The sequence below is a fragment of the Salvelinus fontinalis genome, chromosome 5 (genome assembly GCF_029448725.1).
Source record: "Salvelinus fontinalis isolate EN_2023a chromosome 5, ASM2944872v1, whole genome shotgun sequence".
In the NCBI taxonomy this organism is placed as follows: Eukaryota; Metazoa; Chordata; class Actinopteri; order Salmoniformes; family Salmonidae; genus Salvelinus; species Salvelinus fontinalis.
This window is the reverse complement of record NC_074669.1, coordinates 16089974-16234152: the sequence shown is the minus strand read 5'-3', so window position 1 is coordinate 16234152 and position 144179 is coordinate 16089974. Positions and strand designations below refer to the sequence as shown.

At 42.3% G+C, this 144179-nt stretch overlaps 4 protein-coding genes, 1 long non-coding RNA gene and 2 pseudogenes across 6 annotated transcripts in view; 4 read left to right on the top strand and 3 right to left on the bottom strand.

Annotated features, from left to right (window-relative positions):
- LOC129855211 (potassium voltage-gated channel subfamily KQT member 1-like) overlaps nt 1-29031 on the bottom strand; it is a 301702-nt gene extending 272671 nt beyond the window's left edge. The window contains exons 1-2 of the mRNA XM_055922626.1: nt 28392-29031; nt 8580-8670 (exon numbers count right to left, since the gene is read on the bottom strand). Of these exons, the coding sequence (XP_055778601.1) occupies nt 8580-8670; nt 28392-28897 (597 nt within the window). The 5' untranslated portion in view covers nt 28898-29031. The remainder of the gene's footprint in view (nt 1-8579; nt 8671-28391) is intronic.
- Nucleotides 29032-37751: 8720 nt separating this feature from the next.
- On the top strand, nt 37752-53458 carry LOC129854848 (28S ribosomal protein S35, mitochondrial-like; annotated as a pseudogene).
- Nucleotides 53459-55499: 2041 nt separating this feature from the next.
- LOC129855209 (zinc finger protein 8-like) lies at nt 55500-81426 on the bottom strand. Of its 2 annotated transcripts, none has more exons than XM_055922624.1 (2): nt 81140-81426; nt 55500-57280 (listed from the first exon to the last, which is right to left on the bottom strand). In XM_055922624.1, exons 1-2 carry the CDS (start codon nt 81321-81323, stop codon nt 56346-56348), a joined length of 1119 nt encoding a protein of 372 aa, XP_055778599.1. In that variant the 5' UTR covers nt 81324-81426; the 3' UTR covers nt 55500-56345. The 2 variants fall into 2 exon arrangements, with proteins under 2 accessions (XP_055778599.1, XP_055778600.1); XM_055922625.1 differs by lacking the exon at nt 81140-81426 and adding an exon at nt 67192-71882.
- Nucleotides 56963-70377, top strand: LOC129855210 (uncharacterized). The gene is made up of 2 exons (XR_008759443.1): nt 56963-65860; nt 65954-70377. It is a non-coding gene; the product is annotated as an uncharacterized LOC129855210 (long non-coding RNA).
- A 9080-nt stretch (nt 81427-90506) lies between the features above and the next one.
- LOC129855208 (zinc finger protein 135-like) lies at nt 90507-109578 on the top strand. The gene is made up of 2 exons (XM_055922623.1): nt 90507-90770; nt 105238-109578. Exons 1-2 carry the CDS (start codon nt 90599-90601, stop codon nt 106353-106355), a joined length of 1290 nt encoding a protein of 429 aa, XP_055778598.1. The 5' UTR covers nt 90507-90598; the 3' UTR covers nt 106356-109578.
- Nucleotides 109579-117522: 7944 nt separating this feature from the next.
- LOC129855207 (zinc finger protein 569-like) lies at nt 117523-126848 on the top strand. Its single transcript, XM_055922622.1, has 2 exons — nt 117523-117800; nt 124432-126848. Exons 1-2 carry the CDS (start codon nt 117623-117625, stop codon nt 125691-125693), a joined length of 1440 nt encoding a protein of 479 aa, XP_055778597.1. The 5' UTR covers nt 117523-117622; the 3' UTR covers nt 125694-126848.
- Nucleotides 126849-139803: 12955 nt separating this feature from the next.
- The window catches only part of LOC129854847 (zinc finger protein 500-like), an 8633-nt pseudogene continuing 4257 nt past the window's right edge, over nt 139804-144179 (bottom strand).

Sequence of the window (144179 nt, the reverse complement as noted above, 5' to 3'; positions counted from 1 at the left end):
GCCAAATGGAAGGTGAGGGAGAGCTTTGTATGCGTCTCTGTGTGTGGCGTAAAGGTGGTCTAGAGTTATTTTCCCACTAATTGCACATTTAACATGCTGGTAGAAATTTGGTAAAACTCATTTAAGTTTCCCAGCATTAAAGTCCCCGGCCACTAGGAGCGCTGCCTCTGGATGAGCGTTTTCCTGTTTGCTTATGGTGAAATACAGCTCATTGAGTGCGGTCTTAGTGCCAGCCTCAGTCTGTGGTGGCATGTAGACAGCTACAAAATATACAGATGAAAACTCTCTAGGTAGATAGTGTGGTCTACAGCTCATCATGAGATACTCTACCCCACGCGAGCAAAACCTTGAAACTTCTTAGATATCGTGCACCAGCTGTTGTTTACTAATATACATAGTCTGCCACCCCTTGTCTTACCAGACACCGCTGTTCTATACTGCCGATACAGCGTATAACCAGCCAGCTGTATGTTTTTTTTTATTTATTTATTTTTTTTCACCTTTATTTAACCAGGTAGGCTAGTTGAGAACAAGTTCTCATTTGCAACTGCGACCTGGCCAAGATAAAGCATAGCAGTGTGAACAGACAACAACACAGAGTTACACATGGAGTAAACAATAAACAAGTCAATAACATGGTAGAAAAAAGAGAATCTATATACAATGTGTGCAAAAGGCATGAGGTAGGCAATAAATCGAATAATTACAATTTAGCAGATTAACACTGGAGTGATAAATCATCAGATGATCATGTGCAAGAAGAGATACTGGTGTGCAAAAGAGCAGAAAAGTAAATAAATAAAAGCAGTATGGGGGTGAGGTAGGTAAATTGGGTGGGTAGTTTACAGATGGACTATGTACAGTTGCAGCGATCGGTTAGCTGCTCGGATAGCAGATTTTTAAAGTTGTTGAGGGAGATAAAAGTCTCCAACTTCAGAGATTTTTGCAATTCGTTCCAGTCGCAGGCAGCAGAGAACTGGAAGGAAAGGCGTCCAAATGAGGTTTTGGCTTTAGGGATGATCAGTGAGATACACATGCTGGAGCGCGTGCTACGGGTGGGTGTAGCCATCGTGACCAGTGAACTGAGATAAGGCGGCACTTTACCTAGCATAGCCTTGTAGATGACCTGGATCCAGTGGGTCTGACGACGAACATGTAGCGAGGGCCAGCCGACTAGGGCATACAGGTCGCAGTGGTGGGTCGTATAAGGTGCTTTAGTAACAAAACGGATGGCACTGTGATAAACTGCATCCAGTTTGCTGAGTAGAGTATTGGAAGCTATTTTGTAGATGACATCGCCGAAGTTGAGGATCGGTAGGATAGTTAGTTTTACTAGGGTAAGTTTGGCGGCGTGAGTGAAGGAGGCTTTGTTGCGGAATAGAAAGCCGACTCTAGATTTGATTTTGGATTGGAGATGTTTGATATGAGTCTGGAAGGAGAGTTTGCAGTCTAGCCAAACACCTAGGTACTTATAGATGTCCACATATTCTAGGTCGGAACCGTTCAGGGTGGTGATGCTAGTCGGGCGTGCGGGTGCAGGCAGCGAACGGTTGAAAAGCATGCATTTGGTTTTACTAGCGTTTAAGAGCAGTTGGAGGCCACGGAAGGAGTGTTGTATGGCATTGAAGCTCGTTTGGAGGTTAGATAGCACAGTGTCCAGGGAAGGGCCGGAAGTATACAGAATGGTGTCGTCTGCGTAGAGGTGGATCAGGGAATCGCCCGCAGCAAGAGCAACATCATTGATGTATACAGAGAAAAGAGTCGGCCCGAGAATTGAACCCTGTGGTACCCCCATAGAGACTGCCAGAGGACCGGACAACATGCCCTCCGATTTGACACACTGAACTCTGTCTGCAAAGTAGTTGGTGAACCAGGCAAGGCAGTCATTAGAAAAACCGAGGCTATTGAGTCTGCCGATAAGAATATGGTGATTGACAGAGTCGAAAGCCTTGGCCAGGTCGATGAAGACGGCTGCACAGTAATGTCTTTTATCGATGGCGGTTATGATATCGTTTAGTACCTTGAGCGTGGCTGAGGTGCACCCGTGACCGGCTCGGAAACCGGATTGCACAGCGGAGAAGGTATGGTGGGATTCGAGATGGTCAGTGATCTGTTTGTTGACTTGGCTTTCGAAGACCTTAGCTAGGCAGGGCAGGATGGATATAGGTCTGTAACAGTTTGGGTCCAGGGTGTCTCCCCCTTTAAAGAGGGGGATGACCGCGGCAGCTTTCCAATCCTTGGGGATCTCAGATGATACGAAGGAGAGGTTGAACAGGCTGGTAATAGGGGGTGCGACAATGGCGGCGGACAGTTTCAGAAATAGGGGGTCCAGATTGTCAAGCCCAGCTGATTTGTATGGGTCCAGGTTTTCCAGCTCTTTCAGAACATCTGCTATCTGGATATGGGTAAAGGAGAAGCTGGGGAGGCTTGGGCGAGTAGCAGCGGGGGGGGCGGGGCTGTTGGCCAAGGTTGGAGTCGCCAGGAGGAAGGCATGGCCAGCCATTGAGAAATGTTTGTTGAAGTTTTCGATTATCACGGACTTATCAGTGGTGACCGTGTTACCTAGCCTCAGTGCAATGGGCAGCTGGGAGGAGGTGCTCTTGTTTTCCATGGACTTTACAGTATCCCAGAACTTTTTGGAGTTAGAGCTACAGGATGCAAATTTCTGCTTGAAAAAGCTGGCCTTTGCTTTCCTGACTGACTGCGTGTATTGGTTCCTGACTTCCCTGAACAGTTGCATATCGCGGGGGCTCTTCGATGCTATTACAGTTCGCCACAGGATGTTTTTGTGCTGGTCGAGGGCAGTCAGGTCTGGAGTGAACCAAGGGCGATATCTGTTCTTGGTTCTGCATTTTTTGAACGGAGCATGCTTGTCTAATATGGTGAGGAAGTAACTTTTAAAGAATGACCAGGCATCCTCAACTGACGGGATGAGGTCAATATCCTTCCAGGGTACACGGGCCAGGTCGATTAGAAAGGCCTGCTCGCAGAAGTGTTTTAGGGAGCGTTTGACAGTGAAGAGGGGTGGTCGTTTGACCGCGGACCCGTGGCGGATACAGGCAATGAGGCAGTGATCGCTGAGATCTTGATTGAAGACAGCAGAGGTGTATTTGGAGGGCAAGTTGGTCAGGATAATGTCTATTAGGGTGCCCATGTTTACGGATTTAGGGTTGTACCTGGTGGGTTCCTTGATGATTTGTGTGAGATTGAGGGCATCAAGCTTAGATTGTAGGACTGCCGGGGTGTTAAGCATATCCCAGTTTAGGTCACCTAACAGGACAAACTCTGAAGCTAGATGGGGAGCGATCAATTCACAGATGGTGTCCAGGGCACAGCTGGGAGCTGAGGGGGGTCGGTAGCAGGCGGCAACAGTGAGAGACTTATTTCTGGAGAGATTCATTTTTAAAATTAGAAGTTCGAACTGTTTGGGCATAGACCTGGAAAGTATGACAGAACTTTGCAGGTATCTCTGCAGTAGATTGCAACTCCTCCCCTTTGGCAGTTCTATCTTGACGGAAAGTGTTATAGTTGGGTATGGAAATCTCAGAGTTTTTGGTGGCCTTCCTAAGCCAGGATTCGGACACGGCAAGGACATCAGGGTTGGCAGGGTGTGCTAAAGCGGTGAGTAAGGCAAACTTAGGGAGGAGGCTTCTGATGTTGACATGCATGAGGCCAAGGCTTTTTCGATCACAGAAGTCAACAAATGAGGGTGACTGGGGACATGCAGGGCCTGGGTTTACCTCCACATCACCCGAGGAACAGAGGAGTAGTAGGATGAGGGTGCAGCTAAAGGCTATCAAAACTGGTCGCCTAGAGCGTTGGGGACAAGGAATAAAAGGAGCAGATTTATGGGCGTGGTAGAATAGATTCTGGGCATAATGTGCAGACCAGGGTATGGTGGGGCACGGGTACAGCGGAGGCAAGCCCAGGCACTGGGTGATGATAAGAGAGGTTGTATCTCTGGACATGCTGGTCTCAATGGGTGAGGTCACCGCATGTGTGGGGGGTGGGACAAAGGAGGTATCAGAGGTACGGAGAGTGGAACTACGGGGTCCATTGCAAACCAAAACAATGATAACTAGCCTGAACAACAGTATGCAAGGCATATTGATATTTGAGAGAGACATACAATAAGGCATAAAGTGATTGCAGGTCTTGATTGGGAGAGCTAGCTAAAACAACAGGTGAGATAACAGCAGCTAGTCAGCTAACACAGCAACAGAAGGTAAAAATGGCGACGACTAGGCAGAGAGGGTCGGATTAACTACACACAGATCCTGAGTTAAAGCACAGAGGCGACAGATAAAACACAAATAAACAGAATGGAGTACCGTGAATTAATGGACAGTCAAGCAGGCATCAGCTATGTAGCCAAGTGATCATAGTGTCCAGGGGGCAGCCGTAGATGGAGCAGTGAGGCCTCCACTAAGCTAGCACGCGTTTAATGTTAGTAGCCCGGGGGGTGGTCTGCTCAGACGGAGGGGGTCTGCTCAGACGGAGGCCGGTTGAGGGCACAGTGGATGGGGTATTCGTCTGCAGACCAGACGTGGTCATGTCGACAGAGAATCCAAGCCGGATGGCGATGGCGAAAGAGAGGTTGTGAATTGTAGAATTGTGTTTGCTAACTGGTGCTAGCTTCCTGGCTGCGCTAGCTGCAAGATAAGCTAGCAGTTAGCAGACCGGGGCAGTCAAGCTAGCAGTTAGCAGACCGGGGCTAGCATGTTAAACTTTGGGGGACGTCGCGATGGGGGGGAAGTCTGTTTTTGCCTCTTCGTGCGGTGACGTCGATAGACCAGTCGTGGAATTAGTAGGGTTCCAGGTAGCTCTAGGTAGCTAGCAGGCCTAGTAGGTTAGCAGAATGGGCCTTCAGCGGGCGTCACGCCTGAGGGGCCTGTTGAAGTCCTCGGGTAGATTATGTCGGTATTCCAGTCGTAGAGGATCGGCGGGGTTCCGTGCTCCGTACCGGCAGTAAAGGGGTCCGGATATTGTAGCCCAGGAGTGGGCTTCAGTGGTAGCACAGGAGCCCTAGCCGGGCTAGCTTCAGGCTAATTGGTGCTTGCTCCGGGATGGAAACGCTAGCCAGGAGTGGTCACCCGGGATTGTGGTTAGCTAGTTGCGAAGATCCAGATGAAAATGTTCAGAGTTTGCGGTAGGAATCCGGGGATATGGAGAGAAATAGGTCCGTTATGCTCTGGTTTTAGTCACGTTGTTCGAACTAGCGAGAGCTTTCCGAGCTAAAGGTTAGCTGATGACCGCTAGCAATAGTTTGCTAACTGATAGCTGGTAGGTAGTTAGCTGGCTATCTTCAGTTGATGGATTCCAGATCAGAAGTAAATAGAAATACTTTAGAAAAAAGCAGATCCACGCCACATTGGGTGAGGCGGGTTGCAGGAGAGTAGAAGTTGAGGTTTAAGAAAATATTTTTAAAAAGATATGCGAAGAAAAAGATGTAAAAAGATATATACAAGGGACACGGGACACGACAGGACAAAGACGTCTACACTGCTACGCCATCTTGGATTCAATGTTGATAATGTCATCGCTCAGCTACGACTCCGTGAAGCATATAAATTACAGTTGTTAATGTCCCGTTGTAGTTTAAACTTCCTCGTAGGTCATCAATTTTATTTTCCAATGATTGCACGTTAGCTAGTAGAACGGAAGGCAGTGGGGTCTTATTCGATCGCCTACGAATTCTCAGAAGGCAGCCCAACCTCCGCCCTCTTTTTATCCGTCTTCTCTTCACACAAATGGGGATTAGGGCCTGTTCCTGGGAAAGCAGTATGTCGTTCACGTCGGGCTCGTCAGACTCGTTAAAGGAAAAAAAAGCTTCTGCCAGATCATGGTGAGTAATCTCAGTTCTGATATACAGAAGTTATTTTCAGTAATAAGAGACGGTAGCAGCAATATTATGTACAAAATAAGTTACAAAATAAGTTACAAAGAACGCAAAAAAATGAAGAAAAAACCCCACAGTTGGTTAGGAGCACGTAAAACGTCAGCCATCTTCTCCGGCGCCATGATACATGATGGGTACTCTTGGGTTCCATGTAGAACCCTTTCCACAGAGGGTTCCACCAGGAACCAAAAAGGGTTCTCCTATGGAGACAGCCAAATAACCCTTTTGGAATCCTTTTTTCTAAGAGTGTAGGAGATAAGTCTTGTTTTGAGATTTAAAGGAACCCAAGCTAGAGTGGGGATACGTGACTGGAACAGCAACATGAACAACAACAGGAAAACGTAGATGAACTACCAGGTCAGGTCAGTGCTGGGTGAGAATAAAAACTGGGTAATGTTTTATTGTACAGTCCTATTTTACCTCGTGTTTACCTGATGTTATGTATAAACTATATACAAGAAATGGGTACTTTCTGGTTCTTCACTATCAAATAATTACATTATAACATAACAACTATTTGACCATGACATTTCCAGGTAAAACCAGGTGAACATGGAAATCAAATCGGATTACAATAAATCCCCAAAATTCGAAAATGGTTCACCTGGATGTCCGAATGATTTTGGTGTCACAAACGGGTAACTAGAAGTTTGCAGAAAACGGATAATAGTTTCATTTTGTAGTGTTCCCTAATCTCATAAAACTAGGACGGAGCTGATTCATAGGCCTGGGTATTAGCAATCTGAATGTAATTAGATAGATTAGAGATGGATTGGGCAATTCGGAAATGTTTGAGGGAGCTCTGTGTAAATATGGTGGAATGATGGTGGAGGCCAGTTTCTAATCAGATGTTTGGTGGTGCTACTGTGCCACATAGCTGTGACATCAGTGGACCTGGAGTAGACTGGAGGGCAGGACAGGAGCGAGAGACGAGAGCGTGTGACACGTGATGGATGTCGGCGCGTCCTGCTGGGCCTGGCTAACTTTACTTTGGCAGCTGCCTTGAAAGCCAAATACCCTTAAGGACTAATGTTCTCTCTGCCATCCAAAACAAGCACACAGATTCATGGATGTCAGCTAACCCTGAACTCGCTAAGTATAGCCACTTCACCACAAATACGTGCCATGATGCCATAGACTGTCTCTCACTCACGCACGCACACACACATACACGCAAACACACACAGAATATATGAAATACACAAACACTATTACATCATACACACACATGCAGGTGCACATACAATGGGGTTGAACAGTTTAGTAAGCGAAATATTCCCCTCAGGACATTTCCACCTGTCTTCCTTAAATTATCTTGTTAGTTTTTTAACTCTCATGTTTTGAGTTACAAACGTTTTGTTACAATGGGTAACTCTACCTCTAATGCTCTAATGTAACTACTGCTTTCTAGCTCATCTATTATAGCTTTCTTCTGTCCTACCCACTGGGTTACTACCTACTGTTCTAACTGTCTGTCTTCTGTCCTACCCACTGGGTTACTACCTACTGTTCTAACTGTCTGTCTTCTGTCCTACCCACTGGGTTACTACCTACTGTTCTAACTGTCTGTCTTCTGTCCTACCCACTGGGTTACTACCTACTGTTCTAACTGTCTGTCTTCTGTCCTACCCACTGGGTTACTACCTACTGTTCTAACTGTCTGTCTTCTGTCCTACCCACTGGGTTACTACCTACTGTTCTAACTGTCTGTCTTCTGTCCTACCCACTGGGTTACTACCTACTGTTCTAACTGTCTGTCTTCTGTCCTACCCACTGGGTTACTACCTACTGTTCTAACTGTCTGTCTTCTGTCCTACCCACTGGGTTACTACCTACTGTTCTAACTGTCTGTCTTCTGTCCTACCCACTGGGTTACTACCTACTGTTCTAACTGTCTGTCTTCTGTCCTACCCACTGGGTTACTACCTACTGTTCTAACTGTCTGTCTTCTGTCCTACCCACTGGGTTACTACCTACTGTTCTAGATCTAACCAGGCTGCTGATAGGAGAGCTCTTCTTCTAGAGTGTAATAAATGAATAACTCAGCAGCCAGGGAATCCTCCAAAAAGCACTGGCCAAAAGTTTAGAGAACACTCTGTACAGTCCTGTCTTCTGATTGCCCCCACACTGGTGAGGTGAGTGTGTGTGTGAGCGTGTGTGTGAGCGTGTGTGTGAGCGTGTGTGTGTGTGTGTGTGTGTGTGTGTGTGTGTGTGTGTGTGTGTGTGTGTGTGTGTGTGTGTGTGTGTGTGTGTGTGTGTGTGTGTGTGTGTGTGTGTGTGTGTGTGTTTATATGCAAAGCATGATGCAATGTCTTTATCCTGCCCCATATCAGTATTTCTCTACCTGTGAGAATAGGACTGATAGCACTGAGAGTAACAACACTGAGTAGCCAATATAATCTCCATCAACCAAAATCCCCAACAGTAAGCTCTGAAGCATGCCAATGACCAATAGATATAGTCTCATGCACCTATATAGACCCTTTCCATTTAATTTGAGGTTCACTATTTTATAATACTGTTGAACACTGAGCTCGAAGTCAGTTGAATTTAAGATGGAGGATAGTCTGCATCCCACTCAATATGTTCTACTCCCATCATGTGGATGTGGATGGTATTGCAATAAAACAAAATCAAAGGTAGGTCACTGATTTGGTGAATCCATCCCAAATCCACTCACCATCACGAAGAGTGTTCCGCTGGCAAAGTCGGCATAGTGTTCTATGGTGGACAGGACACTGAAGATAAGGCATACCAGGACCAAGAGGAAACTGTGGAGGGAAGAAACACATGTCAAACATAGAATCACATATACAGTTGAAGTCAAAAGTTTACATACACCTTAGCCAAATACATTTAAACTCAGTTTTTCACAATTCCTGACATTTAATCCTAGTAAAAAAAAACTGTTTTAGGTCAGTTAGGATCACCACTTTATTTTAAGAATGTGAAATGTCAGAATAATAGTAGAGAGAATTATTTGATTCAGCTTTTATATTTTTCATCATATTCCCAGTGGGTCAGAAGTTTACATACACTCAATTGGTATTTGGTAGCATTGCCTTTAAATTGTTTAACTTGGGTCAAACATTTCGGGCAGCCTTCCACAAGCTTCCCACAATAAGTTGGGTGAAATTTGGCCCATTCCTCTTGACAGAGCTGGTGTAACTGAGTCAGGTTTGTAGGCCTCCTTGCTCGCACATGCTTTTTCAGTTCTGCCCACACATTTTCTATAGGATTGAGGTCAGGGCTTTGTGATGGCCACTCCAATACCTTGACTTTGTTGTCCTTAAGCCATTTTGACAAAACTTTGGAAGTATGGTTGAGGTCATTGTCCATTTGAAAGTCCCATTTGCGACCAAGCTTTAACTTCCTGACTGATGTCTTGAGATGTTGCTTCAATATATCCACATAAATTTCCTTTCTCATGATGACATCTAGTTTGTGAAATGCACCAGTCCCTCCTGCAGCAAAGCACCCAAATAACATGATGCTGCCACCCCCGTGCTTCACGGTTAGGATGGTGTTCCTCGGCTTGCAAGCATCCCTCTTTTTCCTCCAAACATAACGATGGTCATTATGGCCAAACAGTTCTATTTTGTTTCATCAGACCAGAGGACATTTCTCCAAAAAGTACGATCTTTGTCCCCATGTGCAGTTGCAAACCGTAGTCTGGCTTTTTTATAGCGGTTTTGGAGCAGTGGCTTCTTCCTTGCTGAGCAGCCTTTCAGGTTATGTTGATATAGGACTCGTTTTACTGTGGATATAGATACTTTTGTACCTGTTTCCTCCAGCATCTTCACAAGGTCCTTTGCTGTTGTTCTGGGATTGATTTGCACTTTTCGCACCAGACAAAACGCGTCTCCTTACTGAGCGGTATGACAGCTGCGTGGTCCCATGGTGTTTATACTTGCATACTATTGTTTGTACAGATGAACATGGTACCTTTAGGCGTTTGAAAATTGCTCGCAAGGATGAACCAGACTTATGGAGGTCTACAATTTTTTTTCTGAGGTCTTGGCTGATTTCTTTGGATTTTCCCATGATGTCAAGCAAAGAGGCACTGAGTTTGAAGGTAGGCCTTGAAATTCATCCACAGGTACACCTCCAATTGACTCAAATGATGTCAATTAGCCTGTCAGAAGCTTCTAAAGACATGACATAATTTTCTGGAATTTTCCAAGCTGTTTAAAGGCACAGTCAACTTAGTGTATGTAAACTTCTGACCCACTGGAATTGTGATACAGTGAATTATAAGTGAAATAATCTGTCTGTAAACAATTGTTGGAAAAATTACTTGTGTCATGCACAAAGTAGATATCCTAACCGACTTGCCAAAACTATAGTTTGTTAACAAGACATTTGTGGAGTGGTTGAAAAACAAGTTTTAATGACTCCAACATAAGTGTATGTAAACTTCCAACTTCAACAGTACATGTAATCAGGGTTGGGGAGTAACAGATTATTTTTTTTTAAACGGCAACTGTAATCCGTAACGTTAACAAAAATATTGTAATTGGATTACAGATACTTTTGAAAAAATAGATATTTACTTTCAGAATTAGAAATTCAGGATGTTTGCGAGAAAAAATATTTGGCCCTTCTCTGTTTTGTCAATGACATTCAAAATCAGCATTGAAAAAAGGCACAAGTTTAAGTTTGTTCCACCTGAGCGAGTGAGAGACCACTATGATGACACACCAAATGTGTTTGCTGGATGGAGGGAAAAGAGCAGGAATAGGCTTTTGTAGGATACAGTCCAAGCTATGTCTTCCAATGGTACGACTGCTGTCGGCATCCAAAGATTATCCAACTTGAATAAACGCTTGGAGGTAAGGATGAGAGCAGTGGTGTAGTCTACGGCGATACGGATATCACTTATTATTGATATCTACATAGCGCATTGATGTGAATCACACTGCATTCTCTCTCATTTAGCTATTTGCGCCTTACGGATTGTGGTTGTTGTGGATGGCTGTTCACAAATCTAAATGTGTATTTGAACCCAATAGTTGAATTCAAGAAGTTTAAGCTGCCTATCAGTCATTGTTTTTGAAACCTGTGGACAGCCAGTGAAAAATGCGCTCTTGCAACAGGTGCATAGTGCAGATCCCAGCCTATTGAAAACAAGTAGGGATTTTCTTGTTCAGTCTAATTCATACTGATAAAAAATATCCATAGGCCTACTGAACACATGCTCAAACCCTTTTGATAGACTTAAGGGGCAATCTGTAGTTGCTACATCCATTTTTTGACTGATAAATTATATATATGTATATACATTACCAGTCAAAAGTTTGGGCACACCAACTCATTCAAGGGTTTTTCATTATTATTACTATTTTCTACATTGTAGAACAACAGTTAAGACATCAACACTATGAAATAACACATATGGAATAATGTAGTAATAAAACAAGTGTTAAACAAATATATATTTGAAATTTGAGATTCTTCAAAGTAGCCACCCTTTGCCTTGATGACAACTTTGCACACTGTTGGCATTCTCTCAACCGGTTTCATGAGGTAGTCACCTGGAATGCATTTCTATTAATCAAATCAAATCAAGTTTATTTTATATAGCCCTTCGTACATCAGCTAATATCTCGAAGTGCTGTACAGAAACCCAGCGTAAAACCCCAAACAGCAAGCAATGCAGGTGTAGAAGCACGGCGGCTAGGAAAAAATCCCTAGAAAGGCCAAAACCTAGGAAGAAACCTAGAGAGGAACCAGGCTATGAGGGGTGGCCAGTCCTCTTCTGGCTGTGCCGGGTGGAGATTATAACAGAACATGGCCAAGATGTTCAAAAGTTCATAAATGACCAGCATGGTCAAATAATAATAATCACAGTAGTTGTCGAGGGTGCAGCAAGTCAGCACCTCAGGAGTAAATGTCAGTTGGCTTTTCATAACCGATCATTAAGAGTATCTCTACCGCTCCTGCGGTCTCTAGAGAGTTATTAACAGGTGTGCCTTGTTAAAAGTTAATTTGTGGAATTTCTTTCCTTCTTAATGCGTTCGAGCCAGGGGTGGTATACAGATATAGCCCTATTTGGTGAAAGACCAAGTCCATATTATGGCAAGAACAGCTCAAATAAGCAAAGAGAAACGACAGTCCATCATTACTTTAAGACATGAAGGTCACTCAAACTGGAACATTTCAAGAACTTTTAAAGTTTCTTCAAGTTCAGTCGCAAAAACCATCAAGCGCTATGATGAAACTGGCTCTCATGAGGACTGCCACAGGAAAGGAAGACCCAGAGTTACCTCTGCTGCACAGGAAAAGTTCATTAGATTAACCAGCCTCAGAAATTGCAGCCCAAATACAGTGGGGCAAAAAAGTATTTAGTCAGCCACCAATTGTGCAAGTTCTACCAGTTAAAAAGATGAGAGAGGCCTGTACTTTTCATCATAGGTACACTTCAACTACGACAGACAAAATGAGAAAAAAAATCCAGAAAATCACATTGTAGGATTTTTAATGAATTTATTTGCAAATTATGGTGGAAAATAAGTATTTGGTCAATAACAAAAGTTTATCTCAATACTTTGTTATATACCCTTTGTTGGCAATGACAGAGGTCAAACGTTTTCTGTAAGTCTTCACAAGGTTTTCACACACTGTTGCTGGTATTTTGGCCCATTCCTCCATGCAGATCTCCTCTAGAGCAGTGATGTTTTGGGGCTGTTGCTGGGCAACACGGACTTTCAACTCCCTCCAAAGATTTTCTATGGGGTTGAGATCTGGAGACTGGCTAGGCCACTCCAGGACCTTGAAATGCTTCTTACGAAGCCACTCCTTCGTTGCCCGGGCGGTGTGTTTGGAATCATTGTCATGCTGAAAGACCCAGCCACGTTTCATCTTCAATGCCATTGCTGATGGAAGGAGGTTTCCACTCAACATCTCACGATACATGGCCCCATTCATTCTTTCCTTTACACGGATCAGTCGTCCTGGTCCCTTTGCAGAGAAACAGCCCCAAAGCATGATGTTTCCACCCCCATGCTTCACAGTAGGTATGGTGTTCTATGGATGCAACTCAGCATTTTTTGTCCTCCAAACACGACGAGTTGAGTTTTTCACCAAAAAGTTCTATTTTGGTTTCATCTGACCATATGACATTCTCCCAATCTTCTTCTGGATAATCCAAATGCACTCTAGCAAACTTCAGACGGGCCTGGACATGTACTGGCTTAAGCAGGGGGACACGTCTGGCAGTGCAGGATTTGAGTCCCTGGCGGCGTAGTGTGTTACTGATGGTAGGCTTCGTTACTTTGGTCCCAGCTCTCTGCAGGTCATTCACTAGGTCCCCCCGTGTGGTTCTGGGATTTTTTCTCACCGTTCTTGTGATCATTTTGGTCCCACGGGGTGAGATCTTGCGTGGAGCCCCAGATCGAGGGAAATATCAGTGGTCTTGTATGTCTTCCATTTCCTAATAATTGCTCCCACAATTGATTTCTTCAAACCAAGCTGCTTAGCTATTGCAGATTCAGTCTTCCCAGCCTGGTGCAGGTCTACAATTTTGTTTCTGGTGTCCTTTGACAGCTCTTTGGTCTTGGCCATAGGGGAGTTTGGAGTGTAACTGTTTGAGGTTGTGGACAGGTGTCTTTTATACTGATAACAAGTTCAAACAGGTGCCATTAATACAGGTAACGAGTGGAGGACAGAGGAGCCTCTTAAAGAAGAAGTTACAGGTCTGTGAGAGCCAGAAATCTTGCTTGTTCGTAGGTGACCAAATACTTATTTTCCACCATAATTTGCAAATAAATTCATTAAAAATCCTACAATGTGATTTTCTGGATTTCTTTCCCTCATTTTGTCTGTCATAGTTGAAGTGTACCTATGATGAAAAGTACAGGCCTCTCTCATCTTTTTAAGTGGGAGAACTTGCACAATTGGTGGCTGACTAAATACTTTTTTGCCCCACTGTAAATGCTTCACAAAGTTCAAGTAACAGACACATCTCAACATCAACTGTTCAGAGGAGACTGAGTGAATCAGGGATGAGTTGGACCGCAGAGTGAAGGAAAAGCAGCCAACCAGTGCTCAGGATATGTGGGAACTCCTTCAAGAGAGAAGAGAATACCAAGCGTGTGCAAAGCTGTCATCAAGCCAAAGGGTGGCTACTTTGAAGAATCTAAAATATTAAATATATTCTGATTTGTTTAACACTTTTTTGGTTACTACATGATTCCTTGTGTTATTTCATAGTTTTGATGTCTTCACTATTATTCTGTAATGTAGAAAATAGTAAAAATAAAGAAAAACCCTTAAATGAGTTGGTGTGCCCAAATTTTTGACTGGTACTGTACACTTCAAGATATCAACAAATGTTTCAGTAAAAGTCTGACGTATACATTCCAGAACAAGCACACCAAATGTATTGAATGCCCAAGCTTCTGAAGCTAAGATATGATACATTAACATCCATCACATCCACAACTGTTATGTATGTTACGAATATCATAACGCTGAAATAGGATACTGACAATGACAAGAGATTATACAATTATACAGTATACCAATTATACAGTATAACATATAAAACATTGATGAAAGTTTCAAGATGACCTGATTGATTGGTTTACAAAAACTTTTCCTAAAAGCCTTTATGGATGTTGCATTGCCAGGCCCAGTCACCTTTTTTCTATCCCTTTATCTCCCCAATTAGTATTTACAGTCTTGTATCTTCGCTGCAACTCCTGTACGGCGGGAGAGGCGAAGGTTCAGAGCCGTACGTCCTCTGAAACACAACCCAACCAAGCACTGCTTCTTGACACAATGCCCACTTAACACAGAACCCGGACTTGAACTCGATCGAACATCTCTGGAGAGACCTGAAAAAAAGCTGTGCAGCGACGCTCCCCATCCAACCTGACAGAGCTTGAGAGGATCTGTAGAGAAGAATGGGAGAAAATCCACAAATACAGGTGTGCCAAGCTTGTAGCGTCATACCCAAAAAGACTCAAGGCTGTAATCGCTGCCAAAGATACTTCAACTATTACTGAGTAAAGGGTCTGACTACTTATGTAAATGTAATATTTCAGTTTTTTATTTTTAATACATTTGCAAAACTGTATAAAAACCTGTTTTTGCTTAGCTCTCGATCAGAGAGAAAGGGGGGACTAGAATACTGCTAAAGGCAATGCTAAATTCTCCAAGTGCTGAGTTGTAGCCATTGTAAATCCTATGAACTGAACAGAACATGGAAGTAGCATTCCAGTATTTAGGCTATGATGAATTTTCATCAAACATGTATGGTTTTATACATTTACTGATGTTGGGATTAATAAACACACTTATGGAGGAATCATGAAAAGAGAATAAAGCATTTCTGTAATCTGAAAATCCCTGTCCTTCAATACCCTTGCCCTAGTACAGGAATATTGTGAACAAAGTCATTGTTGTGGTTTCATCTCTTGGTGTAATTTGTGTATTTCCTAACATCTGGGGAGGAAGTGAAAAACTGAAATTACAAATAATCCCTTTCTCTTGTCATAGCACAGGATCATCTTAACTGGATTTATAAAAATACAAATATGATGTCATATGTCATTGTTAATCAGGTTTTACGCAAGTGTACATTTTCTGCAAAAACACAATTCCCCTGAGAAAATGATGTGACGCAGCAGTACGAAACACAGCGTATCCTTTCGATGTTGTTTCTGACTCTAATTTCCCAAAAATGATTTGTACTGTAGACTGCTGACATTTCCTGGTGTGTAGTAATACCTGCAAGAGTATCAATACAAAACAACACAAATGAATAAAGAAATGTGTCTGATAGGCCAGTCAAAGCTCTTGGAAGAACAAAATGAAGGTAGCTACTAGCTACTGTAGTAAAGTGATAAATTGATGGGACGTGGAAGAGAAAACGACCGACTCCTGACCTCAGCAATATCAATAACACTTATCCACTGGACCCAAATTTGTAGCTACTTCCAAACCTCTGAGTGACATCTGGTAACAGCATAAATGCAGAGTACGATACTGAAGTACTACACAGAGTAAAACCAGACTTCAAACCCGATGTGTATCCAGAGTTCATACACTCTAAAATCACTCATGTCTACAAATACAGAAGACCATAAGACTTAAAAAAGCAAAAACAGAAAACAAATCCTCCTGACCAAGGTCCCATGCCAAACCCCCAAAACAATCACAATTACATAAGACAAACTGTCCTGTTTTAATTCTCAAACTCTGAATAAAGCATATTTGGGTTCCAGAAAAGCACCATAAAAACACTATGTATTATTATTTGTTTATCATTTATATAATTTTTAAGCTGGAATCCTTACTGGTGAAACTGCCACATTACAACAACAAAGAAGCTATGCAAACAACAAAAACAGTGTTTCTTTCCCATGCGGGCGTCATTGCAGCAGTGACAGAACAGCAGAATATGTACTTCATTTCTTTCTTTACTGGGTGGCGCGATGCTCCTCACCTCTGCGTTGTCAACAAAACAATACCAATGACCGTGGGGTAGACAGTGGCGCTGTTTCCCCTACTGCGGATTCTACATACTGTAGCACTTTGTGATTGTTATACAATGGAATTTTACTGTTTCATTTAATTGCATTGAATGCATGTGAAGTGTCAGTCTTGCCCACCTGCCATCTCACTGCCAAAAATGGGGACCACAATGGAAATAAGCTTCCGGACTGTATTGTGTTTTTATCTTCAATAATCTTTTTATGTATGTAATGTTGTCTCCGACTGGAGCAGCCTACTACTTTTAATGATCTAATAAATTAAATCAATCAATAAATCAATAGCAGCTAGACGGAGGTACTGTGTATTCCTCCTACAGTAATATCCTAAAGGACCTAAAGCCTCTCTGTGTGTATCCTGACGCCCCAGGAGGTTTTAGCGTTGGGACAAACCAGGTCACAACCATTAGAGAACCTGATTGGAAGGACAAAACCCCTGGGATCTGATTAAAACAAAACAGCTGGTGGTTGATCCAGCGTTATTACAATAACTGCATATCCCTCAGACCCACTACAGAGAGGGTGCAGTGGAGTCCTAATCCCCCCCTTCAATATGAACCATGACAAAAACATTTCTTTCTGTGTATGTGTGTTTCACAGAAGAGGAGTATTCCTGTGGGGTTGAGATGCCTGTGCTGTGTGTATGGTGGTATACCTAATAAATAGGGCTGTGACGTATTTGAATAACCATGTTACTGATGGTTATGGATGAAGATCGTCATGAAAATAAAATAAACATTCATTTTAGGATTACATTTAAAGTTTTATTAACTTTATTTTCCTGAAGATAAACTTTACCTAGTAGCGTGTTTACTAATGATTACAGTGGCAAGAAAAAGTATGTGAACCCTTTGGAATTACCTGGATTTCTGCATAAACTGGTCATAAAATGGGATCTTATCTTCATCTAAGTCAAAACAATAGAAAAACACAGTCATCTTAAACTAATAACACACAAACAATTATACGTTTTCATGTCTAAGGCACTGCATCTTAGTGCTAGAGGCGTCACTACAGACCCTGGTTTGACAACCGGCTGTGATTGGGAGCCCCATAGGGCGACGCACAATTGGCCCAGCGTCGTCCGGGTTAGGGTTTGGCCAGAGTAGGTCGTCATTGTAAAATAAGAATTTGTTCATAACTGACTTGCCTAGTTAAATAAAGGTTACAAAAATAAAAATGTAAAGTACATTTTACCTCAAAAAAGTAGCTATCAGCAAAGTCAGAACTAGTAAGGGGGTCAAAAAGTTGAGTGTTAGTTCACAAAAGCTGTGGGATTATTTAAGATACTCTTTGAAAAGTTAGGGTTTCAGATGTTTTCGGACAATGGGCAAGGGATTCTACTGTCCTAGCTTCTGAGTGAAGCTGGTTCCACCAATCGGGTGCCAGGACAGAGAAGAGTTTGAACTGGGCTGAGTGGGAGCTGCACTCCTGTAGGGGTGGGAGGACCAAGGGACCAGAGGTGGCAGAACGGAGTGCTCGGGTACAGGAGTAGGGTTTGAGCATAGCCTGGAAGTTCCTCTTGCTGCTCCGTAGGCAAGTACCATGGTCTTGTAGTGAATGCGAGCTTTGACTGGAAGCTAGTGGAGTAGGCGGAGGTGCGCGGTGACATGGGAGAACTTGGGAAGGTTGAACACTAGGTGAGTATTTGCGTGAAGTGAGGAAATTCAACATTTTTATGACATGGACATATATGGACATATATAGTTAAATAGAGGAGGGGTGACGTTTCCCTTAAAACATCTCATCTTTCCAACTGTCCTTTGATGTTCGACCAGCTGATCTGCTAGTTGCACGGGGATGTAAAGCGCTACAGGCCATGGCACTTCAGTAAAAAAAAAATTGATGCGTGGACATTATTTTATACAATGCATGTTTTCATTGCTTGCGAGTAAATAAATAAATTTGTCTTTAAAAAAAGGTTGAATGTGTCTAATTATATATGAATTATTCAACAGCAGTCGACAAGGTTGATCTGGCTCTGAGGCCTATAATGCGATAATGTTGTGTCCAATAGACAATGCGTCAGTCTTCTCCAAACTGGCATGGTATAATTTAATACAGAATCTTTTTTAATTTATAGACTAATCAAACGCTGATCAGGCCCGGTTCTGGCTGATATGCCCCCCTAGGCGAGGCAAAAAAAATTGCCACGCTCCTATCCCCGCACAGTACAATAGTAGCCTAGGCTATCTTCATACTATAGCATAGCTGTCCCCTTCATACTTTCCTTGTCAATTCATTATCTTATAGAATACTTCCAAAAATCCTCAGGTAGGGCTAGGTTTTTTAATATGTTTTATGGAAAGGATAAATATTGCTCTTGTGTCTGACATACACTGGTGGCTTTGATTGACGGGTGCTTTTATAGGGGTGTGCGTGTGTCCCCTTGACTTTTTCCACATTTTGTTGTGTTACAGCCTCAATTAAAAACAGATTTTTTTTTTAATTGTCTCACCCATCTACACATTATACCGCATAATGACAAAGTGAAAACTTGTTATTAAGAAATTTTTGCACATTTATTTAAAATGAAATACAGAAATATATAATTTGTGTAAGTATTCACAAGCCTAAGTCAATACTTTGTAGAAGCACTTTTGGCAGCTATTACATACATAATTACAACTGTGATTCTTTCTGGGTAAGTCTTTAAACTTCTTACGGCTGAAATCCCGCTAACGGGATCGATATGACAACAGCCAATGGAAGTGCAGGGCACCAAATTCAAACAACAGAAATCTCATAATTAAAATTCCTCAAACATACAAGTATTTTACACCATTTAAAAACATAAACTTGTTGTTAATCGCACCACAGTGTTCGATTTCAAAAAGGCTTTACGACGAAAGCACACCAAACGATTATGTTAGGTCAGCAACTAATCACAGAAAAACACAGCCATTTTTCCAGCCAAAGAGAGGAGTCACAAAAAGCAGAAATAGAGATAAAATGAATCACTAACCTTTGATGATCTTCATCAGATGACACTCATAGGACTTCATTTTACACAATACATGTATGTTTTGTTCGATAAAGTTCATATTTATATCCAAAAATCTCAGTTTACATTGGCGCGTTATGGTCAGTAATGTTTTGCTTCCAAAACATTCAGTGATTTTGCAGAGAGTCACATCAATTTACAGAAATACTCATCATAAATGTTGATGAAAATACAAGTGTTATACATGGAATTATAGATCCACTTCTCCTTAACGCAACTGCTGTGTCAGATTTCAAAAAACTTTACGGAAAAAGCACACGCACATGCAATAATCTGAGTACAGCGCTCAGACACAAAAACAAGCCATACAGGTACCAGCCATGTTATGGAGTCAACAGAAGTCGGAAATAGCATTATAAATATTCACTTACCTTTGATGATCTTCATCAGAATGCACTCCCAGGAATCCCAGTTCCACAATAAATGTTTGTTTTGTTCGATAAAGTCCATCATTTATGTCCAAATACCTCCTTGTTTTGCGCGTTTAGGTCACAATTCCATATTCATGAGGCGCGAGCACTAGGTCCAGACGAAAAGTCTAAATGTTCCGTTACAGTTCGTAGAAACATGTCAAATGATGTATGGAATCAATCTTTAGGATGTTTTTAACATAAATTTTCAATAATGTTTCAACCGGAAAATTCCTTTGTCTTTAGAAATGCAACGCAGCTAACTCTCACGGGTGTGCGCGAGACTGAGCTCATGGCACTCTGCCAGACCTCTGGTTGAAACAGCTCTCATTTTCTCCCCCTTCACAGTAGAAGCCTCAAACAAGGTTCTAAAGACTGTTGACATCTAGTGGAAGCCTTAGGAAGTGCATTCGGACCAAATTTACACTGTATCTTGGATAGGTAAAGAGTTGAAAAACTACAAACCTCAGATTTCCCACTTCCTGGTTGGATTTTTTCTCAGGTTTTTGCCTGCCATATGAGTTCTGTTATACTCACAGACATCATTCAAACAGTTTTAGAAACTTCAGAGTGTTTTCTATCCGAATCTACTAATAATATGCATATCTTAGCTTCTGGGCCTGAGTAGCAGGCAGTTTACTCTGGGCACCTTATTCATCCAAGCTACTCAATACTGCCCCCCAGCCATATTAAAGAGCTTTCCACAGCTGGATTGTGCAACATTTGCCCAGTAATCTTTTCAAAATTCTTCGAGCTCTGTCAAATTGTTGTTAATCATTGCTAGACAACCATTTTCAGGTCTTGCCATAGATTTTCAAATCTGTAACTCGGCCACTCATGAACATTCACTGTCTTCTTGGTAAGTCACGCCAGTGTAGATTTGGCCTTGTGTTTTAGGTTATTGTCCTGCTAAAAGATGAATTAATCTCCCAGTGTCGGGTGGAAAGCAGACTGAACCAGGTTTTCCTCTAGGATTTTGCCTGTGCTTAACTCCATTCCGTTTATTTTATATCCTGAAAAACTCTCCAGTCCTTAACAATTACAAGCATACTGTCACGGCCGTTGAAAGAAGTGGACCAAGGTGCAGCGTGGTGAGCGTACATTTTACCTTTTTATTTAAAATGTCGCCAACAAAACAACAAATGAAAGAAACAACCGTGAAGCTTACAGGGCTATAGTGCCACAAACAAAGTTAACTACCCACACTGAAAGGAAGGAAAAAGGGCTACCTAAGTATGAATCCAAATCAGAGACAACAATAGACAGCTGTCCCTGATTGAGAACCATACCTGGCCAAAACATAGAAATAAAGAAACATAGCATAGAATGCCCACCCCAAATCACACCCTGACCAAACCAAATAGAAACATAAAAAGGCTCTCTAAGGTCAGGGCGAGACAAATACCCATAACATGATGCAGCCACCACTATGCTTGAAAATATGGAGAGTTGTACTCAGTAATGTGTTGTATTGGATTTGCCCCAAATATAACACTTTGTATTCAGGACAAAATGTTAATTGTTGCAAATAGGATGCCTGTTTTGTAATGTTTTTATTCTGGACAGGCTTCTTTCTTTTCACTCTGTCAATTCGGTTAGTATTGTGGAGTAACTACAATGTTGTTGATCCATCCTCAATTTTCTGTTTTAAAATCACCATTGCCCTCTGAGCGGTTTCCTTCCTCTCTGGCAACTAAGTTAAGAAGGACGCCTGTATTTTTGGAGTGACTGAGTGTATTGAAAAACCATCCAAACTTGAATGAATAACTTCACCATGTTCTAAGGGATATTCGGTGTCTACTTATTTATTTTTTTACCCATCTACCAATAGGTGCCTTTCTTTGCAAGGCTTTGGAAAACATCACTGGCCTTTGTGGTTGAATCTCTGTTTGAAATTCACTGCTTGACTAAGGGACCTTACAGATAATTGTATGTGTGGGGTACGGAGATGAGGTAGTCAGAAAAAAACATGTTAAAATATTATTGCACACAGAGTGAGTCCATGCAACTTATTATGTGAATTGTTAAGCTCATTTTTACTACTGGGCTTGCCATAACAAAGGGGTTCATTACTTATTGACTCAAGACATTTCAGCTTTTCATTTTTTATTAATTTGTAAACATTTCAAAAAAGATCATTCCGCTTTGACATTATGGGGTATTGTGTGTAGGCCAGGGATAGAAACATCGAAATGGAATCCACTTTAAATGCAGGCTGCAACACAACCATATGTAGAAAAAGTAGTGCTAGGCAATTATTGCTTTTTGAGGTCGGTTTGTTGAAAAATAATCACGGTTTTCTGATAATTAATCATTTAAAAAAAACATTAAATGCACTATGCAACACAGAATAAAACAATTGATAAAGGTCCCGTGATGGTAGTGACTGCCCATTACTGCTTATCACTTATTAACCATAATTTATTCACATTACTTTACTTTAATAAAATATTGCAGTTGTTGTGTAGCCTATATTACATTTTTATTTGATGACTTTATTATTTCATTCCAAGTCATCATCTCATCTCTATAGGGCTGCTGCCTATGCTTTCTGACAAAATCACTATTTTGTAGTTCTTCAAAGTAAATAAGGCATACTTTTATGACTGCTGAACACCAAATATCAATCATTTAGATCATGTATTTTCAGGTAGAGATACCTGGGCAAAGCATCAGGCTGGGTCTGATTTATCTCTAGAGAAACTGTGCAATGTGCGCATTGAGCTAAAAAAATAACTAATTGAACAATTAGTTGTTTAAAAATCGAAAAGTAATTCAGAAAGTTTCCTAAAGTAGCCTGTCTTTAATAAGAATCAAATGTTCCGGTCATGATTTAATCTTGTAAAATGACTATTTTCAGTAGCTTAGGCTACATTACTTCTCTCATTGCGGAGTCCTCTCTTTGAAGAACATAATGCCAATGCCACTGCCATTGAATGACCGCAGCAGGGTTTGTGAAGATTTGCAAATATTTCAGGAAAAATGGGTGAAAACCCATCAGACTTCATTCGAATGGTTTTGTGCTTTGAAATAGGATCTGTATTTTTTTTTTATTATGCAGAAAAGCCAACAGACAAAGACAAGGTAGAAATATATATTTATTTTGACTCCGTTAATGTGTCAATACGAATATGGGAGATCCTCTCCAACCTGGCATTTCTTCATTTGTTGATAAATATTTATAAGTAATAACCTGAATAATAATAATAATGAAATGCCATGATAATAATGAAGTATAATGGCTTGTTTCAAATATCCATGTAAACAAGTGTACAAACAGAATTGTGACCTCCCCTTTATTGAACGGTTATGTCGGTGACCATGTACAACCTCAAATTCCAAGACCGTCACAGCCCTAGTAATAAATGTAGCCTATTGCATCTGAGCAATAGATTATTAGGGACATCCATCAACGGCTATCTCCCTAATAAATTACAGCTTTTTCCAAATGAGGATTTCTTAATCAAAGTGTCAAATTATTAATCAGCTTATGTAACTGAAAGGATACTGAGATACAATAAGATAATGCTAGGTCAGCTGGCAAGTGTCTTCACTGGCACTACGGGATCCCGGAGGACATTGTGTCTGACCGTGGTCCTCAGTTCACCCGTGTCTGGAAGGCCTTCATGGAACGACTGGGGATCACAGTCAGCCCCACCTCTGGATACCGTCCCCAATCAAATGGGCAGGTGGAAAGGGTAAATCAGGAAATGGGTAGGTACCTTCGTAGTTACTGTCAGGACCGGCCGGGGGAGTGGGCTGCATTTCTGCCTTGGGCAGAATATGCACAAAACTCCCTCCATCACTCCTCCACTAACCTCCCTTTCAGTGTGGCACCCTGGCACCGGAGTCAGATCGAAGCTCCTGCAGTGGACGATTGGTTTCGGCGCGCCGAGGAGGTATGGAACACCGCGCATACCCGCCTCCAACGCAACATCCGATCGTCACAGCAGTGTGGCCCCGGTCTTTCACCCCGTTGACAGGGTCTGGCTTTCTATGAAGGACCTGCCCCTCCGCCTGCCCTGCTGGAAGCTGAGCCCGCAGTTTGTGGGGCCGCTCAAAGTCCTGAGGAGAGTCAATGAGGTGACTACAGCTCCCGTCAATTACTGTATCTCACCCTCATTTCATGTATCTCTCCTCAGGCTAGTGGCCTTTTTGTTTATGGAGATATACTTTTTGATCACCACAGCGTTTGGGGTTTGTTACGTTTTAATCTATGGTGCTTAAATAAATTCAGTAGTTCTAAACCTGCGACTGCCTCCTGCCTACTCCTCTCTAGACCAGTGACAACTACAGGAAGTGCAGGGCTGAGCACGCCCTCATTCACATCAATGGGGCTGTAGTAGAATGGGTTGAGAGCTTCAAGGTCTTTGGTTACGACACCGAACTGCAGTCAGGTCAAGACCCTGGCGAGGACAACGAACACGCAGACGACGAACACGCAGATGAGCCGCTTTCAGAAATTCTTTGGTTGTGCAAACCTACAGTTTCATCAGCTGTCCGGGTGGCTGGTCTGAGACCATCCAGGTTTTAAATCAACTCATGAATTTTACTGAATATATAGTAGCTATGGTCCCCTCTTATACCTAAATGTAATGACATTACATTTTTTTGCAGATTACTATCAATTACTTATCAACAGCTGTAACAAGTTGCCCAGTGTAGGAAATCCTCAATGCTACCCTAGTTTATAGAAATACCATATTACTCAACTGAAACAATGTTCTACAGAGTGCCTGTGTGTGTTTTGCCTAACATTACTCAGGTTCAAACCTGCAAGCTGACTATGAAATAGTGTATGCCTATTGTGATCATAACATCTGACCAGCAGCCTGCTCTGACAGGCCCTCACCCATCCACCATGGGTTTAGGCAGGATACCTCAGCGTCCACAGCAACAGAAGAATCCTCCTCGCTTAGTTATGTAGCTGAAGATGAATAGATAGAAAGATCATCAGAGATAAGCAGCATCACGGTTCACAGCCAGCCAACCTCATAGGTAGAAAACAATAATTAGCTGTGTGTGGTTGTATCAGCTGTGTGTGGTTGTATCAGCTGTGTATGGTTGTATCAGCTGTGTATGGTGGAATATTAACAGAATATAAAATCAGTAAAGCTGCTAAACTGCATTCAGTGGTGTAAAGTACTTAATTAAAAATATTTAAAAAATACTACTTAAGTCGTTTGATGAAGTAGCTGTACTTTACTTTACTATTTATATTTTTGACTACTTTACCTTTACTTCACCACATTCCTATAGAGAATAATGTACTTTTTACTCCATTCATTTTCCTTGACACCCAAAAGTACTCGTTACATTTTGAATGCTTAGCAGGACAGGAAAATGGCCCAGTTCACAGTTATCAAGAGAACATCCCTGGGCATCCCCTGCCTCTGATCTGGCGGACTCATTAAACACAAACGTTTCATTTGTAAAGGATGTTTGCGTGTTGTAGTGTGCCCCTGGCTATCTGTAAATTAAAATTTAAATACTCAATTGTACTGTCAGGTTTGCTTAATAGAAGCAATTTGAAATTATTTATACTTTTACTTCTGATTCTTAAGTATATTTTTGCAATTACATTTACTTTTGATGCCTAAGTATATTTACTTTTACTTGAGTCATTTTCTATTAAGGTATCTTTACTTTTACTCAAGTATGACAATTGGGTACTTTTTCTACCACTGATTGCATTTCCCCATTGGGGGCTACGTCAGTCCACTGCCATTGAGGAAAGTGTGAGGCTTGGCAAGCCACGGATCAAAGGAGCCTGTTGTCTGAGGAACTGAGTGAGGCTGAGGTAACACATGCCTTATCCCCAGATAATGTTATATAAAAAACTCTAATCTACTGGGTACAAGACATGTTCGTGCACAAGACATGTTCGTCAGAGATCCAGGGTGTCTGTTCTCTGGTGAGCCTGTAGCACCTGCTGACAGCACTGCATAAGACTCTTTATTCTTTTCTTTTTTTTATTTAACTAGGCAAGTCAGTTAAGAGCAAATTCTTATTTACAATGACGGCCTACCCCGGCCAAACCCGAACGACGCTGGGACAATTGTGCTCCACCCTATGGGACTCCTAATCATGGTGGGATGTGATTCAGCCTGGATTCAAACCAGGGACTGTAGTGACGCCTCTTGCACTGAGATGCAGTGCCTTAGACTGCTGCGCCACTCGGGAGCCCAGGGGATTTATGGACCCTGTCCGAGTACGCTGTGGGTAGCCCAAGGGATTTCTTCCGTACTAGACTATATTTATCTGTGTGTTTGTGTGTGTGAGAGCGATACAGAGACATGTCTTTGTACCTGTCACTATGTGCGTGCATGTGAGTCCATGTCCGTGTGTGGCCCAGAGGCGGATGTCATTTCTGAGCTGATAACGTGGCATGGGTTCAGTCTGTTTCTTCTCCTTCTCACTACGTAGTGCCTGTCCCTGACTCTGGTCTTGACCAGCCAGACAAGAGGAGTGATGGATAGGGCTTGAAACACTGTCAGCCAGGTACAGAACCACTCACCCTTCTCCCTCTCTGCCTGCCTATCTATCTGTGTCATCATAATGAAGAGCAGGCCTATTAGCCTGTCATGGTTGCTGTACACAGCCCTTTACACATCCTTCTTTTTTCTCCTCTCGTGTGTGTCCTGGAAGGCCTGATGGAGCGGAGCAGAGTAGAGAGGAGTGGAGCGGCGCCCGGGGATTCGATTCAGCTTGGGGATTCGATCCAGCAACCTTCCGGTTACTGGCCCAACGCTCTAATCACTAGGCTACCTGCGCGCACGTTAGCTCAACCGTCCCGCGGGGGGGACACCGATCCTGTAGAGGTTTTAACCTAAAGTTCAACACCCACTGTTTAAGTCAATAAACAGTAGAAGTGGTATTGTCCAACCTCTTGAATGATAGGGCAACAATTAGGATCCCGCCTAAATAGACATACCCAAATGTAAATATTTTCATGAGATGGCCATCAACAATAATTGGTAAAGTTGCCTAGTTTTAGAAAGGTCTGGAACTCACCTTTCTGAGAAAAATAGTTCTAAATTGTTAAGGTGCACTCACTTTTGAGGACACAAGCTCAAGTACATAGTACAAATATTACGAAAATATGAAAAATCATACATCATTTTTTTACTATTCAACAAATGTGGGGAAATAGGAATTTTAATTACTGAAACGGCCTCTAAATGTATTAACAATCAAATTATAAAATACTTACTATAAGTTTTCACCTTTGTCATAACTGTAAAACAAATATGATCATACTTAGTGACAGTACAATATTGACACTATTTCATATAACTGACGACAACATCCACTGAGCAACTCAGAGACCCCATTCAAATGTGTGCAGACTCGTTACAACTTCAGCTTTAAGCACAAAGTGATTTCGTCCATCTGTGACCAAGAGAAATGGATCTTGTTTCAATTCTATTAAATGATTAAGTATTTTTTAATGTCAAGACTGTTTCATATGCGCTATTGCAAGCGCAGCTGTGAGTGTCACAGGCACAGGAAATTGTTCCTTTGTCTGGATAGGCCAGAAAATGTGACACGTCACTCCCTATGCAAATGTGGAGGGGGGTTCAAATAGAACATGTGTGGCTTTCAAGCTTTGCAGAAAATGTAAATGTTAATATTATTCATAAAGATATATTTCATGTTATGTTTAGGAATTTGTGTTTTTTAGGGCAGTGGTTCCCAAACTTTTTTGAACCATGACACACCTTGATATAGAATATTCTGCGGCACACCTAAAATGTCCTTATTAATTTATTTTGTGGTAATGACCTCCATCTCATCTGAAGCATACTGCAAATTATCTATTTTCTGTGACAAACTTTTAATAGATGAAATAGTGTTTATTTGAACTATTTTAATAGTTTGCATAGTTCCTTACTCATGGTGATTAATTTGTGTGTACCCCTTTAAGAGTGTCCTGCAATCCACACCAGAAAGATTTTCTTTTAGCTCTGTTAAAATATGTCTTCAGTTTTGAACAGTTTGAGCTAGAGATGAGAGGTTTTCTGCATTGTAAAAGGTGCAACCACGGACACAAGGCCATGCTCTGTTTTTTATCTATGGCAGAGACTGTAGTATAGCTAAGCCTAGTCAGACTTGCATATGCTAATGATTCTCACAGGTGACGTAAAATTATACAAATTACTTTGCTCTTGATGCGCCCCCCTCAGATGATTCAAATGTAACAGCCTGAGCACAACAGACCTGAAACAATGATACAGATGTAACCATGCGCTGTAAAATGTATTATCTGAGCGGCACTGGTGCTCCCAAGTCAAAATGACATGTACATTCCACAGGTCACATTTGTGAGATACATTTTTTTTAATCAAGAGTAGCAAAAAATGTACGGCACACCTGAGAGTTCCTCAAGGCACACCAGTTGAAAACCACTGAGCTAGAGAAGCTGTCTACACACTGGGCACAGACGTCAATTCAACATCTATTCCACGTTGGTTCAATGTAATGTCATTGAAATTACGTGGAAACAATGTTGATTCCCTTTAGCTGCCTACATGTATGTTAAAGTGACCAGCAAAGGATGAAAATGTACTGTAGGTACTCACACCGAGAAGTGGTAGAGGAAGCATCTCAATCCAGCGGGTCTCTCTAGGAAGTTGTAGACATCCCCCTGCATGCTAGTCTTGGTGACGTAGGGGCTCTGGGAGTGTATGGTGGAGCGCAGCCGGCTGGCTGGAGGGAGAGGAGAGTTAGGGCAGTAGGCAGGGGGCCGGCCGTCGATCTGCAGCGGGGGGTCCTTTGTGTCCGTCTGCGCGCTGCAGGGAGTGTTTGATCCATTATTCACCGCTGTGGGCTCCAGTTTCAGTGAAACAGGAGAGTAGCGTGTACTGTCAGCAGTAGCAGCGGCAGCCTCATCCAGGGCCAGGGACCTGTCACTGTCCATGGTGCCCATGCCTTGGCTCCTACCCATGGGCCTCGGTCCCGGGTTGGTAAGGCTGGTGGTGGCATGACAATTTGGCCCGAAGGTCTTGGATCCTCCACCACCACTACCACCGTAGTCTCTGTGCGCACGGTTCAGCAGTTGAAAGGGACATCCTCTCTCCTCGCTCATACTGTCAAAGAGAACAGTCCGGTTCAAAGGAGCAGGGGGCTGGGTTAAAGGTCAGACAGGTCCAGGTGGGAGGAGATAAACAGCTAATGACGAGGCACGTCCACCCCAGAGGCTAAAGCGCTCTTTGTTAGGCTACAGAACTGCAGAGGAGAAGAGGAGATCAAATAGGTTAGATCTAATGGGCAGGGTGATCACAGTGACAGTTGAACCCTGTAACACAGTACAGTACCAGTCACCAACCCTCTGAGATGGTTGGCACTTTGCATGCTTTGGTTCTGACCAAGCCCGACACTTAAACTCTAAACAGTGAAATAATAATAATAAATAATAATAATAATAATAATAAATAATGAAATAATCATTAAGACCTTGATTAGATGAAATAGGGTGTTTGTGCTGCACTGAAGCAAAAGCTGACAGCCACAACATGTAGCTCTCCAGGAACAGCCTTTCAGCCTCCGACGACAAGGACTTGTTTCCATAATCTGTTCCCCACTTTTAAGACCCAGGTCAGTCTCCTTAAGGAAAAGGTATTACTCCTACTATACTGAACAATAATATAAACGCAACATGTAAAGTATTGGTCCCATGTTCCATGAGCTGAAATAAAAGATACCAGAAATGTTGCATAGGGACAAAAAGGTTATTTCTCTCAAATGTTGTGCACAAATTTGTTTACATCCCTGTTAATGAGCATTTCTCCTTTGCCAAGATAATCTAGCCACCAGACAGGTGTGGCATATCAAGAAGCCGATTAAACAACATGGTCCTTACACAGGTGCACCTTGTGCTGGGTACAATAAAAGGCCACTCTAAAATGTGCAGTTTTGTCACACAACACAATGCCACAGATGTCTCAAGTTGAGGGAGCGTGCAATTGGCATGCTGACTGCAGGAATGTCCACCAGAGCTGTTACTAGAGCATTGAATGTTAATTTCTCTACCATAATCCACCTCCAATGTCATTTTAGAGAATTTGTCAGCACGTTCAACCGGCCTCAAAAACACAGACCACGTGTAACCACGCCAGCCCAGGAACTCCACATCTGGCTTCTTCACCTGTGGGATCATCTGAGACCAGCCACCTGTACAGCTGATGAAACTGTGGGTTTGCACAACCAGGAATTTCTGCACAAACTGTCAGAAACCGTCTCATGGAAGCTCATCTGCATGCTCGTCGTCCTCACTAAGGTCTTGACCTAAATGCAGTTCGGCGTCGTAACCGAGAAGTGTGCTCTTCTCGGATGAATCCCGATTTCAACTATACTGGGAAGATGGCAGACAGCATGTATGGCGTCGTGTGGGCGAGCGGTTTTCTGATGTCAATGTTTTGAACAGAGTGCCCCATGGTAGTGGTGGGGTTATGGTATGTGCAGGCATAAGCCACGGACAACGAACACAATTGCATTTTATCGACTTCATGTTTCAGCATGATAATGCACAGCCCCATGTCACAAGGATCTGTACACAAGTTTGGGATGCTCTTGATCGACAGCATGTTCCAGTTCCCGCCAATATCCAGCAACTTCGCACAGCCATTGAAGAGGAGTGGGACAACATTCCACAGGACACAATCAACAGTCTGATCAACTCAATGGGAAGGTGATGTGTCACGCTGCTTGAGGTAAATGGTGGTTCCAACAGATACTGACTGGTTTTCTGATCCACGCCACTACTTTCTTTTAAAGGTATCTATGACCAACATATGCATATCTCTATTCCCAGTGATGTGAAATCCATAGATTAGGGCCTAATGAATTCATTTCAATTGACAGATTTTCTTATATGAACTGTAATTCAGTAAAATCTTTGAAATTGTTGCATGTTGCGTTAATTTTTGTTCAGTGTAATTACTGCATTTTCCTTTTCTGGTGGATGATGCTAGAGAAGGAGATGGAGAGACAGAGGGTAAAGGAGCTTGGATATGATAGACTATGCCTGAGATGGCATATCTTACCTTGTATTCATCCTTCATATGTGCCGTTGCTATAACTCACTTGTTTACAATGGGAAATCAGACATTAACACTTCCAGGTCTCAGAATCTCAGAATGTTCTGTTCTTGTCCAAAGTTCAAATATGAATCTGACGACTTGTGCCTGTACTTAAGTAGAAGTCACATCCCACGCCTGAGCCCTGAGAGCTCACACAGAGGATTCTGGTCCATTAATGTTGCAAGGGGATGAGGACGGACAGGGATTACCATTGTGACTATGGATTTGGAGAAGTGTGTCATCTCTATGCGTCATCATTATAGCTATCTCCTTTCACATGTGATCTGTTTACATCAACACAACCAACAGACACAATACTGGTAACTTATCTCAAACTGGTAATGATGATGGATGTCAAGCGGTCCAAAGTTGAGAGGCATTAGACCATCTTGGTAACAGATAACGTGTGTGTGTGTGTGTGTGTGTGTGTGTGTGTGTGTGTGTGTGTGTGTGTGTGTGTGTGTGTGTGTGTGTGTGTGTGTGTGTGTGTGTGTGTGTGTGTGTGTGTGTGTGTGTGTGTGTGTGTGTGTGTGTGTGTGTGTGTGTGTGTGTGTGTGTGTGTGTGCATGATAGATTCCTTAGCCAATGGTAGAGACCAGAGGTCACCACACACAAGGACTACAACACATTTATAGAGGGTCACACAAGAGCTTTACCTCAGGTGAAATACCACCCTGATAGCATTGACTGAATTTAGGCCATAGTCCATCATGTCCAAGCTCCTCTACCCCTTCTCTCTCCCTTTCCTTCTTATTCTCTATAGACCAGCATCATCCACCATAAAAATCATGGCCACTATTCAGTAGGTGTCAAAACCTTTTCCTTAAGGAAATTGACCTGGGTCTGAAAAGTGAACGAATCATGGTCACTAAATCGGTCGGAAACAAGTCTTTGTGGTGTGAGGCTGGAACGTAACAGGAGCTAGCAACCCTCCACCGTGCCTGTCCTCCACAGCAGATAATGTGATGATAGTCTGTTCTCACAAACACTGCTGCTGTCACCAGGCCATAGATTGAGTTTCTCTGCTACGCTGGACAACCATCAAACACACAAAAACTCTGTCAGGCATTGGAGTCCTTGGGCATAGGAGTTACCTTCAGTTATCATCTTCTTAACCTTACAGTAGCATCTTATTACTTTGAATATTCAAATATTTAGGATCAAACATGGTTTATGCAAAACACGTTTGTTGAAAATGGTCTTGGAAGTGAATTAGAAGCTATTTGAGCCACTGTAACAATGATGATTAGAGCAAATCTGTAAATCTGTTTCTCTTTACCTGTATAAGAAACTGACAACCGACCTATAAATGTATGTTTTGAGCCATCAAACTAACAGATCAGATGTGTTGGATGAGCTTTCAAAAACATGTATCTGCCAGACAACACAAAATACAGAAATATTTGCAATGGAATATTAGGATGTTTCCATTTCAGCTATTAGTTATTTCAAATGTCCTATGGGGATATAACTCTTAACATATTTTACTGTAAAAAAGTAATAATTTCAGATAGCCCAAATTAATTTAATGTTAAAAGAAAAAGAAAAGTGAACTTACCTTTCAGCTGAGGACATTCAGTTCCCTTCAAAGTGGTACTCAGATGTAAGACGTGTTTGTGCGTAAATTACAGTGGACACAATGGAAAAAGGGAACATTAGAATACAGAAATTAGAAGAAAAAAACAACCCAGGTAGTTGTTTCTATCCTTTCGCAGCTTGTCTCTGAAGTGCGTCTGTCACGAACTGGATAGTGTTGTGCTTGCTAAAAGCAACAGCTGGTGGCATTACGCGCACGGCGGCAGGGATGCTGCTGAAATACACTGGAACCTTTCATCTTGTGCTCAACATTATCCACCTGACGCACGTGACCTCAGCGGCGCAAATAAATTGTATTGTCTACCAAGGATGAACCAAGTAAGATTATGAATACAATCAGAAACACTAGCGTACTTTTTTAGATAATGATCATGAGAGCTAGGATATCCCAAGTTTAACAGTTGAATGGCCTAAATAGTCCATAAACACTAGCCTGGGTACCATCTTTAGCTCTTCCACTCCCTGTACTCCATGTCATGTGCCAAAGAAACTGACTTTAGTCTGCCAACTTCAAATATGAATATTCTGATTAAATATTAATCCTATTCGATAAACCTCACACCTATCCTCCAATCACAACGATTATGCAAATATTGGAACACCTTTTTTTCTTCACAGAACACGTTGGTATCCGGTTGCTATAGCAACCATTTTCTGTTTGTCCAGAGATGAAACCAGTCTGTCAAAAGTTGCTAACTCATGTCTAAATTCTCAAACTAAATACATACTGCAATTCCAACCAGAAAACGTCTTAGGTTTGATTTTAAGTCTCGAAATACAACAACTTGCCTAGCTAACTGGTAAATGTTTGTTTTTGACGTTGTTATACATTCTAATTATATTTTCTAGGCTTGACATGTTGCCATGGAAAATAGTCATGTTATATCCAACTACCAATGAGCAATTCAAATCCACCACATATTGAACATTGAGATTGCTGAAAGGCCAGTATCTTTGGTAAGGAGTGGCATGAACAAGAGTGGAATGTTAGCTGAGGAGACTGGTACTCAAACTACATAAACACATTTAAATGTTATATGAGCTCTTAAAATGTAGTCTAACAGATAAAGAAATTCGGAAATTCTAAAATAGGCATACATTTTACGAAATTCATAATAAACCTTTGTTGGCTAAATGCTTTCACCTGTTCGCAAATTGCAGTTCATTATCTATATCAATGGGGGGCACTGATACCAATCTTGTCTGCGCGTTCTGTTTCGCTAAAAAAATGTCCCTCTCGACTTGCCATAGGTTGACATTACATGGTCAAACATGGCTGCACACACAATGAACAAACCCATTTTGTCCTTAGGACAAATAAATGGTCGCATTTATGGAATTCATGTGCTTAACCCGTTAAATAGGGCTACATGCGCGACGGCCTTGTCTACTAATAATAATCGTCAGAATAAAGGTGAGTTTACATGCAATATGCTGTCACGAAGAGGAACCTGCTAACATGTTCCCGATTGTCTAATTGTTTCTTAAGAAAATTAGACAACATGGTTAGCTTCATTTAAAAACGTTTTTTAATGTAACCTTTATTTTACTAGACCGTTAAGAACAAATTCTTATTTACAATCACGGCCGGTTGTGATACAGCCTGGAATCGAACCAGTGTGTTTGTAGTGATGTCTCCAGCACTGAAATGCAGTGCCTTAGACCGATGCTCGGGAGCCCAATGAAATTGGATATGTTTTTCTGACACAATCAATATCAATTTTAGGCTTTCCTAACAGAAGCCTACGGAGAGAGGTGAGGAACAAGTAATGTTTGTTGTAACGAGTCAAAGTTCATGATACTCACTCGATTGCAAATGTTCATAAACGTGTGCAAAACAAATATTTTCCAATCCAAGCGTAGCTAGCGGATTGTAACGGGCTAATGTGATGGATGCTCCATTAGCAGTTACAGGATAGGTGCTGTTTGGTACGGAGGTAAAACCAGTTTCAGGTTGGATATTCACCTGTAGTTTTCCTTGCGTCCACCAACAGCAGTTAAGGACCGTCAGCATAGTGACACATCACATTTTTCACATTTCAATAGCTCTTTAACCATTATTCCTAAAACGTTCAAAACTGGTTCTAGCTAACCCGGTGGCAACCACATTGCGCACACTTTTTTTTTGTTGTTGATTTACATCTCGCACTATTTAAAAAAAAATTTTTTACATTTTTTTTAATTTAATAGCTCTTTGGTCATGTGGCCTACTGACTTAAAACAAGGGTCAGAATGTACACTCAGCGGCCCTACACGTTGCACACACTTTAGTTTGTCAATTTTCATCTCACGCAATTTTCCATTCATTTTCCATGTTTTGCATTGTTTCTAATATCAATAGCTTCTTGGTCATGTGACCTACTGACCACAAACAAGGTTCAGAATGTCCACTGACTACCCTTCTATATTGCACACCCTTTAGTTTGTCCATTTTCATCTCACACGATTTTACATTAATTATTCAAAATGTTACATTTCAATAGCTCCTTGGTCATGTGACATACTGACTTCAAGCATGGTTCAGAATGTCTACTCAGTGGGCCTACACATTGCACATCCTTTAGTGTGTCCATTTTCATATCACACGATTTTACATGAATTTGCCTACTCTGCCCCACTGAAGGACAGTGTCACTCACACACTTGTTCACTTGGGCCTTCTCCCTGGGGCCTTCCTGACCTCCAGGTAGGCCCACATTGACCTGGTGACCTCTGACTCCTGGCCTCTAGGCCTACACTCCCTGCACGCCCGCCTGCCCTGGGCCTGAGAGTGTGTAGCTTACTCCCTGGAACTACAGACTAGAGGTCGACCGATTTCAAGTTTTCATAATAATCGGAAATCTGTATTTTTGGGCCCGATTTGCCTATTTTTTTTTTAAATATTTTTTTGACACCTTTATTTAATCTTTATTTAACTAGGCAAGTCAGTTAAAAACACATTCTTATTTTCAATGACGGCCTAGGAACAGATTTTTAACCTTGTCAGCTCGGGGGATCCAATCTTGCAATCTTACAGTTAACTAGTCCAATGCTCTAACACCTGATTACATTGCACTCCACGAGGAGCCTGCCTGTTAGCGAATGCAGTAAACTAAGGTAAGTTGCTAGCTAGCATTAAACTTATCTTATAAAAAACAATCAATCAATGACTGTCATTGCTCCAATGTGTACTTAACCATAAACATCAATGCCTTTCTTAAAATCAATACACAAGTATAGATTTTTAAACCTGCATATTTAGCTAAAAGAAATCCAGGTTAGCAGGCAATATTAACCAGGTAAAATTGTGTCATTTCTCTTGCGTTCATTGCACGCAGAGTCAGGGTATATGCAACAGTTTGGGCCGCCTGGCTCTGCAAACTAATTTGCCAGAATTTTACGTAATTATGACAACATTGAAGGTTGTGCAATGAAACAGGAATATTTAGACTCATGGATGCCACCCGTTAGATAAAATACGGAACGGAATAAACGTTTTGTTTTCGAGGTGGTAGTTTCCGGATTAGTCAAAGGTATATGCTTTAGAGAAAAATAGTTGACGCGTTATAATTCCTGTAATAACTTGCGGCTGAATTTAAAAGGGGTTCCTTCGTTATTTTACCGTTCATGTCTTCCATAGAGAATGTCTTGATCTACTTCAAATAAGGTCTGTGTTTCGTGCAGGCTTAAACCGCCTCGACGTTTTGATACCTGTGTCAATCTCACTAGGATAAGGTATCGTTTGTCAACATATTTTCATAAATCCACTCTACAATTTTTTTTATCTTCGCTTATATTTAGCCAATATTGATCAGAGTTACCTTGTCCTATGGATATCTACACAGTTATAAAATTGGCACAGTGGTGTAAGCCTATGTAACAGTATAACTTTACGTCGTCCCCTCGCCCCGACCCGGGCGCGAACCAGGGACCTTCTGCACACATCAACAACTGACACCCACGAAGCGTCGTTACCCATCGCTCCACAAAAGCCACGGCCCTTGCAAAGCAAGGGGCAACCCTACTTAAAGTCTCAGAGCAAGTGACGTAACTGATTGAAATGCTACTAGCGCGCACCCGCTAACTAGCTAGCCATTTCACATCCGTTACACCTACACGAAACACAGACCTTATTTTAAGTGAATCTAAAAATATCCTATGAAATAAATGAAGGAACCGCTTTTCAGATTTTGCTAGAAGGTGTCATGGGAATTATGACTCGCACTTTGGTTGTCAATTCTTACCATGCCCATTATTAAAATAGGATTTCCTACATATAGAAATTAAAGTTTTTTTTGTTTTCAACATTCATCACAGGTAACTTAAACTCTATTTTTATTCAAACAGTTGAGAGTATTTGTCTCCTAAGCAGACTCTTCAGTATCATTGTCACTTCAGAGCTGTGTGTGTGTATTTATGTATTATATTAAGTTAAAATAAGTGTTCATTGTTCATTCAGTATTGTTGCAATTGTCATTATTACAAAAATGCGTGTGTATGATATATATTAAAAACTTTAAAAAATATATATAAATCAGCTGATTAATCAGTATCGGCTTTTTTTGTCCTCCAATAATTGGTATTGGTATCGGCATTGAAAAATCATAATCGGTCGACCTCTACTACAGACCTCCAGGCTTCCACACCTACTCTCCCTACCTGGTCAGCACCCCTCTCCCCTGGCCTTAGAGTATAGCTTACTCCCTGGAATTACTAAGAAATCTATAGTCCCACTGTCAGGAACCACGTGCGCCTGGTGACCCGCCCACTTTTTTCTGCTCACAGACTAAGTCCCCACTCCAACCTCCATGGCCTGAGTGCTGCCCCTGAGTCCGGCCACCCCTGCTTGGACTCAGAGTGCCCCCCCCGCCTTGATGGAGGCCTCCTTGTGCACCTAGTAACCTGAAACAAGCTCTGTGCACCTGGTGACCCGCATGCTTTTATCCACTCATAGACTAAGTCCCCAACCTCCACAGCCTGAGTACTGCGCCCAGCCCCTGAGTAACGCCCAGTGGTATCATCAGAGGCTTTTCTGTCTTACAAACTGGACATCAGTTGCCACTACTAACCTTCAGCAGACTTTAACTGTTTATTTTTTACACCCAATCTGCATGAAGTGCCAGTGCAATACTTATAGGCTTGAGAACCAAATACCCCTCACTGTATCTAGCGGCAACAGAAAATAATAATCATCCCCTTTCAATCAATTGCTTGCTCAGTCAGCCCTCCGGGACAGAACCATAGGAACCACCTTTACCAGCGCTTCATTGATATTCCTCACTTTGACATGAGGGGGGGTCACAGTCACCCCACGGGTGATTTTGAGTGTGACCACGACAGGTGGGTACGCTCCTTTTGAATTTCATCAAGTTGACATTCAGGGATCCGTGCCCAGTGGGAACCTAGGCTTCTTCCATCTGTTTTATGGTTCCGTAGCAAATCAATGGGTGTGGATGGTACTACCCACATCAGATGTAGGCCTCCCTCCCCAGATAAGCTGGCGATACCTCTTCCCACTTCGTAGGGCATGAGCCAGATCCATGCAATGCCCTATCATTGCGGGGCCAATGGGTTTAGTATCCGCTTCAAGTCTAGTGAGCGTAGAGGAGACCTCCCCACCTACAATGTGTGGGTCTGGGGAGATCCACGAGAAGGGCCTGGCGAGCATCTAGAGTTGCCGCTGCCGGACCCAATCCCCCACCGGTCTGCCTTCGGCCCACTGACTGACACCACCCCGACGAACTCTCGCACGCAGCCCCTTGTGAGACCACACACGAGAGACCGCGAGATGGGCCGCACAACGAGCTTCCAATGGTGGTGAGAGGAGGGTGACGGAGCGACTGCTCCCCTAGAGGCGGCTCGAGCCCAGCCCCACTTCGCACCCCGGCCTGACCGACCCAGCCCTTAGAGCCAATCTTTATCCCGAAGTTACGAATCTCTTTTGCCAACTTCCCTTACCTACATTGTTAGAACATGCCAGAGGCTGTTCACCTTGGAGACCTGCAGCGGATTTGTGTACGGCCCGGCATGAGATTTAAAACCTCTCGCTCTGATTTTCAAGGGCCAGGGAGAGCTCACCGGACGGCGCCGAAACTACAACATTTTCCAGGGCTTGGGCCCCTCTCTCGGGGCGAACCCATTCCAGGGTGCCCTGCCCTTCACAAAGAAAAGAGAACTCTCCCCGGGGCTCCCGTCAGCTTCTCCGGGATCGGTCGCGTTACCACACTGGATGCCTCGCGGCGCCCATCTCCGCCAGTCCGTGGACATTCTGAATCTTGTTTGAGCCAATGAGCTATTGAAATTCGAATGTAAAAAAAATATATATACTTTTGTTTAAGCTCCCTAACTAATTCAATTAGGAATACAAAATGCTGCTCACATTTCCACATGTTTATTCGCTTTGGAAAGCTAATTAATGTAAAAATCGTGAAAATAATACCTGTGCAATGTTGTGCTCAATTTTTCCGGTATCATGACACTTTATTTGGAGTCTGTGGCTCAAGTGGTTTGAAAGCGCGAATATCTGTCGAATATCCAACCTGAAACTGTCTACCGCGGTCTGTTTGGTGTACCACAGAAAATGTTTCAGCAACCTTAAAGAGCGATAGCTTCGTCCCGCAACTAGACATTTTAAATGTATATTAACAATTTAGACTTTTACTTGTAATGTTACAGATAACATAATAATAACTGAGCATTTTTAAAAGTCTGACGAACCACCTGCAACTAGACAGGGACATGTTTTTGAAGATACTGTACGTTTGGCCAAATCAAGAACGAAGGTGGTATCGCAAAATTAATGTTGGCCGAACATTCTCTGTGCAACGCCAAACAGTACCACTTTCACATTAGCTCGTTACAATCTTAACTAATTCAAATGTAGATTTTTGGTTGGGTCATTTGCCCATTTTATAGCAGTAAAGATTAAAAACATTACATACTGGCAGATGTAGCCGTACAAGTTAGCTAATTACCATAAGTGAATAACGTTATCATAGTTCCAAGGTGTAAATGGTGAGAATTGTTTGCACTCCATACCTGGGCGGCATCCACAATTTTCTTGTCACCTAAATAAATACAACTTTCTGGTCACTTGTGTGCTAGTCTCACAAGCCATCATTGCTACCTGTGTGCTGAAGTAAACAGTGACCCATGACCCAACATAGTGCCCTCTAGTGTACAAATTAATTGGAAATATACAAAGACATTAAAAATATATAGACTACACAACCCAACAAGCACGCAAACATGACACTTTCTGGCTACAGCACATTATGGTCCCTGGGTAGAGGATCACGTCATGAAATCAGCCCAGATAATTTGCCAATAAAACTAATTCTGAGGAATGTATTATCAAGTTTAGACGAAGCTGTATATTAACAGAAATAAAGCTAAATTTTGAAGTTGTTGTGACATCTCTAATTAGTTGTCTTTTTCCCTGTTCCCTGTCTCCATGGTGTGTCAGGCGGGTGACCCCAGGACAAGATAGGATGCCTGTAGACCAGGACTGGACAGCAGTGTACCCGACCGCTGCCCCCTTCAGACAGGGCTCTGTGCCCCTGCCTGTCCGCATGGGCTTCCCAGTGAAGAGAGGGGTGCCTCCGGAGAAGAAGGGCAACCTAGAGCTCATCAAGGTCAGTTCCTCACCTCCAACCTGACATGTCAGAGCTTTTGATTATGCATTGGGATGGAAATAATTTGTACCGTTTAAGGCATATTGTATTGTGCTGTCAGATCATACAGGCATTTATGAAAACTCTTGTCTGTTTCAGATTCCAAACTTTTTGCATTTAACTCCAGCAGCCATAAAGAAACACTGCGAAGCTCTAAAGCGTAAGTCACAAAGTGCTAATTGAGTGGTAGTATTTAATTAACAATTATACAATGGGTGGGTCTAATCCTGGATGTTGATTTGGTTAAAACCGCGTTCCAGCCGGTGTCTATTACACAAGATAAGGGTAAGGGCTAAGGGTATGAAGTTGAAATGCCTATTCACTATTCCATCTGACTGCGCAATCCACTGTCTTATCAGCCCAGCCAGGCATGTTATATCCTCTCTAGGACAGGGGTGCCGCTAGCGGCACTCCTCCCACACTCCATTGAAAAGGCAGAGCGGCAAATTCAAAAAATACATTTTTTAAAAATATTTAACTTTCACACATTAACAAGTCCAATACAGCATATGAAAGGCAGACATCTTGTGAATCTAGCCAACATGTCCGATTTTTAAAATGTTTTACAGGGAAGACAAAATATGTAAATCTATTAGCTAACCACCTTAGCAAAAGACACCACTTTCTAACACCAATCAGTTTTTACGTCCATCACCAGCTATCACTAATTCGACCAAATGAAGATATATATAGCCACTAACCAAGAAACAACTTCCTAAGATGACAGTCTGATAACATATTTATTGTATAGCATATGTTTTTTTTGAAAAATGTGCATATTTATGGTATAAATCATAAATTACATTTCAGCTACACTCAAAAATGGCACCGAAAGCAGCCATAACATTTACAGACACCAACATCAAATACCTAATTACTCCTCATAAAACATTTCTGAGAAATACATACTGTGCAGCAATTGAAAAACAGGATTCTTGTGATTCCAGACAATATTTCCGATTTATGAAATGTTTTACATCGAAAACTAATTGTAGCGCTAAATTAGCATAGCCACGCCAGACAGACACACTTGGGCGCGCGCGACCAGTTGACATGCACGACAGATATATGAAATAACATTATAAATTTGGTCTTACTTTGGCTGATCTTTCATCAGAATGTTGATCAAGTTGTCCTTAGTCCAGAAGAGTCGTTCAATCCATTCAGAATGGCAACTTTCCATCTTCATTTAGCAGGGGTACTAGTCGAGTGGCATGGATCTCTCCAACGTAAACAAAGGAAACATTACGGAACACGGCAAAACTCCCGAAAAAATTCAAATAATCTGATTAAACTATATTGAAAAAACATACATTACGATGACATGGTCTCATTTATCAAATCAAATCCGAGCTGGAGATAGTTCACATCAGAAACGGCAGCGAAACAAAACATGATATCTCTCCCAAGTCGCGCGCTTCTGACTTCCTGAAATTGACGGTCACGCCAAAGAAATAGGTCTTATTTCACGTCAGAACAAGATAAACGCAAGATTTCTCTTCTGACGTCCTCTTGACACCCAGAGGAAGGCGTACGAGGTGTGTTTCGGGTCATAGGTGGCATGACCATGTATAGGCAGAGCGTTGAAGCGAGCATAAACATCTTGCATTTTACTTCCTGGTCGGGGAAAGTGCTGCCAAAGGACTTGTGTTCCACTCAGAGAAAAAATTAAAACGGTTTTAGAAACTATAGACTCTTTTCTATCCAGTAGTATTAACAATATGCATATTGTAAGAGCAAAAATATATTAAGAGGCCGTTTGAAAATTTGCACATATTTTCCAGTTTTTCCAAAACGCCCCCTATAGCCCCTAACAGGATATACTAGATCTCCACTGTAAAAAAGCATCAAGATATTATCTCACTTTTTTTTTTTAGACTAGCGTTTGGTTTTCAACAGCGGAGATTTGTATTAACTTTTGTCTCCAACATTCGCAACATTGTTTCAATAATGAAATTCGACCTCCAGCTGTCCTGTAGTTCTGATTGTGTCAGGATGACAGACAGCAGATTCTCAGCCAGTCAAAATCATTTTTTATTTTTCCTTTTAATGAACTAGGCAAGTCAGTTAAGAACAAAGTCTTATTTTCAATGACGGCCTAGAAACAGTGGGTTAACTGCCTTTTTCAGGGACAGAACAACAGATTTTCTTTACCTTGTCAGCTCGGGGATTCGATCTTGCAACCTTTCGATTACTAGTCCAACGCTCTAACCACCAGGCTACCTGCGCCTCATGAATCGGCATAATTTTTATACACTACCATTCAAAAGTTTGGGGTCACTTAGAAATGTCCTTGTGTTCGAAAAGTTTTAAAAAATGCATCCATTAAAATAACATCAAATTGATCAAAAATATAGTGCAGACATTGTTAATGTTGTAAATGACTATTGTAGCTGGAAACGGTAGATTAATTTTTTCCCTAGCCACCGTGCTTCTACTTCTACATCTGCATTGCTTGCTGTTGGGGTTTTAGGCTGAGTTTCTGTACAGCACTTTGTGACATCAGCTGATGTAAAAAGGGCTTTATAAATACGTTTAATCTTTAATGGTATATCTACATAAGCGTACAGAGGCCCATTATCAGCAACCATCACTCCTGTGTTCCAATAGCACAGCACGTTGTGTTAGCTAATCCAAGTTTATCGTTTTAAAAGGCTAATTGATCATTAGAAACACCTTTTGCAATTATGTTAGCACAGCTGAAAACTGTTTTGCTTATTAAAGAAGCAATAAAACTGGCCTTTAGTTGAGTATCTGGAGCATCAGCATTTGTGGGTTCGATTACAGGCTCAAAATGGCCAGAAACAAAGAACTTTCTTCTTGTTCTGAGAAATGAAGGCTATTCCATGTGAGAAATTGCCAAGAAACTGAAGATCTTGTACAACACTGTGAACTACTCCGTTCAGAGAACAGCACAAACTGGCTCTTAAAAAAAAGTGGGAGGTCCTGGTGCACAACTGAGCAAGAGGACAAGTACATTAGTGTCTAGTTTGAGAAACAGATGCCTCAAGTCCTCAACTGGCAGCTTCATTAAATAGTACCCGCAAACACCAGTCTCAACGTCAACAGTGATGAGGCGACTCCGGGATGCTGGCCTTCTAGGCAGAGTTTCTCTGTCCAGTGTCTGTTCTTTTGCCCATCTTAATCTTTTCTTTTTATTGGCAAGTCTGAGATATAGCTTTTTCTTTGCAACTCTGCCTAGAAGGCCAGCATCCATGTTCAACTTGCAGATCGATGTGCCACAGAGTGGACTCTGAAATTTGCAATGCCACCATGCAATGCACCCTGGACTGAAGAGGCAGACATAGGAGAAATGTGCTAGATCCTCTGTTAAATTACACAGTTCTTGAGGTTGGAATAACGCAAGAATATGATCAATGGCTCATTCGAGAGAGGACAACCTTGCGAGTTGACATTGACCAGTATTGAAATCTGACATGTATGATAGACAATTTCACAATCTAGAAGTCTTATTTCTATTAACTTCCAGTGTAGTGAGAGTGGCTTTATCGTAATGCTACTTCATACCGGCCAAATTTCTGCCTGCTTGAAGGCCAATACCTCCGATAAACATGAAATGACCTAGGGAATCGATAGGACATTACTCAGATGCATAAAAGCAATAACATTCAAAATGGGTGAATCTTTCCTTTAAGCCTATGAAACGCTGCTCTAAGATACTTCTACAATGCATACCTTTTTCATAGCGCTGTATGATTGCAATATTCCATCATATGAACATACTTGTCACAAATAGAGAACGGCAATAGGCATGGAACCTAAAAACAATTGACAGTTATGCCTAGAAGATTTGTGATTAATCGCCAGCCATCTGTTCCACTGACACTTTTCCCTTAGATTACGACCTCAACACAGGAATTATTTAGCCATTAATCCCCCTGGATTAGCATGAGAATCAAAGATAGATTGCAGGGTCCAGGATACAGGATACAGCCGAAAGACTGATACCATTTCAGCCACTGTTCTCAGGCTTGCCACACAACTCCCAGTTTTATGATATAATCTGAATGAAAAGATAATACTCTTGCATCCCTCTTAGTTGCTATCCAACTAAGTATTCCGAATCTTTACTATGAGACTCTCCGCCGCATCCTGTTTCCATTGGTCATCCTTGAGCTTTTTCTACAACTTGATTGGAGTCCACCTGTGGTAAATTCAATTGATTGGACATGATTTGGAAAGGCACATGCCCATCTATATAATGTCCCACAGTTGACAGGGCATGTCAGAGCAGAAACCAAGCCGTGAGGTCAAAGGAATTGTCTATGGAGCTCAGAGACAAGATTGTTTCGAGGCACAGATCTGGGGAAGGGTACCAAAACATTTCTGCTGCATTGAAGGTCCCCAAGAACACAGTGGCCTCCATTTTATAAATGGAATAAATTTGGGACCACCAAGACTCTTCCTAGAGCTGGCCTCCCGGCCAAACTGGGCAATCAGGGGAGAAGTGCCTTGGTCAGGGAGGTGACCAAAAATCTGATGGTCACTGACAGAGCTCCAGAGTTCCTCTGTGGAAATGGAAGACCTTCCAGAAGGACAACCATCTCTGCAGCACTCCACCAATCAGGTCTTTATGGTAGAGTGGCCAGACGGAAGCAACTCCTCAATAAAAGGCACATGACAGCCCGCTTGGAGTTTGCCAAAAGGCATCTAATGGACTCACTGAGAAACAAGATTCTCTGGTCTGATGAAACCAAGATTAAACACTCTGGCCTAAATGCCAAATGTCACGTCTGCAGGAAACCTGGCACCATCCCTTCAGTGAACTGTGTTGGCAGCATTATGTTATGGGATTGTTTTTCAGCGGCAGGGACTGGGAGACTAGTCAGGATCGAGGTAAAGACGAACGGAGCAGAGTACAGAGATCCTTGATGAAAACCTGCTCCAGGGCGCTCAGTACCTCAGACTGGGGGGCGAAGGTTCACCTTCCAACAGGACAATGACCCTAAGCGCATAGCCAAGACAATGCAGGAGTTGTGGCCCAGCCAGAGCCCGGACTTGAACTTGATCAAACATCTCTGGAGAGACCTGACAATAGCTGTGCAGCGATGCTCCCCATCCAACCTGATCTGCAGAGAAGAATGGGAGAAACTCCCCAAATACAGGCGTGCCAAGTTTGTAGCATCATACCCAAGAAGACTCGAGGCTGTAATCGCTGCCAAAAGTGCTTCAACAATGTACTGAGTCAAGGGTCTGAATACTTACACTACTGTTCAGAAGTTTGGGGTCACTTAGAAATGTTTTTGTTTTTGAGAAAGAAGTCCTCAACTGTTAGCTTCATTTAAATAGTACCTTCAAAACACCAGTTTCAACGTCAACAGTGAAGAGGCGACTCCGGAATGCTGGCCTTCTAGGCAGAGTTGCAAAGAAAAAGCAATATCTCAGACTGGCCAATAAAAAGAAAAGATTAAGATGGGCAAAAGAACAGACTGGACAGAGGAACTCTGCCTAGAAGGCCAGCATCCCTGAGTCGCCTCTTCACTGTTGCCGTTGAGACAGGTGTTATGCAGGTACTATTTAATGAAGCTTCCAGTTGAGGACTTGTGAGGCGTCTGTTTCTCAAACTAGACACTCTAATGTACTTGTCCTCTCGCTCAGTTGTTGCCTGGGGCCTCCCACACTTTCTATTCTGGTTAGACAGTTTGTGGTGTTCTGTGAAGGGAGTAGTACACAGCGTTGTATGAGATCTTCAGTTTCTTGGCAATTTCTCCCATGGAATAGCCTTAATTTCTCAGAGCAAGAAGAAAGTTATTTGTTTCTGGCAATTTTGAGCCTGTAATCGAACCCACAAAGGCTGATGCTCCAGATACTCAACTAGTCTAAAGAAGGCCAGTTTTATTGCTTCTGTAATCAGAGCAACAGTTTTCAGCTGTGCTAACCTAATTGCAAAAGGGTTTTCTAATGATCAATTAGCCTTTTAAAATTATCAACTTGGATTAGCTAACACAACGTGCTATTGGAACACAGGAGTGATGGTTTCTGATAATGGGCCTCTGTACGCCTATGTAGATATTCCATTTTTAAAAAATCTGCCGTTTCCAGCTACAATAGTCATTAACAATGTCTACACTATTTCTGATCAATTTGATGTTATTTTAATGGACAAAAAATGTGCTTTTCTTTCAAATAAGGAAATTTCTAAGTTACCCCAAACTTTTGAACGGTAGTGTATGTAAATGTGATATTTCAGTTTGCCAAATTTTCTAAACAGTTTTTGCTTTGTCATTCTGATGTATTGTGTATAGATTGGGGGGACAATTTTAATACATTTTAGAATAAGGCTGTAACGTAACAAAATGTGGGAAAAGTCAAGGGGTCTGAATACTTTCCGAATGCACTGTATATACATTGCCTTGCGAAAGTATTCGAACCCCTTGGATTTCTTCACATTTTAATTTATTACACAGTGAAAAGAATACAAATATACAGATGATAAATATTACAGAACTTGCATGTTGTATGCAACAAGGCACTAAAGTAATTCTACAAAAAATACACAGCCTAAATGCAAAGCCTTATGTTTGGGGTAAATCCAACACATCACTGAGTAACTTCCTAATTTTCAAGCCTGTTGGTACCATCATGGTATGGGTATGCTTAACATCATCAAATACTGGGGATTTTTTAAGGATTAAAAAGCATAATCCTAGAGGAAAACCTGCTTCAATCTGCTTTACAACAGAGACCGGGAGAGGAATTCACCTTTCAGCAGGACAATAACCTACAACAAAAGGTCAAATCTACACTGGAGGTGCTTACCAAGTAGACAGTAAATTCTTGAGTTTTTTTAAAAAAGAATAATGGGAACATATTGCACAATCCAGGTGTGCAAAGTTCTTATAGACTTACCCATAAAAATTTACAGCTGTAAACAATGCCAAAGGCATTTCTAACATGTATTGACTCAGGAAGTGAAATACTTATGCAATGACTATTTTAGTTAATTCATTTCTGTTCATGTTAAAAACAAAAGTGCATTCTTCCACTTTGACAGAATATTTTGTGTAAATTGTTGACAAAATTATAAATCAATTTGAATCTCACTTTATAACACAGTAAAATGTGAAGAAATCCAAGGGATCTGAATACTTTTTCAAGGCACTGTATGTACACGCATTTCCTGTCAACACGCGTGATAACCGGTTCTCTCTCTCACATACAGTTGTAGAACATGCACACGTGTGTACATGTAACATTTCTATAATATACTTCTTATGTGATATGCCGAGCCTTGTGTATAAACTCTCCCATGTGAGGTACATGTATATGTGAAACCCATTCCTAAGCCTGAAGTGTTCCCACTTGCGCTGCCGAATAGCTAGCTTCTCCGAGGCGAGAATATTCTCTGGTTTCTTCCTAGGGAGTTTTTCCTAGCCACTGCTTATGCATTGCTTTGGGGTTTTAGGCTCGGTATCTGTATTTCACTTTGTGACAACTGCTGTAAAAAGGGCTTTAGAAAATGCATGACATTGATTGTAAGACACTACAGGAGGGTGGTTACATGTGTTTGCAAGGCAGAGGTCCTGTGTTTGAGTGTCCGTATGAGCCAAATCAGAAGGAAGTGGTACTTGCTAAGCAAGCAGCGCGATGTCCGTTAAGACCTGCAGTAATCTTTTGTTTTCCACCCAATCTGCAAAGGGCTTACTGATCACTCAGTAGCATGGCCTCTCTTTGAATAACTATGTGACTAATCTGATGAAAGTAAGGGGATTTGACCAATGGGGGTAAGGGTCTTAGTCTCAATAATGAGAAATGTGACCTTTTTAAGGTTTTGTTTTGGTTGACATTGTGCTGGAACAATGCGAGAGAACAGCCTATAATCCTTCTCCTGAAAAGCCTCTTCACGTCTCATTATTCACTTCTTCTCTTCCATGAACTTCAGCTGTCACAAAGCTGTAAGGGGGAAGAATGTTTTCTGCAGCACGAACCATATCTGCTTGTCATTTTTCATGATTTAAATTTCATTCAGTAGACTTTGAGTTTAAACATTAACTGACTTACCGCTGCAGAGTTTCAACATTTAGTGTGGCACAGTGCATATTATTTCAGATTGAGGGATGACTGCATCTATTGTTTATGGTTTTATTTGAATCAATTTGCCAAAGCCAATAAGTTTCAGTATTATAATGTCAGATTTATGCGTCTTTGTCTACTAAGGTGAAGCGCTCCAGTCTGAACTTGGACGACCATGCCAGGAAGAAGATGGTTAAACTGGTAGGAGAGAGGTCCTGCAAAGAGACACACACTCACCATCACCACTGACAGGTAAGCAGCATCCCTCTTGTTCAATGTGCTGTTACCAATAAGGTGTTCACTACAGTTGCTTTACAGTAATATCTTTTAAATGGAGGCTTTATTTCAACTAACACTTTTCTGATAAATGTTTTTCTTTCTTTTCTCCCCTTTGCTACTTCAGCTGCCCTGTGAGACAGCAGAATTATGACTATGCCATGTACCTCCTGACTGTCCTCTATCACGAGTCGTGGGTAAGTGTCTAATTCTACTACTCTGACTAGTCAAGTCCAGAGACGTGCTCAGCAGGGCAGAATATGGAAAGGTCAGATGTACAATATATTCCCAGCTCTATTCATGACATGTCTAGCTGCTCCGTTCAGTATGTTGCATGCTCCCAAACGCGACCCTGGTCAGTACCAAAGAGCTTGAGTAGTCATGATCCTCCGCCTAACCTCACCACCCAGCCAGCCCATCTGCTAATAGGTAGACAGTGAGTGGACAGATGGTCAGGCAGCCAGGGCCATCACTGTGCAAAGCATCAGAGACCCCTAATGGACTAGGAAAGAGATGCATGATACCTTAAACCATCCCTACAGGTAAAGGGCTTGGATATACATTAGGGCTTTGTAAATAGAAAGAGTGTTACAGGCTTTTGTTGCCTTTCATCCAAGTAATTTCAGGGATTCACTATTCAAGTGAATCATCATTTCTCCCCTTCGTGTGAAAGAGTAAGGCCATAAGGGAGGCATGATGCATGAGGAGAATAGGCAGAGGGATGGCATACAGCAGCATTGTCACCACTGGCGTTTCCCCTCTAAAAAGGAGAAAACAGACTCCAGTATCTGATGCTGCCCTGCCACTTATTCACAGCACTCCAACCAACACCTGAGAAATCCACTGTCAGGGTCACCAGCACAGGCTGTTTTCACATGAGTACAGCCACAAGGGACTTAATGGCTCTCCCTGTTGTGCCATTGGGAGTTCTCTCACCAAGGCAGCAGGGTTTAGCTGGTTAAAAAGCTTTGGCTTTTTGTCTCTCTGGGGAATGGCGTACAAGCCAGGAAGCGGAACACTGTCCGCTGCCCTTTGCATACACAATGGAAGGCACAGTGCAGCCCGCCGGTCGGGGGAAGCTGTGCTCAGGTAGTAACGCTAGCCCACAAAGAGGCCGCTTGTTAGCCACCGCTTGGGTGATTCTGTCTATTCACTCAGTGAGACGGACTCTCTGGGCCTGTTGCTAATTCCTCTGTGGGCTGTTGACCCAAACCGGTGCTCCACTGTGACAGAGCACAGTCCTCCACCACAGCACAGCAGGTAGTGGACCATCTCCCCTGCTGGGCACTAGAGGCACTCCAATCCCCAAGAGACTATTTCTTCTGTTCATCTCTTATTTGAGTGCTCCAGTACTCTGTGCTCCACTCCATTAATAAAACCCACAAATGTCCTCCTGTAAAACAGGTGTCTGTTAATCTGTTAACATCACTGCCTAAAAAAAATAGTAAAAAATGTGTCAGATACACTGGATAGGTGCAGTGAAATGTCTTGTTTTACAGGGTTAGCCATAGTAGTATTGCATCCTTGGAGCAAATTAGGGTTAAATTCCTTGCTCAATGGCACATCGGGAGATGTTTCACCTTGTTGGCTTGGGTATTCGACCCAGCAACCTTACTGGCACAACGCTCTAACCGCTAGGCTACCTGCCGCCCTGTCATCACCCTCGTCTCATTCACTGGGCTACGCCCTGTGGAGACGAAAGCAATAGGAGATATGGAGTCTGTCGGACCAATGGTCACCTACCTGTTTTAACTAGGATTGATTAAAACGTGAACTACTGTATGCTGAATCATTAGATTCTAAAGCAAACTAACTGAATCGATGTGATTGAAAGGGACTGCAACACTAGTTGACCCTATGAAGATGGTGTAATGACCCTGACAGTCATGCTAAAGAGGAGAGACTCTTCTCCAGCCATCCCCATCCTACCACCCTGTCCGCTGGAGGGGTTGGCCCTCAGCCTGCCTGGATATTAGGAACCATATAGATGTAATGAGGGTCATTAACCCCAAACACCAGGGCTGCAGGGGATCTGATGAGGCTGTGACTGCCCCTGCTTTAAGCTCCCACACAACGGGCCTATTGTCCTCTGGGGAATGTGATCGGAGAGAGACAGGCTGTGATGGAGGAACTCCGCACCACGTATGGAGAAACCCTATCTCTTTGAGAGGAGAGCAGAGCAATACTGACCAGGGCACTCAAGGGGTTCCACACTGCCCCTCTTGGGATTGTGGGTTTGGGGACAGAGCAATCATCTACCCTTATCTTAATGTTTCGTCATAAACTGATGAATCCTGGTTAGCATTTTGTTTGAGCTTATGTAGCGGACAATGTTGTGCTGTTCCACTTACTCTGTCTAGAAAGCGGAGGCCTGGGAGTCTGAGAAGACTGTGGCAGACATGGAGGAGTACAGCTGGGAGAACCGCCCCTCTCAGAAGAACGCCCTGTCCACGTTGGTCCGCATGAGGTTAGCAGGGGAGGGAGAGGCGGTGAGGGAGGAACTGTTGGGAAAGCCAGAGGTACAGGGACTCTGTGACCAGACTGAAGAACGAGGGAGAGAGTGAGGGCAGCGTGCTCCAGTACAGAGAAGCTGTGAAGAAACTACTGAACCTCTAATATGTCTAATACACACACACACACACACTAAATACTTTATTTGAATCCACCAATCAAATGTATTAAAAAAAGATCCAAACATTTCAAAAGTCCCTGTATGCATGGTACTCAGAAAGCACCTCCTTCTCCATACAGCTAGGCTGCCCACAACAGCTGAAACAGAGCAGTACTTAGCCAATTGCTTTGCCCTAGTTTTTGTCAGGCCCTCAATCTGGAGGCCCCGCACTGCAAGCCTGTGTACGTGGATGATTGCCAAATATCAGCGCAACCAGCATGCACCTCCACCCGAGGCTGTCCCGGTGTGCCACGAGGGACTGGTATTTAAGCAAGCTTCTCAGCAAAGGTCTGCTCCATGTAGCCGTCAAATGAGCAGGCCACTTCCAAAATGAGCGTCTCCTCCCCACAACAACAATATCTGGAGTAGTTGGCACACATGAAAACACAGCAACATCAAACCAGCTTCCCCCTTACACAACAATGTTTCTGTATGTGTGCTGTTGGTGAGACTGTCTCACCTCGCTGGCTATCAGGTCAACAAGGCGTGTCATGTCAAGCATTGTACAAATCCTTGTATGAACAACAGCCCTTCACAACAACAATGGACTCCATTACATTTGACTCATGTAGAATACAAAATGGCTCATGGTTTGCAGGGTACCAGAATGCTAGATTATATTTTGTTGGTAGAACTTGCAGCCTTAACAGTAAAGGTGAGAATGTCCTCGCCAATGGCAGCATTCTGGTACATTTTACATTTTAGTCATTTAGCAGACGCTCTTATCCAGAGCGACTTACAGTAGAGTGCATACATTTTATTACATTTTTACATACTGAGACAAGGATATCCCTACCGGCCAAACCCTCCCTAACCCGGACGACGCTATGCCAATTGTGCGTCGCCCCACGGACCTCCCGGTTGCGGCCGGCTGCGACAGAGCCTGGGCGCGAACCCAGCCCAGCCTGGGCGCGAACCCAGAGACTCTGGTGGCGCAGCTAGCACTGCGATGCACTGCCTTAGACCACTGCGCCACTCGGGAGGCCTGGTACATGGAATGGGAGACGGTGATTAGCACAGTCCAGAGCAGTGAGTTTCCCCTGCAGCCTCAGGCCGGTCCAGTGTTACAGTAGCTGGGAGACAGAGAGGTCAGCACAGTCCAGAGCAGTGAGTTTCCCCTGCAGCCTCTGGCCGGTCCAGTGTTACAGTAGCTGCATCCGTCTAATACCGAGGAGTGTTGTCCTGGATGTAGGATGAGATGTTCCATCATGGTGACAGAAGCCTCCACATCAACGCCGCAATCTACCACAACTGCATCAGAGGAAGTCACTGGCTTAGTTTGCATAGCAGTCCGTGTCCACCTGAACTCTAGTCCAGTTCCACAGGTCGATGAGGTCCAGCCAGTCGGACCAGACTACAAAACCCACATCACGAGTGTTCAATTTTCCATTGGCCTTAATCCTTAAGCCCAGGAAGTTGTCCTGTGTCCCTGGCCAGTGGAACCTCCATAGGTCCAGAAGTAGGGAGACTCTGGCTAACTCCCTAACTGTCACATCGTCACTATATTGAGAATGTTCAACAGGTGAGTCAGTCTGGTAGCAGTGTAAATCCACTCAATATTCGGGACACCTAAACCCCCCTCTTTGGCTCAGGAAGACATCACGTGGTTGTGTTAAGCATAGTTTAAGCAACTAACTGTTTTAAGCACAGCCACCTTCTCACCATGTGAACAGTTTTGAAGCGTTATCACTTCAGGTCCAATCGTGGGACAGTGTAGTTAAAGGTAGTGTAGTACAAAGACCAGAATGTCATTTCTACACCCTGATGTTGACTGGTGCAATGAGACCAACCTCTCTGATTTCACCACACAGCATTTGATGCCTGTAACTGTCTTTTGTGAAATATTTGACAAATTGACCTCTTAATATTTCTGTAATACAATTATCCAATGCATGTTATGCTATTATCCAATGTAAAACAAATTAAAAGGGTTCTTTTTGTCAAGTTTGGAAATTTGGGCTAAGTTCTTAATGTTATTTAAACAAGTGCTTTTTACATCATTGAACAGATGTTTACTGTATTACCAAGCAGCCCCCCTTCACCTCCTTCGTGGCTGCAACCCCATCCCCTTCTCCCCTCTGGCTAAGGGAGAGAAAGAGAAGCACCCTGCTGAAAGGACGCATTCAACAATGTGCCATTTCTTTATTTTTATCAAATTAAAATTGAGGCAAGTGACCTCAAAATGCATCAGCAGTTACTCCAAGTCTCAAGCTATTTACCTCACAACGGTAACCACAATCCTCACAGCAAATTTGATCTTATAGTTTTGACATGTGCTTCAATTCATTCTCCATGCAGCTCATCTCTCCAAGAACACAAATATAGTTAGCGATACAGTTACATGAAAATAAGTTACAGGACTATCTACACCACTAATGGTCCCCGGTCTTTTCAGACCACCCCTGGATAGGCATGTGTGGTCTGGGTGATGTAGGGGGCAGCTGTGGTGGGGGCATAGGTCCCCAAGGTGAGCATTACGGTGGATGGGGTGGATGTGATGATGAATCGTGCCCTGAGTAGAGCTCTGGGGTGCGATGGTGGTGCTGGCCATCCTGCCCTGCTTCTAACCAGGGCTACGGGGTGGTGGTCAGTTGAGCTGGTGCTTGTCTGAGGCCAGGGTCTCTGAGGCATTGACTTCGGTGTAGAGGTAGGGTAACACCCGCACGTTGGAGGTAGAGTACTTCCCAAACACCAACAGGTCTGGACACACACCAGAATGAGACAAGAAAACTAACCCCACAGTCAAACTGTGTAGCAGGTGATGGGTCATCTCACTAAGGTCTATAGGCTACCATCTCAATGTAAGCTATAACGGAGTTTATACATGGTTTTCAATAAGTACATGATTAAGCTTTTTAAATGTTTTATTAGCAGAAATAAACAGCTGTTTGTCTTGTTTTATTATAGAAACAAATACTAAAGTAGCCTACAACTTAGTTCCAGTGTCTAAATTGTATCATATGGAGGCTCACCTTTTGTGATGTACAGGATAAAGTGGCTGAGGATGCCTCCAGTGTTGGACAGTGCAGATGAAATGCAAAACTGAACAAATACAGTAAACTTACAATGTCTCGTAAGGCAACAGTTTTGGCTGCATTTCAGAGCTGCCTCTTCTTGGTAATAGTTCAGAAGCTGTGTGCCTCTTCTGAGATTCTTCACTATTGATGAAAATACCAGGGTATCGACGAATTCAACAGTATAGTAAGAAGTCGGTGAACACCTCGATTCCGTGTGGTACACCAAACTCATAATTGTTATCAAACTGCATGGAACAGTCATTGTGCGTGTAATATGTAATCAAATCATTTTAAAATTCAAGTTGAGAGGACCGTGAACATTTTCGGATCTGCGAGGTTTCTTGAACTTGGTCGATTGACAGAAATGATGACTGCTTGCACCAGCTATGAGTGTCCCTTCTCATGTGTGTCACGACTACATAGGCTACCTCGAGATGAGGACGACCGGAATCTCTCCATGCGCCAAAACCTAAATGTTTTCTTCACTTCTAATTGCAAGGGCAAAATGTCTGATCTCTGCAACCGGTTTTAATGTATGTACCCTACTACTAGCAGTACACATAGTGTAAACGTACATTTGTTAGCAGTTGCTATTCACCTTATAACCTAATGCCGAAAAAGCATTTGAATACTTCCTTTGGCGTATATTATTGACTTTAAAACAACTCAATTCAGTCAACTTGATTTATCTGACCGTAATAGATGATCAGTGCACACTCTCAGCACTAAGGCAACCTGACCCTCCCTCAATGCAAGTAAGCAGTAAGTCCAGACAGAGAGGGAATGCCACAAGCCATTGTTCCCCCTCCCCACAATACCTGCTGTTTTTAGAGGCAGACATTAGAGAGGATTACCATAATTGTACCTAGCAGCCTATTCTTAACTAGATTAGGAGATTTAAGATTTCTCCCTTGTTCTCTTTTGTTCCACTCGCTTACAAACTGCCATGCTTATGCAGGGTTTGGAGTCCAGCTCTCAGGGTGAGGGAGGGAAAGGATTTTAGTAGTAACATGGACCCTTTGAGCCGGGAAGGCTGCCCATACTGTAGGGACTTGCCAGCACAGCCTGAAGCTGGTCTCCCCCCCACACAGACAGCCTACACTATATATATATTGAGACAAGGGCAGTGAATAGTGAGTTGAATCCATCACAACCACTGGTGGGGTTATTATTCATTCTCAGAGGGAAAATAATCACAGTAATGTAGTCATGACATCAAATGTTGAACCCACCGATCAGTTCAATGGTCCAACATTTTAAATGTTTAATAGTGCACTTTTATCTACCTCAGAGGATCGTTTTGCATAGAAGCTTTCTAACGTCACAAACTAGAAAACTGTCAAGAAAGAGAGAACACTTCAATGAACAAGGTTATCAACATTTATTATGTTGTGAATAAAACACACCATCCCTGGATGAAGAAAAAATACATGTTTCACAAGGTTCATTTTTATGAATGGGCCCACTTAAGCATATCAATCATTGCATCTTAATTGTCTCTCCCATGTGAGTACTTTTTGGATTTATGTAATTCCTGAAACATCAGTCATCAACACGGCAATGATATCATTTCTCCCGTGTGAGCTCGTGTAACTTTTGATGGTCAATCGGATTGAAGCCTGTGCCACAATTAGGGCAGTAACAATCTTATCTCTCCTCTGTGTGAATTAATTTGTTGATCGAGCTGTAGCATTAGTGTTTTGCCACAATCAGGGCAGTGAAATGGCTTCTCTCCCCCCCATACAGGGTTGGGGTTAATTGCACAAATTCAGTTCTAATTCAATTCCCTCTCCCTGTAAATTTCATTTAATTAAATTCAAATTTCAGGTCAGTAATTACTGTCCTCCCAATTCTAATGTTAGGTAAATTCCAAGAACTCAATTCCCAATTCAATATTATCCCTAATTCCACAAATTCGAATTAAATTCATTCAGGCTTCTTTCTGGCTGAATATGTCACTGTTCAGACAGCTATAGTGTAGATATATAAATACAAGTTGAAATGATTTAAAACAAATCCTGCAATAAAAAAATTCTAAGTGCATAAATTCCATACATTTTCATTAAATTCCAAAGATGAAATGTTTTTACAATTCCAACTCAACAGTCTAATTCCAAATCCATAACTTAAAGATTGTTGAAATTTGAATTGAATCCAATGTAAATTCTCCACTGCTTGAGTGAATTCAAGAATTGAATTGGAATTTCGAACTAAATTGGAATTGACCCAAACCCTGCACCTGTGTGAATCCGTATGTGTTTTTTCAGATTACTGCTGTTGCAGAATCCTTTGCCACAAAAATGACAGTGATAAGGTTTCTCTCCTGTGTGAATCCTCATGTGTCTTTTTAGATTTCCGTTCTGGTTGAATCCTTGGCCACAATGACGACAATTAAAAGGCTTCTCCCCTGTGTGAATCCGCATATGTATTTTTAGATGTCCACTCCGAATGAATGTTTTGCCACAATCATGGCAATAATATGAATTCTCTCCTGTGTGGCTCCTCATGTGTCTTTTCAGATCTTCATTCTGGTTGAAGCATGTACCACAAACAGGGCAGGAACAATAGGAAGTAGCATGACTTTGACTGGGTGATTTCAGGAGGGAGAATTGTGTCCATGTCTTACCCTTAGTATTGATAGGGGACTTTTGTCCTTTTGCCATCTCTGATCTCTTTGATATGACTGGCTTAAAACCTGACAGAGGTCCTCCAGTCTCCATACCACCTACACTTTCAATGTTTTCAGTCTGAGCTGCAAAACAGTCTGGATTTACTGCAGAGAGGGGCTGGGAGACACTGGTTGGTTCTGATTCTATGTAGTCCTCTCCATCAGGTTGTGTTGTGATCTGTTCAGTTGTAGGGTCTCTCTTGCCATTTCCTTCCTTTTGGGCTTGTGAGGGATGAGTTGGGTCCTCATCACAGTCACTTTTCACACAGCCAGCAGTGAATATGGAGTCTTTAGTATCAGTCTCAAACCCATGAATCTGCTCTTCCTCCTGACTGGTCCTGAGTTCCTCCTCTTCCTCTTTAATCTGTATGGGCTCTGTGTCCTCCGGTCCCAGACTGGGGCTCCACTCCTGCTCACAGTGCTGCTGCTTAGGGGGAACCTCCTCTTCAGAGACAGAGAGAGTACGCTGCTGGAGGTCTGGAGGAAAGGAGAAAGGATGAAACGGAGAACTTAATGCTGACATTATTACATTTAGGCCTACCCGCTAACTTTAATATTACACTTACCAAAGTGTTTGGTCCTTTAAAAACCTGCTGTATGTAAAATAGTGTGCTTTGAATTGGGAAATAAATCAATGTGACTCTGGATGACAACATAATGATGTTTGTTTACAACATCAGGGCTGTTTTCTTAAAGAAGTTACATCCACTTCTTGTTTTGTTTACTTGCCACGGTACTAACGAGTATCACTGAAAGCGAAGATTCTCAGGAACATATGAGTCTTCAGTTTCCCTCTACAATGCTCATAAGTTGCACAGGACTCCGCACAGAATGACTGGGGAAAATAATTGATGCAATTGTGATTTTCTTTCTATGAAATTTTTGAACGGTTTGGGCTATTGGCAATTATGACCCCATCCCTGAAAGCTAAGACTCAGGAACATACAGGTAACTGCCAACATAAAGAGTCTTAATAGAACAGCTTCAAAGCACCTTTGCATAGATTCTACTAGTGTCTAGAACTCTATTGGAGGGATGCGACATCATTCTTCCATGAGAAATTCCATCATTTGGTGTTTTGTTGGTGGTGGTGGAAAACGCAGTCTCAGGCACAACTCCAGAATCTCCCATAAGTGTTCAATTGGGTTGAGATCTGGTGACTGAGATGGACAAGGCATATGGTTTAGTTTTCATGTTCATCAAACCATTCAGTGACCACATATGCCCTGTGGATGGGGGCATTGTCATCCTATGCAGGCATAGCCATTGTAGTCAAAATAATGGGACAAAATAATGGCCTGCCCAGCATTTTTATTCATGTATGATGGGATGTTAATTGCTTAATTAACTCAGGAACCACACCTGTGTGGAATCAACTTTGTATCCCTCATTTACTCATGTGTTTCCATTATTTTGTCAGTTACCTGTATATGTGTCTTCTGTTTCCCTCTACAACACTCACAAGTCACAAAGGACTTAGAAGGGACTGTGACAAGACTGCACAGAACGACTGGGGAAAATAAATTGATCTTCTGTTCTTACATGCTGACCAGACCGCACATGCGCCATTGCGAGGAAGTTGATTTTGTCCACCCACACCAGACGTGATCAGGACACGCAGATTGAAATATCAAAGCAAACTCTGAACCAATTATATTAATTTGGGTACAAGCATTAAACATTTATGGCAATTTAGCTAGCTAACTTGCTAGCTCATTTGTCCTGGGATATAAACGTTGGGTTGTTATTTTACCTGAAATGCACAAGGTCCTCTACTCCGACAATTTATCCACAGATAAAACGGTAAACCGAATTTGTTTCTAGTCATCTCTCCTCCTTCAGGCTTCTTCTTCTTATGTGGACTTAATATGGCAGTTGGCAACCAATTTTAAAGTGCATTACCACAACTGACTGGAGTGTGGACCTCAGTTCATCTTTCAATCACCCACGTCGGTATATGCTCCTAAAAAACAATGAGATGGGAGAGGCAGGTCTTGCAGTGCGTTGAGCGTCACAAATAGAACCAAGTTCTATTTTAGCGCCTGGCTACGCAGACGCTCGCTCACATGCACGAGCAGTGTGGGTGCAATGATTGAATAACATGTGTGTACATTTATTTTTCAACACTCGCGCCCGCAATGCGTACGGGCTGGTCAGCATGTAAGAAAGGTGAAATACACAATGATTTCCTGATGATCCTTTGTCTGCTTTCCTAAACTTTAAAATATTTGTCTGATGTATTTCAAATCACTTTAAAGCATATTTCATTAAATTGCTGTTTTGAAGCTAATTTTCTGCTATTCTACACATTTTGCAATGGAGCTAAGAGAACATGTGCACTTTTAAAAGCATATTTCCTGCAATTTGACATATTTTGCCATGGCTTATGCTATCTGAGTTACTCAAACATAACAAAATCAATGGAGGCCCCATGCCATGCCATTTGGGTCATTTTAGATTCTAACTCACTGGTTTTTATTTTGGTGATTTTATTTGAAAATATACATACTTTATCTAGTTTTAGTCGTTTACGTTAACATGGTAATTTTTTCCCAACACTGTTTGACATACATTATATAAACTCAGCAAAAAAAGAAACGTCCTCTCACTGTCAACTGCGTTTATTTTCAACAAACTTAACATGTGTAAATATTTGTATGAACATAAGATTCAACAACTAAGACATAAACTGAACAAGTTCCACAGACATGTGACTAACAGAAATGGAATAATGTGTCCCTGAACAAAGGGGGGGGTCAAAATCAAAAGTAACAGTAAGTATCTGGTGTGGCCACCAGCTGCATTAAGTACTGCAGTGCATCTCCTCATGGACTGCACCAGATTTGCCAGTTCTTGCTGTGAGATGCTACCCCACTCTTCCACCAAGGGACCTGCAAGTTCCTGGACATTTCTGGGAGGAATGGCCCTAGCCTTCACCCTCCGATCCAACAGGTCCCAGACGTGCTCAATGGGATTAAGATCCGGGCTCTTCGCTGGCCATGGCAGAACACTAACATTCCTGTCTTGCAGGAAATCACGCACAGAACGAGCAGTATGGCTGGTGGCATTGTCATGCTGGAGGGTCATGTCAGGATGAGCCTGCAGGAAGGGCACCACATGAGGGAGGAGGATGTCTTCCCTGTAATGCACAGCGTTGAGATTGCCTGCAATTACAACAAGCTCAGGCCCAGACCATGAAGGACCCTCCACCTCCAAATCGATCCCGCTCCGGAGTGCAGGCTTCGGTGTAACGCTCATTCCTTCGACGATAAACGTGAATCCGACCATCACCCCTGGTGAGACAAAACCGCAACTCGTCAGTGAAGAGCACTTTTTGCCAGTCCTGTCTGGTCCAGCGACGGTGGGTTGGTGCCCATAGGCGACGTTGTTGCCGGTGATGTCTGGTGAGGACCTGCCTTACAACAGGCCTACAAGCCCTCTGTCTAGCCTCTATCAGCCTATTGCGGACAGTCTGAGCACTGATGGAGGGATTGTGCATTCCTGGTGTAACTCGGGCAGTTGATGTTGCCATCCTGTACCTGTCCCGCAGTTCTGATGTTCGGATGTACCGATCCTGTGCAGGTGTTGTTACACGTGGTCTGCCACCGCGAGGATGATCAGCTGTCCGTCCTGTCTCCCTGTAGCGCTGTCTTAGGCGTTTCACAGTACGGACATTGCAATTTATTGCCCTGGCCCCATCTGCAGTCCTTATGCCTCCTTGCAGCATGCCTAAGGCATGTTCACGCAGATGAGCAGGGACCCTGGGCATCTTTCTTTTGGTGTTTTTCAGTAGAAAGGCCTGTTTAGTGTCCTAGGTTTTCATAAACTGTGACCTTAATTGCCTACCGTCTGTAAGCTGTGAGTGTCTTAACGACCGTTACACAGTTGCATGTTCATTAATTGTTTATGGTTCATTGAACAAGCATGGGAAACAGTGTTTAAACCCTTTACAATGAAGATCTGTGAAGCTATTTGGATTTTTATGAATTATCTTTGAAAGACAGGGTCCTGAAAAAGGGACGTTTCTTTTTTTGCTGAGTTTATACAAATGTATGTGGACACCCTCTAAATGAGTGGATTCGGCTATTTCAGCCTCAACCATTGCTAACAGGTGTATAAAATCGAGCACACACCCAAGCAATCTCCATAGACAAACATTGCCAGTAGAATGGCCTTACTGAAGACCTCAGTGACTTTCAATGTGGCACCGTCTTAGGATGCCACCATAGGATGCCAAGTCAGTTCGTCAAATGTCTGCCCTGCTAGAGCTGCCCCGGTCAACTGTAGGTGCTGTTATTGTGAAGTGGAAATGTCTAGGAGCAACAATGGCCCAGCCACAAAATGGTAGGCCACCCCAAGGTCACGGAATAGGACCGCCAAGTGCTGAAGTGAGTAAAAATCGTCTGTCCTTGGTTGTAACACTCACTACAGTCGGGAGCTTCATGAAATGGGTTTCCAAGGCAGAGCAGCGGCACACAAGCCTAAGATGCGCAATGCCAAGCGTCAGCCGGAGTGGTGTAAAGCTCACCGCCATTAGACTCTGGAGCAGTGGAAACGCGTTCTCTGGAGTGATGAATCACGCTTCACCATCTGGCAGTCCGACGGACTAATCTGGGTTTGGCAGATGCCAGGAGAATGCTACCTGCTCCAATGCATAGTGCCAACTGTATAGTTTGGTGGAGGACTAACGGTCTGGGGCTGTTTTTCATGGTTTGGGCTAGGAGTTCTTAGTTCCAGTGAAAGGAAATCTTAACAGTACAGCATACAATGACATTCTAGATGATTCTGTGCTTCCAACTTTGTGGCAACAGTTCGGGGAAGGCCCTTTCCTGTTTCGACATGACAATGCCCTGTGCACAAAGCAGGGTCAATTCAGAAATGGTTTGCTGAGATTGGTGTGGAAGAACTTGACTGGCCAGCACAGAGCTCTTACCTCAACCCCATCGAACACCTTTAGGATTAATTGGAATGCAGACTGCGAGCCAAGCCTAACCACCCGATCTCACTAATGCTCATGGCTGAATGGAAGCAAGTCCCCGCAGCAATTTTCCAACATATAGTGGAAAGCTTCCCAGAAGAGTGGAGGCTGTTATAGCAGCAAAGGGGTTTTGGATTTGAGATGTTCGACGTGCAGGTGTAGTGTATAGTGTAGTGTATATTTGTGTTATTTATAAGGCGCATTGAGCTACTGTTGCTTCAGATGTCACGTATCTTTGACAGTACATTGTTTACAGTTGTGCACTGTAAATGTAGCCTACAGTTCTAAGGACGCACAAAGTTACTTATTTTCAAGCTCATTTTCTGTCTCATGGGATATGGGTTGCGTTTTACATGAAAATACATTTTACTATCATACCACATTTAGCCCTCCATTCAGCCATGACAATTGTATGCTATTTTCCCAACTTCAAATAGCGATTAGCCTACAGCTGTGCACCAACGGAGGGTCCAAGACTTAACACTGATCAATTAAAAACACTCACCAGAAAGTTTTTTTAAAACAGAATCAGTTCTGATGGCGAACATCATCTCAGCCGAGAAAAAAAAAAACATGATATTATTAAAATAGTGAAATGATTTCAAATTCCCATCCCTAGTTAATAGGGAATTAATGTTACACAGAAATTGCTAAGTATTCAGAAGATTGCACTGTACTTCAGCACTGTAAAGGTCTGCCACATCTGCCTCTGACTCTCACCATCCCTAAAAAGTTGTTATCATTCAGAGCCCTAATAAAGGTGCTTGTCAAACCTGATAGATCAATGTCATCACAAAATGCAGCCTAAAATTCACATGAATTAGCCAATAACTCCTCCTTCAGATAAAGGCCTACGCAACTCCTGTTTTGAGCACATCATTTGATCATATGCTGAGGGTATAAAACTATGGTGTTCAACTTGAGCCAACAGTGATTTAGCCACAACTTTTGAACATGGTGTCATTCTTTAAAAAAAATGAATGGTTAGAAGGGCAATGGGTCATGTCAATTTTTGGGGAAATGCAAGAAATTAGTTTTAAGTGGCAGAAATCTGAGTTGCGATGAGTGTCCACCAACGACATTGAGTCGCTTAGGGTCTATACTTGAAAATGTCCATTCTTTAATTATTTATTTGTACCTATGTTTGTGCCGTATAGCTGCAAGCTTTCCTTTGGGTCCTGAAATCGGTATATTTATTTTTAGTAGCGTTTTACCCAACCTCTGCCGAGGGAGGCTTTGTTTGTTAACGGAGAAAGAGCTGCACGATGCGTTCTTTTTAGCAAGGGACACAAAAAAAATTTAAATCTAAAAAACGATTGATTCCAAATCCAACTCTATAACAATCAGGACAAGCACAAGTAGGTAGTAAAAGCGTTAAATAACATTGGATTACGGTGCGCAGTTTAAAAGTCAGGGTCTAAATTTACTGTTGAAAATTAGAAAAGTAGAATAGATATATAAGGTGTAATTAAAAAATAAAATAAATCTTGTTATGTCAGTCACTGACAGTCACTCAATTAGCCCATGTTTTAGCTGGCTTGACTAATTTACCAATCTAAACTTGTAGTACTCATTATTGAATTACCGACTGGGGAAGCCTCCATTGATTTTGTTATTCACTGTCACTCAATATCATAACCAAAAACATTGCACACATTTCTCACCACCCTATGGCAAAATGTGTAGAATTTAATGAATTTAGCTGTAAAACTGCTAATTGTTCTCTACGCCCTATGGCAAGATGAGTAGAATTGCAGGAAATTAACAACAAAAAAAGAACATTCTCTCTGTTGCCTGTATACTTTTCTCAAAAGTCACTAGAAATTAGCATTTAAAATCTGTTTTTCAACAAACCAAAAAAGTCTGGGGGCTTGCCCCCAGAACCCCGTAGCAAAGTGTGTCTCACCCCTAGGATTTCACATTTTGGGGAATATTAACAGGAATATATGGGAAATAACGGAAATATATGCAAATTAATATTAACACCATTTAAATGCTTTTTACATTGGATATATTTACCATCTCATATGGAGACAGAAACATAAACATTTTACCTTATCATAAGTAGACACATTTGCAAATGATTAAATCCTTCCAATAGAAAAAAATATATATATTTGTTACAAAATTGAACTTTAATAAAATTATATGACTCTTCACATGGGATGATTTCACTGAACAACAAAAGGGAATATTGAATGATCCCCAATGATCCATCGCATCTCCCAAAACGTTTTTAACATACATCTGTAAAATGATAGTCCAGAAACTAAAGCTTTGGTTGTCTTCCTCTCAGGCTTCACATGTCTTCTCCCTGGACCTCAATGTCCACCTCTTGACCATCAGACTGAGGCCTCATCTTCACTGTCACTTTCCAACCTTGTTGAGGATGGCTCGTTGTCAGGCTCAAAAAGCCTCAAATTTGCCCAGATGGCCACCAATTTTTCAACCTTTGTATTGGTCAGTCTGTTGCGTGCTTTGGTGTGTGTGTTCTCAAACAAGGACCAGTTGCACTCTGAGGTGGCTGATGTTGTTGGGATTTGGAGGATGATGGAGGCAACAGGGGAAACAGCCTCAGATCCACAAAGTCCCTTCCACCAGGTGGCTGATGAGGTATGTTGGCACGACTGCCATATTGCATCTCCACCCCAAAGCCCTTGCTTGGAAGTGTACTTTGCCAGACTGCCAAGAACCTTGCCCTCATCCAGGCGGCAAGACACGGTAGTGATGACACCATAGGCCTTGTTGATCTCTGCACCAGACAGGATGCTCTTGCCAGCATACTTGGGTCCAACATGTATACTGCAGCCTGTATGGGCTTCAGGCAGAAGTCTTCACGCTTTTTGATGTATTTCAGAACTGCAGTTTCCTCTGCTTGGAGGTAGATTGCTGCTATAACTTGATGACCCTTCACATTCCTAACCATTTCCTTGGCTCTCTTGTAGAGTGTATTCATTGTTTTCAGTGCCATGATGTCCTTGAGGAGCAGATTCAATGCATGAGCAGCACAGCCAATGGGTGTGATGTAAGGGTAGGACTCCTCCACTTTAGACCAAGCAGCCTTCATGTTCACAGCATTGTCTGTCACCAGTGCAAATACCTTCTGTGGTCCAAGGTCATTGATGACTGCCTTCAGCTCATCTGCAATGTAGAGACTGGTATGTTGTCCCTTGTGTCTGTGCTCTTGTAGAATACTGGTTGAGGGGTGGAGATGATGTAGTTAATTATTCCTTGCCAACGACCATTCGACCACCCATCAGAGATGATTGCAATACAGTCTGCTCTCTCTATGATTTGCTTGACCTTCACTTGAACTCTGTATCCAGCAAATAAGTAGATAAAGCATGTCTGGTTGGAGGGGTGTATGCTGGGTGAAGAACATTCAGAAATCTCTTCCAATACACATTGCCTGTGAGCATCAGAGGTGAACCAGTTGCATACTCAGCTCGAGCAAGACATTCATCAGCATTTCTCTGACTACGTTAATCCACTGAGTCAAAAACACTTCTGATTCCAGGAGGACCGTGAGCTGTTGCTATCAATAAGATGTCTGATTCATCATTTTCACCTCGAATAGAAGTAGAGGGACTTTTGTCAGAGGTTGCTTGTTGTGAACGCTGAGGGAACTTTATGCACTTGGCCAGATGATTCTGCATCTTTGTTGCATTCTTCACATATGATTTGGCACAATATTTGCAAATGTACACAGCTTTTCGTTCTACATTAGCTGCAGTGAAATGTCTCCACACATCAGATAGCGCCCGCGGCATTTTCCTGTAAAGATTAGGGGGGAAATGATATATTTAAAAAATATATACAATTCCATGTACAGATAAATAGTTAAGCAGGTAAGATAAATGTTTTAAAATGAAACATGTATGGAATAGAGGTCGACCGATTAATCTCCATGGCCATTAAATTAGGGCCGATTTCAAGTTTTTATAACAAATTGGTAAATCTGCCTTTTAGGACCCGACTATGGCCGATTACATTGCAATCCACGAGGAGACAGCGTGGCGGCTGACCACCTGTTACTCAAGTGCAGCATCAAAAGGACCTTGTGGCTGCAAGGAGCCAAGGTAAGTTGCTAGCTAGCATTAAACTTATATTATAAAAAACAATCAATCAATCTTCACATAACATGTCACACGTGCTCCCTCTCCGGCCTCTAGGTCCCCAGGCTGCTCGTTATGGTGCACACCTGTCACTATCGTTACAAGCACCTGCGCGTCATCACCTCCCTGATGACCTTCCCTATATATGTCTCTTCCTTTGGTCCCTTCCCCAGGCGTTATTGTTTCTGTTCCTGTGTCAGTTCTGTGTGATGTTCGTGTTTCTTATTTTTGTATTATGTTGTGTTTAGTTATTAAAAACACTCACTCCCTGAACTTGCTTCCCGACTCTCAGCGCACGTCGTTAAAAATCACTAGTTAACTACATATGGTTGATGATATTACTAGGTTAACTAGCTTGTCCTGCGTTGCATATAATCAATGTGGTGCCTGTTAATTTATCATTGAATCAAAGCCTACTTCAACTTCGCCAAACGGGTGATGATTTAACAAAAGCGCATTCGCGAAAAAAGCACAATCGTTGCACAAATGTACCTAACCATAAACATCAATGCCTTTCTTAAAATCAGTACACAGAGGTATATTTTTTTTAAACCTGCATATTTAGTTCAAGTTAGCAGGCAATATTACCTATCAACTCCCGATATTAGGCTGGCAATACTAAAGTGCCTATAAGAACATCCAATAGTCAAAGGTATATGAAATACAAATGGTATAGAGAAATAGTCGACGCGTCATATTTCCTATAATAACTACAACCTAAAACGTCTTAACTGGGAATATTGAAGACTCATGTTAAAAGGAACCACCAGCTTTCATATGTTCTCATGTTCTGAGCAAGGAATTTAAATGTTAACTTTTTTACATGGCACATATTGCACTTTTACTTTCTTCTCCAACTCTGTGTTTTTGCATTGTTTAAACCAAATTGAACATGTTTCATAATAAAAAATAAAAAAAATATTATATTAAGTTAAAATAAAAGTGTTCATTGTTCATTCACTATTGTTGTAATTGTCATTATTACAAATATATATATAAGAATCGTCCGATTAATCGGTATCGGCCTTTTATGGTCCTACAATAAATCGGTATCAGCGTTGGAAAATCATAATCAGTCGACCTCTAGTATGGAAACAGGTGAATTAACACTCCTCAGTTAGCAGGCTCAAGCAAGCTAAAACCCACATGGTAGCAAAAATTATCTAGCTGAAATTGTTAACAAGTTAGAAATGATTTAAACACTTTGCTGTAGGCTACTATTTACTAGTTAACAGAAAATCATGTATGTCATATAAAATATATTCACTCCACCCAGTATTGTAATCAAAACTTACCAGAAAGCATGTAGTCCTTGGCTTAGACAGTGTAGTAGTGTGGGATCAATAGCATCTCATTAGTGTGCAAGAATCAGCTGTGATGGAAGAGTGCACTGCACATGTGATGGAAGAATGCACTGTGCATGCAGAGGGTTGCAATTCCATTGAAAACCTGTGTTTACCACAGAACTTATTTTCTGTTTATCCAAAACCCAGCGGATCCGACACCTTACACTTGATTACAGCTGCACTACAGGGTTTGACAGGCCGTTAGCTTAAATTAACACAGCGGAGCTGTCGAGATATGACTCAGAAAACATTCCTCAATCCAGGGATGAGAAATTGCGTTGTACTCGGAATTGTTCCATTATCCCAAATGTTACAGCGAGATGATTGAACATAGCTGTCGGAAATAGCAGTAATTCAATCTTCTCGTTGTAACAGTTGGGATAACGGGACATTTAAAAAAAATTCAACACTCACAGCCGACGAAGATATTAACATTTTATATTCATCCAATGTCTGGCATGTTTTTGGATGACGTGATAACATCATCACTGCTCACGCTTCTCCCTGTACACACTGAGGGCTAGCGAGCATGTGTAAACCAGATGCAATTCAGATCTGTCCAAAATAATCCCAATGCGTTTCTATGGGTTTACTATGGACCTAAACTTGTCGCCTGCCTTCCTACCTTTGTTAGGTCGAAGACATGAGCATCTCCTCATTATATAAAGATCTCTGTATGGAGGTAGATCATTGACATAATGATTTGAGTGTGTAGAATAGATTTGTAGTTGTAAACAAAATGTGGGTAACTGATCAATTGTGAACATGAAATAATAATCAGTAGTTGTGATCGCATTCACAAATGTATTATTTATTCTGTACACCTGCGCATGTCAATTTTGTGTGCTCAGACTTTTGGCAGTGCTTTAGCGCCCTACCGTGACAAAAATATTTGTAGATGTGCAAACAGCAATTACTAAGGAGAGAGAGAGTAGGAGTTCTTGGAGGGACCTGTTTCTTCTAACCAATCAGATGAGGTTTTTATAGACCAGCATACTCTACACTGGTTGGTTGGTGACAGCTCACATGGGCTGTGATCGTCTGAAGGCAACCACCTGTTAATTACAATGTGCATTACAAGGTTACCACTGAGACTGATTGCACAAAGTCCACCAAAGAAGCCCAACTGTTAGCTGTCATAGCAGGTAAGCTTAAATGTATTTCTTTTATGGCTAGGTAGCAAGCTTTTTTTCTTCTTTGTAATATTTTTTGGGAAGCTATAAGCCATTGCTATTAAGAGTTTGTAACTAGCGTTGTAGTCTACCTAATCAATTTCGATAGCTAGTGTCAAAGTTATTTTGCAAACATTTTTAAGCTAGCTAGCTTGATTCTGTATGGAGACATAGTTAGCTGGCTAGCATCATTATATTAAAAACATATTATTCACCTGCTAAGACCTAGCAACTGACATAAATCCCATGATTTATTGATCACCCAGTTAGATCTGGTGTTTTAGTAGAAGCATAACTGAGGGTAGAAAATAATTTATTTAGGGTTTGACATTGTCAGCCAATGTCAAAGCTATCTAAACCGTTTACAAATTGTCTGTCTCCAGGCTGAAATCCACTCCCGAAAGGACCCCGTCAGCTCCACAATGCCCCGGGGGATGTGAAGGACATCCAGAACACTCTGGCAAAAGCATCAACACCATTGAAAACCCAGTCAGCTAGCCTCAGCTGTGGAGAACCTGAAGAATATCTTCTCACGTATGTTCAGCTGCACCGTTGCATGCAACTTGATTGGGAATTATTGTTGGCTTGCATTGCATTTGATGTGGCACAATGTATTTGTGTGTGTATATATATTTCTCCTCCCTTCTAGAGCAGTGCCTGAGAAGGTGGCAAACACTCCGTTAATGACAAAGTATGATGAACTGCTGGAGGTTCGGCACAAGCTGGTGAACCTGGAGTGCTCATGGAATGACCTCATGTACGATCACTACCGCATGGGCAGCAAGAACCCGCACAACATTAACCTAATTTGAAACTACTTTGGCAAGGTGTAGGGCCTGTCGGACATCCAGGCCAAGCAACTCTGGATAGCGCTGCAGCGCGCCATGTGCAAGGCTGGAGGCCAAAGTGAGCAATGACTCTGCTGCAGTGCTTCCTAAAACATTACAACACCTTGACAGGTTCTTCAAGCTCTACCATAAAACTGTGTCCATGAGGGTGCAGAGGATCTGACAGCCAACAAGATTGTGTCCCTCACCTGGGTCCTCAATTAATACCTACAAAACTAAGTCTGTACTGCCCTCTGTGTGGCTAATGTAGCATCAGTGATCTGGGCACCAGTCCAATCATACAGTGCATTCGGAAAGTATGCAGACCCCTTGACTTTTTCCACATCTTGTTACGTTACAGCTTTATTCTAAAATAAAATAAAAATTTAAATGTCCCCCCTCAATCTACACACAATAGCCCATAATGGCAAACCAAAAACAGGTTTTTCTAATTTTTTGCAAATTTATTCAAAATTAAAAACAAAAATATTACATTTACATAATTATTCAGACCCTTGACTCAGTACTTTGTTGAAGCACCTTTGACAGCAATTATAGCCTTGAGTCTTCTTGAGTATGACACCTGTATTTGGGGAGTTTCTCCCATTCTTCTCTGCAGATCCTCTCAAGCTCTGTCAGGTTGGATGGGGAGCGTTGCTGCACAGCTATTTTCAGGTCTCTCCAGAGATGTTCGATCAGGTTCAAGTCCGGGCTCTGGCTGGGCCACTCAAGGACATTCAGAGACTTGTCCCGAAGCCACTCCTGCGTTGTCTTGGCTGTGTGCTTAGGGTCGTTTTCCTGTTGGAAGGTGAAGCTTCGCCCCAGTCTGAAGTCCTGAGCGCTCTGGAGCAGGTTTCATCAAGGATCTCTGTACTTTGCTCCTGCTCCATTCATCTTTCCCTCAACCCTGACTAGTCTCCCAGTCCCTGCCGCAGAAAAACATCCCCACAGCATGATGCTGCCACCACCATGCTTCACCGTAGGGATGGTTCCAGGTTTAACCCATTTTAGAATAAGGTTGTAAGGTAATAATGTGGAAAGTCAAGGGGTCTGAATACTTTCCGAATGCAAAAGTATGTTTGTTTAGCCAGCCTGCATTACATGGGAACCACCAATAAATTATATATTCTCTCTGATTTTCTGTGAATGGGTGTTTGTTTCTGTATGTACTGTAACAGTGTTGCTTCCGTCCCTCTGCTTGCCCCAACCTGAGCACGAACCAGGGACCCTCTGAACACATTGACAACTGTCACCCACAAAGCATTGTTACCTATTGCTCAACAAAGCTGAGGCCCTTTTAAAGCTAGGGAAACTACTACTTCTAGGTTTCAGAGCGAGTAAAGTCACTGATTGAATGCATGTGTACCCTGTATATTCAGGCATTGCTGTTTGTCTAAATGTCCACAGTACATTACAGCACATACATGGTTCTCTCATTTATATATCTGATTGTGTTCCAGTGTGGAGATGGTTCACCCAGAGCAGAGCAATTATTATAATAATAGTTATTAAAAGGTTTAGTTGTGCAGAAAGACAAGCTTACACTCTCCCACTCTTCCACAGTCCAACATCAAAGAATTGCTGCACAAGGCTCTGCAGATGGACAAGACGGGCGGGCGGGCAAGAAGATACAAACCCCGGAGTCTTCTGTGAAAGTCGATCAAATAAAGCAATTTTGAGAGCCTGACACAGAATTGGAACACTCACTTGTAACTCATCTTCATTGATGCCATCTGTATACCATTTGTACCCATTGGCCTAAGATGATAGGTGTGCTGTCATAATATATATGTATAAACTTAAGTGGTTCATTTACAATCTTTGGAGAATATTGATATTGGCGAGTACAACATCACAAGACCAACCCGAGTTCTGTGTAATTGCTCTGTTTCAAGCCATTTGTCTTAAGGGTTTTAGTACCGTTATGTTTGACTAGTACACCTTCCTACCATTAGGGTGCAGGACAGTCTTAGCCAGTGAGAACCATGAGGGGCCTAGCTTTGTGCCTGCCTCCAGTTGGCTACCGAGTGAGAAAGGCTGCATTCTGTTCTACTAGCCCCTCTGCACCCCCAACTCCCCTGAGGTACTAGCACCATATCCTACCACTATATAGTAGTGGTCTTCAGTGATATGAACGGCTGCAAGTTTGTTCCTCCATGCTTGGAAAAGGTCCAGAAGATCCAACATGCACCTGGTTTGCATCCCTGTATTGTGTTAATTGTTTTCACAGCCCTGTAAGTAATGAGACTTCAAGACTGTGACCATACAATTATAATTAACATTACTATTCATGTGTGGGCTACTATGCCATCTATCTGGAGTTAGGGTGACCACAAGTCCCTGATTGTGCGGACAGTCCCACATTTTGGTCCTTTGTCCTGCAACTAAACAATCATGTCCCGCATTTTATCAACAAATTTAAACCCCACCAATTTCACTTTTTGTTGTTGTTGATTAGTCCTGTATTTCAGTCAGACATTCCAACCGGTCTCTTGCATGCACGTTGAACTGATGAAAACATATACAGTACCAGTCAAAAGTTTGGACGCACCTACTCATTCAAGGGTTTCTCTTTATTTTTACTATTTTCTAAATTGTACAAAAATAGTGAAGACATCAAAACGATGAAATAACACATATGGAATCATGTAGTAACCAAAAAAGGGTTAAACAAATCAAAATATATTTTATATTTGAGATTACTCTAAGTAGTCACCCTTTGCCTTGATGACAGCTTTACACACTTGGCATTCTCTCAACCAGCTTCATGAGGTAGTCACCTGGAACGCATTTCAATTAACAGGCGTGCCTTGGTAAAAGTTAATTTGTGGAATTTCTTTCCTTCTTAATGCGTTTGAGCCAATCAGTTGTGTTGTGACAAGTTAGGGGTGGTATACAGAAGATAGCCCTATTTGGTAAAAGAACATGTACATATTATGGCAAGGACAATTCAAATAAGCAAAGAGAAACGACAGTCCATCATTACATGAAGGTTATTGAATCCGGAAAATGTCAAGAATTTTAAAAGTTTCTTCAAGTGCAGTCGCAAAAACCATCAAGCGCTATGACGAAACTGGCTCTCATGAGGACCGCCACAGGAAAGGAAGACCCAGAGTTAACTCTGCTGCAGAGGATAAGTTCATTAGAGTTACCAGCCTCAGAAATTGCAGCCCAAATAAGTGCTGCGTGAATCAGGCCTTCATGGTCGAATTGCTGCAAAGAAACCACTACTAAATTACACCAATAACAAGAGACTTGCTTGGGCCAAGAAACACGAGCAATGGACATTAGACCACTGGAAATCTGTCCTTTGGTCTGATGAGTCCAAATTTTAGATTTTTGCTTCCAACCACAGTGTATTTGTGAGATGTAGAGTAGGTGAACGGATGATCTCTGCATGTCTGGTTCCCACCATGAAACATGGAGGTGTGATGGTGCTTTTCTGGTGACACTTTCTGTGATTTATTTAGAATTCAAGGCACACTTAACCAGCATGGCTACCACAGCAATACGCCATCCCATCTGGTTTGCGCTTAGTGAGACTATGATTTGTTTTTCAACAGGACAATGACCCAACACACATCCAGGCTGTGTAAAGGCTATTTGACCAACGAGTGATGGAGTGCTGCATCAGATGACCTGGCCTCCATCACCTGACCTAAACCCAATTGAGATGGTTTGGGATGAGTTGGACCGCAGAGTGAAGGAAAAGCAGACAAGTGCTCAGCATATGTGGGAACTTCTTCAAGACTGTTGGAAAAGCATTCCAGGTGAAGCTGGTTGAGAGAATGCCAAGTGGGTGCAAAGCTGTCATCAAGGCAAATGGTGGCTACTTCGAAGAATATAAAATATATTTTGATTTGTTTAACACTTTTTTGGTTACTACATGATTCCATATGTGTTATTTCTTTGTTTTGATGTCTTCACTATTATTCTATAATGTTGAAAATAGTACAAATAAAGAAAAACCCTTTGTAGTGTATATCTTAAGGATGAGGTAGCGTAAACACTTCTCCAATCGTTGAGATCTGATATTCTGCGCAGTGCAAGATGATACATAGGCCAATGTCATAAGCCTATCATCAACTAATATTTCTCAATTCCCTCCGGGCTAAATTTCTGCTAACTTAAGAGGACAGTTAGGCCTCCTAACTACTTACAAAAAGCATGCTTCTGATGAAGAGCTACAAAAGTAAGTAAATAGCCATTTTAGACTGAAAGATAAAGTTTATTACGTCAAAGTTTTACACCTGGGCGGCAGGTAGCCTATTGGTTAGAGCGTTGGACTAGTAACCAAACGGTTGCAAGATCGAATCCCCGAGCTGATAAGGTAAAAATCTGTCGTTCTGCCTCTGAACAAGGCAGTTAACCTACTGTTCCTAGGCCGTCATTGAAAATAAGAATTTGTTCTTAACCGACTTGCCTAGTTAAATAAAGTTGAAATAAAAACCTGTGATGCTCATTCAACATATTTGCTGCTACTTCACTCAATCCCATTTTTAAAGTCTGCCATCCTGTTTTACATTCCCTGAGACCAATCAGAAATGTTTCCCTGGCCAAAATATTCCCAGATTTTCATAAAACAGCTACACATGGGCTCTCGTTTCTGCATCACCAAATTTTGCTCAAGGCAAGAGTTGGCTACGCTTCAATTGCTCGTTGGGTGCAGGGGACGCCAGGGGTGTAGTGAGGCCAGAGGACACCGGAGTGGCGCTCCGCCACTTCTTACAATGGTGCCCGTTTAGTAAATGTCGATAAAAGCTGAATCAATGTCTAGGACAATCACATAATGATTAATTAGTATTCTACACAACAGAATCAAATACACTATACAAAACATTAAGAACACCTGCTCTTTCCATGACAGACTGACCAGGTGAAAGCTCTGATCCCTTATTGATGTCACTTGTTAAATCAGGGGTTCCCAAAACAATTTGGCCCACAACTCCATTTTGATATCTGAAAATTCCCACGAACCCAACCATTTGAAAAAATTATTAACAGCTAATGATAACTTTTTTTTATTGGAGCTATGGCAGTCAATTGAAAAACAGTCAAACAGTATTTCTGATTGTATTCTCAACTCACCATCATATACTTTTAATGTAAGGCTTTGACAGCCAATGGCAAATTAGTCTGACATCTCACCACCACCAATGAGATGGGTGTGCTTGAAGCATGTCGCATCAGAGCTTCTCAAAGTCAGGGGGCGTGGTTGACAGTCTGCACCTTATCTCTCCTGTCACATCCAACCTGGATTGATAGTTGTTTTTAATGCAGACAAGAGTACTAAATCAGCGTACCATGAGTTTTAATGCTCGGAGGGAGACGGCACAGTATTTTGAGCCAGGAACCAAAACTCCTCCATGGTGACACGTGAATGAGTTGTCTGCAGCAGTCGGTCACATCACAGCTCGATCAGCTGTTCAATTTCCCTAACCGGCATGTCAACCGAGCCAGGATCACAGTTAAACGAATTTCGATGATTCGGTTACTCATCTGTAGAATTGTTTTGCATTTCCTCTGAGTGCAGAGGCCTGCTCACCGTCCCGTGATAGAGGGAGCACCATCTCTGCAAAAGCCCACCATTCAATCGATTTACATCAATATAGCCACGCAGCACACTGAACATCCCCTGTGCTATTTCATGCTTGGGAATAGCATCACCCGACATGTAGCGAACAAAAGTCAATGCATGGGCATCTAGGCCCTCACAGCTAACGTCCATTTGGAGAGCATAAGGTGGGGAGTTGTGCCGTTCAGTCAGTTTCCTCTTGATTGCTAGCTTTAGCATCAATCATTTTCATTTAGAATAAGGTTAACCACATGACAATGGTTTTGAGGGACAAAGCCAATATTATTATGTTGTTGTTTTTTTACCAGGATTTTGGAAATTCTCCCACGATACCATTTTCATATCAGGCCCTTAGTTTGAGAACCGCTGTGTTAAATTTTGGTCCCATGTTTCATGAGCTGAAATAAAAGACCCCAGAAATGTTCCATACGCACAGAAAGCTTATTTCTCTCAAATGTCTCTCAAATTTTGAGTACAAATTTGTTTACATCCCTGTTAGTGAGCATTTCTCCTTTGCCAAGATAATCCATCCACCTGACAGGTGTGGCATATTAATAAGCTGATTAACCAGCATAATCATTACACAGGTGCACCTTGTGCTGGGGACAATATAAGGCCACAAAAATGTACAGTTATGTCACACAAAACAATACCACAGATGTCTCAAGTTGAGGGAGCTTGCAATTGGCATGCTGACTGCAGGAATGTCCACTAGAGCTGTTGCCAGAGAATTTAATGTTAATTTCTTTACCCTAAGCCTCCTCTAACATTGTTTTGTCAGTACGTCCAACCGGCCTCACAACCGCGGACCACGGTTATGGCGTTTTGTGGGCGAGAGGTTTGCTGATGGCAACGTTGTGAACAGAGTGCCCCATGGTGGCAATGGGGTTATGATATGGGCAGGCATAAGCTACAGACAACGAATTCAATTATATTTTATTGATGGCAATTTGAATGCACAGAGATACCGTGATGAGATCCTGAGACCCATTGTTGTGCCATTCATCTGCCTTCATTACCTCACGTTTCAACATGATAATGCACGGCCCCATGTCGCAAGGACTATACATCATTCCTGTAAGCTGAAAATGTCCCATTTCTTCCATGGCCTGCATACTCACTAGACATGTCACCCATTGAGCATGTTTGGGATGCTCTGGATCAACGTGTACAACAGCGTGTTCCAGTTCCTGCCAATATCCATCAACTTCGCACAGCCATTGAAGAGGAGTGGGACAACATTCCACAGGCCACAATCAGCCTGATCAACTGTATGCAAAGGAGATGTGCTGCGCTGCATGAGGCAATTTGTGGTCACACCAGATACTGACTGGTTTTCTGATCCATGCCCCTACCTTTTTTTAAAGGTATCTGTGACCAAAAGATGCATAGCTGTATTCCCAGTCATGTGAAATCCCATAGGTTAGGGACTAATGAATATCTTTCAATGGACTGATTTCCTTATATGACTCAGTAAACTCAGTAAAATCTGTAAAATTGTTGCATGTTGCGTTTCTATTTTTCTTCAGTATATTTTCGAATGAGGTTAATGTGCGTGTTCTTGCTGCCAATGCCGTACATGAGATCATTCCATGAGCACTCCAGGTTCAGACTGTAGTGGTTCTCCAGCAGTTCAGCTTGCTTTATCATTAACGGAGTGTCTGCCACCATCTCAGGCACCACACAGGAAGGGATGAGAAATATGAATATATACAAATACATTGTAACTGTACAGTGTAACATCAAATGCAATGCGAGCCAACAATAATAATTCCCATTCAAGTGGCATGTAATTGTGAAGCTTAACATACCTGAGAAGATATTCTTCAGGTTCTCCACAGCTGAGCCAACGGACTGTGTTCCATCCCAGCATATTTCACGTCGTCAATGGTGTTGATGCTTTTTCCAAGGAGTTCTGGGTGTCCTTCACGTCCCCCAGGGCCTGAACAGACCCAGTCTAACTGGGAGTGGATTGCAGCCTGGAGAGTGGGGACAGACCTTTGTAAATTATTTAGAAACAGTTTTACATTAATCAAAGGGCAGTAGCTAAAGATTTACAGAGTGCAGCCATTGTCAAAGCAACATCTTAAGGATCAGACCCTTTTTTCAAAATTTTCACCAAAAATGACATACCCAAATCTAACTGCCTGTAGCTCAGACATTGAAGCAAGGATATGCATATTCTTGATACCATCTGAAAGGTAACACTTTGAAGTTGTGTAAATGTTAAATGAATGTAGGAGAATATAACACATTAGATCTGGTAAAAGAAAATACAAAGAAAATACGTTTTTTTTGTACCATCATCTTTGAAATGCAAGGGAAAGGTCACACATTCAGCTAGGAAGCTGGGTGTAATTTAGATGGTGCCCCCAAGAGGGCAACAGTGTATGTGCAAAGTTTCAGACTGATAACTTCAAGAATGAAGTCTAGGCAAGTTAGTTAAGAACAAATTCTTATTTTCAATGACGGCCTAGGAACAGTGGGTTAACTGCCTTGTTCAGGGGCAGAACGACAGATTTTTACCTTGTCAGCTCGGGGATTTGTCTAACGCTCTAACCACTAGGCTACCTGCCGCCCCATGACATTTAGTATGAAGTCACCCAGGTGTCCTTCACGATTTGCCCAAATGTACCCAAGTGGCCGAATTGGTAAAGCGATGCATTTTCAAGAATATAACTATAGAAAACATACAAAACGCTATGCTAATAAAAAATACAAGTTTACACACTCCCAGGAATGTCATACATTTGGATTATTAGCTTCCCTACATAAAATGTACTAACAGGAGACGCGACAAGAATGCTGATCCAATGTCTCCAAACACAGAAGTGAAATATTTAAGATAAGGGCCAAGTTAGCAGCCAACACTGATCTAAAGTCATAAGTGAACACAACACAAAAGACACAAAATGAAAAAAAAAAAAATACAAATGTTGAAATAGTACACACTATTTACAGTTACAGAATTTAGAACACCCTCTACACAAGATTGTGCTGCTGGTCCCAAGTCCCAAGTCTTTTCTGCTGTAAAGCACTTACCATCCTCCACTTGTATGCTGGCTGGGTATTCACACCTCTAGATGGCCGGGCGGGGGTTTGTTGTGGAGCCAGAGAGAGCAGCAATTAGACTAAGTGGGGGATGGAGGACTTGACTGTGGTCTCTTTGAAGTCGGTCTTTACCACAAAAAAAAATAAAAATCTGTTAGAACTTATTACTTATTTTATTTAACCTTTATTTCAGCAATACATCAAATAAACAACAACACATCTATAAACATATATTATATAGAGTGGGGAACACTGTTGTGAAGTGTGTGAACCAATTATTTTTACATTTTTTAAATTAACCTTTATTTAACTAGGCAAGTCAGGACAAATTCTTATTTACAATGACGCCTACCCCGGGCGACGCTGGGCCAATTGTGCGCCGCCCTATGGGACTCCCAATCACTGCCGGATATGATGCAGCCTAGATTCGAACCAGGTACTGCAGTGTGTTAGACCACTGTGCCAGTCGGGAGCCCAAATGTGTATTGTATGTTGACTTTGACATGTTGTGGCTTTCGGATTTACAATATAAATATAAAGACTCGTATTTCACTTACCAGTTTACGGTAATGTTAGCGTCCTCTCCTTTAGCTGTTGTCTATGACACTTTCCCGGTAGATTTCTGCTAGAATATCGTCCAAAATCTGTATACCTGGACTTTCATTTAGCTTTTCCAGTATTAGTAGCCATATTGTAAGTTCAACATTTGCAAAACACTTAGTTTTCATAACTCACAGATATGCAAGAATATGTCGAAGCGGGTTACGCATAAATGTCCAAACAGAACTAGCCTCCTGGCACGCTAGGTTAGCTGAAAGTTTGTGCGATGGACACGGGTTTCCACATACTCTCGTAAAGCACAGCGCATTGGCTATCTAGCTAGCTTGGTTTCAAAATGATAGGTGGTCATTTGACAAAGATACAGTCAATCAAGGGAACACAGCCCGTGTCATCGGCACGCAATGATGCCATATGGCCATGATGCCTTCCTAGCTAAAATTGGTTTCCCAGTGGATTGACTGAATGCAGACTGATCTAGCAAAGGTTGGTTACTTTTTCACTTGTGAGGGATAAATACGAATGTAATTTGACTGGTTGAAATAACGTTTAGCGTTTGATTTTCACAGATTTATTTCTTTGCAAGTTGAACAAGTGGAAATACAATTTAGATTGCATACTATATGGACCGTTTTAGGATATGATAAAGGATTTTATCTAACAAAACGACACTACATGTTATCTCTGGGACCCTTAGGATGACAAATCAGAGCAAGATTTCAGAATGTAAGTAAATATTTTACCTTCATTCGTGAATGTATCAAACCTGTTGCAGTGAAAAAAGTGTTTTGTTGTTCTGCACTCTCCTCAAACAATAGCATGGCATTTTTTCGCTGTAATAGCTACTGTAAATTGGACAATGCAGTTAGGAATTGCAGTTCCTCAAGAACTTAAGTGTCTTATATGGGCAGAAAACTTAATGTAAACTCACTCACTTTTGTACATCGCCTTGGTCCATAAAATTGACCTTATTTTAGCGCTCCAATAATGTAATACTTCCAAATCAACTGTAATGTCAATACCAGTGTAAAGCACAATTTCTCCCCTTTCCAACAGAATCAATTACATGACCGCCACGCTGCTCGTTTCTGCATGATTCAAGGCAATGAGCCCCGTCGGGTCTTTTTAAAAATGGTGGGTGGGGAAGCGAAACTAATGCGTGATAGTGAGAAGGAGAGATGTTGTGTGGGAAAATTGCTTTTTTTCACTCGATCTGTCCAACTTATCACCTTATCACCTCTAAAATGTAAATAAAACACTATAAAGAGTTTATATAATGTATCATTACATACCTATTTGAAGGTTTGTGTCGAATTTGAATCCGGTTTTTAGGGCGGTGCTAAAGTGATCTTAGAAGTAACCAGCGGCTTTGAGAATGATGATCGCATGCAATGATGACGCAAAAAATGACTAGGTATCCCCCCTTACCCCGTCACTGTCCATTTCTTGTTTTTAAACGATGAGAGAAGTGCTACACCTGGTGGAGAGAGATTGTAAGACAGAAATAATTGCTTTATGCGTGCTGTACTTTACGACATGACAAGTCACGATGTAACGGAGGGTCTGTTTTTTCTACTTTTCTCCAATACTATAGAGCCATTACTATGTCGATCAACGCTTGAATAAAAACAGGTTCACACCCCAGATTTTGAAGTCAACACAGTCGCTACAGTCCCATTAGTTTTCTTTGTAGCCTCGTTTGAATGTTGCGGGTTGCGCACATTTGTACGGAATGGGGTGAGTTTACGTTATATGTACAAACGTTTTTTTTCCCTTGCTAAAAACTATGTTGTTGACACATTATGCTAATTGAGTAACAACTCAATCGATGTCCCGCCCGTAGACGGGACATCGATCCCTACATATTTAACAAACTATTTTCTACCTTCAGTTATGCTTCTACTAAAACACCAGATCTAACTGGGTGATCAATAAATCATGGGATTTATGTCAGTTGCTAGGTCTTAGCAGGTGAATGATTCATTTTCTAATGATTATGTGGCTCCATACAGAATCAAGCTTAAAAATAGTTTGTTTTCGGAAGCTAGCGTCAGACTACAACGTAAAAGTTAAACTCTTTAACAACAATGACTTGGACAATTGCTTTCAAACACCTATTACAAAGTAGAAAATAGCTTGTTACCTATCCATAAAATAAAGATATTTAAAGTTACCAGCCATGACAGCTGGGCTTCTTTGGTGGACATTGTGCAAGCAGTCTCAGTGGTAACCTAGTAATGCACGTCGTGATTGACATGGGGTTGCGCCAGACAACACAGCCCGAGTGAGCTGTCACCAACCAACCAGTGTAGAGTATGCTGGTCTATCAAAAACCTCATCTGATTGGTTAGAAGAAACAGGTCTCTCCCTGCCAAAATTCTGAGCGTGAGAAATTGACATGTGCAGGTGTACAGATGCAATTATTGCTTGCAAATATTAAGTTACACGTTTGCGAATCATAGGTTGCAAATACCATTACAACCACATGTTTTCCCCCATGTTCACAACTCATCAGTTACACGTTTGAGAACGTGTTTACAACTACTGTACAGATTATTATTTCATGTTGACAACTCATCAGTTACACTTTCAAATTGTGTTTACAACTATAAAACTATTCTACACACTCAAATCATTATGTCAATGATTTACCTCCATATATATGTCGCTATTGCGCCCCTTAATTAGAAAGACGTATTGAGTAGCTAACAAACCTGCTCTGTGTATCTTTAACGTTATATCAGGCTCAGGTTGAAGAACAATGTCGAGCAGCCTCTGTAGACGGACAACTTCCTCCTGATACTCCGCTATCGTTTTTTCAACGACCCCGAATATCTCATCGGCAGCAGCTGTTAATCTCTCGTTGAGAAAAACCCTCAACAACTGTATTTTAAACATTGTTAGATAATGCAAGTGGAGTATTCACTAGATTGCAAGCGGTGTTGTTTTCATCACGTGGCACGGCATGAAAGACAAACGCATCCTGTAGGTTATCAGCGTCTCGTCAGCAACACTTGAAAAGTACTTCTGGGTCACGGAATTTCTCAAAATAAAAGTCTCCCACGTAATAGTAGAAACGTGTCAATAACCTGTGATTATGAATGATATGAAAAATAATTGTCTAAACATTAACAATGATTCATATTTGTTCATATTTAAGTTTGGGTAAAAATTGGGTTTTGGTCACTGTACATGGAATGCATATCGGCTTACAGAGCAACTATTCTGGGTTCCACAGAAAAAAATATTGTTGGTAATACTCAGTAGGGTCTGTAGAATATAAATTCAGCAAAAAAAGAAACGTTCCTTTTTCAGGACCCTGTCTTTCAAAGATAATTTGTAAAAATCTAAATAACTTCACAGATCTTCAGTGTAAAGGGTTTAAACACTGTTTCCCATGCTCGTTCAATGAACCATAAACAATTAATGAACACGCTTACAGACGGAGGCAATTAAGGTCACAGTTATGAAAACGTAGGACCTAAAGAGGCCTTTCTACTGACTCTGACAAACACCAAAAGAAAGATGCCAAGGGTCCCTGCTCATCTGCGTGAACGTGCCTTAGGCATGCTGCAAGGAGGCATAAGGGCTGCAGATGTGGCCAGGGCAATAAATTGCAATGTCCGTACTGTGAGACGCCTAAGACAGCGCTACAGGGAGACAGGACGGACAGCTGATCGTCCTCGCAGTGGCAGACCAGTGGCAGACCGAACATCACACCTGCGGGACAAGTACAGGATGGCAACAACAACTGCCCGAGTTACACCAGGAACGCACAATCCCTCCATCAGTGCTCAGACTGTCTGCAATAGGCTGAGAGAGGCTAGACTGGGGGCTTGAAGGCCTGTTGTAAGGCAGGTCCTCACCAGACATCACCGGCAACAACGTCGCCTATGGGCACCAACCCACCGTCGCTGGACCAGACAGGACTGGAAAAAGTGCTCTTCGCTGACGAGTCGCGGTTTTGTCTCACCGGGGGTGATGGTCGGATTCGCGTTTATCGTCGAAGTAATGAGCATTACACTGAGGCCTGTACTCTGGAGCGGGATTGATTTGGAAGTGGAGGGTATGTCATGGTCTGGGGCGGTGTGTCACAGCATAATTGGACTGAGCTTGTTGTCATTGCAGGGAATCTCAACGCTGTGCATTACAGGGAAGACATCCTCCTCCCTCATGTGGTACTCTTCCTGCAGGCTCATCCTGACATGACCCTCCAGCATGACAATGCCACCAGCCATACTGCTCGTTCTGTGTGTGATTTCCTGCAAGACAGGGATGTCAGTGTTCTGCCATGGCTAGCAAAGAGCCCGGATCTCAATCCCATTGAGCACGTCTGGGACCTGTTGGATCGGAGGATGAGGGCTAAGGCCATTCCCCCCAGAAATGTCCGGGAACTTGCAGGTGCCTTGGTGGAAGAGTGGGGTAACATCTCACAGCAAAAACTGGCAAATCTGGTGCAGTCCATGAGGAGGAGATGCACTGCAGTACTTAATGCAACTGGTGGCCAACCCAGATACTGACTGTTACTTTTGATTTTGACCCCCCCTTTGTTCATGGACACATTATTCCATTTCTGTTAGTCACATTTCTGTGGAACTTGTTCAGTTTATGTCTCAGTTATTGAATCTTGTTATGTTCATACAAATATTTACACATGTTAAGTTTGCTGACAACAAATGCAGCTGACAGTGAGAGGATGTTTCTTTTTTTGCGGAGTTTATATATGGTGTCATTTCATGGGCCTCTGAATAACACGGAGTGTTGCTGGCCTTTTACTCCACGCATTCCATCAGCGACAATGTGAATCACTGTATATGGAATACTTATTGGCTTATAGAGCAAAAACTGTTCTGGGTGCCGCAGTAAAAGTATTGTAGGGAATACTCATTAGGGTCTGTGCCTTCAGAAAGTTTTCATACCCCTTGACTTGTTACACATTTTGTTGTGTTACAGCCTGAATTCAAAATGGATTACATGTATTTATTTTTCTCACCCACCTGCACACAATACCCCATTATGACAAAGTGAAGAAATGTTTTCAGAAATTTCAAAAATGTAAATATCAGAAATATCACATTTAAATAAGTATTCACACACCTGAGTCAATACATGTTAGAATCACCTTTGGCAGCGATTACAGCTGTGAGTCTTTCTGGGTAAGTCTCTAAGAGCTTTTCACACCTGCATTGTACAATATTTGCACATTATTGTTTTTTTAATTAGTCTAGCTCTGTCAAGTTTGTTCTTTATCATTGCTAGACAGACATTTTAAAGTCTTGCCATAGATTTTCAATCCGATTTAAGTTGAAACTTTAACTAGGCCACTCAGGAACATTCGATGTTGTCTTGGTAAGCAACTCCAGTGTATATTTGGCATTGTGTTTTAGGTTGTTGTCCTGCTGAAAGGTGAATTTGTGTTCCAGTGTCTATTGGAAAGCAGACTGAGTGAAAAAAAAAAATGGACAGCAGACTGAACAAGGTTTTCCTCTAGGATTTTGTGTGTGCTTAGATCTTATTTTAATTTTTTTATCCACCATGCTTGAAAATATGAAGAACGGTACTCAGTGATGTGTTGTTGGATTTGCCCCAACATAATGCTTTGTATTCAGAACATAAAGTTAATTTCGTTGCCCCATTTTTTGTAATTTTACTTTAGTGCCTTACAAGATGCATGTTTTGGAATATTTGTATTCTTTTCACTCTGCCATTTAGGTTAGTATTGTGGAGTAACTACAATGTTGTTGATCCATCCTCTGTTTTTTCCTTTCACAGCCATTAAACTCTGTAACTGTTTTAAAGTCACCATTGGCCTCATGGTGAAACTCCTGAGTGGTTTACTTCCTCTCCGGCAACTGAGTTAGGAGGACGCCTGTATCTTAGTGACTGGGTGTATTGATACACCATCCAAAGTCTAATTAATAACTTCATCATGCTCAAAGGGATATTCAATGACTCCTCCCATCTACCAATAGGTGCCTTTCTTTGCGAGGCATTGGAAAAACTCCCTGGGGTTTGTGGTTGGATCTGTGTTTTAAATTCACTGCTCGACTGAGGGACTTTACAGATAATTGTATGTGTGGGGTACAGAGATGAGGTAGTCATTCAACATGTTTAACACTATTGTTGTCCATGCAACTTACTATGTGACTTCTTAAGCACATTTGTACTCCTGAACTGATATAGGCTTGCCATAACAAAGGGGTTGATACTTATTGACTCAATACATTTCAGTGTTTATTATTGAAAAAACTATTATATATCTATTTTTTTACATATTTCCACTTTGACATTATGGGGTATTGTGTGTAAGCCAGTGACACAAAATCTCAATTTAATCGATTCGGAGTGTTGCTGGCCTTTTACTCCACCCATTCCATTGGACACTATATGGTACAAATATAGCACTGAACAGGAAAAACGATTATCTGTGCCAATGTAAAAGTGAGGTGGGGAGTACTAAGTAGGGTCTGTAGAATCTATATATGGTATTATTTCTTGGGGGACTGATGTCTATATGCCCAGCAACACTTTCTACTCCACCCATTCCATTGCTCCTAAAGCAATACACTATAGGCCTATACACTGAGTATACAAAACATTAAGAACACCTACTCTTCCCATAGCATAGACTGACCAGGTGAATCCAGGTGAAAGCTATGATCCCTTATTGATGTCACTTGTTAAATCTATTTCAATCAGTGTATATGAAGGGGAGGAGACAGGTTAAAGAAGGATTTTTAAGCCTTGAGACAATTGAGATATCAATTGTTTATGTGCCATTCAGAGGGTGAATGGGCAAGACAAAATATTTAAGTACTTTTGAACGGGGTATGGTAGTAGATGCCAGGCGCAATGGTTTGTGTCAAGAACTGCAACGCTGCTGGGTTTTTCACGCTCAACATTTTCCTGTGTGTATCAAGAATGGTCCACCACCTAAAGTACATCCAGCCAACTTGACACAACTGTGGGAAGCATTGGAGTCAACATGGGCCAGCATCCTTGTGGAACGCTTTCGACACACCTTGTAGAGTCCATTACTTTTCTGGACCCCAATTCTCGGCGGTGCAAATAGGCCTTCTCATGAGTACTTCTTTAACTACCTACCACTACTTTCTGAATGAACCCTCTCCCATTTGTCAGGAGTCAACGTAAACACACAATTATTTGGAGTGGTAAGCCTGAATCCTCCAAAACTTCCATCACCTGACAAAACACATTTCAGTGTATCCTTGTTTATTTCGACGTCAATCTCTCCAGTTACATGCTGCTCACCTGATTCAGTTGTCATAGAGCTTACGATTTCCTCATCTGATAGACCTCTACCACAACATTCTGTCTCTAAGTGGTAGTATTCATTCCCAATATCTTGGGTGTCTGAAATTTGATTGGACTGCACACTTGACACTCCATCATATGAACTCTTTTGCTACATCAGGATGAAGATCAGAAGCAGGTTCTTTATCCTATAAAGAGTGTACATTTTGCATATTAAATTGGCAGTGTGAGGGTCTTCTCTGAGCAGTTGACTTTCCCTCACTTAAACTCTCTACATGCAATAGGTTTTTGTACCTGAGCTTTATTTACATTCTCTGTATGTACAATTTTGTTTAATTTCACTTTGTCACCAGCAATAGAATTTATAAATGTTACCTCTATTCTTGTCCCACGTATTCCGAAGATTTTGTGACACTACGTTTAGTGGCAATGGGTTTTCCAATTGGCCATTGCAGTTTTGGCAACTTCCTCCTAAAACTGAAAATCACATTTTCCATGCTGCTGCATAACATAATGCATTGCCATTGAAATAGCATGGTAATCTCCCCCAAAAATTGTGTTCATTTTTGTTATTGTTGTGATTCTTAACTTTCTGATCCTCCCCAACATCCCTGCCACCTCCATACAATTTAGATTTCGTATTTGGTGGTTCAACAGCATTATTTTCATGTATCATCTGTTGTGTCAAATTATTATGATCTATGCATTTATCAGTATTGTCAACTACACAGTTAACTCTATCACCACAGACAACAGCATCACTATCAGTACAGTCAACTCCTAGTATAGCACTAGGTCCACCCTTTGCCTCCACCCATTATCAGTCCCTCCACAGATATATTGAATTTTTTGGACAAATCAAAAAGGATTTTCAAAAAAGCCTTTGACTCGCTTCCTGAAGTTCCACAGCCATTGGTTAGGCAGCAAAAAAAGTTTACATCAGCAAGAGCAGGGCAGGCCAGGGCTCATGATTATGATATCCATTGCAGTGTGTAATATTAGTCTAGCCTAGTTTTATTTACACCATCCCAGCTGTGAAAAAACTTGTAAAGGAAGTACATACATTTTTTTGAGTAAGAACGTCACAGACGCACAAAACCTCTCACCATTACAATAACATGGGAGTTTAGCATTTTGGGGAGGATATGATAATTGTGCACCTGTAACTTTCTCACTCACCATTATTCACAATTCATTCAGAACTATCTGTAAGTGTTTAAAAACATATTATATTCTTATTTACAATAAAAGTGAGTCCAAAATCGCAAAATACGTGTTTTACCATTCATTTCTATTGGTCACAAAATAATCTGAAACACAACCAAAACAAACAGCAAATGTATCCAACAAGTTTGTAGATTCACAAGCTTGATGTAATCATTGCGTGCTAAGAATATGGGACCAAATACTAAACTTTTGACTACTTTAATACACATAAGTGAATTTGTCCAAATACTTTTGGTCCGCTAAAATGGAGGTTCTATGTACTGCTGTAATTTCCAAACGGTTCACCTGATATGGAAAATACCGTCAAATTAAATCTGACAGTCTTAACTTTAACGTCATAGTCATTGTACCATTTCAAAGTGCTGGAGTACACAGCCAAAACAACAACAACTGTGTCACTGTCCCAATATTTTGGAGCTCACTGTAGATTTTACAGACCCTAGTGCAGGGTCCCCTGACCATCCCTGGGGCGGCAGGGTAGCCTAGTGGTTAGAGTGTTGGACTAGTAACCAAAATGTTGCAATATCGAATCCCTGAGCTGACAAGGTAAAACATCTGTTGTTCTGCCCCTGAATGAGGCAGTTAACCCACTGTTCCTAGGCTGTCATTGAAAATAATGATTTGTGGCTGAATGGCTGAATCTAATTAATGATCCCTGTCCTAGTGAGTAATCCTAACCACACTGTATTGCATTGAGACCAATTGAGTGGGTGGAGTAGAAAGTGTTTCCTGGGCATATAGACATCAGTCCCCCATGAAATAATACCATATATAGATTCTACAGATCTTATTAAGTACTTCCCAGACCATTTTTACATCAGTACAAATAATAGTTTTTCCCGTATAGTTCTATATTTGTACCGTATAGTGACCAGGCACCTCATTTTAATATGTTTGACCACAGCAAAAGGCCCCATGAAATGACACCATATAGATTCTGAATATTCCCAATTCCCAATCCCACTTTTACATCAGCACATAGAATGTTTTTTTCTCTGTAAGACAATATGTAATTTATAGGCCTACAGTGTATTGCATTGGGACCAATGAAATTGGTGGAGTAGAAAGGGCTGCTGACTATTTAGACCACGGTTATCCAGGAAATACACCATATAGACTCTAGTGCTAGATCAATCGGGTCTGTAGAATGTTATCTTCTTTACATTAGTTTTCTTAAGCTACAACCATTTCTCAATGTGCTCCACCTTAAAATATTATTTATTTTATATAAAGTAGTAATTGTCTTTAGCTGAGAATGTTTGTTTTTTTACATTGTGCACTATGAAAAGTTGAAAAAAAATATTGTTTTTGGATTATACACATAGCGTTTTACTACAGACTTTTATTTTGAAGGCAAAATCGGAAAACAGGAAGTCTTAATTTTGCTACCTGGACACTAAGGTTACTGCAATGCGCGCTCTTGGTGGTGCACGAGTAAACACATTTTCCCTATCGCCACCTGCTGGAGTGGAGTGTGAAAAGGTGAGTTCTGAGAATAGTCAGGGCGGTCGGGACCATTGAGAAACCCCGTCACTATTTAACTTACCGCAAACACAAAGTCTTTCTACGCCTGTTACGTTGGGTTACAATAAACCCCGCCCATTTCTTCTACCGGATACTGTTGTTCCCGCACAGACATGATCTCTGAGAAGCCAGCAAGAATAAGCAAGACCTAACAAGAAATAAGACCGTGACCTTGGCGATTATCCTTCAAAATAATAGTACCGCAATGAAGATGGTAAAAAGTAATCCAAAATGTAGAAATGTGTAACATTTTATCCGTGATGGAAAAAGTGCCCAATTGTCATGCTTGAGTAAAAGTAAAGATACCTTAATGGAAAATGACGAAAGTAAAAGTGAAAGTCACCCAGTAAAATACTACTGGAGTAAAAGTATTTGGTTTTAAATATACTTAATTAAGTATCAAAAGTAAAAGTATAAATAATTTCACATTCCTTATATTAAGCAATGCAGACGGCATGATTTTCATGTTTTTCCGCCAGATCAGAGGCAATAGGGATGACCAGGGATGTTCTCTTGATAAATGTGTGAATTTAACCATTTTCCTGTCCTGCTTAGCATTCGAAATGGAACGAGTACTTTTGGGTGTCAGGGAAAATGTATGGAGAAAAAGTACATTGATTTCTTTAGTAATGTAGTGAAGTAAAAGTAGTCAGAAATATAAATAGTAAAGTACAGATACCCCGAAAAAACGACTTAAGTAGTACTTGAAAGTATTTTTACTTAAGTACTTTACACCACTGCATTTTATTTATGTTAGCAGACTTAGAATTTAGTTTAACAATATCAAAAAATAAAAATAGATATGAGCCTTAATAGCACAAATACTATTATTGAAAGTAATTAATGAATAAAAAAATACTAAAGCTCTGAGCTCCAACAGTGCAGGTGTAAATGAAACAATAATACAAATAATAATACAATCTAAACAATACAATAATATATACAACCAGATAGTTATGGTAACAACAGTAATACAAATAGCAAAACATGATTTATAAGGCTACTATGAATAATAATAGTAATAACAATGTTAATAATATTATTATTATCATCATCATTATCACTATTATTATTATTATTATTATAATCAATCTTAGAAATACCATTTAAATACAATTTTTATTTAGCCCATTCATATTGCACAATGTTCAGTAAGTTTTTCATATTGGACATACTGTACATATTGACATACATATAGTGTCGCAGTAAAAGAGGGGGTCCATTTTATTCATGAGCACCTCTAGTTTCCAAATCCCAGTGGAGCATCACTGCTCATTTTGCGGCCAATCAGTTTAAATCCAATAGTTTTTTTCATATTGGCCATACATATTTCACCATGCACAGTTTTCTGTACGATGTGTCGCAAAATGTGTATCCTCTGGGTGTAAACTCTGTGGATTTGGAAACTACAAGTACTTCCGAGTAGAATGGATCCCCCTTTTACTGTGACCCAACGTACAGGATTGATGTACAGTGTACAGTGCAATAAATGATACATACAAACAAAAAACATTGTCGATTTAGGTTTGAAAAAATAAGAAAGAAAGAAAGAAAAGAAAATTTAATTGGGCGCATACAAATATTAAGCAGATGTTATTGCAGGTGTAGTGAAAATGCTTGTGTTCCTAGCTCCAACAGTGCAGTAATATCTAACAATACACACAAATCTAAAAGTAAAAGAATGGAATTAAGAAATATTAGGATGAGCAATGTCGGCGTCCGGAGTATAAATATGTATATATATGTGATGGGATGTATAAAGATTATGGAGAGTATGTGGATAGAATATGTAGTATATCTAAAGAATACATAGGATAAAATAGTGTACCGTTGTTCAGCAATAGTCAAATAGGATGGGCTTGACTAGAATACAGTATATACATATGAAATAGGTAAAATCACAGTTTCTTATGGAAATACTTTTAATTATTCGGTGTGCTAACTAGTATAAAACAGATCGATAATTGTGAACATTCTCCATCATTTTCGCCCTAATTATTAATTTACAACGTATACAGGACGGTACTCTTATTCTGAAGGATTCCAACGATTCGTAACTCGGAAGTACATAGTTTTTCTTGCCTGTTTAGTAGCGGTATGGATGTCTAAAGCAACACAGCTAGCTTATCAACTTGAATTGTCTAAACATGTCTCAAATACGGTTGTTGAGGGTTTTTCTCAACGAGAGATTAACAGCTGCTGCTGAGGAGATATTTGGGGTCGTTGAAAAAACGGTAGCAGAGTATCAGGAGGAAGTTGTCCGTCTACAGAGGCTGCTCGACATTGTTCTTCAACCTGAGATAAACATGCCCAGAGCAGGTAGGCTAACTATAGCACAAAGAGGAAGAGAGAGGCCCAACTCGACGGAAAATCTGTCTACCTCCAGCAGGTGGCGTTTTTTCGTTGTTTCGCCCATTGTTTTTATGTGTATAACTCACGTCGGAGAGTTTGGTAAAGTTCAAGCATAATCCTTTGCTCAGTTATAACACGTTACAGGTCACAACATCCTAATCAGACACTCATAATACAGCTGTTTTATATATCCTAGATAGGGGCCCCACTAGCGCCATCTCTGGGTTGGCATTTCATCCATTATCTTAACATCTTCCTTTTCATATATAATTAGCTCGAGCACTTCATACCATTTTAATACCACAGTGAAAATACCTATTTACATTATCAACACTCTTTTTTTATAAATGTTTATATAAGATTTTTTTTAAATTGTCCATCTCTTAATTAAGGGACATAGTCCCCATACCGCAGGGGCGGTCTTACGTTAGCCCTTGTCCTAGTGTGTCGCACTGGTACCATATTGGGCACCTCTGTGATCCTCAGGTCCTCTCCTGGCTCTTCTACAGCCTCCTGAAATTGTGGAGGCATAGTCAGCAGAGAACTGGCCTGGTGGGGTCTTCCCTGTCTCCTCATTATGTGTCCTGCCCACACCATCCAGAGGATATTCACAGTCTTCCAATGTAGCCCTCCTGTGCCCTATGCTCTCCTGAGCTGGGTGTATGTCCTTATGGTTTTTTCGATACTTCTGGCTCTTTACTTCCACTTCATATGACCTTGCGCTGATGTGCCCTATGCATGTGCCAAGACTCCATGTAGCATCCCTGGCGTGAGGTTACAGGAGCACTCTGACAGCCTCGCCTTGTTTTATTACAGGCAGATTTCTTTGCGTGCTGGTCATAGTAATGTTTTGACTTGTCCTGACGTGCACGTTTGTGTGCCTGAACACCCCCAATGACTTTTGGTGTGAGGAGCTTGGGAGTTGTTGGCAACAGAGAGCGTGTGTGTCTAGACATGAAGTGCTGTACAGGACTGCTGCCGAAGCCCTCTGGGAGTATTTCTCCACGCAAAAATGGCTTGCCACACATCTGTGCCTTCCTGCATTGCCTTTGTGATGAGAGTTTTCACTGCTATTTTCACTGCTGACTCCACTTTACCATTACTCTGACTGTGGTATGGTGAAGAGGTCACATGATGGAACTCCCATGGTTCTACAAAGTCTTGACTCAAACTGTGGCCCATTATCCGTAACTACACTACTGTCAGGTATGCCATATCTGCTAAACTGCTGCTTACAACAGTCGATGATGCAAGCGACTGTTGTGTCAATCACTTTCTTCACCTCCCAAAAATCTGAATAGTGGTCCACTATAATCAGAAAAGGAACATTATTAACTGTGAACAGATCCATTCCCACTTTAGACCAAGGACGTGTTGGTATGTCATGTGGCTGCAGTGTTTCTTTTTGCTGTTTAGGTAGATTAGCATTACATATTCTGCACACAGCCACAAAAATTGTAATTTCTTGGGTCATACTGAGTCTCTGACTTTCCTGAGACTGGCTTCGACCCCTGAGTGCCCTGCATGGATATGAGTGAGAATCATCGGGCGTAGAGTTTCTGGCACTACCACCCTGTCGCCTTTGTAGACGACCTCTTCCTGCATTGTGAGTTCGTCTCTGTATGTCCAGTAGTCCCTCACCGGGATGGGCGTACTCTTTCTTGTGTCCGGGCCAGCCTCTTAGGATAAAAGACTGAAACATTTGAGAAGTCTTGTCCTCTGCTGAATGAGTTTTAATAGCATCCTGTGTCTGCGGGGAGATGTTTTGATCAGTAGCATGGTTCACATCTTCAAACTCCGCCTGTACAGCATATACTGTCTCATTTGTCCGATATTGCGGGTGACTAGTTGTTGGTAGTGCTGCTCGAGACAAGAAATCTGCAATGTGAAGCGCGGTTCCTATTTTGTATACTACCTGTAGTTGATAACGCTGAAGCTTTAGCATCATCCTTTAAAGTCGCTTCGGGGCAGACAGCTGTCTTTATTCAGCTTTAGATTCATCTCCCTTGTTCTTTGTAGGAACTGAGTCAGGTTGTGGTCATGGTCCTGCACTGCTTCTTCCATTGTACGACCACAGCCGTATACCAGGATGTGCATCATGTTGCCTTCGCTGATATTCCTCTGAAGCTGGTTTCACTCCAAAAGGTAACCTTGTCCACCGGTATCTACCATGTGGTAAGGTAACTGCTCTATTCATCCAAACTAGAGGTCGACCGATTATGATTTTTCAACACCGATACCCGATTATTGGAGGACAAAAAAAGCCGATACCGATTAATCGGCCGATTTTATTATAAAAAAATGTTTTATATATATATATATCATACACACACACACATTTTTGTAATAATGACAATTGCAACAATACTGAATGAACAATGAAAACTTTTATTTTAACTTAATATAATACATAAATACACACAAACACATACACAGCTCTGAAGTGACAATGATACTGAAGAGTCTGCTTAGGAGACAAATACTCTCAACTGTTTGAATAAAAATAGAGTTTAAGTTACCTGTGATGAATGTTGAAAACAAAAACTTTAATTTCTATATGCAGGAAATCCTATTTTAATAATGGGCATGGTAAGAATTGACGACCAAAGTGCGAGTCATAATTCCCATGACACCTAGCAAAATCTGAAAAGCGTTCCTTCATTTATTCCATAGGATATTTTTAGATTCACTTAAAATAAGGTCTGTGTTTCGTGTAGGCTTACACCACCGTGCCAATTTTATAACTGTGTAGATATCCATAGGACAAGGTAACTCTGATCAATATTGGCTAAATATAAGCGAAGATAAAAAAAATTGTAGAGTGGATTTATGAAAATATGTTGACAAACGTTACCTTATCCTAGTGAGATTTACACAGGTATCAAAACGTTGAGGCGGTTTAAGCCTGCACGAAACACAGACCTTATTTGAAGTAGATCAAGACATTCTCTATGGAAGACATGAACGGTAAAATAACGAAGGAACCCCTTTCAAGTTCAGCCGCAAGTTATTACAGGAATTATAACGCGTCAACTATTTCTCTCTAAACCATATACAAAACGTTTATTCCGTTCTGTATTTTATCTAACGGGTGGCATCCATGAGTCTAAATATTCCTGTTACATTGCACAACCTTCAATGTTATGTCATAATTACGTAAAATTCTGGCAAATTAGTTCGCAAAGAGCTAGGCGGCCCAAACTGTTGCATATACCCTGACTCTGCATGCAATGAACGCAAGAGAAATTACACAATTTCACCTGGTTAATTTTGCCTGCTAACCTGGATTTCTTTTAGCTAAATATGCAGGTTTAAAAATCTATACTTGTGTATTGATTTTAAGAAAGGCATTGATGTTTATGCTTAAGTACACATTGGAGCAATGACAGTCATTGATTGATTGTTTTTTATAAGATAAGTTTAATGCTAGCTAGCAACTTACCTTAGCTTACTGCATTCGCTAACAGGCAGGCTCCTCGTGGAGTGCAATGTAATCAGGTGTTAGAGCATTGGACTAGTTAACTGTAAGGTTGCAAGATTGGATCCCCCGAGCTGACAAGGTTAAAAATCTGCCGAGGCAGAACGTTCCTAGGCCGTCATTGAAAATAAGAATGTGTTCTTAACTGACTTGCCTAGTTAAATAAAGATTAAATAAAGGTGTAAAAAATATTTAAAATATATTTTTAAAAATTATCGGTGCCCAAAAATACCGATTTCCGATTGTTATGAAAACTTGAAATCGACCTCTAATCCAAACGTACCTGCCAGTACCCAATTTTTGCATCCATAACCGAAAAGATTTTAGCTTTTGCCAGGCTTGGCAGTATCTGTTCAATGGCATTTGGTAAGGGGCACTTGGATCGAGGCAGACTTATTTTGCCAGGCTTTCCCACCACAACCATGTTGCTTATCCACATAGTAGGTTTGGTGGCCTTCGTAATGACAGCCTGTTCCTCCATTGAATCAACAGCCTTTAGTATATTTTTCTTCAGTGGAATGGGGATTCGACGGGGAAGCTGTTGAACTGGTCTAACAGATTCATCCACCACCAAGTGGAGCTCACCTGGCAGAGCCCCCATCCCTTCAAAAACGTCCTCAAACTGTTTCAGTATTGCCTCTGAGGTGTTCAAGTCTGATGGGACCTTTTGTTTTTCTTTAGTGCTAACATGATAAAAGACATATTGGTGGTTGAGCTGTAGCAACTTCTGCTTTCCACAAGTTTCTTCTGAATGAGAGGCGTTTGCAAGGTTTTCACCACTTTAGCACATGTTTCCCCATCATGATTGGCTTGTAGTTCACACTCCCCTACTGGTGTAATAACCGAGCCACTGTACAGCCTTCGCCTTGCCTTGCTTGGTAGTGGCTTTGCATCTCCATCCTACCTTACTTGCATAAAGTCTCTGTAGCTGAGTATATTGACAGTTGAGCCACTGTCTAACTGGCATTTGATAGTGCTGCTTGGATCATAATCACAGTTATCACATGTCAATAGGATAAGCTTTAAGTTTGTAAACCATTTTTCTTTGCCACTTTGAACAGAAATAACATATGTCATGTATAGCATGTCCGCTTCTTCATCATCATTATGATCACTGCATGTATCCTGTTCTAGCAGATTGACAGGCTTACTTTGTCTTTGTCTGCACACTTCAGCAAAATTGTTATTTTTTCCACAGAATTTGCATATAACCCCATATGCTGAGCATTTGGCTCTTGCGTGTGTTGATCCACAGTACACGCACCCTTCTTTAGTATTTTTCCGCCTTAGATCACTGTCCGATGAATTATGTTTCCATTTTCTATCGACATGGTCTCTGTATTTGTTCTGAGTGGCATAATTGACAGATTCTGCCTGTTTAGGGACAGTGTTCATCTTTTTTAATTGGATCTACGTCTGTCCGCTTGCTTTGCTTATATCTATGGCTTTCGTCAGCGTAAGTTGTGGTTGGCGCAGCATACTTTCTCTTACTCTGTTATCTTTACTGCCAGGGGAGGAAAATCGGTTTATTCAAAGATAACATGCTCCCCTGTCTTCAGTGATTCTCTCTTGTGATTCTCCCCACAGAACAAAGGGGCAGGATGTAGTTTTAGAACCCAGCCCTAGCCTGTGGTTGACCAATTAGAATTCCTTGCAATAAAACTGGGCCAATGGCCAAATAACAAGTATCCTATTTCAGGTTGGACCAATGAGAAAGTGCAACACGTAGCTATGAGTTCAAGACTGACATTCCTAACAGATGTTGAACTGAAAACCAACACTTTCCATTGATGGTTAGAACTCTATTGACTCTCGTCCTCTGCGTTGTGTATTTATCTTCAAAATATTCTTACACAGCCAATCACAAGTCTGTCTCTGATCATTTTGTCTCTCATTGACCCGAAATCACATGAATCCGACATTTGACGCAACCTCACAACATATTGACCAGACGTCTCTGCTTGAGTTTGTTCACATGTTAAAAATTAATCTTTCATAAATCACATTACAGGTGGGTTCAAAATGTCTTTATAAAATATCAAGGATTTTCTAAGAATTTTTTTCTATCCTCTTCCCCAAGATGTATGTGATGCTGAACATATGGCACTCTTCCAATTACACTGAGCAGTGTTGCCACTCACATGCGGGTCTTTTTTATTTAAGCAAGGAGTTTTTTGTATGGAGATCAATGAGAGAGTGTCGAACAACAACAACAACAAATGATGGCTTATGTGTTACCTGAGGGTTATATGAAGTTTCATGATGCTTCATTTCTTACGAGTGTACTGATATAAGTAGGACACATCACATCCCAGCAACTGAGAAAACCCCCCCACTTTTTATCGGCGTTGTCTCGAGATGGCTTTGCATATACATAGTTGAGGCTAGTAGCATAGCATCTCTCTCCATTGAATACAAGCGGTTGACGTCAACAACCCTCATTGAATATTCCAAACAGGATTACAGTAATGAGATGTATCCACTAGAGGTTCGACCGATTTCAAGTTTTCATAACAATCGTAATCTGCATTTTTCGATGCCGATTACGTTGCATTCCACGAGGAAATTGTTGTTAAGCGAGTGCAGCAAGGAGCCACGGTAAATTGCTAGCTAGCATTAAACTTATCTTGTAAAAAAATCAATCTTCACACAATCACTCGTTAACTACACATGGTTGATGATATTACTATGTTAACTATCATGTCCTGCGTTGTATATAATCAATGCGGTGCTTGTTAATTTATCATTGAATCACAGCCTACTTCGCCAAACGGGTGATGATTTAACAAAAGTACAATCGTTGCACAAATGTACCTAACCATAAACATCAATGCTTTTCTTAAAATCAATACACGGTTGTATATTTTTTTAAACCTGCATATTTAGTTAAAATAAATTAATGTTAGTAGGCAATATTAACTAGGGAAATATATATATATACACACACACCGGCCAATTAATTGGTACTGGCTTTTTTTGGTCCTCCAATTATTGGTATTGGCGTTGAAAAATGATAATCGGTCGACCTCTAGTATCCACCAATCCAAATAATGGATAAGCGGGAGCTAGACAGCCCGCAGTGCTGGTTTGTGGACAACGACTCCCATTGTTAGGGCGGAGAGATGTATCTTAATCTGTGCTATAACCCAAGATGTACTCTTAAAGGCGCTGCATGGTCAATCCGACGTCTGCATTGGCCGTGCAGCATTTACAGTGTTACGGGAAAAGTCAGGGCATTCATACTTCTTGCGCTTCACGGAACAGCTCAGAGCTGTTGTGAAGGAAGTTGTCTTCTTTTACTTTGAGATTGGGTTGGTGGATCGCATCCATTTTTTTTATGTGCATACACCACCATCTACTGTACTGGAGTGTGAGGACAATCATTGCCTACCTACATAAAATGTTCTTCATCAACAAGTCCTGTTCCTATAAAAAGGTGAAATAGAGCCCTAAACACCACTTCCCTCCACTCCCCCAAACCCCAACCCCGTCCAGCCTCTCTAACCCTTTCACACAATCTCATACAGTTCACAAAATATCAACATTTGCTCCGCCGTTTCCTCCACTAAACGCTCATCACACAGACCTGTTTAATTTCTCCCTATCATCCACAACGTGGCATTCAAACCTGTGTGCCCAAACCGTAGTCTACTCCACACAACTTCCTCTGTCCTACATCCCGTACTCCTCACCTCTTCCTTTACTGACCGGTGCACGCCTACCCTTACTACTAGCATCCCACTCCCTTTGCCGAAGATCGGGCCCTTTTGCCCGGATCAAGGACTTGACTTCCCTGCGGCCCAGCAAGACCTGAATATCTACCCCCTCTTGCCTCACCGCACTCTTAGCCACCACACCAGCCTTCTCATTACCCTCTACACCTACATGGGCGGGAAACCAGCAAACGCTTATCACCACTTCCATCCTCTCCAATCCCATTAACAGCACCATCGTCTCTACAAACAAGTCTCCCCTATCCAATCTGCTCGTCCTCACACTACTCAACATTGCAGCCCAATCAGAGCAGGTTACCACTCTGAGTAGTTTCAAGGAAGTTGTCAATTAAGTAAGTTTGTGTTTATACAGGACCTCCCGCCTCCATCTACTGCCAACCAATCATGTCAATGCGGAGCAAAAAGGAGCCCTTCACATTGTTACGACATTTGGGAGGAGCACAGCGATGCGGTACGGAGCTCAATTTGGCCTCTGCAGGCCTCTGAAGGCTCCACAATTGCGACACACCCTCCATACGGAGCCTATAAATAGGATTTTAAGGAGCCAAACTTTACCGTTACTCTTTAAGGTCCAAGGACCTTGTGTTATTTTCAGAGGTAGACTGACTCTGGCATCCAAATCAGCCAAATACTCCATCTAAACGTGAATCGATTCTCTATTGCGAAACGGTTCTCGGAACATAAGGCCCTTTACTTTCATATCACATCAAAATAATTTCACAAATGCAAAACTTACCCACTTACTGTACACTGTTTTAACCCACTTACTGTACACTGTTTTAACCTGCTTTATCACAGTTGCAGCCGATTTCTTCCGTTACACACAGATGTTTGGAGCATGCTAGATAGCTAAGTAGCACAGGTGGTCCCTCTGTCTTCCGTAAACGCGCTGTAACATGGAGATATGGCCGTGTGTATCAATAAAGGTGTGTATCAATTAAACTTTTTTTGTTTTTTGAAAATGATTTCTTGCTGTTATGAAAGATAAGGCCCTTATGCTTCCATAACCGTACCGCAAGCGATGTTAATGTTCAGACCGAGCGCCAGAGCACTTCAAAACTCCCCCGTACAGAAGACGCCTTCATCCAATGACTCTTATATGTAATCAGAGAGGAAGATGCGAAGGGAGAGGGATAACTGGGCCCAAAATAGCTCACCAAGCGAGGAGTTTTATATGGAGGTCAATAAGAGTGTTGAATATGGTTAACAAAAAAATGTATGTCTTATTTGATCGAATAAAAGTGTCATAAAGATTAGGTTGTTACAAGTGTACTGATATAAGTAGGACACGATGTCCCAACAACTTTCAGAGTTGTGCCTAGTCGTCACTAGTTACCACAGCCACAAAGTCATAAACCCCACCTATTTCTAGAATGTATCTTCTTAAAATGTGATTTTAAACCTACCCTTAACCATACTGCGAACCTTATGCTTAACCATTTTGACTTTGTGACTGCGGTAAGTATTGGAAACAGTTGTGCCTGTTGTTCATACATGTATCTGCCCTCTCCTTAGCTAGAATGGTCCCACCTGCTCTTGCCTCCTCCCGACTGCCTTCCGTTTTTGAAGACATTTTTTTTTCATTGTTAGAGCGGCCATTACAGTATCTGGTCAATATAATGGATCATTTGTGGTGTAGGAAACCGACAACGATGAGAGTTTATAAGGAGGAGGTGCCAGGACAACAACCTCTCCCTCAAAATCAATAAGACAAAGGAGCTGATCGTGGACTACAGGAAACGGAGGGCTGAGCAAGCCCCCATCCACATCGACAGCGCTGTTGTGGAACTTCAAGTTCCTCTGTGTCACTAAGGACCTACCCCGGCCAAACCTGGATGGCCCAGTGTCATCCAGGTTTGGCTGGGGAAGGCTGTCATTGTAAATAAGAATATGTTCTTAACGGACTTGCCTAGTTAAATAAAGGTTAAAGAAAATAAAAAATGTTGGAACGTTGCTGCGGGGACTTGCTTCCATTCAGCCACAAGAGCATTAGTGAGGTTGGGCACTGATGATTAGGCCTGGCTCGTAGTTGGCATTCCAATTCATCCCAAAGCCGTTTGATGGGGTTAAGGTCAGGGCTCTGTGCAAGCCAGTCAAGTTCTTCCACACCAATCTCGACACCCACTTTTGTATGGACCTCGCTTTGTGCACGGGGCATTGTCATGCTGAAATAGGAAAGGGCCTTCCTCAAACTGTTGACACAAAGTTGGAAGCACTGGAATTTAGGGGCATTCGCCAAACCCAGTCGGACTGCCAGATGGTGAAGCGTGATACATCACGCTTTACACCATTCCAGCCGACGCTTGGCATTGCATATGGTTATCTTAGGCTTGTGTGCGGCTACTCGGCCATGGAAACCCATTTCATGAAGCTCCCGACAAACAGTTCTTGTGCTGACGTTGCTTCCAGAGGCCATTTGGAACTTGGTAGTAAGTGTTGCAACCCAAGGACAAGACAATTTTTGCACGCTACACACATCAGCACTCGCCGGTCCCGTTCTGTGAGCTTGTGTGGCCTACCACTTCGTGGCTGAGCCATTGTTGCGCCACTTCATAATAATAGCACTTACAGTTGACCAGGAAAGCTCTAGCAGTGCAGAAATTTGACAAATTGACTTGTTGGAAGCCATGTTGAAAGTCACTGAGCTCTTCAGTAAGGCCATTCTACTGCCGATGTTTGTCTGTAGAGATTGCATGGCTGTGTGCTCAATTTTATACCCCTATCAGCAACGGGTGTGGCTGAAATAGCCAAATCCACTAATTTGAAGGAGTGTCCACATACTTTTGTATATATATATATATATATAGGTGTATTACCTCAATTACACAGGAGGTTAGTGGCAACTTAATTGGGGAGGACAGGCTCGTGGTAATGGCTGGAGCGAAGTGGAATGGTATTGTTGTGGAAAGTCTTACACAGGGACACAAAGTAAATCTTAAATTAATCATTGTTTGTTATCAGCGCACTGGAGAGGTTCCAACAAACTTGATGCACCATAGTGAACGTCTGTAAGGAGCTCTAACGGGGCATTCCCATTAGTTCTCTTATATACTGCAGACAAGTCATTTATGCATGATTTAGCTTATTCATAATTCATTCATCATTAACGTTTTCTTCATTCATGTGACAACCAATACTGGGTCATGCATGTGACAGACCAATACCTCACGAGGCTTCTCTAAGCTGAGACCTTGAAACTGAGATATTTCGTTCTCAAAACAAGGTTCTGGGCGTACTGCCGAATTGCAGATCCTGATAGTGAGGGTTCGTTCAATCAGTCACGGTTATTAGAAAAGCACAAACAGGCCTCCCGGGTGGAGCAGTGGTCTAGGGCACTGCATCGCAGTGCTAGCTGCGCCACCAGAGTCTCTGGGTTCGCGCCCAGGCTCTGTCGCAGCCGGCCGCGACCGGGAGGTCCGTGGGGCGACGCACAATTGGTATAGCGTCGTCCGGGTTAGGGAGGGTTTGGCCGGTAGGGATATCCTTGTCTCATCGGGCTCCAGCGACTCCTGTGGCGGAGTCGTCCAGGTGCACGGTGTTTCCTCCGACACATTGGTGGCGGCTGGCTTCCGGGTTGGAGGCGCGCTGTGTTAAGAAGCAGTACGGCTGGTTGGGTTGTGCTTCGGAGGACGCATGGCTTTCGACCTTCGTCTCTCCCGAGCCCGTACGGGAGTTGTAGCGATGAGACAAGATAGTAATTACTAGCGATTGGATACCACGAAAATTGGGGAGAAAATGGGGTAAAAAAAAAAAAAAGAAGAAAAAAATATATAAACAAAATAAAGAAAAGCACAAACATAACATTTTCCATCACAGTATCCAATATATCACACAGTTTCCATGTTTTTGCTGCCATTCCATTCCAGACATTATTATGAGCCGTCCTCCCCTCAGCAGCGCACTGCTCAACTACCTTTTCCCCTGCACATTGACTCGGTATCGGTACTCCTTGTATTTAGACTTTATTTTACCATTTCATTTTTGATTTAGCTAATTCTTATTATTTTTTCATTCTTCATTCTTGAGAAGGGCTCTTAAGTAAGCATACAATTTGATTTGATTTGTGTAATGGAACTGAGAATCATGATCAACGGCTAGGGCATCAGAGAGAAAATGTTGGTTTTAAAGCAAATTTCCTGCAATTCTACACAGTTTGCCTTGAGGTAAAGAGAACAGTTATCCGTTTTAAAGCAAATTTCTTTCAAGTTTACACATTTTGCCATGGAACAGAAATAAAATGTTGCCGTTTAAAAGCTCAAATTACAGTGCATGACAAACATTTTGGGGAATACAAGAAGAATTGAGTTTTAAAAATGTATCATTGATGGAGTACTGTGGATACCAATATCCATGTGAGTCTCCCAGGCCCTAACTCATTCATCTAAATATGATAGTATCTTCTAGCCAAAGTTTTGTTAAGAGCCCTGACGCTTGTTCTGACCGCTAAAACGCAGTACAGTTTTGGAAACATTACTAACATATCTGTCATATCACAGAGAAATCGTTTTTTTTTTTTAAAGTTAAATTACTACACACCTTTTTATGGGTTAGGGTTCCCACACTGCCATTTTTCCATGTTACAGCGCTTGTTTACAGAAAACAGACATAATAGAGAGGCGTACCTGTGCTAATTTGCTATCTGTAAGTTCGAACACCTGTGTGTAAATGGAAGACAGACACCACAAAAGTCTTGTCACTGAAAAATACTGTTGGCTGAAACTGTGTTAAATCCGGTTAAAACAGTGTACAGTATATTTTGGATATGTGAAATTATTTTGATGTGATATGAAAGTAGGTGGCTTTGTGTTTCTAGAACTATACCACAATTCAGAATCAAATCAAATGTGATTGGTCGCATATACATATTGCAGATGTTATTGCAGGTGCAGTGAAATGTTTGTGTTTCTAGCACCAACAGTGCAGTAATACCTAACAATACCTTACAATACACACAAATCAACAACAAAAAAGAATAAAGACATGTAGAAATATCAGGACGAGCAATGTCATAGTCCGGAATATGAATATACATGTATATAATGTTGTGTATAGACATTATGAACAGTATATGAATAGAAAATGTGTCTACAGCAGTAGTTATATAGGATGAGCCTTGAATAGAATACAGTATATACATATGAAGTGGGTAAAACAGTATGCGTACATTATTAAACTGGCTATGTACATAGGGCAGCAGTCTCTACGGTGCAGGGTAGAGTACCGGGTGGTAGCCGGCTAGTAACAGGGACTAAGTTATTGGGTGGAGGCTGGCTAGTAGTGACTATTTAACAGTCTGATGGCCTGAAGATAGAAGCTGTTTTTCAATGTCTTGGACCCAGCTTTGATGCATCTGTACGTACTGTCTGCTCCTTCTAGATGGTAGCAGGGTGAACAGGCCGTGGCTCGGGTGGGTGAGGTCCTTGATGATCTTCTTGGCCTTCCTGTGACACCGGGTGTTGTAGACGTCCTGGAGGGCAGGCAGTGTGCCCCCGGTGATGCGTTGGGTTGACCGCACGAGCCACTGGAGAGCTCTGCTGTTGTGGATGGTGCAATTGCTGTACCAGGCGGTGATACAGCCTGACAGGATGCTCTCAATGGTGCATCTGTAGAAGTTCATAAGGTTCTTAAGGGCGAAGCTAAATTTCTTTAAGCCTTCTGATGTTTAAGAGGCATGTTTAAGAGGCACTGTTGCACCACTGTCTGTGTGAAGGGACCATTTCAGGCTGTCAGTGATGTGCACACAGAGGAACTTAAAGCTTTTGACCGTCTCCACTGCAGCTCTGCCCATGTGGATGGGGGCATGCTCTCTCTGCTGTCTCCTGTAGTCCCTGATCAGCTCCTTCGTTTTGTTGACATTGAGGGAGACGTTATTTTCCTGGCACCACTCCACCAGGGCCCTCACCTCCATGTAGGCTGTCTTGTCGTTATTGGTAATCTGCATGCTTGATGATTGAGTTGGAGACGTGCGTGGCCATGCAGTCAAGGGAGTACAGGAGGGGGCTGAGCACACACCATTGTGGGATCAGCATAGCAGAGGTGTTGTTGAACAGAATTCTAGCATAGGTATTCCTCTTGTCCAGATGGGATAGGGCAGTGTGATGGCGATTGTGTCGTCCGTGGATCTGTTGGGAAGGTATGCAAATTGTAGTGGGTTTAGGGTGTCGAGTAAGGTGGAGGGTATATGATCCTTAACTAGCCTCTCAAAGCACTTCATGATGACAGAAGTGAGTGCTACGGGGCGATAGTCATTTAGTTCAGTTACCTTCACTTTCTTGGGTACAGGAACAACGGTGGACCTCTTGAAGCAAGTGGGGACAACAGACTGGGATAGGGAAAGATTGAATATGTTTGTAAACACTTCAGCCAGCAGGTCTGCGCATGATCTGAGGACTCTGCTTTGTTAACATCCTCTGTTTCACGAAATCATGGCTCTCTCCGGATATACTGTCCACATCTTTACAGCCAGGGGGGGGGGGGTCTCCATACATTGCATGGAAAGAAAGAACTCTCTGGGAAAAAGAAAGGTGGAGGTGTACGTTTCATGATTATCTACTCATTGTGTGTTTGTGGTTAACGTACAAGAACTAAATTTTGTTTGTTCTCCCTATCTGGAATGCCTCACCATCAAATGCCGACCGCATTACCTCTCGAGAGAATTCTCTTCAGTCATCGTCACGACCATGTATATTCACATGTAGATGGAATATTTGGCTGTTTTGGCTGTCTGAGCCAATTCGCCTCTAAGCAGAACATATAAGGTCCTTGGACTATAAGGAGTAACGTTAGGCTCCTTTAGTTTATTATTGGACTACCCATGACCATGTTGTGCATCTAAAGGTTAAGAACATAAATTGTGAATGAATGATATTGTATTGTATTGCACCCTCTAAACTTTTTCCACTGATCCCTTCTCCAATATTCATGTAATCTGTTGTTGCTAGCAATATTCATAAAAAATACAATTGTATTTATATTTTGAGATCTGGTCGCAGACTCCCTGCAGTGTCGGACCCACTTTGGGAACCCCCGGCTAAATCGTTAAACGTTTGTCTAGCTCAACCTTCATTTTTTAAGACATTGGATGTCAATGGTAGTTATTTTTGAGACAAAGTTCAGGTTTAGTTGATTTATTTTAGATCAGTAGACGTTAATTTTTCCAGGCGTAGCAGACAGGAGGTAGGTCTACATGTCATTGAGTTTTCTGTTTTCTCCTTTCCTCCAGACCTCCAGCAGCGTACTCTTTCTTTCTCTGAAGAGGAGGTTCCCCCTGAGCAGCAGCAGTGTGAGCAGGAGTGGAGCCCCAGTCTGGGACAGGAGGACCCAGAGCCCACACAGATTAAAGAAGAGCAGGAGGAACTCCGAAGCCGTCAGGGAGGAGAGCAGATTCAAGGGATTGAGGCAGAGACCATAGAGTTCATATTCCATCCTGTCTGTGTGAAAAGTGACCGTGATGAGGACCCAACTCAGCCCTCACATCTCTATCAAGCCCAAAAGGAGGGAAACGGAGAGAGAGACACACTACCCAATACTACAACTGAAAATATCAAAACAGAACCTGATGGAGACATCTATGTAGAATCAGAACCAACCAGTCTCTCTCAGCCTTTCTCTACAGTAAATCCAGACTGTTCGTCAGCTCAGAGTGAAAACAGTCAAAGTGTCAGTGGTATGGAGACTGGAGGACCTCCGTCAGGTTTTAAGTCAGTCAAATCAAAGAGAACAAAGATGATAAAAGGACAAAGCTCCTGTGTCAAGAAATCTACACAGTTGACCCTCCTGAAATCACCCAGTCAAAGTCATGATACTCCCTGTTGTTGTAAGGTGTGTGGCAAGTCTTTTCATCACATGGGTACATTAATTAAACACGTGCAAATTCATACAAAGGATGAAGAAGGTATTTGTGGTGTGTGTGGAAAATGTTTTCAGTCCACAGAAAGTATGAAAGATCACCTCCAAACTCACATTGCAGATAGGTTTTGTTGTCATGTTTGTGATAAAGGGTTCACCTTAAACAGTAATCTAAAAAGACACATGAGGAGCCACACAAGAGAGAAACCATATGGCTGTCATTATTGTGGCCAGGGATTCAGCACTGGCAGCACTCTGAATAGACACATTAGGATTCACACAGGGGAGAAGCCATTTTGCTGCCCTGATTGTGGCAAATCATTCACTCAGAGTGGACATCTAAAAATACACATGAGGACCCACACAGGGGAGAAACCACATAGCTGCCCTGATTGTGGCAAAGGATTCAGCATTGCCAGTAATCTGTCAGTGCACATGAAGATTCACACAGGAGATAAAAGACAAAATGATTCAGCACTGGCACCAATCTGAATGTGCACATGAGAACTCAGGGGAGAGACCATACTGATGTCCTCATAGTAGAAATGTATTTCCCAATCAGGCACATTGAATAACAGACACACCAAGGAAGCACTTTAAAATGTGTGATACTGGCAGTATTTTTCTAAATGATAGAACTCTGATAAAGTAACATGAAGAACAATCACAAGAGGAAGGAAACATGACAGTGTGCTGTTTGGGGAGAAGTCTGGAGATAGAAGATTGAGAGGCACATTGTACAGTGCCTTTAAAAAGTATTCATACCCCTTGACTTATTCCACATTTTGTTGTGTTGTAGCCTGAATTCATAATGACTTAAATACATTTTAAAAATCCCCTCACACATCTACACACAATGCCCCATAATAATAAAGTGAAAAAATAATAATAATAATTAAATTAAATCTTATTTACATAAGTATTCACACCCGAGTCAATACTTTGTAGAAGCACCTTAGACATACAGACAATCTGCTTTGCACATCTTGATATGGGGATTTTCTCCCATTCTTCCTTGCAGATTTTCTCAAGCTCTTAAGTTAGATGGGGAGTAGCGGTGAACTTCAAGTCTGGGCATTGACTGGGCCACTCAAGGACTTTCATATTCTTGTTCTGAAGCCATTCCAGTATTACTTTGAATGTATGCTTGGGGTCATTGTCCTGTTGGAAAGTATATCTTTGCCCCAGTCTAAGGTCATTTGCACTGAAACAGGTTCTCATCAAGGATTTGCCTGTATTTGACTCCATTCATTGTTCCATCTATCCTTACCAGTGTCTCGGTCCCTGCCACTGAAAAGCATCCCCATAGCATGATGCTGCCGCCACCATGTTTCACGGTAGGGATGGTGTTAGACGGGTGATGAGCTCTGTCAGGTTTTCTCTAGACATAGCACTTTGCATTCAGGCTAAAGAGTAAACTTTTTGTCTCATCAGATCACAGAATCTTTTGCCTTATGCTCAGTCCTTCACGTGCCTTTTTGCAAACTCCATGCATGCTGTCAGGTGCCTTTTTCCCAGGAGTGGCTTCTGAAAGGAATTTTATAACATCTGTACATTATAGGAACACCTGTAATTACAAAAGTACAATGATTAATGTTTTGCTTTAGCTTGAGATTAAGAATCAGTGGTAGACACTTTAAGTGCATGAAGAGGTCAACTGTACAAAAGTCATATGCCTGTTTGTTGAAACTATACTTTCAGTTCCTTTTGTTGCTGTGTTCCAGGCTTACTTCTGCTAGCACATGATAGCAATAGGAGGAAGAAGGATTGGGAAATTAACTGCAAATAACAATAAGCTGAACTCCGCTTAGCAGAAACATCTTTGTATTTGCAACTATTAATTATGAGCTTATATGGTATTAAAGTTAAGGGACATCACCCTGGGCGGGGTGAACCTCAGTTGGGGATAAATGGGAAAACATCTTTTCAACTAAGTGTGTTACTTGCAAATTACTGTAAGTATATACTCCGGGTTGCAATCCGGCTTGCAATCCTTATTAAATAAACTAACCTCTGATCAAGGAAGTTTCCCGTGGTCTCTTGTATGAACATAGGGCAGAATTCCCTTGCATTTCCATCTGGTCACTCTCCCATAAAGCCCAGATTGGTGAGGTGCCATAGAGACTGTTATCCTTCTTGCAGGTTCTCCCATCTCAGCCAAGGAACTCCATAGTTCTGTCGGAGTGGTCATTGGGTTCTTGGTCACCTCCCTGACCAAGGTCCTTCTTGCCCGGTTGCTCAGTTTGGTCGGACGGCCAGCTCTAGCCAAAGTCAGGGTAGTTCCATATTTTTTCACTTTCCCAATGATTGAGACCACTGTGCTCAATCAAACATCCAACACACTATAAATTGTTTTATACCCTTCCCCAGATATGTCTCATCACAATCCTGGAGATCTACGGACAATTCCTTGGACTTAATGGTATAGTTTCTGCTCTGACATGCACTGTCAATTATGGGACCTTTATATAGGCAGGTGTGTTTCTTTCTAAATCATCTCCAAACAATTGAATTGGCCACAGGTGGACTCCAATCAAGTTGTAGCGACATCTCAAAGATGATCAAAGGAAATTAGTTTCACCTGAGCTCAATTTTGAACGTCATAGCAAAGAGGTGTGAATACTTATGTAAATTAGATATGGGTGTATTTCATTTTCAGTCAATTTAGAATTTTTTTCTAAAAACATGTTTTCACTTTGTCGTAAGAGGGTATTGTGTGTAGATAGGTGAGAATTATTTATTTAATCCATTTGAATTCAGCCTGTAACACAACACAATGTGGTATAAGTCAAGGGGTATGAATACTTTCTGAAGGCATTGTATATATATTCCACTCTTAGGTGAATAAAATATGACTGAATTACAACTTCAACATAAGAACAATACATCACCCGAAGCAGCCACCACTATAACAGAGACCAGTCCGTGGATTTCTGAGCAACAGTAGTCCCTGGTAATTAGTTATAGGATGACAGAAAGACATTTGAAACTTTGTCCTCCATCTCTACATAAAATATGTTTTTGTCAATATGTTGAAATTTGCCACATTACATCTGTTATGAAGTTGTTTAAGGGCAATTCCATTGTAACTATGCACAAGGACCACCTTTTAACAATTTCCACAGAGGATCTTACAAAAACACATTTACAGAAATAACTGCAGATCCAAAGTGTGGTAACAGAATAAAACTGAGTGTTATACCGTAATTTTGTTACCAAACTTGGCATCTGCACAGTTTTTCCAGTAAATGTGTTTTTATTTTATTTACTGTGTAAATTGTTCAAAGTAGTCATTGTGTATATAGTTGTATGGTTTGTTAAACTTAGGAAATCAATGGTTTTGGTTTGGCACACATTTTAAAATGAAGGGGGGAAAAATCAGAGTCTCAGCGTAATTCCGTTACCATGGAATTGCCCTATAAAGTAGTTTTCGCAATATCAGTTACTTTGTATATCAGTTAGTGTCCACAGGAGCTGAAATAATCCTACCATTATTATTACTTCGGAGCTTGATGCCAATATCCACTCTGAGGGGAAAATACATTTTTATTTTGTTTTCCATGTTTTGACAAGCATTAAGAAAATTGTTGTGCTATGCTCAAGTGGACCCATTCATATACTGTAAATGAACCTTCTGAAACATGTGGGGTTTTTTAATTCTAGAGATTGTACATTTTATCTGCCTTTGTATAACAGAATAAATGTTGATAACACATGTTCGTTGTGAGGTGTCTTTACCTGCACATTTCTCTTTCCTCTGACTGTGTTCATTGCACTTTTATGAAACATTGGAACCATTGAAGTGTTTGACAGTTACAATACATTCGGAAAATGTTTACACATTTTGTTACTTTACAGCCTTATTCTAAAATTGATTAAATTAAACAATTTCCTTATCAATCTAAACACAATACCCCATAATGACAAAGCGAAAACAGGTTTCTAGAAAATGTTGCACATTTGTAAAAAATAAAACAGAAATACCTTATTTACTTAAGTATTCAGACCCTTTGCTATGAGATTCAAAATTGAGATCAGGTGCATCCTGTTTCCATTGATCATCCTTGAGATGTTTCTACAACTTGATTGGAGTCCACCTGTAGTAAATTCAATTGATTGGACATGATTTGGAAAGGCACAAACCTGTCTATATAAGGTCCCACAATTGACAATGGATGTCAGAGCAAAAACCAAGCAATGAGGTCGAAGGAATTGTCTGTAGAGCTGCGAGACAGGATTGTGTCGAGGCACAGATCTGGGGAAGGGTACGAAAAAATGTCTGCAGCATTGAAGGTCCCCAAGAACACAGTGACCTCCATCATTCCTAAATGGAAGAAGTTTGGAACCACCAACACTAGAGCTGTTATAGAGCTGGCCGACCAGCCAAACTGAGCAATCGGGGGAGAAGGGCCTTGGTCAGGGAGGTGAACAAGAACCCGATGGTCACTCTGACAGAGCTAAAGAGTTTCTCTGTGGAGATGGGAGAAACTTCCAGAAGGACAACCATCTCTGCAGCATTCCACCAATCAGGCTTTTATGGTAGAGTGGCCAGACGGAAGCTACTCCTCAGTAAAAGGCACATGACAGCCCGCTTGGAGTTTGCCTAAAGGAACCTAAAGGACTCTCAGACCATGAGAAACAAGATTCTCTGGACTGATGAAACCAAGATTGAACTTTGGCCTGAATTTCAAGTGTCACGTCTGGAGGAAACCTGGCACCATCCCTAAGGTGAAGTGTGGTGGTGGTAGCATCATGCTGTGGGGATGTTTTTCAGCTGCAGGGACTGGGAGACTAGTCAGAATTGAGGGAAAGATGAACGGAGCAAAGTTCAGAGAGATCCTTGATGAAACCTGCTCCAGAGCGCCTGGGACCTCAGTATGGGGCGAAGGTTCACCTTCCAACAGGACAATGACCCTAAGCACTGTCGTAGCTGAATCAGAATTAGTTAGGTAACATAGATAAATAAGATGTTTTATTTACTTTCATAATATGCTTATGTGAGATACTTGTCATTAGAATGTCTCTTTTTGGACTATACTGTCGGCAGTTGCATTTTTCCTTTCTTCTCTAGGGAAAAGTGACTTGGGGCCCAGAGAGCGGAGAGGTCAGGCTTGTCTTTTACATGTCTGGTAATATGCAGAATATCAGAATGGAACATTGTCTTCATATGTGAACAGGTTTGAACATTGTCTTCATATGTGAATGTATCTGATAAACCATGTGAAGGGCTCCACAATATCTTTACTCCAGTCACTCCCTCATTTTCCCATTGGGGGGAGGAGTATGGCAGTGTCTGGAACCATTGTATTACCCCTCTGATGTTGCACTAATCTTGAGATAGTATATGACCTAGAAGTCACTCCCCTCAGTGAGCTTGTCCAGGGGTGGGGTGTATTTGAGATGGGAGTATCTAAAGTTGACAATTGATATATGCCATTGGATGAGGTAATGTTTTGGTACTATGAAGTACAAAGAACGAGATTAGAACCTCGTTTTAGAGAGCAAACTGAACGATAATTTATAGCTAATTCTATCTGGCTATGGGATACTCCTCTCTCAAGTAAAAGGCCCTTTGTGAAGTTTCTGAGATCTGTGGTTCGTCATGTGAGTTGGGAGGGGTGAATCTTGGCTATAAAAGATACTAGAATTCTTTTGTAAGCACTCTCAGAATTCATTTAGACACTGAATTGATCTGAGAGTCAAAGGGCTATGGTGAAGCTCATAGAATTAAATATGAAGTTTAAAATATAACTGACTTGTGTGTGGTTTGTAAACTCTCCTCATTTAGTAATACAGGAAATTACCACGACAGCACACAGCCAAGATAACGCAGGAGTGGCTTCGGGACAAGTCTCTGAATGTCCTTGAGTGGCCTAGCCAGAGCCCGGACTTGAACCCGATCTAATTTCTTTGGCAAGACCTGAAAATATCTGTGCAGCGACGCTCCCCATCCAACCTGACAGCGCTTGAGATGATCCACAGAGAGGAATGGGAGAAACTCCCCAAATACTGGTGTGCCAAGTTTGTAATGTCATACCCAAGAAGAGTCGAGGCTGTAATTGCTGCCAAAGGTGCTTCAACAAAGTTCTGAGTAAAGGGTCTGAATACTTAGTTGAAGTCGGAAGTTTACATACACCTTAGCCAAATACATTTTAACTCAGTTTTTCCCAATTCCTGACATTTAAAACTAGTAAAAATTCCCTGTCTTAGGATCACCACTTTATTTTAAGAATGTGAAATGTGAGAATAATAGTAGAGAGAATGATTTATTTCAGCTTTTATTTCTTTCATCACATTCCCAGTGGGTCAGAAGTTTACATACACTCAATTAGTATTTGGTAGCATTGCCTTTAAATTGTTTAACTTGGGTCAAACATTTCAGGTAGCCTTCCACAAGCTTCCCACAATCAGTTGGGTGAATTTTGGCCCATTCCTCCTGACAGAGCTGGTGTGACTGAATCAGGTTTGTAGGCCTCTTTACTCGCATATGCATTTTCAGTTCCTCCCACAAATTTTCGATAGGATTGAGGTCAAGGCTTCGTGATGTCCACTCCAATACCTTGACTTTGTTGTCCTTAAGCCAATTTGCCACAACTTTGGAAGTATGCTTGGGGTCATTGTCCATTTGGAAGAACCATTTGCGACCAAGCTTTAAACTTCCTGACTGATGTCTTGAGATGTTGCTTCAATATATCCACATAATTTTCCTCCTTATGATGCCATCTATTTTGTGAAGTGCACCAGTCCCTCCTGCAGCAAAGCACCCCCACAACATGCTGCTTCCACCCCCGTGCTTCACAGTTGGGATGGTGTTCTTCGGCTTGCAAACCTCCCCATTTTTTCCTCTAAACATAACAATGGTCATTATGGCCAAATAGTTAAATTTATGTTTCATCAGAACAGAGGACATTTCTCCAAAAAGTACAATCTTTGTCCCCATGTGCAATTGCAAACCATAGTCTGGCTTTTTTCTGGCGGTTTTGGAGCAGTGGCTTCTTCCTTGCTGAGCGGCCTTTCAGGTTATGTCGATATAAGACTCGTTTTACTGTGGATATAGATACTTTTGTACCTGTTTCCTCCAGCATCTTCACAAGGTCCTTTGCTGTTGTTCTGGGATTGATTTGCACTTTTCGCACCAAAGTACGTTTGTCTCTAGGAGACAGAACGCGTCTCCTTCCTGAGCGGTATGACAGCTGTGTGGTCCCATTGTGTTTATACTTGCGTCCTATTGTTTGTACAGATGAACGTGGTACCTTCAGGTGTTTGGAAATTGCTCCCATGGATGAACCAGACTTGTGGAGGTCTACAATTTTTCTGAGGTCTTGGCTGATTTCTTTTGATTTTTCCATTATGTCAAGCAAAGAGGCACTGAGTTTGAAGGTAGCCTTTGAAATACATCCACAGGTCCACCTCCAATTGACTCAAATGATGTCAATTAGCCTATCAGAAGCTTCTAAAGACATGACAATTTTCTAGAATTTTCCAAGCTGTTTAAAGGCACAGTGAACTTAGTGTATGTAAACTTCTGACCCACTGGAATTGTGATACAGTGAATTATAAGTGAAATAATCTGTCTGTAAACAATTGTTGGAAAAATGATTTGTGTCATGCACAAAGTAGATGTCCTAACCGACTTGCCAAGACTATAGTTTGTTAACAAGAAATTTGTGGAGTGGTTGAAAAACGAGTTTAATGACTCCAACCTAAGTGTATGTAAACTTCCAACTTCAACTGTATGGAAAAGTGATATCAGTTTTACATTTTTTATAAATTTGCAAACATTTCTAAAACCTATTTTTGCTTTGTCATGATGGGGTATTGTGAAAAACAATTTAATCAATTTTAGAATAAGACTAACCTAACAAAATGTGGGAAAAGTTAAGGGGTCTGAATACTTCCCGAATGCACTGTATTTAGTCACCAATGCATGCAATGTTTTATTAATCTAAAGCTTGATGAGTTCCAATCAAGTTGCATTTAACTGAGGCTCTTGTAGTTGATATGATTGACTATAATTATGTTTTTTTTATCATCACCTCATGCCCTAATATACTTTTCTTGATACACAACAGAAACTGTTGAGCATGAGAAACCCAGCAGCGTTGCAATTCTTGAAACAAACCGCTGCGTCTGGCACCTACAACCATATCCCGTTCAAATATTTTGTATAAATATTTATTATCCAATGTTAGCAAGTTATTGATTTAATTAACCTTATTTGTAAGGCTAAACACTGTATATTAATATGGGCTATTCTTAGCCCTTTCCTTGGTAGCTTATCGGAGATAGACATAATATGGAGAAAACAATAAACAAATAAAATAAACATAAAAACATTGTTTGGCTAATAGAGTCAGTCAAGTGTGTTTGACGTTGGGCTGAAGTTACAGACCCTGAGGCTCTCACTCCTCCCAGGCTTTTGGAGGGGAGGGTGAACAATGAGCCTGTCATGGCGGATGTAAGCAATGATCCCATGCTTTCTGGCAGCTTTCATAGCTGAGTTAAGTTCTTTCCACCTCTGGCGCACAGCTTCAGAGAAGTCCTTTTTGAGGAAGATGTTGGTTCCTCTCAAATTCTAGGCTCTCTCCAGAACAGCCATCTTGTCCTTAAACCTCAGGAACCTAGCCACTATTGGCCTGGGTCTGTCACGTGGGTTGATTACATGTTTTCTAGAACTGTGGGCGTGCTGCACTTCAATCTTCGTATGATCCATCTGCAGCTTTTCAGTGATCATTTTGCTTACTTTGTTCTGAAACTCGGCCCAGTTCTCATGTGAAAAGTGGTATGTCATCCACAACAATGTTATTCCTTCTGGATTGTCCCTCTAGATCAGGCCTGGGCAATTATTTTACATGGAGGGCCACATTAGAATATATTTTTGCCATCGTGGGCCAGAATCATATTACAGGATTATACATCATGTGTATGACTGTGTTGACAGATATATCTACTGTAAATCACGCCCAGATAGGCTACTTATTTTACTTTTTTAACATCCACAGAAATAGCACAGCCCACATGGACATTTAATAATGTAGATAACATGGGTGGTGGAGCATGTAATAATGTAATTTATTTGGAACCGTTTTCCTGTATGTGGGTGACAGAACTATTCACACTTAATCATATGGTCAAAACATATTGATAGTAGTTAAGATGGGGAGAAGTATGTCCAAAATAAAGCGCTGCTCTGCCTTCTTAAAAACACTATCAACAAGGCAGGTCCTACAGGCCCTAGTTTTTTATTTTTTATTTTTTTTATTTCACCTTTATTTAACCAGGTAGGCCAGTTGAGAACAAGTTCTCATTTACAACTGCGACCTGGCCAAGATAACGCAAAGCAGTGCGACACAAAGGGGGCAGAGTTGGATGTGTAGGATGTGAGTACAGTGGGGGTAAACCTATGCGTTGAGTGATAATGAGAGAGCTTGCATCTCTGGAGACACCAGCTAAGCCAGGTGAGGTCTCCCATGTGAGGTGTGTGACAAAAGAGCTATCTAAGGCATGTTGAACTGGACTACCGGCTCTAAAGTGAAATAAAACAATAACTAACTGAAACAGCAGAAGACAAGGCATATTGACATTTGAGAGAGGCATGTGTAGCCGAGTGATCATAGGGTCCAGTGAGCAGCAATAGGTTAGTCTGGGAGCCATTCGGTAGTCGCTACTATGCTAGGCGATCGGGAAACACGGCGTTCAGAAAACTAGCAGGCCGGGGCTAGCAGATGGGTCTTCGGTGACATCGCAACGGAAAAGCCTGTTGAAACCACATCGGACGATTACGTCGGCAGACCAGTCGTGATGGATCGGCGGGGCTCTGTGTCAGCAATAAAGGGTCCAGGCCAATTGCCAATTGGCAAAAGAGGTATTGTAGCCCACAAATTAGCGGGTATACCTCTTCGGCTAGTCGGGATATGGGCCTAGCTCGAGGCTAGCTCAAGGCTAATTGATGCTTGCTTCGGGACAGAGGCGTTAGCCAGCGGTAGCCACTCGGTTGCAGGTAGCTAGCTGCGATGATCCAGTGTAATGGCCCAGAGCTTGCGGCAGGAATCCGGTGATGTGGTGGAGAAAAGCAGTCCGATATGCTCTGGGTTGATATCGCGCTGTGCAGACTGGCAGGTATTGCCCGAGCTAAAGCTGGCTGGTGTCTGAGCTAAAGGTGAAGACCGCTAGCCGTGGCTAACAGTGACTACTAGCTAGTAGCTAGTTAGCTGGCTAGCTTCTGATGGAGGTTCCAGTTATAACGCATAAAAATAGCAGATCCATACCACATTGGGTGAGGCGGGTTGCAGGAAAGTATATTTAAATCATAGATGGAAAGTGAGATTAAAATATATACCGACTATTTTCATGGGACAAAACAAACACACGTCCGACTGCTACGAAAACCAAATGTTTTCTCTAGTTGCGGATCAGACCTGCACCATGGTCAGGAGGAATTTTGGACCATTCCTCTTTATAAAACTGCTTCAGTTCAGCAATATTCTTGATCCGCAACAACATAAAACGTTTGGTTGAGGTTATTGCTGCCAAAGGAGGGTCAACCAGTTATTAAATCCAAGGGTTCACATACTTTTTCCACCCTACACTGTGAATTTTTACACGGTGTGTTCAATAAAGACATTAACATGTAATTGTTTGTGTGTTATTAGTTTAAGCAGACTGTGTTTGTCTATTGTTGTGACTTAGATGAAGATTATATCAAATTTGATGACCAATTTATGCAGAAATCCAGGTTATTCCAAAGGGTTCACATACTTTTTATTGCCACTGTATGTGGTAGTGGTGGAATAGGGGCCTAAGGGCACACAGTGTGTTATGAAATCTGTGAATGTATTGTAATGTTTTTAAAATTGTATAAACTGCCTTAATTTTGCTGGACCCCAGTAAGAGTAGCTGGTGTCAATGCAGCAGCTTATGAGGATCCATCAGAAATACAAATACAAAAATTGCATCTAGAAGTTCCTCCTTTGTAATTAGGCCTTCACATGAGTCTTTCTGTATAGCTGTTCAATTTACACTATAAAACAATCCTTACAATCAACCTCAGTTAGAGGAAATGGAGACTGAAATGAAAACATATAGTATCTACTACTCACACCACTCCTCTCAGGATCCCTCCCCTTTGACCCATCTTTCTCTACTTTTTCAGGAACCCCCCCCCTACACAATGCTGCCACATGCCCATAAGCTTGACCGCTGTAATAGCGTAATGTATTCGGCACAAAAGCTCACTCAGGATAACTTATATAGCCTAACATCCCTTGGCAAATGCTATCGAGCAGCGCGCTTTGGCATTGATCAACCAATGGTGTGTTAGATACCACCCACATACATTTACTTGACACCCCCTCATTTTCATATTGGAGAAAGAAATATAGAAATCAATAAATTAAGAAATAATATAAATGGATAAAATGAAGAAGTAGATGAATTATTAAATGAATTATTTATCTATGTATGCATTCATTCATCCATTTATGGATGTATATATTTATGTGTGCATTTATTTATTTATTTTTAATTACAGTAGATTTGGTCCGCCATACATTTCCTCTCTTTGAAGGGGTCCAGGGGAGGTACTTTAAGAAGAGAAATTGTAGAAATAGGCGGGGTTTAGCCATAATGACGACTTTGTGGCTGTAGTAACTAGTGACAACCTTTTGCAACCGGATGCTTTTGTCGCTGATGCCGGACGTGATGAAAACAACGCGCTATTTGTCTGGCAAACTAGCTATTAAACTTGCATTTTCTACAAAATGTCTAAAATAAAGTTATTGAGGGTTTTCCTCAACGAGAGATTAACAGCTGCTGCTGAGGAGATATTCGGGGTCGTTGAAAAAACTATTGCAGGGTATGAGGAGGAAGTGATCCGTCTACAGAGTCTGCTCGACATTGACATTGTTCTTCAACCTGAGATAAACCTACACAGAGCAGGTAGGCCAACCCATTACGTTTGTCTAACTAACTCAACCTTCATTATATTTGACATTGGAGCAAAGGTAGATATTTTGTAGACTAAGTTTAGGATTAGTCAATCAAAAAGGGGACTTTTTTGACCGCACCTTTTTTTATTAGAACGAAACTGTAAGTTAGCTTCATGTTTGTCCATGGTAAAATGGTCAGAATGTGAATATTGGATCAGAATGACCAACCTTCCGAATGAAGGTAAAGGCAAAGATTGTATTGACAGGCGCGGTCCTGGCCGTTCTGCCACCTTAGGCGAGAAAAATAATTGTTGCCCTCTTACAACCCCGCAAATTACAATAGGAAAGTGTTGTCTAGAGACTTTGAAGGGAAGTTCATTTAAATTTCTTGATGAAACGTTGAAATCGGGTTCATTTTCGGTTTTGAATGAACGTTGAAAATAAATAATTGCTGCACCAAATCTGAACCAAACAGAGATGGAATTTGATGAATGCCCATCCATGTAGTAGGCCTACCTTTAGTAAAACAGGCAGTTGCATTGGCTTTATTAGTCCGGATTCCTGTGACTAATCAATTTGGCATTTTTTTAATTTAACCAGGTAGGCCAGTTGAGAACAAGTTCTCATTTACAACTGCGACCTGGCCAAGATAAAGCAGTGCGACAAACAACACAGAGTTACACATGGGATAAACGAACATACAGTCAATAACACAATAGAAAAATATATGTACAGTGTGTGCATATGTAGTATGGTTAGGGAGGTAAGGCAATAAATAGGCCATAGTGGCAAAATAAATACAATGTAGCAATTAAACACTGGAGTGATAAATGTGCAGAAGTTTAATGTGGAAGTAGAAATACTGGGGTGCAAAGGAGCTGTGTACAGGTGCAATGAACAGTAGGCTGCTCTGACAGCTGATGCTTAAAGTTAGTGAAGGAGATATGACTCCAGCTTCAGTGATTTTTATTATTGATTTTTTTTTTGCAATTCGTTCCAGTCATTGGCAGCAGAGAACTGGAAGGAAACGTGGCCAAAGGAGGAGTTGGCTTTGGGGATGACTAGTGAAATATACCTGCTGGAGCGCGTGCTACGGGTGGGTGCTGCTATGGTGACCAGTGAGCTGAGATAAGACAGGGCTTTACCTAGCAAAGACCTATAGATGACCTGGAGCCAGTGGGTTTGGTGACGAATATGAAGCGAGGGCCAGCCAACCAGCGCATACAGGTCGCAGTGGTGGGTAGTATATGGCACTTTGGTGACAAAACAGATGGCACTGTGATAGCAAATTGGATGTAGTCAGAGTAAAGTGTTGGAGACTATTTTGTAAATGACATCGCCGAAGTCAAGGATCGGTAGGAAATTTACGAGGGTATGTTTGGCAGCATGAGTGAAGGATGCTTTGTTACGAAATAGGAAGCTGTTTCTAGATTTAATTTTGGATTGGAGCTGCCTAAGGTGAGTCTGGAAGGAGAGTTTACAGTCTAACCCTACACTTAGAATATGTGGACAACTACAAATACCTAAGTCAAAACCGTCCAGAGTAGTGATGCTAGGCGGGCAGGCGCAGGCAGCGATCGGTTGAAGAGCATGCATTTAGTTTTACTTGCATTTAAGAGCAGTTGGAGGCCACGGAAGGATTGCTGTATGGCATTGAAGCTCGTCTGGAGGTTTCTTAACACAGTGTCCAAAGAAGGGCCAGAAGTATACAGAATGGTGTCGTCTGCGTAGAGGTGGATCAGAGAATCACCAACAGCAAGAGCGACATCATTGATGTATGTAGAGAAAAGAGTCGGCCCGAGAAATGAACCCTGTGGCACCCCCATAGAGACTGCCAAAGGTCCGGACAACAGACCTTCCGATTTGACACACTGAACTCTATCTGAGAAGTAGTTGGTGAAGCAGGCGAGGCAGTCATTTGAGAAACCAAGGCTGTTGAGTCTGCCAATAACAATGAAGTGATTGACAGAGTCGAAAGTCTTGGCTAGGTCGATGAAGACTGCTGCACAGTATTGTCTTTTATCGATGGCCGTTATATCGTTTAGGACCTTGAGCATGGCTGAGGTGCACCCATGACCCGCTCGGAAACCAGATTGCATAGTGGAGAAGGTATGGTGGGATTGGAAATGGTCGGTGATCTGTTTGTTAACTTGGCTTTCGAAGACTTTAGAAAGGCAGGGTAGGATAGATATAGGTCTGTAACAGTTTGGGTCTAGAATGTCTCCCACTTTGAAGAGGGGGATGACCGTGGCAGCTTTCCAATCTTTGGGGATCTCAGACGATACGAGAGGTTGAACAGGCTAGTAATAGGGGTTGCAACAATTGAGGCAGATCATTTTAGAATGAGAGGTTCCAGATTGTCTCGCCCAGCTGATTTGTAGGGGTCCAGATTTTGTAGCTCTTTCAGAACATCAGCTATCTGGATTTGGGTGAAGGAGAAATGGGGGAGGCTTGGGCAAGTTGCTGTGGGGGGTGCAGAGCTGTTGACCGGGATAGCCAGGTGGAAAGCATGGCCAGCCGTAGACAAATGCTTATTGAAATTCCCGATTTATTGTAGATTTAGCGGTGGTGACAGTGTTTCCTCTCCTCAGTGCAGTGGGCAGCTGGGAGGAGGTTAGATTGCATAAACATAAACACATGTAACATGGATTTGCATTAGAATACGCATCAAAACTACCAATGGAAAGTTACACCTCACATAAAACTGATCAGAATTCAGAAGAATGCCAGGGTCATGCCGGAAAAATCATTTGCGGCGTGTGACGTAATACTCCCTATAATGTAAACTAAAATGTATAACTTACAATTAAACAAAATCGTTTGCGCTTATGAATACTGGTTTCAGTAAAACATTCGGCCAACTTAAAAGCAAACACTTTATGAATTTGTCACATCAGTTTGTAGTGTTGCTAGCCAACTAGCTTGCTGAAGTTAGCCCTACCAGCCTTACAGCTACATTAAAGTAAACCAAAGTTTTGGAAAAACATAATGCCATCGAACCAATGTTTCCTGTATATGGAGGTATGTCAGCCAGCTAAATTTAGCCTAGCCAGCTAAATAACCTAGCTAACCAACCATCACAGTCAACATGGTTGAGTAGTAAGCCAGAGAACAACTAGTCTAGCACACGCAGGAACCCACAGAACACAACATAAAAGCCAGCAGAAATAAATTAGCGAGAGCGGAGACTTAGATTTGACGGCAGAGTTAGCTACCAAAGTCAAAGAGCCAAGGAGAGGCCGTTTCATACAGTGAGGTTAATCCACCTTGAATTACCCGGTTTATCTCCATTACTGCTGACACAGCGAAGTACCGGTAGGTTGGTAGGATACAGAGTTTGCATGCTTCACATTCATGCATGGCACAGCACCTGGTTTGTCAGTCTCATTCCAAATCCTGCCTTCCACTGGTTATACTAAGCCATCGAAGTCTTCCGTGGTCCCTGTGCCCAAGGAAGCGAAGGTAACCTGCCTAAATGATTACCACCCCATAGCACTCACGTTGGTAGCCATGAAGTGCTTTGAAAAGCTGGTCATGGCTCACAACAGCATCCTCCCAGATACCCTATACCCACTCTAATTCACAAACCACCCCAACAGCCACAGATCACACTGCCCTTTCCCACCTGGACAAAAGGAACACCTATGTGAGAATGCTGTTCATTGACTACAGCTCAGTGTTCAATACCATAGTGCCCACGAAGCTCATCACTAAGCTAAGGAGCCTTGACTAAACACCTCCCTCTGCAACTGTATCCTGGACTTCCTGACGGGCCTCCCCCAGGTTGTAAGTGTAGGCAACAACACGTCTGCCACGCTGATCCTCAACACTGGGGCCCCTCAGGGGTGTGTACATAGTCCCCTCCTTTACTCCCTGTTCACCCACGACTGCATTGCCAAACACGACTCCAACACTATCATTAAGTTTGCTGACGACACAACAGTGGTAGACCTGATCACCGACAACGATGAGACGGCCTTTTGGGAGGACGTCAGAGGACAACAACCTCTCCCTCAATGTGAGCAAGACAAAGGAGCTGATCGTAGACTACAGGAAAATGCAGGCCATTAACATCAACAGGCCTGTAGTGGAGCGGTTCGATAGTTTCAAGTTCCTTGGTGTCCTCATCACCAACGAACTACCATGGTCCAAACACACCAAGACAGTTGTGAAGAGGGCACAACAAAACCTTTACCCCCTCAGCAGACTGGAAATATTTGGCATGGGTCCCCAGATCCTCAAAGTTCTACAGATGCACCATTGACAGCATCCTGACCGGTTGCATCACCGCCTGGTATGACAACTGCTCGGCATCATACACCCCCGCCCTTATTTTTCCCAGAGAGATGTTTATTTGTCGGCGCGATGCACAAAGATTCCCGGTGGCTGTACCGACTCCGACAGCATATCCCGAGAGAGCCATGTTTCCGTGAAACAGAGTATGTTACAATCGCTGATCTCTCTGGAAAGCAACCCTTACCCTAACTTCGTCTACCTTGTTATCTAGGGACTGGACATTAGCGAGTAATATACTCTGAAGCGGTGAGTGGTGTGTGCGCCTCCGAAGTCTGACCAGAAGGCTGCTCCGTCTACCTCTTCTGTGGCGACGTTGTGTTTGGTCAGCCTCTGGAATCAGTTCAGATGTCCTGGGTGGTTTGGACAAAGTTGTATTCCTCGTCGTAGTGCTGGTAAGTTGACGTCGCTCTGATATCCAATAACACGTAAAGTTTTCTGGGCTAACAATGTAAGAAATAATACATTAAAAAAACTAAATACTGCAAAGTTTCCTAAGGACTAGAAGCGAGGCGGCCCTCTGTCGGCGCCATCTTGTACATACATCAAAGCTAGCTTGTCATTTTTGCGCCACAAATGAGTCGTAGCCCCATCCTTGTGGGTATTACTGCACTGTGTTGCTATTAATGGACTAGCTACGAACAAAGGAAAACTACTACAATGCTTTATTGGCATCCACATGTGGTAAATTACATTGATTGGACATGGTTTGGGAAGACACACACCTGTCTATATAAGGTCCCACAGTTGACAGTGCATGTCAGAGCTAAAACTAAGCCATGAGGTCAAAGGAATTGTCCGAAGAGCTTCGAGACAGGATTGTGTCGAGGCACAGATCGTGGGAAGGGTCCCAAAACATTTCTGCAGCATTGAAGGTCCCCAAGAACACAGTGGCCTCCATCATTCTTAAATGGAAGAAGTTTGGAACCACCAAGACTCTTCCTCGAGCTGGCTGCCCGGCCAAACTGAGCAATCGGCGGAGAACGACCTTGGCCAGGGAGGTAACCAAGAACCCGATGGGTACTCTGACAGAGCTCCAGAGTTCCTCCTTGGAGGTGGGAGAACCTTCCAGAAGGACAACCATATCTGCAGCACTCCACCAATCAGGCCTTTATGGTAGTGGCCAGATGGAAGCCACTCCCCAATAAAAGATACATGACTACCCTCTTGGAGTTTGCCAAAAGGTAGCTAAATACACTCAGACCATGAGAAACAAGATTCTCTGGTCTGATGAAACCAACATTGAACTCTTTGGCCTGAATGTCAAGCATCACGCCTGGAGGAAACCTGGCACCATCCCTACGGTGAAGCATGGTGGAGGCAGAATCAAGCTGTGGGGATGTTTTTCAGCAGCGGGGACTGGGAGATTAATCAGGATTGAGGGAAAGATGAACGGAGAAAAGTACAGAGTTCCTTGATGATAAACTTGCTCAGGACCTCAGACTGGGGCGAAGATTCACCTTCCAACAGGACAACAACCCTAAGCACACAGCGAAGACAACGCAGGAGTGGCTTTGGGACAAGTCTCTGAATGTCATTGAACATCTCTGGAGAGACCTGAAAATAGCTGTGCAGCGACACTCCCCATCCAACCGGACAGACCTTGAGGATCTGCAGAGAAGAATGGGAGAAACTCCCCAAATACAGGTGTGCCAAGCTTGTAGCATCATACCCAAGAAGACCTGAGGCTGTAATCGCTGCCAAAGGTGTTTTTAACCAAGTACTGAGTAAAGGGTCTGAATAGTTATGTAAGTGTGATATTTCTGTTTTTTATATTTAATAAATGTGCAGCTATTTCGACTTTTTTTGCTTTGTCAATATGGGGTGTTGTGTGTAGATGTATAAAAAAAAAAACTATTTTAGAATAAAGCTGTAACATTTAAAAAAAAGTCAAGGTCTGAATACTTTCCGAATGTACTGTATGTAGTGTACCTCCAGATGATGTAAGATTGGGTAATAGCTAGGATGAAGAACAATCTCCCACGTTTTTAGATCATTGACTTATATTCCCTAATTGTTATTTGAATGTTTTCTAAAGAAATTAAGAATCGTTTTGCAACCCTGTTTTGTAAACTTTCAGCTTATATTTTTCAGTGATGAAGAAAGATATGGTTGTCCCATGATAGGGTGGGGTATGCAAAATGGGTTAACTTTGTTTTGGCATTCATGGGCAAAAATGTATGGAATGTTTTGTTAAAATCAAAAGGGGTGCAGTCAAAAAGGTGATTTGAATTCATATAGAAATACCATTTCTTTATTTTACTAGCAGAAGTTAATTATTGCAGGCGTACCAGACAGGAGGTAGTTCAGCAATGTCATTGACTTTTCTATTTCATCCTTTCTTCCAGATGTCCAGGAGCTCAATCTCTCTGTCTCTGAAGAGGATGTTCCCCCTGAGCAGCAGCAGTGTGAGCAGGAGTGGAGCCCCAGTGTGGGACAGGAGGACCCAGAGCCCATACAGATTAAAGAAGAACAGGAGGAACTCTGGACCAGTCAGGAGGAAGAGCAGCTTCAAGGGCTTGAGGCAGAGACCATAAAATTCATATTCCATCCTGTCTGTGTGAAAAGTGACCGTGATGAAGACCCAACTCAGTCCTCACATCTCTATCAAGCCCAAAAGGAGGGAAATGGAGAGAGAGACACACTACCCAGTACTACGACTGAAAATATCAAAACAGAACCTGATGGAGAGGACTATAGGGAATCAGAACCAACCAGTGTCTCTCAGCCTTTCTTTGGTGTAAATCCAGACTGTTCGTCAGCTCAGAGTGAAAACAGTCGAAGTGTCAGTGGTATGGAGACTGGAGGACCTCCGTCAGGTTTTAAGTCAGTCAAATCAAAGAGAACAAAGATGATAAAAGGACATATGTCCCATATCAATAGTAAGGGTTGGAAATTTACACAGTTGTCCCTCCTGAAATCACCCAGTCAAAGTAATTCTACTCCCTGTTGTTGTAAGTTGTGTGGCAAGTATTTTCATCAAATGGGTTCATTAATTAAACACGTGCAAATTCATAAAGATAAAGGTATTTGTGGTGTTTGTGGAAAATGTTTTCAGTCCACAGAAAGTATGGAAGATCACTTCCAAACTCACATTACAGCAAGTTTTTGTTGTGATGTTTGTAGTAAAGGGTTCAGCAAGAACAGTAAGCTGATAGTGCACATGAGAAGCCACACAGGGGAGACTCCATTTCATTGTTGTCATTGTGGCAAAGGATTCAAACAGAATGGAAGTCTAAAAATACACATGAGAATTCATACAGGGGAGAAACCTTTTTCATGCCCTATTTGTGGCACATGTTTCAGTCAGAATGGAGATCTAAAAATACACATGAGGATTCACACAGGGGAGAAACCTTATAGCTGTTGTCATTGTGGCCAAGGATTCAACCAGAAGGGAAATCTAAAAACACACATGAGGACCCACACAAGAGAGAAACCTTATCGCTGTCATGATTGTGCCCAAGGATTCAGCACTGGCAGCGCTCTGAAAAGACACATTATGATTCACACAGGGGAGAAGCCTTTTTGCTGTCCTGATTGTGGAAAAACATTTAATCGGAGTGGACATGTAAAATTACACATGAGGACCCACACAGGGAATAAATAATATCATTGCCATTTGTGGCAAAGGATTCAGCACTAGTGACCATCTGAGATGAAACATGAGGATTCACACTGGAGAGAAACAGTATCCATAGTGACTGGTAAAGGATTCTGCACTGGCACCAATCTGAAAGTGCCCTTAAGGACTCATAGCGAGAATAGATACCCTCAATTTAGAAAATGATTTCCCCAATCCAGTATGTTAAATCAGACACAGTGAGAAAACACTGTCTTTCATTTAAAATTGATAGAACAGTCATGAGAGGGAGAACTTAATGGTGTGCTGTTTGGGGAAAGAAGATTGAGAATCACATTGTAACTTCCACTTGTGAGAGGAGATGCCCCTCAGAACACTACTCGTGGGTGAATAAGATATGATGGAATTACTGCTTGAACGTAAGAACTCCATCACTAACAGAGAGAGAGCAGTTGTTAGTTATAGGATGACAAGACATTTGGGAAACTGTCCTCCCTTTGTACTTAAAACATTTTTGTTTTTAAAATCTTCTACATTATGTACACTGAGTACTTTATGAGTACTTTATGAGTACTTTATTATGTACACTAAAGTACTTTTCACCATCAGTTACTTTGGTTTTGTGTCCTTCAGTGTCCACGGGAGCTGAAAGAATCTGTACACATGCCATTTTATTGTTACTAGTTTTATGAGCCTGTTGCCAATATCCACTGAGGGGGAAATTTCACCAGCATTAAGAAAACTGGTGAAAAACTCAAGTGGACCCATTCATATAAATTGGCCTTGTGAAACATGTTTTTCTTCATCCAGAGATTATATGTTTTTTTCCACAACAGAATAAATGTTGATAACCATGTTCATTAAGGTGTCTTTACCTGCTCTCTTCTCCCTTAATTTGTGGAAAGAAATTCCACAAATTAACTTTTAACAAGGTACACCTGTTAATTAAAATGCATTCCAGGTGACTACCTCATGAATCTGGTTGAGAGAATGCCAAGAGTGTGCAAAGCTGTCATCAAGGCAAAGGGTGGCTACTTTGAAGAATCTCAAATACAATTTTGGGGGGGTTACTACGTGATTCCATATGTGTTATTTCATAGTTTTGATGTCTTCACTATTACTCTACAATGTAGAAAATAGGAGAAATAAAGAAAATCCCTTGAATGAGTAGGTGTTCTAAAACTTTTGACTGGTACTGTATGTCATTAAATTACATGTGCATAACTATGTAGTTTTAATGTACATTAGCAGTGGTTCTTCTTATTTTGGGAGTAATATAACATTGACTTTATTTTCAATACATGCAACCTAAGAGTTCATGCCTGCAAGACAAATTCTTAGGTCAATCGGTCTGAGGATTTGAACGTTTTATAGCACTACTTTGTATTTAATCCCAAATTGAAATGAAAGCTAGAGAGCCAGCTAAAATTGGTCAGTGTATTGCAATTCCATTTAGTACTAGTTAGAAATGTCCTAACAAGGTAGTCATGCTGCCTGACAAGTTGAACGATGCTAGCCTTGAGGCCCTTACTCTCTTGGGGTTGTTGTGTGTGTAACGTGATTTCCTTAGGGTCGACCTGGCTTCAAGCCTACCTCAGGTCAATACCCCCTCCTACATGACCCCAGGGTCAAGCTCTATTTAAGGCGGTACTCACCCCTGCCATTAGCTGCTGTTCCGGTACAGTTCATGTCCTCCACTGTGACTTTTGATGACATTAATAAACATTTTACATGAGGCAGCCAGGCCTGGCATATGTTATCTAGAAAAAATGGTTACACTTTACATGCATAACACAAACACAAGTAAATAGGTACATAACACTTACCATGTCTTGAAGTCTTCTTAGACCTTTTAGTCCAGGTCTTTGGTGAATTATGTTGCTTCTGCTGTCCCTTTCTATTCATTGGACAGGGGCAAGGCTAGTGGCAGGAGCAGGTGACTGTCACTTTGCAGCTCGCTCCTTCTGATCCTAAAGTATTTATTCAAATCAAACATGTAATTTTAAATCAGACAGATTACCATTCTAACACAACAACATTGTGGTATATGCCCACAATTCAACTGGCCTGAAAAGATACTGGGGACATTGTAATGTGTGCGACAGCTGGAAGAGCCTCCTCTAATGCCACCTGTTCTGCATCCTGCTCTGTGCTCAAGATCATTTCTCTATTTTGTTGAACATAAACATTATTGTATGTTAATGTAGAAAAAAAAGTAGAAAAATGTGTGATCATATACCGTGAGATACAATCAAATATATATATATAGTAGAGTCACATATAATACAAGTAAATTGGTGTACATTGTGGATGGTTGCTTTTCATTATCGTGGGAACTGCGTTATATTGTGCAAAAGCAAAATGCAAAGCCTCCACATTTAACACTCAAATGTTTTTGTTATTAATCTGCTTTAATTCATTAACATCTCAGGTCCGAACAAAGCTGGTATTATTTATGAAGATGTGTATTCATATTTACACAATTGGTATACAGACAGCAAAAAGAGAATTACAATTTACAGTTTAAAATGTGCAGACACCTGTGTAGCTATGTAATCATATTTCTATGGACACACAAATAAACTAGCTACGCCATCAAAGATCTAATTAAAAGGCAAACTAGTTTATTCTGTTATATGTTATGTATTCTATGCAGAGTAATTGTTTCTTTTAAGTTGGGTGCGGTATTCAACACAACCACAGGTATAATAAGAACGAACACAACGGTCAGTTCCAGTACAAATGATAAAACGTAAGTTCCGGTACTACGGAATCATGGGAGATTGAGTTTCACAGTCCTTCCCTCACTGCCAGATACTTTTAAATAATGATATAAATACCTCAATAGTTTGCTAAAAAAGTATTTTCATGTGCTTACATGATTGATATTATTGATTGTATTTTTACATAATTAATCATGGCTGGCATCTAGCTAAAAAGGCCCAATGTTCACTGGGGTTGCAACCGGCGGTAACCAAAAAGCTAATGTTAGCATACAAGATACTGTTGGCCAGAGCGAATAAACTTGATCTACAAGATGAACCAATACACGTCACTGATTGAAATAAAAGAGTTTAGAATTATGCGGGCCTTATTACAGAAAATACTAGATTTGTAATTTCTTGTTCAATAATTTACCTCGTTCTCACTGTAAAATAGCTAGCTAGCTTCAACCAAAGAAGCAGTTATGTTTATATGTACTAATAGCAGACACTCAGGACGCATTGAGTTTAAAGGGATTCAGAAGGAGCGTGGCATCAGAAGTTGCTGGTGTTATTGAGTTCGATGCGCCATAAGTTTGTGCTATTAGTACATATTTATGAGAGACTGGGTTGTCCAGAAAACAAGCCTGTGACTGAGGTGGTATGCTCCTGAATGCCATTGGATGAATCCCAGAACATTTTACAGTTTATGCTATTAAAACAGTGCTGTAGCTTAGCATCCGTGTCATCTGACCACTTCTGTATTGAGCGAGTCACTGGTACTTCCTGCTTTAGTTTTAGCTTGTAAGCAGGAATCAGGAGGATAGAATTATGGTCAGATTTGCCAAATGGAGCGCAAGGGAGAGCTTTGTAAGCGTCTCCGTGTGTGGAGTAAAGGTGGTCTAGAGTTTTTTTTCCTCCTCTGGTTGCACATATGACATGCTGGTAGAAATGAGGTAAAACAGATTTAAGTTTGCCTGCATTAAAGTCCCCGGCCACTAGGAGTGCCCCTTCTGGATGAGCATTTTCTTGTTTGCTCATGGCCTTACACCACTCGTTGAGTGCGATTTTAGTGCCAGCATTGGTTTGTGGTGGTAAATAGACAGCTACGAATAATATAGATAAGAACTCTTGGGAGATAGAGTACCTCATGATAAGCTGTAGATCACACTACCTCAGGCAAGCAATACCTTGAGACTTCTTCAATATTAGACATCGCGCACCAGCTGTTATTGACAAATAGACACACACACCCGCCCCTCGTCTTATCAGATGTAGTTTCTCTGTCCTGGCGATGCACAGAAAACCCAGCCAGCTCTATATTATACGTGTCGTTGTTCAGCCACAACTCTGTGAAACATAATATATTACAGTTTTTAATGTCCCGTTGGTAGTGTCGTGTCTTTGGCTATGCCGGATTAAGACATGCTATTCTATTTCTCTATAATTGTCACGACTTCGACCGAGGCAGGCTCTCCTTCCCGTTCGGGTGGCGTTCGGCGGTCGTCGTCACCGGCCTATTAGCTGCCACTGATCCTTTTCTCCCCCTCCCTATGTGTTTATTGGGCGCACCTGTTTTGTATGAGGGTTAATTAGTTGGGCTTATTTAATCGGCCGGCATACACGTTTCTTTGTGCGGGATTGTTTGTTTGTAAGGGGTGGTGTTTGTTTCGTGCATCGTGTTTGCTGTACTGTTTTCGTATTCCCCGTGTCTGGGGTTGTTTAAGTGGTCACCCAGTGTGTTAGTTGGGTGGCCTAGTTTTCTACATGTTCATTAAAGAACATTTGGTTATTGCACCTGCTGTTGCCTGCGCTTGACTTCCACTCCGACACCCAGGCCTTACAGAATCCCGCACCAAGAAAAATATGGAGTCAGCAGGAGCAGCGGCCAACCCTCTCCCATCGATGGAGGAACAGGTGTTCCATCACACCACGGTTATCCACCGTATTGGATCAGCGATGGAGTCAATAATGGAACGTATGGATCGATGGGAGAGGAGTGGTTTCCTCTCTCCACCTTCGGCTCCTCCAGCCCAGGACTCTCCATCCCTCGGCTCCAGCGCTCTCCATCTGACACTCCCGAGGGATTTTGATGGATCGGCGGCGGGGTGCCAGGGGTTCCTACTCCAACTGGAGCTGTACCTTGCCACCGTAAGACCCACTCCCTCGGGAGCGGAGAGGGTGAGTGTCCTCGTCTCCTGCCTCACGGGTCGTGCTCTGGAGTGGGCGAACGCAGTCTGGAATGGCCCAGACTCAGCGAAGGAGCACTACCCAGAGTTCACCCGCCGTTTTCGGGCCGTATTTGACCATCCTCCAGAGGGCCGAGCGGCGGGAGAACGACTGTTCCACCTTAGGCAGGAGAAGAGGAGCGCCCAGGATTACGCGCTGGAGTTCCGGACCCTGGCTGCAGGATCTGGGTGGAACGACAGGGCCCTTATTGATCACTACCGGTGTAGTCTCCGGGAGGACGTCCGCAGGGAGCTAGCATGTCGGGACACCGCTCTTTCCCTGGATGAGCTGATTGACATGTCTATCCGTCTGGACAATCTGCTGGCTGCCCGCGGGCGTTCTGAGAGGGTCCTGTACGTTCCACCACCCAGCCCCTCCGCTCCTATTCCGATGGAGGTGGGAGGGGCTGGGCAGAGGGGTACCGGAGGAGGAGGCTCTCCCTGCACCAGCTGTGGTCGGAGAGGACACACGGCCGATCGGTGCTGGGGGGGTCCGTCTGGGAGTCGAGATGGCAGGCGGAACACTTCTCGATCACCCCAGGTGAGTCCGCACCAAACTCACCCAGAACCCCCTGTTAGTCACATGTTTGTCTTGATTTTTTTCCTTAAATTTTTCCCCTCTTCCCAGCATAGGGCGCTAGTCGATTCAGGCGCAGCTGGGAACTTTATGGATCGCGGACTCGCTTTTAGGTTACGGGTTCCGCTTGTGCCGATAGATTCTCCCTTTCCCGTGCACTCCCTAGATAGCCGGCCATTAGGGTCAGGGGTGGTCAGGGAGACCACGGTTCCCCTGGACATGGTGACGCAGGGGAATCATAAGGAGCGTATTAGCTTTTATATTATTGATTCGCCTGCGTTTCCGGTGGTACTAGGGATTCCCTGGCTGGCCCGGCACAATCCTAAAATTTCGTGGAAACAGGGGGTTCTCCAGGGGTGGTCAAAGGAGTGTTCTGGAAGGTGTTTGGGAGTTTCCATCGGTGCCACGTCGGTGGAGAGTCCAGACCAGGGTTCCACGGTGCGCATTCCCCCCGAGTATGCCGATTTGGCAATCGCTTTCAGTAAAAGGAAAGCGACTAAATTACCACCTTATCGACCGGGAAGGGATTGTGCGATAGATCTCCAGGTAGACGCTGCGCTTCCCAAGAGTCACGTGTACCCATTATCCCAAGAGGAGACGGTGGCTATGGAGACATATGTCACTGAGTCTCTGGGACAGGGGTACATTCGGTCCTCCATCTCACCCGCCTCCTCGAGTTTCTTTTTTGTGAAGAAAAAGGAGGGAGGTTTGCGTCCGTGTATTGATTATAGAGGTCTAAATGCCATCACAGTGGGGTTTAGTTACCCACTACCTCTCATTGCTACGGCAATGGAATCATTTCACGGAGCGCAGTTCTTCACAAAATTGGATCTCAGGAGCGCGTATAGTCTGGTGCGTATTCGGAAGGGAGACGAGTGGAAAACCGCATTTAGTACCACATCGGGCCATTATGAGTACTGCGTCATGCCGTATGGGTTAAAGAATGCTCCAGCCGTTTTCCAATCCTTTGTAGACGATATTCTCAGGGACCTGCACGGGCAGGGAGTGGTTGTTTATATCGATGACATTCTGATCTACTCAGCCACTTACGCCGCGCATGTGTCTCTGGTACGAAAGGTGCTTGGTAGACTACTGGAGCATGACCTATATGTCAAGGCTGAGAAGTGTGTGTTCTCCAAACGAGCCGTCTCTTTTCTGGGTTATCGCATTTCCACCTCGGGCGTGGTGGTAGGGAGTGACCACATTAAGGCCGTGCGTAATTGGCCGACTCCGACCACGGTAAAAGAAGTGCAGCGGTTTTTGGGTTTTGCCAACTACTACCGGAGGTTTATCCGGGGTTTTGGCCAGGTGGCAGCTCCTATTACCTCACTGCTTAAAGGGGGTCCGGTGCGTTTGCAGTGGTCAGCAAAAGCGGACAGAGCTTTCAACAGGTTGAAGGCGCTGTTCACGGATGCGCCCGTGTTGGCACATCCGGATCCCTCTCTAGCATTCATAGTGGAGGTGGACGCGTCCGAGGCTGGGGTAGGTGCCGTGCTATCACAGCGCTCTGGTACGCCACCAAAACTCCACCCCTGTGCTTTCTTCTCGAAGAAGCTCAGCCCAGCGGAGCGTAACTATGATGTGGGGGACCGGGAGTTGTTAGCAGTGGTCAGTGCCCTGAAGGTGTGGAGACACTGGCTTGAGGGGGCTAAGCACCCTTTTCTCATCTGGACCGACCACCAGAATCTGGAGTATATTCGGGCAGCCAGGAGACTGAATCCACGTCAAGCAAGGTGGGCCATGTTTTTTACCCGATTCCAGTTTACCTTAACGTATAGACCGGGCTCCCAGAACGTAAAGGCGGATGCACTGTCCCGTTTTTACGACTCGGACGATCGGCCCACCGAACCCACTCCCATCCTTCCCGCCTCTAGGCTGATAGCACCAGTGGTGTGGGAAGTGGACTCGGACATCGAGCGGGCGTTACGGGCGGAACCCGCTCCTCCTCAGTGTCCGGTGGGGCGGAAGTACGTGCCGCTTGGTGTCCGGGACAAATTGATTCGGTGGGCTCATGTTCTACCCTCCTCGGGTCACCCTGGGGTGAAGAGGACAGTGGGGAGCCTTCGGGGGAGGTATTGGTGGCCTACCTTGGCAAGAGACGTTAGGGTTTATGTTTCCTCCTGTTCGGTATGCGCCCAGAGTAAGGCTCCTAGGCACCTTCCTAGAGGGAAGTTACAACCCCTCCCCGTTCCACAACGGCCTTGGTCGCACCTGTCCGTAGATTTTCTGACCGATCTTCCCCTGTCTCAGGGGAACACTACGGTACTGGTGATTGTGGATCGGTTCTCGAAGTCCTGTCGTCTCCTCCCGTTGCCCGGTATGCCTACAGCCCTACAGACTGCGGAGGCATTATTCACCCACGTCTTCCGGCACTACGGGGTGCCGGAGGACATTGTTTCTGATCGGGGTCCCCAATTCACGTCCCGAGTATGGAGGGCGTTTATGGAGCGGTTGGGGGTCTCGGTCAGCCTTACCTCCGGTTATCACCCTGAAAGTAATGGGCAGGTGGAGAGAGTGAACCAGGAGGTGGGTAGGTTTCTGCGGTCGTATTGTCAGGACCGGCCAGGGGAGTGGGCGAGATACATTCCCTGGGCCGAAATGGCCCAGAACTCACTACGCCACTCCTCTACTAACATGTCCCCCTTTCAGTGTGTATTGGGGTACCAGCCGGTCCTGGCACCATGGCATCCGAGCCAGACCGAGGCTCCTGCGGTGGAGGAATGGGTGCAGCGCTCCAAGGAGACATGGAGAGCCGTCCAGGAATCACTCCAACAAGCTAGTGGACGGCAGAAGAGGAGTGCTGACCGCAACCGCAGTGAGGCCCCCGTGTTTGTACCGGGGGACAGGGTCTGGCTCTCGACCCGAAACCTGCCCCTCCGCTTGCCCTGCCGGAAGCTGGGTCCGCAGTGTGTAGGGCCCTTCAAAGTCCTGAGGAGAATAAACGAGGTGTGTTATCGATTACAACTCCCTTCCTATTATCGTATTAACCCCTCGTTTCATGTGTCTCTCCTCAGGCCGGTGGTAGCTGGTCCCCTGCAGGACGGTGAGGTACCGGAGGTCCCTCCTCCCCCTCTGGACATCGAGGGGTCCCCGGCGTACACGATACGGGCCATTCTGGACTCGAGACGCCGGGTGAGGGGCCTGCAGTACCTCGTAGACTGGGAGGGGTACGGTCCGGAGGAGAGGTGCTGGGTACCGGTTGGGGACATTTTGGATCCGTCTATGTTGAGGGATTTCCATCGCCTTCATCCGGATCGCCCTGCACCTCGTCCTCCGGGTCGACCTCGAGGCCGGTGTCGGCTCGCTGCGGGAGCCGCGCGTCAGAGGGGGGGTACTGTCACGACTTCGACCGAGGCAGGCTCTCCTTCCCGTTCGGGTGGCGTTCGGCGGTCGTCGTCACCGGCCTATTAGCTGCCACTGATCCTTTTCTCCCCCTCCCTATGTGTTTATTGGGCGCACCTGTTTTGTATGAGGGTTAATTAGTTGGGCTTATTTAATCAGCCGGCATACACGTTTCTTTGTGCGGGATTGTTTGTTTGTAAGGGGTGGTGTTTGTTTCGTGCATCGTGTTTGCTGTACTGTTTTCGTATTCCCCGTGTCTGGGTTGTTTAAGTGGTCACCCAGTGTGTTAGTTGGGTGGCCTAGTTTTCTACATGTTCATTAAAGAACATTTGGTTATTGCACCTGCTGTTGCCTGCGCTTGACTTCCACTCCGACACCCAGGCCTTACAATAATATTACCTGATTGAGCTAATCATGTAAATGTAATTAACTAGAAAGTTGGGGCACCCCGAAAGAGTGTTTATAGAGCTGTTATCTTCCGAATAAACTCTGAAAGACCTAGTAATATTTTACATCAATAGCAATCAATATTAATCGTCACCTTATTTCAGTCTCATCTGAACATTGTAGAATTCTTGGTTATCTTCACGAACCCTGGCTAGCAAGTTGAATCAGCAATACAAAATTGTGTTTGATTATTTATTTACTAAATACCTAACTAATCACACAGAATTACATATACACAGAATGAATCATACATTGATTACAAATTATGTCATAAAGGAAAATGTCCCTAGCGGACGGAACAGATATGACAGCTGGTTACACAAAGGAAAGGGGGTTGGGTTTGGGTGAAAGAGTGGGAAGACTGAGGAACAAAGGGAGAAGCTGTGCTATCGTAAATCCAGTATCTTATGCATTCTAAATTACCGCCCATTTGGAAAAGTAAAATGCAATAAATATTTACTCTGAGCTGCGCTTCGGTAGGTTGGTCGTAGATGCTGGCCGTGTTGGCCAACAGAGATCTTCCTTTCCCGGAAGAATGTCACTGGTGGTAAATTGGATACGTTGTAGTATCGTCATTGTGTGGTAGACGGGATAGGTCGTCCGTTCTTCCCAGCCCACGTTTACAGCTGCTGTTGCTAACTCAACGGCTAGGATGTCTCACTTCTTTAGTGAATAAGAGTTCAAAGTTTATACCATTCACAACCAAATCTCACGCTGATGTTGGCTTAGTTCTGTAGTTGACATGCTAGTCCTTTTCAACGTATGGACCGTCGTCCTCGGAACAGATAGTTACATTTTCGTCAAGGGCTTATATAGTGGAGGGAGAGAAGGGTGTGTTTCATAGTTTATAACCCATGTCTCTTCACAGGGGCGGGCCACTAATTGAGCAGAGCTCTAACTTTATGAAAACCCAAATCTCTCATTTGGAAGTTAAAATTACATTTCATCTTTTCACAAATAGTGTCATATTTAAACGTTTAAATTGCACAACAATTCCATGTGAATCTGATGTGAAACTAGAATGTGTAGACTTTCCCAGATACAGTTTATGTCGTCCTGTCATCAGTCATAATGTCTCCGAACTGACATCATATTCATTAAGTACTAACGCATATTTTCAACTGGTTCTATTACCGAAATATGGTTCCTTTCCCCCACTTGTTTGATGTTCCCAGACTCTCTATGTTTAACAAAGGCTATTCAAGAGTCCTTCAGTAGAGTCAAGAGAGAGAGGGGAGAAAGGTATTTATGGGGGGTCATAAACCTTACCCACAGGCCAACGTCATGACAGTAGGATAGTCTTAATCGTAGATTACCATTATATTTTCCAATGATTGCACGTTGGCCAGTAGAACGGATGGTAGTGGAGGTTTACTCACTCGCCTACGAATTCCCATAAGGCAGCCTGACATCCGCCCCCTTTTTCTCCGTATTTTCTAAACGCAAATGACGGGGATTTGGGCCCGTTCTCGAGAAACCTGAATTTTCTGTAAAGGGCTTCCTTCTTTTCAATCTGTTATTTAGGATAGTATTGTAGTGTAACTACAATGTTGTTGATCCATCCTCAGTGTTCTCCTATCAGTCATTAAACTCTATAACTGTTTTGAAGTCATCATTGGCCTCCTGGTGAAATCCCTGAGTGGTTTCCTTCGTCTTCAGCAACTGAGTTAGGTAGGATGCCTGTATCTTTGTAGTGGCTGGGTGTATTCATACACCATTCAGTGTAATTAATAACCATAATGCTCAAAGGGATATTCATTTTTCATTTTTACCTATCTACCAATAGGTGCCCTTCTTTGCGAGGCATTGTAAATCCTCTGTTCTTTGTGGTTGAATCTGTTTGAAATTCACTGCTCGACTGAGGGACCTTACAGATAATTTTATGTGTGGGGAACAGAGATGAGGTAGTCATTAAAAAAATCATGTTAAACTATTATTGCACACAGAGTCCATGCAACTTATGTGGCTTGTTAAGCACAGTTTCTCCTAAACGTATGTAGACTTGCCATAACAAGGTGGTTGAATAATTGACCCAAGACATTTCAGCTTTCATTTTTTATTAATTAGCAAAAACATCATTCCATTTTGACATTTTGGGGTATTGTGTGTAGACCAGTGACAATCTCAATTAAATCAATTTTAAATTCAGGCTGTAACACAACAACATGTGCAAGTAAAGGAGTGTCAACACTTTCTAAAGACACTGTATCAGGTGTCAAGGCGTATGAACTAACAGGTTAGAGCAAACAACACAATTATCCCAACACATAGGTTGTGATAGGTGGCCGAGTTACAGCGGTATTTGTCAGACCGAGAGACATCGGCCTTCTCATGAAAACCTCTGTAGTGTCCGAACGGGTCACGGGACAAGTGGAACTCGTCTGAAGGTAAATCGCAACAACAAACATTTAAGTATGGACGTAGTTTTGTGCCTACCCAAAAAAATGTGTAAAATGTGTGCAAAAAAGCAACAGCACATATTTCCTGAGCTTTCTTATATCTCCTAGATATAAAACAGACACTTATGTCCCCTTACAGGGGTTAAGATTCATTAACTAAATATGTTGCTTTGGATAAGATGGTCTGCTAAATGACTAAAATGTAAATTTAAGTTTATGGAAAACGTGGTCGCATAAAAAACAAAGGGATATTTTACCGCAATTCTGTTACCAAACTTTGCATCTGCGGAGTTCTTCCAGTACATGTGTTTTTGTGAAATGTACGGTGTAAATTGTTCAAAGTAGTCATCTTTAACGTAAAATTGGTCACATGCTTCGTAAACAACAGGTGTAGACTAACAGTGAATTGCTTACTTACCAGCCCTTCCCAACGATGCAGAGAGGAAAGAAATAGAAATAGTTGAAAAATAATAGCACAAGGAATAAATAGTGATGGTAGAGTAAGAATGTCCACGACTAGATAACTGTCAAACATTTCAATGGTTCCAATGTTTCATAAAAGTGTAATGAACACAGTCAGAGGAAAGAGAAATGTGCAGGTAAAGACACTTAACAATAAACATGTTAACATTTATTCTGTTAAACAAAGGTGGATAAAATATGCATAAATATATTTTGAGATGAAAAAAAAAGCATGTGTGAGAGGGTTCATTTATATGAATGGGAATACTTGAGCATATCACGATAATTTTCTTAATGCTTGTCAAAACATGGAAAAATAAATAATGTATTTCCCCCTCAAAGAGTGGATATTGACATCAAGCCCATGACAATATTTGGTTTGTATAGGATTCTCTCAGCTCCTGTAGACACTGAAGGAAACATAAGCACAAATATCAAATATTCTTGGCAGTAGAAAAGCCTTACTGAAGAGCTCAGTGACTTTCAACGCCAACACCATCATAGGATGCCACCTTTCCAACAAGTCAGTTTGTCAAATGTCTGCCCTGTTAGAGCTGCCCCGCTCAACTGTAAGTGCTGTTATTGTGAAGTGGAAAAGTGTAGAAGCAACAACAACTCAGCCACGAAGTGATAGATCACACAAGCTCACAGAACGGGACCGCCGTAGCGTGTAAAAAATAAAACAATTGCCTGTCCTCGGTTGCAACACTCACTACCGAGTTCCAAACTGTCTGGAAGCAACGTCAGCACAAGCACTATTTGTCAGGAGCTTCATGAAATGGGTTTCCATGGCCGAGCAGCCACACACAAGCCTAAGATCACCATGCACAATGCCAAGCGTCAGCTGAAGTGGTGTAAAGCTCGCCGCCATTGGACTCTGGAGCAGTGGAAACACCTTCTCTGGAGTGAGGAATCACGCTTCACTATCTCGCAGTCCGATTGACGAATCTGGGTTTGGCACATGCCAGGAGAAAGCTACCAGCCCGAATGCATAGTGACAACTGTAAAGTTTGGTGGAGGAGGAATAATGGTCTGATGTTGGGCGATTAGCAGCAAATGGTTCGGGCTAGGCCCCTCAGTTCCAGTGAAGGGAAATCTTAATGCTACAGCATACAATGACATTCTAGACTATTCTGTGCTTATGTACTTTTTGGCGACAGTTTGGGGAAGGTCCTTTGTTTCCACATGACAATGCCCCTGTGCACAAAGCGAGGTCCATACAGAAGCGGTTTTGTCGAGATCGGTGTGGAAGATCTTGACTGGCCTGCACAGAGCCCTGACCTCAACCCCACCGAACACCTTTGGGATGAATTGGAACACTGAGTGCTAGCCATGTCTAAACGCCCAACATCGGTGCCCGACTTAACTAATGCGCGTGTGGCTGAATGGAAGCAAGTCCTTGCAGCAATGTTCCAACATCTAGTGGAAAGCCTTCCCAGAAAAGTGGAGGCTGTTATAGCAACAAAGGTGGACCAACTCCATATTAATGCCCATGATTTTGGAATGAGATGTTCGACAAGCAGGTGTCCACATACTTTTGGTCATGTAGTGTGTGGCAAAATTCAACATATTAACAGGAAATGTTAACTCTCAAAACAAAAACATGTTTCATGTACAAAGGGAGTACATAGGTTCAAATTTCAGTTGTGCCATCCTATAACTAATGAGTAGGAACTACTGTTGCTCAGAAATCCATGAACTGCTCTCTGTTAGACAGAGATGGGGAGTTCTTATGTGCAAGCAGTAATTCAGTCATACTTTATTCACCCAAAAGTTGCATCCTGAGGGGCATCTCTTTTCACAGGTGTAAATTACAATGTGCCTCTCAATCTTCTGTCTCCAGACCTTTTCCAAAACAGCACACCGTCATGTTGTTTTCCTTGAGACAGTTGTTCATGTAACTTTGTAGGAGATCTATCATTTTGAAAAATACTGCAATCATTGCACCTCTACAGAGCTTCCTTGGTGTGTGATTGTTATTCAATGTACCTGATTGGGAAATGTATTTCTCATATGGAGGACATCAGTATGGTCTCTCCCCTGAGTTCTCATGTGCACATTCAGATTGGTGCCAGTGCTGAATCCTTTTGTCTTTTATCTCCTGTGTGAATCTTCATGTGCACTGACAGATTACTGGCAATGCTGAATCCTTTGCCACAATCAGGACAGCTATGTGGTTTCTCCCCAGTGTGGGTCCTCATGTGTATTTTTAGATGTCCACTCCGATTGAATGTTTTGCCACAAACAGGACAGAGATGTGGTTTCTCCCCAGTGTGGCTCCTCATGTGTCTTTTCAAATCTCCATTCTGCATGAAGCATGTACCACAAACAGGGCAGGAAAAAGGTTTCTCCCCTGTGTGGCTCCTCATGTGTACTGTCAGTTGACTGTTCTTGCTAAACCATTTACCACAAACAGCACAACAATACCTAGAAGCAATGTGAGTTTGGAGGTGATCTTTCATACTTTTTGTGGACTGAAAACGTTTTCCACACAGCATCACACCACAAATGCCTTCTTTATCATTAGTATGAGTTTGAACATGTTTAATTAACGAGCCCATGTAAAGAAAAGACTTGCCACAAATCTTACAACAAGGAGTAGCATGACTTTGACTGGGTGATTTCAGGAGGGACAACGGTGTGGATTTCATACCCTTAGTTTTGATATGGGACCTTGGTCCTTTTATCATATTTTTTCTCTTTGATTTGACTGGGTTAAAGTCTGACAGAGGTCCTCCATTCTGCATACCACTGACACTTTCACTCTTTTCACTTTGAGCTGCAGAACAGACTGGATTTACTGTAGAGAGGGGCTGAGAGACACTGGTTGGTTCTGATTCTCTATAGTCCTCTCCATCAGGTTCTGTTTTGATCTGTTCAGTTGTAGTATTGGGTTGAGTGTCTCTCTCTCTGTTTCCTTCCTTTGGGGATTGATTGAGATGTGAGAGCTGAGTTGGATCCTCATCACAGTCACTTTTCACACAGGCAGAAGTGAATATGTAATCTTTAGCATCAGTCTCAATCCCTTGAAGCTGCTCTTCCTCCTGACTGGTTCTGAGTTCCTCCTGTTGCTCTTTAAATTGTATGGGTTCTGGGTCCTCCTGCCCCAGATTGGGGCTCCACTCCTGCTCACAGTGCTGCTGCTCAGGGGGGACCTCCGCTTCCGAGACAGAGAGAATGAGCTGCTGGAAGTCTGGAAGAAGGACAAAACAGAAAATTCAATGACATGTTGTAACAAGGTGGAACCAAAGTTTTGGTCAGCGTCTCATGTGGGACCTAATTAGTGATGAACATGGGAAGCGTATAAAAGCACCCCATAGTAGGGTTGGCGGTATTCAGATTTTCTTCCAATTTCTATACCATACCGGGGTATTACAGTATTACCGGAAGTGCACACAAGGGGAGCAATTTTTATTATTGTATTTTTTGACGCACAAAACAATTTAGGCAACAGGACCCTTGATCCAGGAGGGGTTTGAATGTCTCTGCTGTAATCAAGAAGCTTGATCTTGACATCTAGCCCCTTAGCTAGCAAGTTAGATAACCAAATGCTTAGCTGCTGGAGCCCTGATCTAGATATGAATGATTAGACATATGTTCGATTTGTTATACACGGAACAAAAATATAAAACACTACGTAAAATGTTGTTCCCATGTTTCATGAGCTGAAATAAAAGACCCCAGAAATGTCCCATACGCACAAAAAGCTTATTTATCTAAAATGATGTGCACATTTGTTTACATCCCTGGTAGTGAGCATTTCTCCTTTGCCAAGATAATCGATCCACCTGACATGCGTGGTATATCAAAAGCTGATTAAACAGCATGATCATTATTAGGGTTGCAAAGGGTCAGAAACTTTCCGGTAAATTTCTGGAATTTTTCCATGGGAAGTTAAGCCTGGGAATTTTGCTTAAATTCATCAAAAAAAGTTAGCTTATAACAGGGAACCTTTTTTGTGCGATACACAAGGCAATTCTATGTCTTGTGGCATATTTTGGTTAAACTATCCCCAATTCAATGGAATTGCAACCCTCTGCATGCACAGTGCATTCTTCCATCACATGTACAGCTGATTCTCAAGATCTTGCACACTAATGAGATGCTATTGAGCCCACACTACTACACTGTCTAAGTCAAGGACTACATGCTTTCTGGTAAGTTTTGATTACAATACTGGGTGGGTGAATATATGTTATATGACATGCATGATTTTTTGTTAACTAGTAAATAGTAGCCTACAGCAAAGTGTGTTTAAATCATTTCTAACAATTTCTGCTAGTTCGTTTTTGCTACCATGTGGGTTTTAGCTTGCTTGAGCCTACTAACTGAGTAGTGTTAATTCACATGTTTCCATACATGTTTCCTTTTATAACATTTATCTTACAATGGAGTTGTTTAATCTAACTGCTTAACTATTTATCTGTACATGGAATTGTATTTGTTGTTTTTTTACTCCTTTTTTCCTAATCTTTACAGGAAAATGCCACGGGAACAATGCAACAAAGATGCAGAATCATCTGGCCAAGTGCATAAAGTTCCCTCAGCGCTCACAACAAGCAACCCCTGACAAAAGTCCCTCTACTTCTATTCGAGGTAAAAATGATGAATCAGACACCTTATCGATAGCAACAGCTCATGGTCCTCCTGGAATCAAGTTGACTCAATGGAGGAATGTAGTCAGAGAAATGCTGATGAATGTCTTGCTCGAGCTGAGTATGCAACTGGTTCACCTCTGATGCTCACAGGCAATGTGTATTGGAAGAGATTTCTGAATGTTCTTCACCCAGCATACACCCCTCCAACCAGACATGCTTTATCTACTAATTTGCTGGATACAGAGTTCAAGTGAAGGTCAAGCAAATCATAGAGAGAGCAGACTGGTATTGCAATCATCTCTGATGGGTGGTCGAATGGTCGTTGGCAAGGAATAATTAACTACATCATCTCCACCTCTCAACCAGTATTCTACAAGAGCACAGACACAAGGGACAACATACCAGTCTCTACATTGCAGATGAGCTGAAGGCAGTCATCAATGACCTTGGACCATAGAAGGTATTTGCACTGGTGACAGACAATGCTGCGAACATGAAGGCTGCTTGGTCTAAAGTGGAGGAGTCCTACCCTCACATCACACCCATTGGCTGTGCTGCTCATGCATTGAATCTGCTCCTCAAGGACATCATGGCACTGAAAACAATGGATACACTCTACAAGAGAGCCAAAGAAATGGTTAGGAATGTGAAGGGTCATCAAGTTATAGCAGCAATATACCTCACCAAGCAAAGTGAGAAGAATAAGAGCACCACATTGAAGCTGCCAAGCAACACCCATTGGGGTGGTGTTGTCATCATGTTTGACAGTCTCCTGGAGTGGAAGGAGTCTCTCCAAGAAATGGCCATATCACAGTCTGCCGATATAGACAGCCCCATCAAATCAAATGTATTTATATAGTCCTTCTTACATCAGCTGATATATCAAAGTGCTGTACAGAAACCCAGCCTAAAACCCCAAACAGCAAGCAATGCAGTTGTAGAAGCACGGTGGCTAGGAAAAACTCTTTAGAAAGGACAGAACCTAGGAAGAAACCTAGAGAGGAACCAGGCTATGAGGGGTGGCCAGTCCTCTTCTGGCTGTGCCGGGTGGAGATTATAACAGAACATGGCCAAGATGTTCAAATGTTCATCAATGACTGCATGGTCAAATAATAATAATCACAGTAGTTGTCGAGGTTGCAACAAGTCAGCACCTCAGGAGTAAATGTCAGTTGGCTTTTCATAGCCGATCATTGAGAGTATCTCTACTGCTCCTGCTGTCTCTAGAGAGTTGAAAACAGCAGGTCTGGGACAGGTAGCATGTCCGGTGAACAGGTCAGGGTTCCATAGCCGCAGGCAGAACAGTTGAAACTGGAGCAGCAGCACGGCCAGCTGGACTAGGGACAGCAAGGAGTCATCATGCCAGGTAGTCCTGAGGCATGGTCCTAGGACTCAGGTTCTCCGAGAGAGAGAAAGAAAGAGAGAATTAGAGAGAGCATACTTAAGTTCACACAGGACACCGGACAAGACAGGAGAAATACTCCAGATATAACAGACTGACCCTAGTCCCCCGACACATAAACTACTGCAGCATAAATACTGGAGGCTGAGACAGGAGGGGTCAGGAGGCCTCAATGTCCACCTCTTGAACATCAGACTCTGAGGCCTCTGAGATCAAGAGGATCCTCCTGGATTATGTATTTTGGGAGAGTGGTAAGCAGCCGTAAACTCCTGAAACCTATAGCAGTAGCCATTGCACAGATTGAGGGAGACAATGCCATCCTGTCTGATGTTCAGACTCTGCTTGCAGATGTAAGA

Excerpts from the sequence above, each read along its gene's own strand:
- LOC129855209 (XM_055922624.1), bottom strand. The coding sequence starts at position 81,323 with ATGTTTAAAATACAGTTGTTGAGGGTTTTTCTCAACGAGAGATTAACA. Across the intron at positions 57,281-81,139 it reads GTTAAAGATACACAGAGCAG|ACCTCCAGCAGCGTACTCTC; the intron begins GTTTGTTAGCTA and ends CCTTTCCTCCAG.
- LOC129855208 (XM_055922623.1), top strand. The coding sequence starts at position 90,599 with ATGTCTCAAATACGGTTGTTGAGGGTTTTTCTCAACGAGAGATTAACA. Across the intron at positions 90,771-105,237 it reads GATAAACATGCCCAGAGCAG|ACCTCCAGCAGCGTACTCTT; the intron begins GTAGGCTAACTA and ends CCTTTCCTCCAG.
- LOC129855207 (XM_055922622.1), top strand. The coding sequence starts at position 117,623 with ATGTCTAAAATAAAGTTATTGAGGGTTTTCCTCAACGAGAGATTAACA. Across the intron at positions 117,801-124,431 it reads GATAAACCTACACAGAGCAG|ATGTCCAGGAGCTCAATCTC; the intron begins GTAGGCCAACCC and ends CCTTTCTTCCAG.